This window comes from Eubalaena glacialis, chromosome X (assembly GCF_028564815.1).
Source record: "Eubalaena glacialis isolate mEubGla1 chromosome X, mEubGla1.1.hap2.+ XY, whole genome shotgun sequence".
Taxonomy (NCBI): Eukaryota; Metazoa; Chordata; class Mammalia; order Artiodactyla; family Balaenidae; genus Eubalaena; species Eubalaena glacialis.
Window position 1 is genome coordinate 48911486 of NC_083736.1, and position 144179 is coordinate 49055664.

Sequence of the window (144179 nt, forward strand, 5' to 3'; positions counted from 1 at the left end):
GTTCTCTATTATGTTCCATTGATCTATGTGTCTGTTTTGGTGCCAGTACCATACTGTTTTGATTACTGTAGCTTTGTAGTATAGTTTGAAATCAGGGAGCATGATACCTCCAGGTTTGTTCTTCTTTCTCAAGATTGTTTGGTATATTCTGGGTATTTTGTGTTTCCATACACATTTTAGAATTATTTGTTCTAGTTCTGTGAAAAATGCCTTTGGTATTTTGATAGACAATGCATTAAATTTTTAGATTGTCTTGGGTAGTACAGTGATTATAACAATATTAATTATTCCAACCCATGAACATGGTATAGCTTTCCATCTGTTTGTGCCATTTTCAATTTCTTTCATCAGTGTCTTATGGTTTTCCAAGTACAGGTCTTTCACTGCCTTACTTTTTTATTTCTAGGCATTTTATTATTTTTCATGTGATTGTAACAGAACTGTTTTCTTAATTCTTCTTTCTGATACTTTCCTGTTAGTGTATAAAAACTAAATAGATTTCTGTATTAATTTTGTATCCAGCAACTTTACTGAATTCACTGATGAATTCTAATATTTTTTTTGGAGGCATCTTTAGGCTTTTCTACGTATATCATGTCACTTGTAAACAATGACAGTTTTAATTCTTTTCCAATTTAGATGCCTTTTGTTTATTAATTTTTGTCTGATTCTGGACTTTTGTTTGTTGGGAGTTATTTTATTAATGATTCAATATCATTACTAGTAATTGGTCTGTTCATATTTTCCATTCTTCCTGGTTTAGTCTTGCAAGCTTGTACATTTTTAGGAATTTCTTCATTTTTTCTACATTGTCCATTTTAGTTTTATGTAATTTATCATAGTAATCTCTTATGATTCTTTGTATTTATGTGAGGTCAGTTTTATCTTCTCCATTTTTATTTCTGATTTTATTAATTTTGTCCCTCTTTTTTTCTTGATGAGTCTGTGTAGAGGTTTATCAATTTTGTTTATCATTTCAGAGTGTCAGCTCTTAGTTGCCTTGATCTTTTCTATTTTTATTCTCTCTTTCGATAGTTTCTGCTCTAATTTTTATGATTTTGTTCCTTCTACTAATTTGACTTTTATTTGTTCTTCATTCTCTAGTTAATTTAGGTTTAAAATTAGGTTGTTTATTTGAGATTTTTCTTATTTTTTTTAACATCTTTATTGGCGTATAATTGCTTTAAAATGGTGTGTTAGTTTCTGCTGTATAAGAAAGTGAAGCAGCTATACGTATACATATATCCCCATATCCCCTCCCCTTGCGTCTCCCTCCCAACATCCCTATCCCACCCCTCTAGGTGGACACAAAGCACTGAGCTGATCTCCCTGTGCTATGTGGCTGCTCCCCACTAGCTACCTATTTTACATTTGGTAGTGTATATGTGTCAAAGCTACTCTCTCACTTCATCCCAGCTTACTCTTCCCCCTCCCTGTGTCCACAAGTCCATTCTCTACATCTGTGTCTTTATTCCTGTCCTGCCCCTAGGTTCTTCAGAACCATTTTCTTTTTAGATTCCATATATATATATGTGTGTGTTAGCATACAGTATTTGTTTTTCTCTTTCTGACTTACTTCACTCTGTATGACAGACTCTAGGTCCATCCACCTCACTACAAATAACTCAATTTTGTTTCTTTTTATGGCTGAGTAATATTCCATTGTATATATGTGCCACATCTTCCCTAGCCATTCATCAGTTGATGGACACTTAGGTTGCTTCCATGTCCTGGATATTGTAAATAGTGCTGCAATGAACATTTTGGTACATGACTCTTTTTGAATTATGGTTTTCTCAGGGCATATGCCCAGTAGTGGGATTGCTGGGTCGAATGGTAGTTTTATCTTTAGTTTTTTAAGGAACCTCCATACTATTCTCCGTAGTGGCTGTATCAATTTACATTCCCACCAACAGTGCAAGAGGGTTCCATTTTCTCCACACCCTCTCCAGCATTTATTGTTTGTAGACTTTTTGATGATGGCCATTCTGACCAGGGTGAGGTGATACCTCACTGTAGTCTTGATTTACATTTCTCTAATGATTAGTGATGTTGAGCATCCTTTCATGTGTTTGATGGCAATCTGTATATCTTCTTTGGAGAAATGTCTATTTAGGTCTTCTGCCTATTTTTGGATTGGGTTGTTTGTGCTTTTGATATTGAGCTGCATGAGCTGCTTGTATATTTTGCAGATTAATCATTTGTCAGTTGCTTCATTTGCAAATATTTTCTCCCAATCTGAGGGTTGTCTTTTGGTCTTGTTTATGGTTTTCTTTGCTGTGCAAAAGCTTTTAAGTTTCATTAGATCCCATTTGTCTATTTTTGTTTTTATTTCCATTCCTCTAGGAGGTGGGTCAAAAAGGATCTTGCTGTGATTTATGTCATAGAGTGTTCTGCCTATGTTTTCCTGTATGAGTTTGATAGTGTCTTGCCTTACATTTAGGTGTTTAATCCATTTTGAGATTATTTTTCTATATGGCATTAGGGAATGTTCTAATTTCATTCTTTTACATGCAGCTGTCCAGTTTTCCCAGCACCACTTATGGAAGAGGCTGAATTTTCACCATTGTATATTCTTGCCTCCTTTATCAAACATAAGGTGACCATATATGCATGGGTTTATCTGTGGGCTTTCTATCCTGTTCCATTGGTCTATGTTTCTGTTTATGTGCCAGTACCATACTGTCTTGATTACTGTAACTTTGTAGTGTAGTCTGAAGTCAGGGAGCCTGTTTCCTCCAGCTTCGTTTTTCTTTCTCAAGTTTGCTTTGGCTATTCGGGGTTTTTTGTGTTTCCATGGAAAATGTGAGATATTTTGTTCTAGTTCTCTGAAAAATGCCATTGGTAGTTTGATAGGGATTGCATTGAATCTGTAGATTGCTTTGGGTAGTATAGTCATTTTCACAATGATGATTCTTCCAATCCAAGAACATGATATATCTCTATATCTGTTTGTATCATCTTTAATTTCTTACATCAGTGTCTTATAGTTTTCTGCATACAGGTCTTTTGTCTCCTTAGGTAGGTTTATTCCTAGGTATTTTATTCTTTTTGTTGCAATGGTAAATGGGAGTGTGTGCTTAATTTATCTTTCAGATTTTTCATCATTGCATTATAGGAATGCAAGAGATTTGTGTGCATTAATTTTGTATCCTGTTACTTTACCAAATATATTGATGAGCTCTAGTAGTCTTCTGGTAGCACCTTTAGGATTATCTGTGTATTGTATCATGTCATCTGCAAACACTGACAGTTTTACTTCTTCTTTTCTGATTTGTATTCTTTTATTTCTTTTATTTCTCTGATTACTGTGGCTAAAACTTCCAAAACTATGTTGAATAATATTGGTGAGACTGGGCAACCATGTCTTGTCCCTGATCTTAGTGGAAATGGTTTCAGTTTTTCACAATTGGGAACGATGTTGGCTGTGGGTTTGTCATATAAGGCCTTTATTATGTTGAGGTAAGTTCCCTCTATGCTTACTTTCTGGAGGGTTTTTATCATAAATCAATGTTGAAATTTGTCAAAAGGTTTTTCTGCATATATTGAAATGGTCATATGGTTTTTCTCCTTCAATTTGTTAATATGGTTTATCACATTGATTGATTTGCATATATTGAAGAATCCTTGCATTCCTGGAATAAACCCCACTTGATCATGGTGTATGATCCTTTTAATAGGTTTTTGAATTCTGTTTGCTAGTATTCTGTTGATGATTTTTGCATCTATGTTCCTCAGTGAGATTGGCCTGTAGTTTTCTTTTTTTGTGACACCTTTGTCTGGTTTTGGTATCAGGGTAATGGTGACCTCGTAGAATGAGTTTGGGAGCATTCTTCCCTCTGCTATATTTTAGAAGCATTTGAGACGGATAGGTGTTAGCTCTTCTCTAACTGTTTGACAGAATTCTCCTGTGAAGCCATGTGGTCCTGGGATTTTTTTTGTTGGAAGATTTTTAATTACAGTTTCAATTTCAATGCTTGTGATTCGTCTGTTTATATTTTCTATTTCTTCCTGGTTCAGGCTCGGAAGGTTGTGCTTTTCTAAGAATTTGTCCATTTCTTACAGGTTTTCCATTTTATTGGCATATAGTTGCTTGTAGTAATCTCTCATGATCCTTTGTATTTCTGCAGTGTCAGTTGTTACTTCTCCTTTTTCATTTCTAATTGTACTGATTTGAGTTTTTTCCCTTTTTTTCTTGATGAGTCTGGCTAATGGTTTATCAATTTTGTTTTTCTCAGAGGACCAGCTTTTAGTTTTATTGATCTTTGCTATCCTTTCCATCATTTTTTTTCATTTATTTCTGATCTGATCTTTATGATTTCTTTCCTTCTGCTAACTCTGAGGGTTTTTTGTTCATTTTCTCTAATTGCTTTAGGTGTAAGGTTAGCTTGTTTATTTGAGATGTTTCTTGTTTCTTGAGGTAGGATTGTATTGCTGTAAACTTTCCTCTTAGAACTGCTTTTGTTGCATCCCATAGGTTTTGGGTCGTTGTGTTTTTATTGTCATTTGTTTCTAGGTATGTTTTGATTTCCTCAGTGATCTCTTGGTTACTTAGTAGTGTATTGTTTAGCCTCCATGTGTTTGCAGTTTTTATAGTTTTTTTTCCCTGTAATTGATATCTAGTCTTATAGCATTATTGTCAGAAAAGATACTTGATACGATTTCAATTTTCTTAAATTTACCAAGGCTTGATTTGTGATCCAAGTTATGATCTATCCTGGAGAATGTTCCATGAGTACTTGAGAAGAAAGTATATTCTGTTGTTGTTGGATGGAATGTCCTATAATATCAATTAAGTCCATCTTTTCAATGTGTCATGTAAAGCTTGTGTTTCCTTATTTATTTTCATTTTGGATGATCTGTCCATTGGTGAAAGTGGGGTGTTAAAGTCCCCTACTATGATTGTGTTACTGTTGATTTCCCTTTATATGGCTGTTAACATTTGCCTCATGTATTGACGCACTCCTATGTTGGGTGCATAAATATTTACAATTTTATATCTTCTTCTTGAATTGATCCCTTGATCATTATGTAGTGTCCTTCTTTGTCTCTTGTAACATTCTTTATTTTAAAGTCTATTTTATCTGATATGAGTATAGCTACTCCAGCTTTCTTTTGATTTCCATTTGCATGGAATATGTTTTTCCATCCCCTCACTTTCAGTCTTTATGTGTAGGTCTGTAGTGGGTCTCTTGTAGCCAGCATCTATGTGGGTCTTGTTTTTGTATCCATTCAGCCAGTCTATGTCTTTTGGTTGGAGCATTTAATCCATTTACATTTAAGGTAATTATCGATATGTATGTTCCTATTACCATTTTCTTAATTGTTTTGGGTTTGTTATTGAAGGTCTTTTCCTTCTCCTGTGTTTCCTGCCTAGAGAAGTTCATTTAGCCTTTGTTTTAAATCTGGTTTGGTGGTGCTGAATTCTCTTAGGTTTTGCTTGTCTGTAAAGATTTTAATTTCTCCATCAAATCTGAATGAGATCTTTGCTGGGTAGAGTAATCTTGGTTGTAGTTTTTTCCCTTTCATCACTTTAAATATGTCCTGCCACTCCCTTCTGGCTTGCAGAGTTTTTGGTGAAAGATCAGCTGTTAACCTTATGGAGATTCCCTTGTATGTTATTTGTTGCTTTTCCCTTGCTGCTTTTAATATTTTTTCCTTTGTGTTTAATTTTTGATAGTTTGATTAATATGTGTCTTGACATATTTCTCCTAGGATTTATCCTGTGTGGGACTCTCTTCCCTTCCTGTACTTGATTGACTATTTCCTTTCCCACATTAGGGAAGTTTTCAACTATAATCGCTTCAAATATTTTCTCAGTCCCCTTATCTTTCTCTTCTTTTTCTGGGCCCCTATAATTCGAATGTTGGTGTGTTTAATGTTCTCCCAGAAGTCTCTGAAACTGTTCTCAATTCTTTTCATTCTTTTTTCTTTATTCTGCTCTGTGGTAGTTATTTCCACTATTTTATCTTCCAGGTCCTTTATCCGTTCTTCTGCCTCCGTTATCCTGCTATTGATTCCTTCTAGAGAATTTTTAATTTCATTTATTGTGTTGTTCATCATTGTTTGTTTGCTCTTTAGTTCTTCTTGGTCCTTGTTAAACATTTCTTTTATTTTCTCCATTCTATTTGCACGATTTTGGATCATCTCTAGTATCATTACTCTGAATTCTTTTTCATGTAGACTGCCTATTTCCTCTTCATTTGTTTGGTCTGGTGGGTTTTTACCTTGTTCCTTCATCTGCTGTGTATTTCTCTGTCTTCCCATTTTGCTTAACTTACTGTGTTTGGGGTCTCCTTTTCACAGGGTATAGGTTCGTAGTTCCCTTTGTTTTTGGTGTCTGCCCCCAGTGGGTAAGTTTGGTTCAGTGCCTTGTGTAGGCTTCCTGGTGGAGGGGACTGGTGCCTGTATTCTGGTGGATAAGGCTGGATATTGTCTTTCTGGTGGGCAGGACCACGTCCAGTTGTGTGTTTTGGGGAGTCTGTGAACTTAGTATGATTTTAGACAGCCTCTCTGCTGATGTGTGTGGTTTTGTTCCTGTCTTGCTAGTTGTTTGGCATGGTGTGTCCAGCACTGGAGCTTGCTGGTTGTTGAGTGGATCTGGGTCTTAGTGTTGAGATGGAGGTCTCTGGGAGACCTCTCACCAATTGATATTGCAAGGGATCAGGAGGTTTCTTGTGGACCAATGTCTTGATCTTGGCTCTCCCACCTCAGAGGCTCAGCCCTGACCCCCGGCCGGAGCACCATGACCCTGTCAGCCACACGCCTATCTTGTCATCACATTGTGGCCTAACACATAGGCAACCTGTGACTCTGCTTCATTTTTTGATCCCCACCCCCACCCTACAAATTCCAAGAGCAGGGCGAGACTATCGCAGGCCACTGGCAAGTCTCCAGCCCCAACAGAGATGAGAGGTTTTGGGATTTTTCTTGTTTCCTGAGGTAGGATTGTATCGCTATAAACTTCCCTTTTAGAACTGCTTTTGCTGCATCCCATAGATTTTGGATCATTGTGTTTTCATTTTCTTTTGTCTCCAGATATTTAAAAAATTCCTCTTAATTTCTTCAGTGATCTATTTGTTGCTTAGTAGCATGTTGCTTAGTCTCCATTCGTCTGTTTTTTGTAGTTTTTTTCTTGTAGTTGATTGCTAGTCTCATACCAGAGTGGTTGGAAAAGATGCTTGATATGATATGAATTTTCTTAAATTTACTGACACTTGTTTCATGACCTAGCATGTGATCTACCCTGTAGAATGTCCCATGTGCACTTGAAAAGAAAGTGTATTCTGCTGTTTTTGGATACAGTGTCCTATATATACCTACTAAGTTCGTTTGGTTTAATGTGTCTTTTAAGGCCAGTGTTTCTTTGTTGATTTCCTGTCTGGTTGATCTGTCCATTGAGGTAATTTTGGTGCTATATTATCCTACTATTACTGTCAGTTCCTCCCCTTTATGTCTGTTAATATGTGCCTTATCTATTTAGGTGCACCTATTTTGGGTGCATTATATTTATAATTGTTATATCTTCTTGGATTTATCCTTTGATCATTATATAATATCTTTCTTTGTCTCTTGTTAAAGTCTTTGTTTTAAAGTCTATTTTGTCTGATATGAATATTGCTACACCTGCTTTCTTTTCATTTCCTTTTACAATGGATTATTTTTTCCATTAACCTTTAAAGTAATTATTTATAGGTATGTACTTATTGCAGTTTTTTAAGCTGTTTTTTGTTTGTTTGTTTGTTTTGGTAGTCCTTTTTTGTTTCTTTCATCTTCTTTTGTCTGCTCCCTTGTGATTTGGTGACTATCATTAGTGTTATGTTTGGATTCCTTTCTCTTTTTGGTGTGTATCTACTATAGATTTATAATGTGTACACATAGTTATATGATGTTTATATAGCCATATAAACATCATTTTAAATTATGATTATTTTAAATTGATACCTTATTTTAAATTGATTATTTTAAATTGATATCCTAAGTTCAAATATATTTTGAAAACCTTGTAGTTTTACCCCTTCCCCCCATTTACTGTTTTCACATCTTATTTTACATCTTTTTGTTCTGTGTATCCCTTAACTACTTACTGTGGATGTAGATGATTTTAATCCTTTTTTCTTTTAACCATCCCACTCGCTTAATACTTGGTTGATTTATTACCTTTACTGTATATTTGCCTTTACCAATGAGCTTTTTCTTTTCATGTTTCCAATTGTGGCCTTCTTTTTCACTTAGAAAAGTCCCTCTAACATTTCTTGTAAGATTGGTTTAGTGGTGGTGAACTCTCTTAATTATTACTTGTCCGTAAAACTTTTGATCTCTCTATCAAATCTGAATGAAAGTTTTGCTGGGTAGAGCATTTTTGGTTATAGGTTTTTTCCCATTATTGTGTCACTCCCTTGTGGTCTGCAGAGTTTCTGCTGAAAAGTCACCTGATAGCCTTATGGGAGTGTCCTTTGTATGTAACTTGTTGTTTTTCCCTTGCTCCTTTTAATATCCTCTCTTTATCTTTACTATTTTGTCATTTTAATTACAAAGTGTCTTGACATGATCCTCTTAGGGTTGATCCTGTTTGGAGCTTTCTGTGCTTCCTGGACCTGGATATCTGTTTCCTGTCCCAGGTTTAGGGAAGTTTTCAGCTATTATGTCTTTAAATATGTTCTCTGACATTTTCTCTTTCCTTTCTCCGTCTGGGACCCCTGCAATGTGAATATTCATATGCTTGATATAGTTCCAGAGGTCTCTTAAACTGTCCTCATTTCTTTTTATTTTTTTTTCTGTTCATCATCAGTGGTTTCCACTACTCTGTCTTCCAGCTTGCTGGTCTGTTCATCTCTATCATCTAATCTATTGTTGATTCCTTCTAGTGTATTTTTTAAATTTTGTTACTGTATTCTTCATTACAGTTTGGCTCTTCTTTATGTTTTCTCTTTGTTAAAATCTTCTGACTTCTTACTCTGTTCATCTAATCTCCCCAGTTGTTTGAACTTCTTCACAATCATTACCTTGAACTTTTTATTGAGTAGATTGCTGATCTCCACTTCACTTAGGTCTTTTTCTGGGGTTTTATCTTGTTCCTTCATGGGGAACATATTCCTCTGTTGCCTAATTTTGCCTAATTTGTTCTTTTTATTTTTATCTATATGGTAGGTTAGCTTACAATTCCTGATCTCGGAGAAGTCGTCTTTTGTAGGAGACATCCTATGCATTCCAACAGTGCATTCTCCTCTGGTCAGCAGAGCTCTATGCTCTAGGGGTGCCCTCAATGTGGGCTGCATGGGTCCTTCTCTTGTGGCAGGCTGACTACTGTTAGTGGTCTGGTAGGAGTGGCTGGACCCCAGTCTGGTTGGTTGCCAGGACCTGCCTTGTGTGGAGGCTGCCGTCCTCTGGTGGGTGGGGCCAGATTTTGAGCTGGCTGGCTGTGGGGTCCCAGGGTGTCCCACTGCTAATGTTGGCCTACTGGAGAGTGAAACCATGTCCTGGGATTTCTGGCTGCAGGGCCCTGGTATTCCCAGAGCTGCTGTTTTCCAACAGGTGGGTGTGGTTCATTCCTGACACAACAGGCTGCAGGACCAAGAGTGTCCCAAAGCTGGTTTTGTCCTGCTGGTGGGTGGGGCCAGTTTCTGTGGTGGCTGGCTGAAGAACGATGGTGTCCTGGAGCTGGCACTGGCCTGCTTGTAGGTGGGCTGGGTCATGAAAAAACAGCCTGTGGGATTTGGTGGTCCTAGGACTAGTGTCTGTCCACTGGTGAATGGAGCCAGTTCTTGGCATATCTGGCTGCAGGGCCTGGGGATCCTAGAGCTGGTGTCAGCCTGCTGGTGGATGGTCTGAGGCCTAGGGTGTCCCAGAGCTAGTGCTAGCTCACTGGTGGGCCCAGCCTGGGACTAGTGTGTCTACTTGCAGTGCCCTTGGAGTCTCAGAGTTGGTGTGCCAGCCTGTTGATAGGCGGGGCTGGGGTCCAGTGGGTCCTGGAACTGGTGCCTGCTCACTGGTGGGATGAGGCTGGTCCTGGGGCTAATGCTGTCCCATTGGTTGGTAGAGCTGTGTCATAAGGTCTCTGGCTACAGGGTCCTTGGTGTCGCATGGCTAGTGCCAGAAATGTGGTTTGTGGTGTTGGGTCCTGGTCCCTCTGGTGGACAGGGCTATGTCTCAGGGTTCCTGTGGGTTCAGGCGGTCTTAAGGCAGCTGGCTTGATGGTGGGTAGGGCTGGGTCTCTGCTTGGCTAGTTCCTTGGCCTGAGGTATCCCTGCTCTGGTAAAAACAGGCTGGTGGGCAGGGCCAGACCCTTCACTACTAAGTGAGAAGGAGGGTTCCAAAATGGCAATTGCCCATGCCTGTGTTCTTGTGGTAGCATGAGCTCCCCAAAATGGCTGCTGCCAACATCTGTGTACCCAGGGTGAGCTCCACTTTTCTCCTGCCTCTCTGGGAGGATCTCCAAGATCAGCAAGTGGGTCTGATCCAGCTTCTCTTCAAATTACTGCTTCTGACCCGGGTCCTGGAGCATGTGAGACTTTGTGTGCACCCTTTAATAGTAGAATCCATTTCCCACAGCTCTTTGGCTCTCCTGAAAGTAAGCCCCACTGGCCTTCAAAGCCAAACATTCTGGGGGCTTGTCTTCCTAATGGAAGACTCCCAGGCTGGGGAGCCCAGTGGGCTCTGTAATTGTAATTATCTTCCCATTTGTGAGTCACCCACACCAGGGTATAGGTCTTGACAATACCATTTCTCCTCCCCTCCTACTGTCTCATTGTGGTTCTTTCTTTTTATCTTTAGTTGTAGAAAACCTTTTCTGCTAGTCTTCCAGTTTTTCTCATCAATAGTTGCTCTGTAAATTGTTGTAATTTTGGTGTGACCTTGGGAGGAGGTGAGCTCAGGGTCTTCCTAGTCTTCCATCTTAGCCACACCTCTCCATATAATCTTTAGAATTAATTGGTCAACATCCACAAAATAACTTGCTGGGATTTTGATTGGGATTGCATTGATTCTATAGATTAAGTTTGGAAGAAAATATTTAGTTTTTCTATCCATAATGGATATTTTCCCAATTATTTAGTTCTTCTTTGTTTTCTTTCATCAGCATTTTATAGTTGCTAGATTGTTATGCCCAATTATTTCATTCTTTGGGTGTTAATATAAATGGTATTGCATTTCTAATTTCAAATTCTGATATATTTCAAATTGCTGATATATAGGAAAGCAATTGACTTTTGTATATTAATCTCATACTATGGATGGAATTGTGCCCCCACCCCAAATTCATATGTTGAAATCCTAAAACCCCATGCAACTATATTGGAGATAGGGCCTTTAAAGAGGTGATTAAGGTTAAATGAGATCTTAAGGGTGCAACCCTGATCTGATAGAATTGGTGCCCATATAGAAGAGGAAGAGACACAAGAGCTCTCTCTCTCCACCATATGAACAAACAGCTGAAAGGTAGAGTTCTGCAAGCCAGGAAAAAAGACTTCATTAGAACCTGACTATGCTGGTACCCTGATCTTGGACTTCCAGACTTCCAAACTGTGACAAAATAAATTTTTGTTGCTTAAGCCACCCAGTCTATGGTATTTTGTTATGGCAGCCCCAGCTGATTAATACACTTTGTGTCCTGCAACCTTGCTTTAGTCACTTATTAGTTCTAGGAATTTATTTTGTAGATTCTTTTGGATTTTCTACATAGACAATGATATTATATGTAAACAAAGACAGTTTTATTTCTTTCTTCCCAGTCTGTATACCTTTCATTTCTTTTTCTTGTCTTATTGCATTATCTAGGACTTCCAATACAATGTTGAAAAGGAGTGATGAACTTGCCTTGTTCCTGATCTTAGCAGGAAAGCTTCTAGTTTCTCACCAGTAAGTATGATGTTAGCTATAGGTTTGCCCCCTTTCTAGAGACTATTTTTTACCATAAATAGATGTTGAATTTTGTCAAAATCTTTTCCTGCATCTATTGAGATGATCCAACTGGTTTCTATTTTTCAATTTTTTAATGTAGTATATCACATTGATTGATTTATGGATATTAAGATTCCTTGCATCCCTGGAATAAACCCCACTTGATCATGGTATATGATCATTTTAATGTATTGTTGGATTCAGTTTACTAATATGTTGTTGAGAATTTTTGCATCCTATGTTCATCAGTGATATTTGCTTGTAATTTTCTTTTTTTGTGTGATAGCTTTGTCTGGTTTTGGTATCAGGATGCTGCTGCTCTCTTAGAATGAGTTTGGTGGTGTTCCTGCTCACATTTTTTTGGAATAGTTGGAGAAAGATAGGTGTTAACTTGCCCATTTATTCTTTCATGCTGTCTGCTTTATCCACTAGAACTCTTATCATATTAATCTTAGTTGTTTTAAATTCCTCATCTGATAATTCCAACATCTTTGCCACGTCTGAGTCTGGTTCTGATGCTTGCTCTATCTCTTTAAACTGGTTTCTTTTTGTTTTTCTTTCTTTCTTTTTTTTGCCTTTTAGTATGCCTTATAATCTTTTTCTTGATAGCCAGATGTGATGTACTGGTTAAAAGGAACTGCTGTAAATAGGCTTTTAGTAATGTGGTGGTAAGGTGTTGGGGGGAGTGGAAGCATCCTACAACTGTATGATTAGTCTTGCTGTGACCTTGAATCTCTGGACTGTGAACTTCACAGTCTTTCTCAGTTTTTTTTCTCTCCCCTTAGGTGTGACAGGATAGCTAGAATTTGATGCAATTTGGTATTTACCTTCCTCCACATGGAAGGCGAGGGGAGCTGGATTTGGATATTTCCCTTCCCTTAAGTTGATTGGGCTCTGATAAAACCTGGTTTAGGCTTTGCTAAAAGAGTTTCTCTTGAGGGCAGGCCTTATTAAGAAGAACAAAATGCTGTGGCATATTTCAACATGGTTCCTTTCCCCTCTCCTTGCTGGAAGCATGAGAGGAATTTTCTCTAATGTTCACTGTAAGAACCAGGTTGAGATATTGAAAATAAAACTCACAAAAGTGTGGCATCCTTTATGATTGGAACCTCCTGGAGTTTTATTCTCTCAGACTTGTCCACACTGAGCCTCCAGCAATTTGTCAAATATAGTTCAGGTTTTCCTACCCTGGTACTGGTTCCTGGTGAGTTTCCTGCTCATGGGTATCTGCTTCAGTAAGTTCTGATTTTCTGTATTTGCCTATTTCTCTAAATTTGGAGCCAGTAGTTTACACTGTTATCTGACTTCTCTGATGGATCTAAGAAGAGATACTGCTTTTTCAGTTTTTTTCTTGTTTTTAAGGTAAAGTGATGACTTCTAAGCTCTTTCCATGCTGGACTGCCCCCCCCCCTTTTTTTCCTGCATCAATTCTGCATTTCCAAACATCTTATTGTTTTGATACATGTTCTTATTGACCAAATTATATTCATCTAATATTCCTGATTAAATATATTTTGCTTCTACCAGCTAAATCTAATGTGCAAAATATTCTCAGAATGCGTGACTGCATAGAATCTCTTACAAGTGCTCATCCCATACATATTTCTTTTTTTTCATCTTTATTGGAATATAATTGCTTTACAATGTTGTTAGTTTCTCATGTACAACAAAGTGAATCAGCTATATGTATACATATATCCCTTATCCCCTCCCTCCCACCCTCCCTATCCCAACCCTCTAGGTCGTCACAAAGCATCGAGCTGATCACCCTGTGCTATGCAGCAGCTTCCCACTAGCCATCCATTTTACATTTGGTAGTGTATATATGTCAGTGCTACTCTCTCACTTCACCCCAGCTTCCCCTTCCCCCCGTGTCCTCAAGTCCGTTTTCTATGTCTGTGTCTTTATTCATGCCCTACCACTATGTCCATCAGTACCGTCTTTTAGGTTCCATATATATGCGTTAGCATACAGTAATTGTTTTTCTCTTTCTAACTTACTTCACTCTGACTTAACTTCACTCTGTATGACAAACAGGTCCATCCACCTCAGTAGACATAACTCAATTTCATTCCTTTTTATGGCTGAGTAATATTCCATTGTATATATGTGTCCCATCTTCTTTATCCATTCATCTGTTGATGGACATTTAGGTTGCTTCCATGTCCTGGCTATTGTAAATAGTGCTGCAATGAACATTGTGGTCCATAGCTCTTTTTGAATTATGGTTTTCTCAGGGTATATGCCCAGTAGTGGGATTGCTGGGTCATATGGTAGTTCTATTCTTAGTTTTTTAAGCAACCTCTATACTGTTCTCCACAGTGGCTGTATCAATTTAATTCCCACCAATAGTGCAAGAGGTTTCTCTTTTCTCCACACCCTCTCCAGCATTTATTGCTTCTAGATTTGTTGATGATGGCCATTCTGACCAGTGTGAGGTGATACCTCATTGTGGTTTTGATTTGAATTTATCTAATGATTACTGATGTTGAGCATCTTTTTATGGATTTGTTGGCATTCTGTATGTCTTCTTTGGAGAAATGTTTATTTAGGTCTTGGGCCCATGTTTGGATTGGGATGTTTGTTTTTTGATATGGACCTGAATGAGCTGCTTGTATATATATATATATTTTTTTTTGATTGCAACAATAAATTTATTTTTATTATTTTTTAACATCTTTATTGGAGTATAATTGCTTTACAATGGTGTGTTAGTTTCTGCTGTATAACAGAGTGAATCAGCTATATGTATACATATATCCCCATATCCCCTCCCTCTTGCGTCTCCCTCCTACGTTCCCTATTCCACCCCTCTAGGTGGTCACAAATCACCAAGCTGATCTCCCTGTGCTATGCAGCTGATTCCCACTAGCTATCTATTTTATATTTGGTAGTGTATATATGTCCATGCCACTCTCTCACTTCGTCCCAGCTTACCCTTCCCCCTCTCCTTGTCCTCAAGTCCATTCTCTATGTCTTTATTCCTGTCCTGCCCCTAGGTTCTTCAGAACCATTTTCTTTTTAGATTCCATATATATGTGTTAGCATACGGTATTTGTTTTTCTCTCTCTGTCTTACTTCACTCTGTATGACAGAACCTAAGTCCATCCACCTCACTACAAATAACTCAGTTTCATTTCTTTTTATGGCTGAGTAATATACCATTGTATATGTGTGCCACATCTTCTTTATCCATTCATCTGTCGATGGACACTTAGGTTGCTTCCATGTCCTGGCTATTGTAAATAGTGCTGCAATGAACATTTTGGTACATGACTCTTTCTGAATTACAGTTTTCTCAGGGTATATGCCCAGTAGTGGTATTGCTGGGTCATATAGTAGTTCTATTTTTAGTTTTTTAAGGAACCTCCATACCGTTTTCCATAGTGGCTCTATCAATTTACATTCCCACCAACACTGCAAGAGGGTTCCCTTTTCTCCACACCCTCTCTGTGAACTTTGGGATTTTTTGTTCTTCTTTCTCTAATTGCTTTAGGTGTAAGGTTAGGTTGTTTACTTGAGATTTTTCTTGTTTCTTTTTTTTTAACATCTTTATTGGAGTATAATTGCTTCACAATGGTGTGTTAGTTTCTGCTGTATAACAAAGTGAATCAGCTATACATATACATATATCCCCATATCTCCTCCCTCTTGCATCTCCTTCCCACCCTCCTTATCCCACCCCTCTAGGTGGTCACAAAGCATGAAGCTGATCTCCCTGTGCTATGTGCCTGCTTCCCATTAGCTATCTATTTTACACTTGGTAGTATATATAAGTCCAAGCCACTCTCTCACTTCGTCCCAGCTTACCCTTTCCCCTCCCCGTGTCCTCAAGTCCATTCTCTATGTCTGCGTCTTTATTCCTGTCCTGCCCCTAGATTCTTCAGAACATTTTTTTTTAAGATTCTATATATATGTGTTAGCATATGGTATTTGTTTTTCTCTTTCTGATTTACTTCCCTCTGTATGACAGACTCTAGGTCTATCCACCTCACTACAAATAACTCAATTTCATTTCTTTTTATGGCTGAGCAATAGTCCATTGTATATTTGTGCCACATCTTCTTTATCCATTCATCTGTTGATGGACACTTAGGTCACTTAACTGTTTTTCTGCCTCAGTTATTCTGTTATTGATTCCTTCTAGAGAACTTTTAATTTTATTTATTGTGTTGTTCATCATTGTTTGTTTTCTCTTTAGTTCTTCTAGGTCCTTGTTAAACGTTTCTTGTATTTTCTCCATTCTATTTCCAGAATTTTGGATCATCTTTACTATCATTACTCTGAATTCTTTTTCAGGTAGACTGCCTATTTCCCCTTCATTTGTTTAGTCTGGTGGGTTTTTATCTTGCTCCTTCATCTGTTGCCTATTTCTCTGTCTTCTCATTTTGTTTAACTTACAGTGTTTGTGGTCTCCTTTTTGCAGCCTGCAGGTTTGTAGTTCCCATTGTTTTTGGTGTCTGCCCCCAGTGGGTGAGGTTGGTTCAGTGCCTTGTGTAGGCTTCCTGGTGGAGGGGTCTGGTCCCTGTGTTCTGGTGGGTGGGGCTTGTTCGTGTCTTTCTGGTGGGCAAAGCTGTGTCCGGTGGTGTGCTTTGGGGTGTCTGTGAACTTAGTTTGATTTTAGGCAGCCTCTCTGCTAATGGGTGGGTTTGTGTTCCTGTCTTGCTGGTTGTTTGGCATGCAGCATCCAGCCCTGGAGTTGCTGGCCGTTCGGTGGAGCTGGGTCTTAGTATTGAGATGGAGATCTCTGGGAGAGCTCTCACTGATTGATATTATGTGGTGCTGGGAGGTCTCTGGTGATACAATGTCCTGATCTCGGCTCGCCCACCTCAGTGTCTCAGTCCTGACATCTGGCCAGAGCACCAAGTCCCTGTCAGTCACACAGCTCAGAAGAAAAGGGAGAAAAAAAGAAAGAAAAAAAAAGAAAAATTATTTAAAAAATAATAATAATAAAAAAAGAAGAGAGCAACCAAACCAATAAACAAATCCACCAATGATAACAAGCACTAAAAACTAAACTAAGATAAACATAAAAATCAGAAACAAATCAGTTGCAGACAGCAAACCCCAAGTCTGCAGTTGCTCCCAAAGTCCACTGTCACAATTTTGGGATGATTCATTTTATATTCAGGTATTCCACAGATGCAGGGTACATCAAGTTGTTTGTGGGGATTTAATCCACTGCTCTTGAGGCTGCATGGAGAAATTTCCCTTTCTCTTCTTTGTTCGCACAGTTCCTGGGGTTCAGCTTTGGTTTTGACCCCGCCTCTGCATGTAGGTCACCCTCAGTCATCTGTTCTCTATCCAGACGGGGGTCGGGGTTAAAGCAACGGCTGATTAAGGGGCTCTTGCTCATGCAGGCCGGGGGGAGGGAGGGGTATCATAGGTATAATGTGCAGTGAGCCTATGGTGGCAGAGGCCAGTGTGACATTGCAACAGCCTGGGGCACACTGTGTGTTCTCCCGGGGAAGTTGTCCCTGGATCACAGGACCCTGGCAGTGGCGGGCTGCACAGGCTCCTGGGGTGGGGGTGGGGTTGTCGATAGTGACCTGTGCTTGCACACAGGATTCTTGGTGGCTGCAGCAGCAGCCTTAGCATTTCATGACCATCTCTGGGGTCTGAGCTGATAGCCATGGCTCGCGCCTGTCTATGAAGCTCGTTTAGGCAGTGCTCTGAATCCCCTTTCCTCCTGCACCCTGAAATAATGGTCTCTTGCCTCTTAGACAGGTCCAGACTTTTTCCTGTACTCCCTCCTGGCTAGCTGTGGTGCACTAGCTCTCTTCAGGCTGTGTTCATGCAGCCAACCCCAGTCCTCTCCCTGGGATCTGACCTCCGAAGCCGGAGCCTCAGCTCCCAGCCCCCACCTGCCCCAGTGTGTGAGCAGACAAGCCTCTCAAGGTGGTGAGTGCTGGTCGACACTGATCATCCATGTGGGAATCTCTCCGCTTTGCCCTCTGCACCCCTGTTGCTGTGCTGTCCTCCATGTTTCTGAAGCTTCCCCCCTGCACACGCTTGGTCTCCACCAGTGAAGGGGCTTCCTAGTGTGTGGAAACGTTTCCTCCTTCACAGCTCCCTCCCAGAGGTGCAGGTCCCATCCCTATTCTTTTGTCTCTGTTTTTTTCTTTTTTCTTTTGCCCCAACCAGGTATGTTGGGATTTTCTTGCCTTTTGGGAAGTCTGAGGTCTTCTGCCAGCGTTCAATAGGTGTTCTGTAGGAGTTGTTCCACATGTAGATGTAGTTTTGATATATTTGTGGTGAGGACGGTGATTTTCACGTCTTACTCCTCTGCCATCTTGAAGGTCCCCCTCTTTATCCTATAATATTTTCTCCATAATGTCTATTACTCTCTGAAATTAATTATTTTTTTCTTAGGTTTATTGTCTGTTCTCCTCCCCTAATAGCTCCATGAGAGCAAGAACTTCTTTCTGTCTAGTTCACTGTCCTATCTCCAGAGGCTAACACAGTGTCCAGAACATAATAGGAGCCTCCAGGCTTGTCTCCTCCAATCTGTCTTCTACAGCAGCCCCCAGAGAGCATTTCCTAATGTGCAAATTGTGAACATATCAATCTTTTTTTTCTACTTTTAAAATTAAAGTATAGTTGATTTACAAACTTGTGCTAATCTCTGCTGTACAGCAAAGTGACTCACTCTTACACTCTTTTTAAAATATTCTTTTCCATTATGGTTTATCCCAAGAGATTGAATGCAGTTCCCTGTGCTATACAGTAGGACCTTGTTGTTTATCCATTCTAAATGTAATGGTTCGTATCTATCATCCCCAAATTCCCAGTCCATCCCTCTCCCTACCCTCCTCCCCCTTGGCAACCACAAGTCTGATCTCTATGTCTGTGAGTCTGTTTCTGTTTTGTAGATTTGTTCATTTGTGCCATGTTTTAGATGCCACATATAAGTTATATCATATGGTATTTGGCTTTCTCTTTCTGACTTACTTCACTTAGTATGAAAATCTCCAGTTGCATCCATGTTACTGCAAATGCCATTATATTGTTATTATTTTATGGCTGAGTAGTATTCCATTGTATATATGTACTACTACATCTTCTTTATCCATTCAACTGTCGATGGACATTTAGGTTGTTTCCATGTTTTGGCTATTGTGAATAGTGCTGCTATGAACATAGGGGTGCATGTATCTTTTTGAATTATAGTTTTGTCCAGGTATATGCCCAAGAGTGGGATTGCTGGATCATATGGTAATACTTTTTTTAGTTTTCTGAGGAATCTCCATACTGTTTTCCATAGTGGCTGCACCAACTTACATTCCCACCAACAGTGTAGGAGGTTTCCCTTTTCTCCACACCTTCTCCAGCATTTATTGTTTGTAGACTTTTTGTTTTGTTTTGTTTTGTTTTTTGTATTTTTTGCAGACAGGGAGTTTTATTTTTTCCATTCAAGCTTTATCAAATGGACTGTTCAAAAAGCATATACAAGAGCAAAAAATATCATGCAAAAATCAAACGTGTTTTGTCTTACAGTCACTGGTTTTCTTTTGGAAAATAATCCACATTTGAGTAACTAGCCTAATTCAAACATTTCCCAATTGTTTCCATTTCATTTCCTTCTTTAAAGTGAGCAACAGTAGATACATTTTAAGTAGCTGATCGTCATCTTTCTCATCTTTATTCTACTGAAATAATATAAAGCTTACAAAATGAAACCATATACTGTCCAGAAATCTGAAAAGATTCATTTACATAATAAATTCCAAAACATAAGAAATCATATACAACTGATATTTTGCAAAATGGATAAAAATTAGAATAAGCTATCTGAAAGCAAACATAAACAGTAATAATTTCTTATCTAAATAATTTTAATCAAATGAATAATATATTCATCTGGTAATAGCCTCTATCTTTCAGAATATAAAGAAAGTGCTCAGATTACATTTAAAAAAATAAGATAACAAAAATCTCACAGAACTGAAATAATTTAAATAAAGATGACAGCATGGGGAATCCCTATTACATTTTTGCTCCCAAGACAGGGAGGCAGGTATAAATTTATCTGAAATCAGAAAGGGACTACAGCACTAAGATTGTAAATGCAAAGCCTCCAGCCTTGAAAAGATATAAACTATCTTTGAAAGGTTCTCATGCATCCTTCTTTAGATGAAAGCCATTAATGTAAAATCAGATTTCTCAGCTAGACTGCTTGTCACCTGACTGAGCCAAGTCACTTTCCTTGATTGTCCTTTTCTAGCCCACTATCAACATTCACTCAGCAGGGCTCAAAAGAACAAATAATTGTCTTTTGAAGACACTTTGTTCATTAGGATCAATACACTGTCTACTCTCAGAAAAACAACACACGAAAATAGCAACTGAGTAGAAGAATCTTCGTGCCCACCTCTCTCTGGAGCTTCAATGGAGCCAACCTAGAATGCCACGCACAGGGACAGCACCACGGTTCCTGATAGGGGTCTGAATCTTTTTCCTCTGAAGGAACCCTAAACTGAATTCTGCAGGAAAAAACCAGAGTTGTGGTAAGAAGTAAGATTCAAGCTTTCTCTTCATCTGATACTTGAGTTGTGATCTTAATGAATTCCATTCTACACACTAATCACTAAGACGAAAGTTGGTGTAACGCACGTGATGACATCAACCTGGACATTCCAATGCCAAGGGTACCAGGTTTGGACCTACCCTACTTATTTTAATAATACTGAGATTACTCACAACGCTTCTGAAGTCCTATTTTGAAATTTCTTTCAACTCAATAGGATTTCAGGTCATTCTTACTTTCTTATTTATGCTTTTCTTAATGTTTACTTGCTTAAAGTATCATTTTCATAAATCATTAAAAAATTAAGCTATCTTCACTTTAGAGGGAAATATTTTTTTATATGTTCTACAGATTCTGAAGGCAGTTCTAAATAGGAGTCTATCAAATGCTCTTGGGAGACTATTTTGAAGGACAAAATTCCAGAGAATGCAAAATCCATGTCATCACTACTCTATCCCCAGTTAGCTAAGTACCTGCTCATGGTAGGTGTTACACACATACACACACTCTCTCTCTGTGGGAAGCATGCAGTCTTAGCTGGAGGTAACTCCTGGAGGAGACAGTATGTTTCTCACAGAAAGCAAAGCCCTTATCCTTGACTTGGAATGCACTCTTTTTCCCAGGCCTGAGGAATGTAAAAGAGATTAGCAATGCTATCTCAAGCCAGGAGACCTCAGGGAGCTGAGAGTCCTGGTTGTTCCTTATGGCTGGGGGCTGTGTGTGTGCCTGGTTAGGGGAAGATAATATTCAAGGATAGTTGTTATAAACTTGTTGACGTCCATGGTGGTGACTGACCTGAGACGATAAGCAATTCTATGAGTTCATTGTCTAATAATGAGTTCCTCTTCTGTCTATATTAGATTCAGTAAATTCTAAATAAAGTGCCTTGCAACCATCAGTTGTCTTGGTCCTTCTGACCCCATACTCGCGGTGCTATTCAGTCCTTTGCCCCTCTCCGTCGGGACCTGGAAGACCCCCTGTGGTGGCTGGACCGTTGCATCTCTCTCTGAATGAATAAATACAATTTATTTGGATGTTGAACTTCTAGACATCTGATTTTTAAAACCATTGTTTTATGATCCTTCCTTTCATTCTAGCTAGCTGAAATTATTTTCTAATGTTTTATACCTAAACTCAGTGAATTTAAGAGAAAAGTTTAAAAATCGGTAGTGGGATTCAAGCCACTAAGTTTTATAACACGGTTTTTTAAAAGATCAATCAACAGAAAATGAAAAAATGGGCAAAATTAGAAATGAAAAGGACTCAGTGGCCAAGCAGGTGGCAGCAGGTGGTGGTCAGCTGAGAAAGAGCACAGGAAAGTAAGCCTCCTCTGTCCCTCACCACCTCCAGCACAGCTCGACTCGACATAACCATGAGCTGACTTGCCTGCCCCCCTCCAACCTCCTGGCACAGTGCCTGCCACCTTGAAGGTGGGGGACAAGGGACATCTGCTGAATGAGTGAAGGACCAACTAAGAGAAGGGAGAGGGAAAGAAGGACCCGCCTCTGCTGCAGACTAGTAAGTGTGGTGTCTCCTCTCTGGCTCCCAAATCAAAGGGCAAGAACCGGGTGGTTTCACCTCCTGCCCTGGAACAGAGGTCAAGATGATTCCTACTTCACTTAAATGCAATGCGTAGCACAGCTATAAAAGTAGTCAGATAGAAACTAATTTTTAATCAATAACCAAAAACAAGTGTCCTGAGTTCTAAGGAAATAAAAATTAGTCTATATTTACCTTTGATGGGGCTTAGGTCAAGGCAGGAGCCAACAACTTTCTAAAAAAAACTGCACTTCTTAGATTTTGAGAAATAATTCAAAGTATCCCAGTTTTGACAATATAATATATAGCTAAGGTAATCACATAGTTTATTGTCCAAACTGGGATATTTTGGAGAGTAAAAGGGAGCACGAGTAATAATTACTCTAGGAAAAATAACTGTGCCAAGACAGCAGACACGAATAGGACTGTCCTGGGTAAAGAGACATCTAATGTTAACACAACATCCTTTTTTGGAAGTTTGTACTATTTCCTTTTTTTCAAGTTTTCTATTAAACTACATAATATAACATTTGGCAGTAATGTAATATTGAACAATGAGTAACAGCTCAGTTTTGTTCCCTTGAGAAGACATTTTCTAAGTGATGAAACAGTATTCCCACCTTCTTCCCCACACCTAAGGTCTTTCAGCATAAACTAATGTTTTAAATGACTCTAAGGAAACAGTTTGTCTTAATATTAACAAGAGAAGTTTACCGTCTCTTGTTCATAAAACAGACTTCCTAAATGATAAACCCCAATTATGAGTCTCGGTCATAATATATTTTAAAAACCTTTATATTAACCATGAAATTCTCACAAATACATCGCCACAAAATATTTTAGAAAAGCTATATAGCCATCAAAATTAAAAAGTCTAATCTGCAGATGGTTACAGAGTTTCCCCTGGGTAATGAACTTGCACTGCGGCACACATCAGCAGCACAACGCTGGCAGGAGTGCCCAGGCAGAGAGGCAAATGAGCTGATTCAGTTTCTGAAGAGCAGCATCCGCTCGGAGCACGTCTGCCCCACCAGGCTTGCGTACTGCAGCACGGCGGCCGCCTCGCTCGGGTCTCTCTGTTGCTTCTTATACACACCGTAAGGCATTATGGCCTTCTTGTAAAACACCTGCAGGCGGTCAGGTTCCTTACTGCGACCTTCATCCACTGCTTCTGGGTCCTGGTGGAAACGGCAGTACTTGGAGTTCTCAAGTGAAGGCAGGCACTGCTCAATGGGTACCCAAACGTATGTCTCAGGACACAGCAAATCAGACGGTGTATACTGACCCTGCTAGTGTTGAAGGGTCTCCTGCAGAGGCAAGGGGTGACTGTGGCTCACCGTGAGGACAAGGACACTGGCAGCAGAAGTTCTGGGAAGTACTCCTTGGCGTGAGCCCTCCCAGAGTTCGCCATTAGCCCCACCAAAGACCGGGTAGGCTCCAGTGCTCTGTAGACGATTTAAAGATGGCCATTCTGACTGGTGTGAGGTGATACCTCACTGTAGTTTTGATTTGTCTATTTAGGTCTTCTGCCCATTTTTGGATTGGGTTGTTTGATTTTTGCTATTGAGCTGCATGACCTGCTTGTATATTTTGGAGATTAATCCTTTGCTAGTTGCTTCATTTGCCAATATTTTCTCCCATTCTGAGGGTTGTTTTTTCATCTTGTTTAAGGTTTCCTTTGCTGTGCAAAAGCTTTTAAGTTTCATTAGGTCCCATTTGTTTATTTTTGTTTCTATTTCCATTTCTCTAGGAGGTGGGTCAAAAAGGATCTTGTTGTGATTTATGTCATAGAGTGTTCTGCCTATGTTTTCCTCAAGAGTTTGATAGTGTCTGGCCTTACATTTAGGTCTTTAATACATTTTGAGTTTCCTTTTGTGTATGGTGTTAGGGAGTGTTCTAATTTCATTCTTTTACATGTAGCTGTCCAGTTTTCCCAGCACCACTTATTGAAGAGGCTGTCTTTTCTCCAGTGTATATTCTTGCCTCCTTTATCAAAGATAAGGTGACCATATGTGTGTGGGTTTACCTCTGGGCTTTCTATCCTGTTCCATTAGTCTATATTTCTGTTTTTGTGCCAGTACCATACTGTCTTGATTACTGTAGCTTTGTGGTATAGTCTGAAGTCTGGGAGCCTGCTTCCTCCAGCTCCGTTTTTCTTTCTCAAGATTGCTTTGGTTATTCGGGGTCTTTTCTGTTTCCACACAAATTGTGAATTTTTTTGTTCTAGTTCTGTGGAAAATGCCATTGGTAGTTTGATAGGGATTGCATTGAATCTGTAGATTGCTTTGGGTAGTATAGTCATTTTCACAATGTTGATTCTTCCAATCCAAGAACATGGTATATCTTTCCATCTGTTTGTGTCATCTTTGGTTTCTTTCATCAGCGTCATATAGTTTCCAGAGTACAGTTCTTTTGCCTCCTTAGGTAGGTTTATTCATTGGTATTTTATTTTTTTTGTTGCAATGGTAAATAGGATTGTTTCCTTAATTTCTCTTTCTGATCTTTCATTGTTAGTGTATAGGGACGCAAGAGATTTCTGTGTATCAATTTTGTATCCTGCAACTTTACCAAAGTCATTGATGAACTCTAGTAGCTTTCTGCTAGCATCTTTAGGATTTGGTTTTTTAAAATTTTTTTAATAGCAGCCATCCTTGTTGGTGTGAAATAGTATCTCATTGTGGTTTGGATTTGTATTTCCTTAATTATTAGTGATGTTGAGCATATTTTCATGTGATTATTTTTTTTTAATGTTTATTTATTTACTTATTTGGCTACTCCACGTCTTAGTTGCAGCACTCGGGATCTTTAGTTGTGGCATGTATGCAGGATCTAGTTCCCTGAACGGGGATCCAACCTGTGCCCCCTGCATTGGGAATGTAGAGTCTTTTTTTTTTTAATCAGTCATCAATTTTATACACATCACTTTATACATGTCAATCCCAATCGCCCAATTCAGCACACCACCATCCCCACCCCACCGCAGTTTTCTCCCCTTGGTGTCCATACGTTTGTTCTCTACATCTGTGTCTCAACTTCTGCCCTTCAACCCGGTTCATCTGTACCATTTTTCTAGGTTCCACATACATGCATTAATATATGATATTTGTTTTTCTCTTTCTGACTTACTTCACTCTGTATGACAGTCTCTAAATCCATCCACGTCGCAACAAATGACTCAATTTTGTTCCTTTTTATGGCTAAATAATATTCCATTGTATATATGTACCACAACTTCTTTATCCATTCGTCTGTTGATGGGCATTTAGGTTGCTTCCATGACCTGGCTATTGTAAATAGTGCTGCAATGAACATTCGGGTGCATGTGTCTTTTTGAATTACGGTTTTCTCTGGGTATATGCCCAGTAGTGGGATTGCTGGGTCATATGGTAATTCTATTTTTAGTTTTTTAAGGAACGTCCATATTGTTCTCCATAGTGGCTGTATCAATTTACATTCCCACCAACAGTGCAAGAGGGTTCCCTTTTCTCCACACCCTCTCCAGCATTTGTTGTTTGTAGATTTTCTGATGATGCCCATTCTAACTGGTGTGAGGTGATACCTCATTGTAGTTTTGATTTGCATTTCTCTAATAATTAGTGATGTTGAGCATCTTTTCATGTGCTTCGTGGCCGTCTGTATGTCTTCTTTGGAGAAATGTCTATTTAGGTCTTCTGCCCATTTTTGGATTGGGGTGTTTGTTTCTTTAATATTGAGCTGAATGAGCTGTTTATATATTTTGGAGATTAATCATTTGTCCGTTGATTCATTTGCAAATATTTTCTCCCATTCTGAGGGTTGTCTTTTCGTCTTGTTTCTGGTTTCCTTTGCTGTGCAAAAGCTTTGAAGTTTCATTAGGTCCCATTTGTTTATTTTTGTTTTTATTTCCATTACTCTAGGAGGTGGATCAAAAAAGATCTTGCTGTGATTTATGTCAAAGAGTGTTCTTCCTATGTTTTCCTCTAAGAGTTTTATAGTGTCCAGTCTTATATTTAGGTCTCTAATCCATTTTGAGTTTATTTTTGTGTATGGTGTTAGGGAGTATTCTAATTTCTTTCTTTTACAAGTAGCTGTCCAGTTTTCCCAGCACCACTTATTGAAGAGACTGTCTTTCCTCCATTGTATATCGTTGCCTCCTTTGTCATAGATTAGTTGACCATAGGTGCATGGGTTTATCTCTGGGGTTTCTATCTTGTTCCATTGATCTATGTTTCTGTTTTTGTGCCAGTACCATATTGTCTTGATTACTGTAGCTTTGTAGTATAGTCTGAAGTCAGGGAGTCTGATTCCTCCAGCTCCGTTTTTTTCCCTCAAGACTGCTTTGGCTATTCGGGGTCTTTTGTGTCTCCATACAAATTTTAAGATGATTTGTTCTAGTTCCGTAAAATATGCCATTGGTAATTTGATAGGGATTACATTGAATCTGTAGATTGCTTTGGGTAGTAGAGTCATTTTCACAATGTTGATTCTTCCAATCCAAGCACATGGTATATCTCTCCATCTGTTGGTATCATCTTTAATTTCTTTCATCAGTGTCTTATAGTTTTATGCATACAGGTCTTTTGTCTCCCTAGGTAGGTTTATTCCTAGGTATTTTATTCTTTTTGTTGCAATGGTAAATGGGAGTGTTTCCTTAATTTCTCTTTCAGATTTTTCATCATTAGTGTATAGGAATGCAAGAGATTTCTGTGCATTAATTTTGTATGCTGCAACTTTACCAAATTCATTATTTAGCTCTAGCAGTTTTCTGATGGCAGTTTTAGGATTCTCTATGTATAGTATCATGTCATCTGCAAACAGTGACAGTTTTACTTCTTCTTTTCCAATTTGTATTCCTTTTATTTCTTTTTCTTCTCTGATTGCCGTGGCTAGGACTTCCAGAACTATGTTGAATAATAGTGGTGAGAGTGGACATCCTTGTCTCGTTCCTGATCTTAGAGGAAATGCTTTCAGTTTTTCACCATTGAGAATGATGTTTGCTGTGGGTTTGTCGTATATTGCTTTTATTATGTTGAGGTAGGTTCCCTCTATGCCCACTTTCTGGAGAGTTTTTATCATAAATGGGTGTTGAATTTTGTCAAAAGCTTTTTCTGCATCTATTGAGATGATCATATGGTTTTTATTCTTCAATTTGTTAATATGGTGTATCACATTGATTGATTTACGTATATTGAAGAATCCTTCCATCCTTGGGATAAATCCCACTTGATCATGGTGTATGATCCTTTTAATGTGTTGTTGGATTCTGTTTGCTAGTATTTTGTTGAAGATTTTTGCATCTATATTCATCAGTGATATTGGTCTGTAATTTTCTTTTTTTGTAAAGATGATGATGATGGTGGTGGCCTCATAGAATGAGTTTGGGAGTGTTCCTTCCTCTGCAATTTTTTGGAAGAGTTTGAGAAGGATAGGTGTTAGCTCTTCTCTAAATGTTTGATAGAATTCACCTGTGAATCCATCTGGTCCTGGACTTTTGTTTGTTGGAAGATTTTTAATCACAGTTTCAATTTCATTACTTGTGATTGGTCTGTTCATATTTTCTGTTTCTTCCTGGCTCGTCTTGGAAGGTTATACCTTTCTAAGAATTTGTCCATTTCTTCCAGGTTGTCCATTTTATTGGCATAGAGTTGCTTGTAGTAGTCTCTTAGGATGCTTTGTATTTCTGCAGTGTCTGTTGTAACTTCTCCTCTTTCATTTCTGATTTTATTGATTTGAGTCCTCTCCCTCATTTTCTTGATGAGTCTGGCTAATGGCTTATCAATTTTGTTTATCTTCTCAAAGAACCAGCTTTTAGTTCTATTGATCTTTGCTATTGTTTTCTTTGTTTCTATTTCATTTATTTCCACTCTGATCTTTATGATTTCTTTCCTTTTGCTAACTTTAGGTTTTGTTTGTTCTTCTTTCTCTAGTTTCTTTAGGTGTAAGGTTAGATTGTTTACTTGAGATTTCTCTTGTTTCTTTAGGTAGGCTTGTATAGCTATAAACTTCCCTCTTAGAACTGCTTTTGCTGCATCCCATAGGTTTTGGGTTGTCGTGTTTTCGTTGTCATTTGTCTCTAGGTATTTTTTGATTTCCTCTTTGATTTCTTCAGTGATCTCTTGGTTATTTAGTAACGTATTGTTTAGCCTCCATGTGTTTGTGTTTTTTACGTTTTTTTCCCTGTAATTCATTTCTAATCTCATAACGTTGTGGTCAGAAAAGATGCTTGATATGATTTCAATTTTCTTAAATTTACTGTGGCTTGATCTGTGACCCAAGATGTGATCTATCCTGGAGAATGTTCCGTGCACACTTGAGAAGAACGTGTAATCTGCTGTTTTTGGATGGAATGTCCTATAAATATCAATTAAGTCTATCTGGTCTATTGTGTCATTTAAAGCTTCTGTTTCCTTATTTATTTTCATTTTGGATGATCTGTCCATTGGTGAGGTTTTAATCACCTCACCAAGTGAGGTGTTAAAGTCCCCCACTATTATTGTGTTACTGTCAATTTCCTCTTTTATAGCTGTTAGCAGTTGTCTTATGTATTGAGGTGCTCCTATGTTGGGTGCATATATATTTATAATTGTTATATCTTCTTCTTGGATTGATCCCTTGATCATTATGTAGTGTCCTTCCTGATCTCTTGTAACATTCTTTATTTTAAAGTCTATTTTATCTGATATGAGTATAGCTACTCCAGCTTTCTTTTGATTTCCATTTGCATGGAATATCTTTTTCCATCCCCTCACTTTCAGTCTGTATGTGTCCCTAGGTCTAAAGTGGATCTCTTGTAGACAGCATATATAAGGGTCTTGTTTTTGTATCCATTCAGCAAGCCTGTGTCTTTTGGTTGGAGCATTTAATCCATTCACGTTTAAGGTAATTATCGATATGTATGTTCCTATGACCATTTTCTTAATTGTTTTGGGTTTGTTTTTGTAGGTCCTTTTCTTCTCTTGTGTTTCCCACTTAGAGAAGTTCCTTTAGCATTTGTTGTAGAGCTGGTTTGGTGGTGCTGAATTCTCTTAGCTTTTGCTTGTCTGTAAAGCTTTTGATTTCTCCATCAAATCTAAATGAGATCCTTGCCAGGTAGAGTAATCTTGGTTGTAGGTTCTTCCCTTTCATCACTTTAAGTATATCATGCCACTCCCTTCTGGCTTGTAGAGTTTCTGCTGAGAAATCAGCTGTTAACCTTATGGGAGTTCCCTTGTATGTTATTTGTCATTTTTCCCTTGCTGCTTTCAATAATTTTTCTTTGTCTTTAATTTTTGCCACTTTGATTACTATCTGTATTGGTGTGTTTCTCCTTGGGTTTATCCTGTATGGGACTCTCTGCGCTTCCTGGACTTGGGTGACTCTTTCCTTTCCCATGTTAGGGAAGTTTTCGACTATAATCTCTTCAAATATTTTCTCTGGTCCTTTCTCTCTCTCTTCTCCTTCTGGGACCCCTATAATGCGAATGTTGTTGCGTTTAATGTTGTCCCACAGGTCTCTTAGGCTGTCTTCATTTCTTTTCATTCTTTTTTCTTTAGTCTGTTCCGCAGCAGTGAATTCCACCATTCTGTCTTCCAGGTCACTTATCCGTTTTTCTGCCTCAGTTATTCTGCTATTGATTCCTTCTAGTGTAGTTTTCATTTCAGTTATTGTATTGATCATCTCTGTTTGTTTGTTCTTTAATTCTTCTAGGTCTTTGTTAATCATTTCTTGCATCTTCTCAATCTTTGCCTCCATTCTTATTCCGAGGTCCTGGATCATCTTCACTATCATTATTCTGAATTCTTTTTCTGGAAGGTTGCCTATCTCCACTTCATTTAGTTGTTTTTCTGGGGTTTTTTCTTGTTCCTTCATCTGGTATATAGCCCTCTGCCTTTTCATCTTGTCTATCTTTCTGTAAATGTGGTTTTTGTTCACAGGCTGCAGGATTGTAGTTTTTCTTGCTTCTGCTGTCTGCCCTCTGGTGGTTGAGGCTATCTAAGAGGCTTGATGGGAGGCTCTGGTGGTGGGTAGGGCTGACTGTTGCTGTGGCGGTCAGAGCTCCGTAAAACTTTAATCCACTTGACTGTTGATGGATGGGGCTGGGTTCCCTCCCTGTTGGTTGTTTTGCCTGAGGCAACCCAACACTGGAGCCTACCTGGGCTCTTTGGTGGGGCTAATGACAGACTCTGGGAGGGCTCACGCCAAGGAGTACTTCCCAGAACCTCCTCTGCCAGTGTCCTTGTCCCCACGGTAAATCAGAGCCAGCCCCTGCCTCTGCAGGAGACCCTCCAACACTAGCAGGTAAGTCTGGTTCAGTCTCCTCCAGGGTCACTGCTCATTCCCCTGGGTCCCGATGCGCACACTATTCCATGTGTGCCCTCCAAGAGTGGGGTCTCTGTTTCCCCCAGTCCTGTCGAAGTCCTGCAATCAATTCCCACTGGGCTTCAAAGTCTGATTCTCTATGAATTCCTCCTCTCGTTGCCGAACCCCCAGGTTGGGAAGCCTGACATGGGGCTCAGAACCTTCACTCCAGTGGGTGGACTTCTGTGGTATAAGTGTTCGCCAGTCTGTGAGTCACCCACCCAGCAGTTACGGGATTTGATTTTACTCTGATTGTGCCCCCCCTACCGTCTCACTGTGGCTTCTCCTCTGTCCTTGGACGTGGGGTATCCTCCTTGGTGAAGTCCAGTGTCTTCCTGTCGATGACTGTCCAGCAGCCAGTTCTGATTCTGGTGTTCTCGCAAGAGGGAGTGAGAGCATGTCCTTCTACTCCGTCATCTTGATTAATCTCTTCATGTGATTATTGGTTATTTGTATATCTATTCACGTCTTTTGCCCATTTTGAAATTGGCTGTTTTTTTCCTTTATTTTATTTTATAATGTTACCAGTCCAAGCTTGCTCTGCTTGATGTACAACAGGCCAATAATTTGGGAGATGAGGAGTTTAGGCAAAGAATACGACTTTATTTGGAAAGCTGGCAGACAAATGTTTCCAAAAAACCATCTAATCGGGGTTTGGATGCCAGTTTATTTTATAGAACAGAGGTGGGGGGAGGTGGGGAAGTCAAATAGAAAGGCCGTAAGTCTTGCAAATATTTCCTGGAATGGCCAGCCTTAGGGAGGGGATGTGTTAATTTCTTCTTGCTTGCAGCCATTCACAGGTGGACAGGGAAAATTGGGCTGTTTGCTTTGAAATGTGTGTGTTTTTTTTTAAACTTTTAAACTATTTTGGCAATTTCTCATATTTATTTCTATTACTTATTTCTAAGTTAATTTAGTTGTTGTCAGAGCACATTTCCTTTTAAATTTACCAAGACTTGTTTTATGGACTAGAATATGGTCTGTCTTGAAGAATGTTCCACATGTGCTTGAAAAGAATGTGCATTTTTGCAAATGTTTGGGATTGATGAATAGATAGATAGGTATGTAGATATCAATAGATATAGATAAGTAGATATATATCTAGACATCTATCTATTTATACCAAATACACACATGCATATGTATATATTCACTCTCCCTTCTCCTTTTTGCTATTTTTTCATATCTACTACATTTACATATGTTATAAACCCAATAATATAGTGTCACAGTTATTGCTTCAGTCAGTCTTAAAATTTTTAGAAGAAGTTAATAGAATAAATGAGCAAAAACAATATTATAGGGTTTTATATATTTACCTATGTATTTATCAATTCTTCTTGCAGTTTTTTCATCTGGTGTCATTCCTTTCAGCTTGAAGCACTTCTTTTAATATTTCTGGCATGGCTGGTTAGATATTCACAAATTTTCTCAGTATTTATCTGGGAGTGTCTTTATTTCGCCATCATTTTTAATAATTCTAGCTTTTATTCCACCACTTTTAGTTGTGTCATTCTACTACATTCTGCTCTCTATTATTTCTGATGAGAAGTCAATCATTAATATTGACTTACACCTGTACATGATCTTTCTTTCTTTCTTTCTTTCTTTCTTTCTTTCTTTCTTTCTTTCTTTCTTTCTTTCTTTCTTTCTTTCTTTCTTTCTTTCTTTCTTTCTTTCTTTCTTTCTTTCTTTCTTTTTCTTTCTCTCTCTCTCTCTTTCTTTCTTTCTTTTGTTGACCATGCCATGTGGCTTACAGGATCTCAGTACCCTGACCAGGGATTTAACCCAGGCCATGGCAGTGAAAGCCTGGAATCCTAACCACTAGGTCGCCAGGGAGCTCCCTACATGATGTTTCTTTCTTTTTTATTGCTGCTTTCTTGATTTTCTATCTTTGGCCTTCAGAAGTTTGACCAAGATGCATTTGTGGATCTCTTTGTTTTTACCTTACTTGGAGTTTGTTGAGCTTCTTAAATCTATAGATTAATGATGTTCATTGAATTTGTGAAATTTTCAGTATTTCTTCTTTTCTGCCACTGTCTCTCTCTTCTTCTTCTGGGGCTCCTATTATATATGTCTTAGAATGCTTGATGTTGGCTCACAGGTTTCTGAGGATCTGTTCATTATTCTTCAATATATTATTTTCTCTGTTCTTCAAATTGTATATCTATTGGTCTATCTTTAGATTCACTGATTCTTTCTTCCAGCTTGAATTTACTTTGAAATTCCTCTAGTGAATTCTTCATAACAGTTATTGTTCTCTTTAATGACAGTTTCCATATGATTCTTAAAAAATTTTTTGTAGCAGTTCTAGTTTATGATACTTTCTCCCTGAAAATTATTATTGTTGCAGCTTTTTAAAAATTTGTTTCTTTGTTTAGTAACTTTTCTCCCCTGTGGTATGCAGCCAGTGATATGTCTGTTTTCTTTTTAAAATATTCCTGTAAGTCTGGCTTCCTAGTGGTTGCTTCTGTTTCTGCATAGCTTATTGGCCAGTCAGTAATTGGACTCAGGTTGTGCTCAATTACCTTGAGCCAGTAAGGCTTCCATTCTTTACCAATGGATCTGTATGGGGGTAGGGGTGTGAATTCAAAGTTTGGGCTGTTTCCAAATCTGCTCCAAGTTTTACTTTCTTTTTTGAGTCACCTATGTGTATGTGCACAGCTTCAGAGTTGGCCAGGAGCCTTATGACTTATATAGCTCTCCCCAGGAATATGTTTGCCCCAAGCATGACTACAACTTCAAGAAAAAGCCTGAGCTTGTAGGTTCTCACCCACTTTCCCACTGTTAAGCAGTGACTTCCACTGACAGTGCTGCTGGCCAGTGGCGTCAATCACTGCCCCAAATAGAGTGAGTCCCCTTTACAGTGGTAGAGAAAGTTCTGGTGCTCATGGCCTGCACTACCCTGGCAGAACGTCCTCAATTCTCTAGCTGAGGGATGAGGATGGGAGCAGCTCCAGGCAAGAATGCTATAGATTTCTCCGTGTTCTTTATTTTTTTCATCTTTATTGGAGTATAATTGCTTTACAATGTTGTGTTAGTTTCTGCTGTATAACAAAGGGAATCAGCTATATGTATACATATATCCCCATATCCCCTCCTTCTTGCACCTCCTTCCCTGTTTTTATTTCAAGTTCAGCAGTTTTAAATTTTAAACACTTCTTAGATTGTTGTATGCCTTTGAGCTCTGATATAATTGTTTTTTTTTTAAATTAAATTTGTCTGCTTTAGGGTTACTTTTTGAGGGAATGATTTGTTGATCTCCTCACTCAGCCATAGCTGGAAGTCTCTCAAAATTATTTTCATCACACTTTACATAAGATTGAGAAACTGCAGTTATCCATATCAAAGAACACCATTGTCATTCGATTTATTTGGGGTGGATGTAGAGGGGTTAACGCAGTTTATAGGAGGAAAGGCTAATATCTCCCAAAGGCACCTATTAGTCCCTTGACTACCTGGCACAAACACAAATCTTTATGTTTTGTTTGCTTGTTTGCAATTGTCTTTGTTTATAACCACTTCTTTTCTGGTCTTGGAATATCTCAGGGGCAGGGACCAAGTCAGAGTGCTCTCTAGTTCTTAAGCTTGTCCAGCAATAACCTGGCATAGATAAGATTTCTATAAATCTTAGAAGAATGAATCCTCCAACTGGGGAAGAAAGGCCAACACCCACTGGAGGGGTGACCCATTGACTTTATCCCCACAATGGATTGTCACCAACATGACTCAGCTAGACAAGGTGAAAAACAGCCTTGGAGGAGTTGGGAAGAACAGATTCTAGTTTTTCTCTGCCAGTAACTTGCTGTGTGATCCCAGGCAAAGTTTTTTCCCTTTCCGCGAAACTACTCCAACTGAGAAATGAGTGCTGGAGTGGGTAATTTTGAAAGTTCCTTCTACCTTTGACTTTTTGTGAGGAACAATAATAATATCAAGTACCATTTATGTGTCAGGCCTTAGCTGGGCACTAAAAATGTGTGTATATGGGCATGTAAATACATACATACATACATACATACATGTGTATATTCTTTTATTTCAACCTAATAGCCCTGGAAAATAGGATTGATTCTCTCCATTTTACAGAGCAGAGACTGAGACTTAGAGGGAAGAACTGACCAACTTGAGGTCACATAGCAGCAGATAAGGAAATGGTGTGTGTGATTACCTATCTGAGTAAGTGACAGTGGAGGAGTCCATTGCTAGACCTCATTTGGTCTGCACCATCCAGTCATTTGTACCATGCATCTTTGCTGCTGGACCCAGAGTGGTCCTTGAGCTCTAGTCCTGGGACTTGAGAGGCACTGGTAATGGTCAACTATCCTCTAGGCATCCTAAGGGTTTTCTGGCTCCAATGTGAACAGGTATTCAGATGATAGCCACTGACCAGTAGGGACCAGATAAGGGGATTAAGGGAGGAGACTTGATACAATCCTCTCTTCCTCTTCTTTTTCTCTCTGAAGTCTACCCATCTTCGAAGGTCCAGATCACTTCTCACTTCCTCTGGAAGCCCTCCCAGTCTTAAATATTGTTTTAGAGTATTTGGTGTTAGTTGCCAAAGGGTTCCTATGTGGATGGAGCACTCCAACCAGCCTGGGAGGAGACAGGGAGGACAATCCTCTCCATAACTCTATATTTTCCTCCTAGTGTTGCTAGCTTAGGAAATGCTTATTGAGTAACTGGTTGCAGAATGAGTGGCTCCATTGTAGAAGCCCTGGGTAGGGTGCCATTAAGCCAGGTACAGCGGGTATTTACCACTATTTTCAGTTACCATTTCCTTTCCTGTGCTTGGTAATCCCCTGCCTGATGAGCCCACCTGCCACCACAGAAGCTGAAAAGGCCACCTACTCACTTGCTCAACCTCTTACAACTGATGGGCTTGGACACATCACTAGACTCCACCAATTAGATTAACTTATCCTAGACTTGTAATCAGAAGTTAATGCCTAAGATAGCAGGGACTTCATGGAATCCATTCTGATGCTTGGTGAATGCAGCTGAAGCAGCTACATCTTGTTCTTAGAGAAAGTGGAAGGTTTGTAGGGTAGGAACTGCAAATGGTGGCATCTAGTTTCCGGCAGTGTCATGAGCGGTGTCTCCTCTGGGAAAATTCTGAGGTGGTGGGATTCTGGGCATCGTTCCTGGCTATATTGTCTTTGTCTCTGGTTTTCCAGCTCTCCCAGACTCTGTGAGCTATCTAGTACTTGTTTAACAAATTCCTTTCTTCTTAAATCAGCCAGAGTTTCTCTCTATTGCTTACAGCTAAGACACAATGAGGGCTCTAGTCCTGGATCTGCCATCGACTTGCTTTGTCCTCCAAAGTAAGTCGTGCACACTCTCTTGGCCTCACTGTTATTTTCTGTTAATAGCAACATTGTCAACTTGCTGATTCTACCCAACTTATATAAAAGATAGAGGGGATTGTGACTGTTATGACAGCAGTCATTTGCTACTATGAAGAGACAGCTACATGAAGATCAGAGGTCATCACTGTCTTGTCATTTTGTGCCATGGCTTCTAAGAGGCTCAAGATTTTTGGTTGCATTGTAGTAGCTGTATCCTGCATGGGTCTTCTGATACAATTACTATTCCATCATTAGTAGGTACTTATTCATTTGACCTGGTTTACAGTGTTTATTATAGACAAACCATTTATTCTAATGTAGTGACATTCTTGGTGGTCTATCCAGCATCCACTTCACACCTCACCCAATATGTAGAAGCCATGTGGTTGGGTGGGGCCGACCCAATCTTTACATCCAAGAATGGACTCAGATTTGGCCTAAGCCAGTTAGCATAATATTATATCCCAGGACACAATGATTGGTTCTAAAGTAAACATGTACCCAAATTAGAGTGAAGCCTGGGACTTTTGTTCAGTGGTTGTTGCTGCTGGCAGTCACCCTGTGATTAGGTGATTCAAGCTTAGGATAGATTGACTCTGTGGAAGGCAGAGTGGAGAGATAGAAAGAAGCTGGATGGGGCTTCCCTGGTGGCACAGTGGTTAAGAATCTGCCTGCCAATGCAGGGGACACGGGTTCGAGCCCTGGTCCAGGAAGATCCCACATGCCACGGAGCAACTAAGCCCGTGTACCACAACTACTGAGCCTGCACTCTAGAGCCCACGAGCCACAACTACTGAGCCCAAGTGCTGCAACTACCGAAGCCCATGTGCCTAGAGCCCATGCTCCACAGCAAGAGAAGCCACTGCAATGAGAAGCCCACGCACCGCAATGAAGAATAACCCCTGCTCGCCGCAACTAGAGAAAGCCCATGCACAGCAACAAAGACCCAACGCAGCCAAAAATAAATAAATAAATTTATAAAAAAGAAAGAAAGAAAGAAGCTGGATGTCACCTTGGTGACATCATTGAGCAACTATACTGGTTCAGCATTCATCTGAAACCCATCCTACTTCTGAATTTTTTTCAGTTACTCGAGACAATAAATTTCCTTTATTAAAACAGTTTGAGTTGTATTTTCTCTTACTTTCAACCAAGATCACCCTAACAAAGAAATCTATTAAATCTCAAGATGTTTGGTGAAAGAGGTGAGATTAATTAATGAATAAATATTTTGGGAGGCCCACAGACACCTTAAACTAATGTGGCCCCCTACTCAGCCTACCTCTTCTCCTATGTTCCTCGGTCTTAGGAAATGTCTCCATCATTTACCCAGTTGCTCAAGCTAGAAATAAACATGGAAATCATGCTAGACTCCTTTCTCTTTCTCACCTTCAATCAACTCAGTCATCATAAAATTTCCCTTCTATCTCTTTATTATCTCTGCAATATACACTCATCTCTCCAACCCATAGCCACTGCCCTAGTCCCAATACCATGACCCACAAGAACCTTCATGATCTGGCTCCTGCCATTCTCTTACATCTCATCTGATGTTCCTCACCCCCACCCACCACCTTGATCTCTATACTGAACTGTTTCCTGCACAAATTTGGCAATTTCTTCCTTTCCCTTGTAGAAAGTAAGCTCCATGAGTACATAGACCATGTCCAGTTATTTACTTCTGAATTCTCAGCATAGTGCTTTGTATATACTAGGTGATCAATAATGTTAGTGGAATTAATGAATGAATTAAAAAAAAAGAATGACTCTTTCAGCCTTTGCTTAAGATAACCCCTATGTGTGAAGTGTTCTTCCCCAACACTGCCTCCTCTTTGACTAATTTTTTTCTTTGTACTTCTAGACGAGGTATGGGTATTGCCTCCTCTGGAAAGCCTGCCCTGATCCTCAGGCTAGATTCCCTAAGCTCCTTGGGCTCCCACACCACAGATACCTGTTCTTACCTCTGTCCTAGCACTGGTCATATTGTCATCATTGTCTGCTTCAACATCCGTATCCCCAGGCAGCCTCAGTATTCCTGAAAGGAAGGGCCTAGTTCATGTTATCTGTTTTATTCCTGGGGCCCAGCACAGGGTCTGGCACAGAGGAATTCTGTGATGAATATTTGTTGAATGAAGAGTGGGAATGGTATATCAATTTTGTTTATCTTTTCAAAAAGCTATCTCTTGGTTTCATTGATCTTTTCTATTTTTTGTGGGGTGTGTGTGTGTGTGTGTGTGTGTGTGTTTTGGTCTCTATTTTATTTATTACCTCTCTGATCTTTATTGTTTCCTTCCTTCTGCTGTCTTTTGGCTTTGTTCTTCTTTTTCTAATTCCTGTAGATTGTAGGTTATGTTGTTTATTTGAGATATTTCTTGTTTCTTGAGGAAGACCTATATCACTATAAACTTCCCTCTTATAACTGTTTTTGCTGCATTCTATAGATTTTGGAAAGTTGTGTTTCCATTTTCATTTGTCTTGAGGTATTTTCTTATTTCCTCTTTGACTTCTTTATTGACCCATTGGTTTTTTAGTAGCATGTGGTTTAGTCTCCATGTATTTATGCTTTTCTTTTTGTAATAGATTTCTAGTTTCATACCCTTTGTGGTCAGAAAAAAATGCTTGATATAACTTCTGTTCTCTTAAATTTCTTGAGGCTTGTTTTGTGGCTTAGCATGTTATTTATCCTGGAGAACATTCCATGTGCACTTGAAAAGAATGTGTATTCTGCTATTTTTGTATGTAGTGTACTGTAGATATCTATTAAGTTCTACTAGTCTACTGTGTCATTTAAGACTACTCATTTTTTTTAAATGGGGATGAAATAATGCTTACAAATTATTTGTATCCCATATATAAAGGTAGAACACAATATAGAACACAAAATCAAAATTTATATCATGTCAAACATAAAGATTCTAAAAGAATTTTGTTGAAGTATAGAAGTAATTCATTTGTTAACAGAAGTCATAATTATTTTTTTATTCAAACAGAGAGTCACAAAAATTATAATCATCCTCATCAGTTCACTCAGTCCCATGTAATTAATTTATTTTTCATCTTGATCTTCTGTTAGCACTTTTAAATTCATCAGTTTTCCATTAGAGTTCTGAAAATGCTTATTCATTCAGTTCAGCAGTATAGTCAGTTAGCAGAAACATGTGCTTGTCAGTCTTTTCCATGAATTCCTTGAAGATGAAACACTTTTACTGGAACATTTTTGCAAAAGCATCAGAGTACACCCAGAACTGTCTGTAAATGACAAAAGACTTAAAAATGACCATGCTTAAAGATTTGATGAAAGTTCATAACAATGTAATTGACAAGGAAATTTAGTTCTTTCTGAGATATACATTTTAAAATAATAACTAGAATTATGACATAACATTATACCAGAACATATAAGATTATTAGGAATTTCATGTAATGTCTGAAACATTTATATTAACATATTTTCGTAAAAATAACCCAAAGAAAGTTTAGTATTAGTTGTTTTTTTCTTTGTTTTTTAATTTTTTAATTTAATTTTATTTATTTTTTTATACAGCAGGTTCTTATTAGTCATCAATTTGATACACATCAGTGTATACATGTCAATCCCAATTGCCCAATTCATCACACCACTATCCCCATCCCCCTGTGGCTTTCCCCCCTTGGTGTCCATATGTTTGATCTCTACATATGTGTCTCAACTTCTGCCCTGCAAACTGGTTCATCTGTACCCTTTTTCTAGGCTCCACATACATGCGTTAATATATGATACTTGTTTTTCTCTTTCTGACTTACTTCACTCTGTATGACAGTCTCTAGATCCATCCACGTCTCAACAAAAGACCCAATTTCGTTCCTTTTTTATGGCTGAGTAATATTCTGTTGTATATATGTACCACAACTTCTTTATCCATTCGTCTGTCGATGGGCATTTAGGTCGCTTCCATGACATGGCTATTGTAAATAGTGCTGCAATGAACACTGGGGTGCATGCGTCTTTTTGAATTATGGTTTACTCTGGGTATATGCCCAGTAATGGGACTGCTGGATCATATGGTAATTCTATTTTTAGCTTTTTAAGGAACCTCCATACTGTTCTCCATAGGGGCTGTATCAATTTACATTCCCACCAACAGTGCAAGAGGGTTCCCTTTTCTCCACACCTTCTCCAGCATTTGTTGTTTGCAGATTTTCTGATGATGCCCATTCTAACTGGTGTGAGGTGATACCTCATTGTAGTTTTGATTTGCATTTCTCTAATAATTAGTGATGTTGAACAGCTTTTCACGTGCTTCTTGGCCATCTGTATGTCTTCTTTGGAGAAACGTCTATTTAGGTCTTCTGCCCATTTTTGGATTGGGGTGTTTGTTTCTTTAATATTGAGCTGTATGAGCTTTTTATATATTTTGGAGATTAATCATTAGTCCGTTGATTCGTTTGCACATATTTTCTCCCATTCTGAGGGTTGTCTTTTCGTCTTGTTTCTGGTTTCCTTTGCTGTGCAAAAGCTTTGAAGTTTCATTAGGTCCCATTTGTTTATTTTTGTTTTTATTTCCATTACTCTAGGAGGTGGATCAAAAAAGATCTTGCTGTGATTTATGTCAAAGAGTGTTCTTCCTATGTTTTCCTCTAAGAGTTTTATAGTGTCCGGTCTTACATTTAGGTCTCGAATCCATTTTGAGTTTATTTTTGTGTATGGTGTTAGGGAGTGTTCTAATTTCATTCTTTAACAAGTAGCTGTCCAGTTTTCCCAGGACCACTTACTGAAGAGACTGTCTTTTCTCCATTGTATATCCTTACCGCCTTGGTCATAGATTAGTTGACCATAGGTGCGTGGGTTTATCTCTGGGCTTTCTATCTTGTTCCATTGATCTATGTTTCTGTTTTTGTGCCAGTACCATATTGTCTTGATTACTGTAGCTTTGTAGTATAGTCTGAAGTCAGGGAGTCTGATTCCTCCAGCTCCGTTTTTTTCCCTCAAGACTGCTTTGGCTATTTGGGGTCTTTTTTGTCTCCATACAAATTTTAAGATTTTTTGTTCTGGTTCTGTAAAAAATGCCATTGGTAATTTGATAGGGATTGCATTGAATCTGTAGATTGCTTTGGGTAGTAGAGTCATTTTCACAATATTGATTCTTCCAATCCAAGAACATGGTATATCTCTCCATCTGTTGGTATTATCTTTAATTTCTTTCATCAGTGTCTTATAGTTTTCTGCATACAGGTCATTTGTCTCCCTAGGTAGGATTATTCCTAGGTATTTTATTGTTTTTGCTGCAAAGGTAAATAGGAGTGTTTCCTTAATTTCTTTTTCAGATTTTTCATCATTAGTGTATAGGAATACAAGAGATTTCTGTGCATTAATTTTGTATCCTGCAACTTTACCAAATTCATTGATTAGGTCTAGTAGTTTTCTGGTGGCATTTTTAGGATTCTCTATGTATAGTATTATGTCATCTGCAAACAGTGACAGTTTTACTTCTTCTTTTCCAATTTGCATTCCTTTTATTTCTTTTTCTTCTCTTGTTGCCATGGCTAGGACTTCCAAAACTAGGTTGAATCATAGTGGTGAGAGTGCACATCCTTGTCTTGTTCCTGATCTAGAGGAAATGCTTTCAGTTTTTCACCATTGAGAAAGATGTTTGCTGTGGGTTTGTTGTATATGGCCTTTATTATGTTCAGGTAGGTTCCCTCTATGCCAAATTTCTGGAGAGTCTTTATCATAAATGGGTGTTGAATTTTGTCAAAGCGTTTTCTGCATCTATTGAGATGATCATATGGTTTTTATTCTTCAATTTGTTAATATGGTGCCTCACATAGATTGATTTGCATATATTGAAGACTCCTTCATCCATGGGATAAATCTCACTTGATCATGGTGTATGATCCTTTTACTGTGTTTTTGGATTCTGTTTGCTAGTATTTTGTTGAGTATTTTTGCATCTATATTCATGAGTGATATTGGTCTGTAATTTTCTTTTTTTGTAGTATCTTTGTCTGGTTTTGGTATCAGGGTGATGGTGGCCTCATAGAATGAGATTGGGAGTTTTCCTTCCTCTGCAAGTTTTTGGAAGAGTTTGAGAAGGATAGGCGTTAGCTCTTCTCTAAATGTTTGATAGAATTCACCTGTGAAGCCATCTGGTCCTGGAGTTTTGTTTGTTGGAAGATTTTTAATCACAGTTTCAATTTCATTACTTGTGATTGGTCTGTTCATATTTTCTGTTTCTTCCTGGTTCAGTCTTGGAAGGTTATACCTTTCTAAGAATTTCTCCATTTCTTCCAGGTAGTCCATTTTATTGGCATACAGTTGCTTGTAGTAGTCTCTTAGGATGCTTTGTATTTCTGCGGTGTCTGTTGTAACTTCTCCTTTTTCATTTCTAATTTTATTGATTTGAGTCCTCTCCCTCTTTTTCTTGATGAGTGTGGCTAATGGTTTATCAATTTTGTTTATCTTCTCAAAGAACCAGCTTTTAGTTTTATTGATCTTTGTTACTGTTTTCTTTCTTTCTATTTCATTTATTTCTGCTCTGATCTTAATGATTTCTTTCCTTCTGCTAACTTTGGGTTTTGTTTGTTCTTCTTTCTCTAATTCCTTTAGGTGTAAGGTAGATTGTTTATTTGAGATTTTTCTTGTTTCTTGAGGCAGGCTTGTATAGCTATAAACTTCCCTCTTAGAACTGCTTTTGCTGCATCCCATAGGCTTTGGATCGTCATGTTTTCGTTGTCATTTGTCTCTAGGTATTTTTTGATTTCCTCTTTGATTTCTTCAGTGATCTCTTGGTTATTTAGTAACGTATTGTATAGCCTCTATGTGTCTGTGTTTTTTACATTTATTTCCCTGTAATTCATTTCTAATCTCATAGCATTGTGGTCAGAAAAGATGCTTGATATGATTTCAATTTTCTTAAATTTACTGAGGCTTGATTTGTGACCCAAGATGTGATCTATCCTGGAGAATGTTCCGTGCACACTTGAGAAGAAAGTGTAATCTGTTGTGTTTGGATGGAAAGTCCTATAAATATCAATTAAACCTACCTGGTCTATTGTGTCATTTAAAGCTTCTGTTTCCTTATTTATTTTCATTTTGGATGATCTGTCCATTGGTGTAAGTGAGGTGTTACAGTGTCCCATTATTATTGTGTTACTGTCGATTTCCTCTTTTATAGCTGTTAGCAGTTGCCTTATGTATTGAGGTGCTCCTATGTTGGGCGCATGTGTATTTATAATTGGTATATCTTCTTGGATTGATCCCTTTATCATTATGTAGTGTCCTTCCTTGTCTCTTGTAACATTCTTTATTTTAAAGTCTATTTTATCTGATATGAGTATTGTTACCCCAGCTTTCTTTTGATTTCCATTTGCATGGAATATCTTTTTCCATCCCCTCGCTTTCAGTCTGTGTGTGTCCCTAGGTCTGAAGTGGGTCTCTTGCAGACAGCATATATATGGGTCTTGTTTTTGTATCCATTCAGCAAGCCTGTGTCTTTTGGTTGGAGCATTTAATCCATTCAAGTTTAAGGTAATTATCAATATGTATGTTCTTATGACCATTTTCTTAATTGTTTTGTGTTTGTTTTTGTATGTTCTTTTCTTCTCTTGTGTTTCCCACTTAGAGAAGTTCCTTTAGCATTTGTTGTAGAGCTGGTTTGGTGGTGCTGAATTCTCTTAGCTTTTGCTTGTCTGTAAAGCTTTTGATTTCTCCTTTGAATCTGAATGAGATCCTTGCCAGGTAGAGTAATCTTGGTTGTAGGTTCTTCCCTTTCATCACTTTAAGTATATCATGCCACTCCCTTCTGGCTTGTAGAGTTTCTGCTGAGAAATCAGCTGTTAACCTATGGGAGTTCCCTTATATGTTATTTGTCATTTTTCCCTTGCTGCTTTCAATAATTTTTCTTTGTCTTTAATTTTTGCCAATTTGATTGCTATATGTCTCGGCATGTTTCTCCTTGGGTTTATTCTGTATGGGACTTGCTGTGCTGCCTGAACTTGGGTGGGTATTTCCTTTCCCATGTTAGGGAAGTTTTCGACTATAATCTCTTCAAATATTTTCTCTGGTCTTTTCTCTCTCTCTTCTCCTTCTGGGACCCCCTATAATGCAAATGTTGTTGCGTTTAATCTTGTCCCAGAGGTCTTAGGCTGTCTTCATTTCTCTTCATTCTTTTTTCCTTATTCTGTTCCGCAACAGTGAATTCCACTATTCTGTCTTCCAGGTCACTTATCCGTTCTTCTGCCTCAGTTATTCTGCTCTTGATTCCTTCTAGTGTAGTTTTCATTTCAGTTATTTTATTGTTCATCTCTGTTTGTTTGTTCTTTAATTCTTCTAGGTGTTTGTTAAACATTCCTTGCATCTTCTCGATCTTTGCCTGCATTCTTTTTCTGAGGTCCTGGATCATCTTCACTATCATTATTCTGTATTCTTTTCTGGAAGGTTGCCTATCTCCACTTCATTTAGTTGTTTTCTGGGGTTTTATCTTGTTCCTTCATCTGGTACATAGCCCTCTGCCTTTTCATGTTGTCTATCTTTCTGTGAATGAAGACTACTCTTGCCTTATTAATTTTCAGTCCAGATGATATGTTCACTGATGTAACTATGGTGTTAAAGTTGCCTACTATCATTGTATTATTGTCAATTTCTCCCTTTATGTCTGTTAGTGTTTGCTTTGTATATTTAGGTGCTCCTGTTTTCAGTATGTTTATGTTAATAAGTGCAATATCCTCTTCTTGTACTGATCCCTTTATCATTATATAATGCCTTCTTTTGTTTTTTGTTATAGACTTTGTTTTAAATTCTATTTTGTCTGATATGCGTATTGTTACCTTCTCTTTCTTGTCTTTTCTGTTTACATAAAATGTCTTTTTCTATCTGTTAACTTTCAGTCTGTGTGTCTTTAGCTCTGAAGTGAGTCTCTTGTAGGCAGCATACAGATAGGTCTTGTTTTTTTATTCAATCGACACCCTAGGTCTTTTGATTGAATCATTTATTCCACTGACATACAATGTGATTATTGAAAGATACATACTGCCATTTTATTACTTGTTTTTCAGTTGTTTTTTAGTTATTCTCTGTTCATTTCTTCCTTTTTGGTTTGATGATTTTCTTTAGCAGTATTTGCGTTCCTTTCTTTTTAGTGTCTGTGTATCTATTGTAGGTTTTTGACTTGTGGTTACCAGGGTGTTCACATATGTTAACCTGTAACTATTTGTACTTTTCTAAAACTGGCAGTCATTTAAGTTCAAACACATTCTAAAATATGTACATTTTTTATCCCCCACCCCCACATTTTTTGTTTCTGATGTCACATTTTACATCTTCATGTTTATCCCTTAACTGTTTATTGTAGTTAAAATTGCTTTTACAATTTTTTTAATCTTTTAATCTTCATAGTAGCTTATTTAAATGGTGAAACTCAGTCCCTACTATATACTTGCCTTTACTATTGGGATTTTTCCTTTCCTATAAATTCTTACTTCTTGTTATAGTCTTTTCTTTTCCACTTAGAGAAGACCCTTGAACATTTCTTTACGGTGGGTTTAATATTGATGAACTCTTTTAGGTTTTGCTTGTCTGAGAACTTCTTTATCTACTGTTCAATTCTAAATGGTAATATTCCTGGGTAGAGTATCCTAGGTTTCAGATTTTTCCTTTTCAACACTTTGAATATATTATGCCACTCCCTTCTGACCTACGAAATATCTGCCAAAAAATCAACTGATAGCCTTGTGGGGGTTCCCTTGTATATAACCCTTTGTTTTTCTCTTGCTGCCTTTATAATTCTCTCTTTATATTTAACTTTTACCATTTTAATTATGATATGTCTTGGTGTGGGTCTGAGTTCCTCTTGATTGAGACCCTCTGTGTTTCCTGTACATGGATATCTGTTTCCTTCTTCAGGTTGGGAAGTTTTCACCCATGATTTCATTAAATAAAATTTCAACTCCCTTCTCTCTCTTCTCCTTCTGGAACCCCTATAAGGTGAATATTGGTATGCTTGATGTTATCCCAAATATCCCTTAAATTGTTCTCATTAAAACTTTTTTTCTTTTTGCTGTTCTGATTGGTTGATTTCCAATATTCTATCTCTCAGATCACTTATGCATTTTGCTATATCACCTAGTCTGCTGTTTATTCCTTGTAGTGTGTTTTTTCCTTCAGTTATTGTATTCTTCAGTTCTGACTGCTTCTTTTCTATATTTTTGAGTTCCTTTTAAAAATTCTCACTGTGTTCATCTATTCTTTCCCCTAATTCAGTTAGCATTCTTATTATCTGGTAGATTAATTAACCAAGGAGGGAAAAGACCTATACTCTGAAAACTATAAAACATTGATAAAGGAAATTGAAGATGATACAAAGAAATGGAAAAATATCCCATCTTCTTGGATTGGAAGAATTAACATTGTTAAAATGGTCATCCTGCCCAAAGCAGTCTACAGATTTAATGCAATCCCTATCAAATTACCTATGACATTTTTCACAGAACTAGAGCAAATAATCCTAAAATTTATATGGAACCATGAAAGACCCAGAATTGCCAAAGCAATCATGAGGAAAAAGAACAAAGCTAGAGGTATCACACTCCCTGACTTCAAACTATACTACAAAGCTGCAGTAGTCAAAACAACATGGTATTGGCACAAAAACAGACACATAGGTCAGTGGAACAGAACAGAGAGCCCAGAAATAAATCCACACGCTTATGGCCCATTAATATACAACAAAGGAGGAGAAAAGATATATAATGGAGAAAAGACAGTCTCTTCAATAAGTAGTACTGGGAAAACTGGACAACTACATGAAAAAGAATGAAATTAGAATATTTTATCACACCATATACAAAAAATAAACTCAAAATGGATTAAATACCTAAACATAAGACCTGAAACCATAAAACTCTTAGAAGAAAATATAGGCAGAACACTCTTTGACATAAATTGTAACTATATTTTTTTGGATCTGTCTCCTACAGCAAATGAAATTTTAAAAAACTAAAGAAATAAGATCTAATTAAACTTAAAAGCTTTTGCACAACAAAGGAAACCATTGACAAAACGAGAAGACAACCTACTGAATGGGAGAAAATATTTGCAAATGATATGACCAATAAGGGGTTAATATCCAAAATATATAAACAGCTCATACAACTCAACATCAAAAAATCAAACAACCCAATTAAAAATTGGGCAGAAGACCTGAATAGACATTTTTCCAAAGAAGACATATGCATGGCCAATAGGCACATAAAAAGATGCTCGACATCACTAATTATTAGAGAAATGCAAATCAAAACAACAACAAGATATCACCTCACATCTGTCAGAATGACTATCTTCAAAAAGTCAACAAATAACAAATGTTGGCAAGGATGTAGAGAAAAGGGAACCCTTGTACACTGTTGGTGGGAATATAAATTGGTGCAGCCACTATGGAAGACAGTATGGAGGTTCCTCAAAAAACTAAAAATAAGACTACCATATGATCCAGCAATTCCACTCCTGGGTATATATCTAGAAAAAACAAAAATGTTAATTCAAAAGATACATGTACCCGATGTTCATAACAGCATATTTTATAATTGCCAAAATATGGAAGCAACCTAAGTGTCCATCAACAGATGAATGGATAAAGAAGATATATATATATATATATATATATATATATATATATATATATATGCATATATATATACATACACACACACGCATATACATAACTCAGCCATAAAAAAGAATGTAATTCTGTCATTTGCAACACTGTGGATGGATGGACCTAGAGAATATTAGGCTAGGTGAAATAACTCTGACAGAGAATGACAAATACTATATGATATCACTTATATGTGGAATGTAAAAAATAATACAAATGAATGTATATAGTGAAACAGAAACAGACTCATAGATACAGAAAACAAACTAGTGGTTACCAGTGCAAAGAGGGAAGTGGGGAGGGGCAAGTTAGGGGTATGGGATTAAGAGATACAAACTACCATGTATAAAATAGATAAGCAACAAGGTATATTGTACAGAACAAGGAATTATAGCCATTATTTTGTAATAACTTTTAATGGAGTATAATCTATAAAAATATTGAATCACTATGTTGTACATCTGAAACTAATACAATATTTTAAATGAAATATTAAAATATTCAATTAAGAAAAAGGAGTGTGAATGTGCACCAAGGATAGAGTTTTGTGTTTGTGCATTCCCACCCACTAACACCTCAGAAAGGCATTTTTCTCCCCTCTCCTCTCCTCTCATCCTATCAGACCAAGCTCCTCAAGTCTGGCTTCAAACACCATCCCTTGCCCCAAGCTGCACTGGTTCTACTGGCCCTGGAAGAAAACTCACATTTCTCATCCACACTCCCTCTTTCCACTTCACTCGTTTTACCCTGCCATCCACTCTCCTCACTAGAGCACTCTCATGCTTACCCCTGTCACAAGGCTCAGGATGAGACCGCTCCCTCTCCTAGTCTCTCCTTTTCTCCTCTTTGTCAATGGCAAAGCAATAGTAAAGGTCCTACAAGGCCTGGCATCAAGAACACCCTCAGATTCTTTGTGTCCCATTTCTACGTCTCCCACTGTTTGTGTATCCCAGTGTCTTTGTGTCTCAACCTTTGAGTGTCACAGTATTTGTGTATATCCCAGCGACATTGTGTCCAAGTGTCAATATGTTTTAGTTTCTGTGTGTCCTAATGTCTTTATGCCCTGGTGTCTCTGTGTTCCAGTGTTTGTATGTCCTAATGACTGTATGTCATAGCTTTTCTCTATGCCCAAGTGTCTATGTGTCTTGAGGTCAGTGTTTGAATATCCCAGCACCGTGTTTCCCGCTGTTGGTATTTACCCTTATGTGTAAATGCCAGTGTCTCTGTGCCCCAGTGTCTGTACATGTCCCAATGAGTATATTGAACAGTGATGTTATCTTAGCATCTGTGTATATCTCAGAGTCTTTGTTTTTCGAGATTCAATATGTCCCAGTGGCTGTACATCTCAATGTCTGTGTTTCCTAGGGTCTGTGAGTTGCAGGTTCCGGGTATGTTCCAATGACTGTTTGTCCTAGTCTCTGTGTCCCAGTGTGTGTGTCCCAGGGTCTCTGTGTTACAATGTCTCTGTGTGTCCCATTGACCAAGTGTGCCTGTGTTTGTGTGTCCCAGTCAGTGGTTCTTATTGTCAGTATGTACTAACTCCTGTTTTCCAGTGTCTATGCATCCTATTTACTGTATGTTCCAATGTTGTATATTTCCTGATGACAGTATATCCCAGTGTTTATGAGCCTTACTTTCTGTGTGTTCCCATATCTGTATGCCTCAGTGTTTGTGTATCCCAATGTTTGTGTTTCCTGGTGTCTGTGTTTCATAGAATCTGTGAATGTCCCAGTGTTGGTGTGTCCCAATGTCTGTGTACCTTGTGTGTGTGCACCAATATCTATGTGTTCCAGTGCCTGTATATCCCAGAGTCTGTGTATCCTAGTGACTATGCACCAGTATCTACATTCCCAGTGTCTGAGTGTCTCAATGAATATATATCCCCATGTCACTGTATATCAAAGTTTCTATGTGTCTCAAGTTCTATGTGTCTCAGTGTCTATGTACCACAGTGTCTATGTATACCAATTTCTCTATCTCTGTAAATAAGTGCATTAGTGTCCATGTGCCCCCAGTGTCTGTGTGTCACAGTGTCAGCATGTTGGTTGTATAGCTCAGTTTCAGTGTTTCTGTGTGCCTCAGCTTCTATCCCAGTCTGTGTGCCCTAGTGTTTTCGTACTAGTGTCTGTGTGTTTTAATATCTGTGAAAAGAGTGTCTGTACGTCCCAGTGTCAGTGTATCCCCATGTCTGTAAGTTCCAATGTCTATGTGTCTTAGTGTCTATGCAAGTCCCAATGGACTGTATGTTCTATTGTCTGTCAATGTCTGTATGTCCCAGTTTTTGTGTGTTCCAAAGTGACTGTGTGTTCCAGAGTAAGCATGTTGCAGTGTGTCTATGTATTTCAGTGTTTTGTGTGCCTTAGTGTCTGTACCCCAGTTTCTGTGTGTTTGAGTCTGCATATCCCAGTGTCTACATGTTTCAGTGACTGTGTCCCTATGTCAGCATGTTGTATTCTGTCTGAGTTTCAGTGTTTGTGTGCCTCAGGGACTATATCACACTGTCTGTATGTCCTAGTGTTTGCGCGTCCTTGAATCTGTAGGTTTAAGTGTTTGCTACTGTATATGCCAGTGTCTGTATGTTTTCTGGTGTCTGTATGTCCTAGTTTCTGAGGACCCCAATGTTTGTATGTTCCAGTGTGTACCACAACATCTCTATGTGTCAGTGTTTGTGTGTCTCAGGGTCTGTAAGTCCCAGTGGTTGTTTGTCTCAGTGTCTGTGTACCTTGTTTCCCAGTGCCTAGGTGCCCTAGTGACTGTATCCCCGTGTTTCTGTACATCCAAGTATCTATGTGTCTCAGGGGCTGTGTCCCAGTGTCTGTACACCCAAGTATCTGTGTGTCTCAATGTTTATGTATCCCAGTGTCTATGTACCTCAATGTCTATAAGTCCCTGTTTCTGTCTACTGACTGTGCAACAGTCTGTGTGTCAAAATGACTGTGTGTCACAGTGTATATATAATTCCCAGTATCTGTAGATCACAGCCTCTCTGTACTCTAATGCTTGGATGTCCCAATATCTGTTTATGTCCTAATGACTGTATGTTCTAGTGTCTGTGTGTCTTGATGTCTGTGAATGTTCCAGTATCTGTGTTCCTCAATTTTTATATGTCCCATGGTTTGTGTACCCCAGTGACTGTTTCCATGTTGCATATGTCTCTTAGTTTCAGTGTTTTTGTGTACTTCAGTACCTGTAGCCCAGTGTTTGTGTGTCACAACATCTGTTTGATCCAGTTCTGTGGTGGTTCTATGGTGGTTCTGTGTCTCTATGTGCCTCAATAACTGTATGTCCCAGGATGTGTCCCATTTTCTGTGTGTTCCAATGTCAGTGTGCCTCAGTGTATGTATATTCCAGTGTTTGTTTGTTCCACTGTCTGTGAGGTAAAGTGTCTGTGTGTCTCAGTGTTTTTATATGTCCTTATGTCTGTGTGCCTCAATATCTATATTCTATTGTCTGTGTGTCCCAGTCTCAGCATGCTCCTGTGTGTCTCTGAGTTTCAGTTTTTGTGTGCTTCAGTCTCTATACCCCAGTTTCCTTGTGTCCCAGTGTGTGTGTGTGTCCCAGGTTTCATGTGTCCCTGTTTGTGTATCCCAGTGTCTGTGTGTACCAGTATCTGTGTGGCAGTGTCTGGTCCCATTGTCTCTGTGTGCCAGTGTCCCTGTGTGTTCTGACATCAGTTCTAGTGTCTATGTGTGTTGTGTTTGTATATTCCAGTGTCTCTGTGCGTTTTAGTGGTTGCCTATATTTCCCAGTGGCTATGTGTATCTTAAAATCTGTATGAGCAAGTGTTTGGCTGTGTTCCAGTGGCTACATATTTTAGTTTCTCAAGGTTTCTGTGCCCCAATGTCTCTGTGTTCTGGTGTCTGTGGTTTCCATTGCATATCGTACGTAGTTCAGTATATGCATATCCTTGGCTCCCTGTAAGTCTGTGAGTTTCTGTGTCTCATTCTTTATGCACCTACCTTATACATCCTATTGGTCTCTTTGTTTCAGTGTCTGTATGTCCACATCTCTGGGTGTCCTGGAGTTTCTGTCTGTATTCCCTTGCTTCTATGTCCTTGTCTCTGTGTGTCCCTGATCTCTGTATGTCAGTGTCTGTGTATCCTTATCCTTGAATATACTTATTCAAGGATAAGGACATGCATATCCTGAGTCTTTGCATATCCTGAGCCTCTGTGTTCTAGTGTCTGTGTCTCCCTGTCTCTGTGTGCCCATGGATCTCCGCTTCTCAGTGTCTGGGCATCCAATGAGCCTTTCTGTTTGAGTGTTTGTGCATCCCTTTTTCTGTACATTGTTGAGTTTTTGTGTTCCTGAGTCTTTACATGTTCCTGAATCTTTGCACTTTCCTGAGTATTGTGTCCTCGAGTCATTGTTCATCCTTGAGTCTGCATGTTCCTGGGTCTTTGCATGTGATCTAGGATCTAGTGTCTGTGCATCTCCGTGTCAGGGCACCCATGAGCCTCTGTGTTCCAGTATCTGTGTGTTCCTATCTTTGTGCATCCCCAAGTTTTGCATATCCCTGAACTTTTGTGATCCAGTGTAAGTGTGTCCTGGAGTCTGTATATTCCTGTCTGGGTGTCTCTCTCTGAGCCTCTGTGTTCTAGTGTCTATATTAATGAATCTGCACATGCCTCCTTCCATGTGTCCTTGATTGGTGAGTCTCTGAGTCTATGCATCTCTGGGGCTTGGCTCTCCATGTCTGTGATTTGATATTTATCCTACTTCTACATTTATTTTCTCCAGCTTTTGCCAATGTTTCTGTATTATTTTCTTGATGTTGCTGTGTCTTAAGTTGCTCTGTACTTCAGTGCCTCTCTTTCTTAGTCCATTGATCTTTTTCTCTAGATTCCCATGACTGTGTTCTTGTTTCTATGGGTCTGTTTGTCAGGGTGTCTCTCTGTATCTGTTCCTCTTTTCGTCTTGCTCTGTCCCCGGTATGGTTTTGATCTGACTCACCACGTCTGTGTCCCTGTCTCTGTTTGTGTCTGGTGTCTGGATCCATGTCTTTTTATTTTTGACCCACTATCTATGTGTCCCTGGGTCTGATTCACTGTCCCCATCCTTTCATCTGTGGCCTTGGTTGTCTTTTTGTGTGTCTCTATTTCTGGGTAACCCAGGTGTATCTTGATTCTGTGTCTTTGCCCATTTGCTTATGTTCTGTGTGTCTGTTTCTCTGTGTCTAGGTTTCTTTATTCCTATCTTGATCCTTCCAGAAGTGTGCCTGTGTTTTTGTCCCTATGTCTAGCCTGTATCCATATGATTGTGTTTGTGAGTTCACATCCCCATGTCTACTTGTTCTACGATTTCTGTCTCTGAATTCCTGTGTCCCTGTCATTGTGTCACAATGTCCCCATCATTGTGTCACAATGTTCCCATTATTCCTGGGCCTCTATTTTGTCTGTCCTTATGTCTCTGTTACCTGGTCTGAAACTTATCTCTTTGGTGGTGTTTGTCACTGTTGAGGTGTCTGCATTCCCATGTCTTTGTCGCTGGATCTCTAAATATATAAGTCTATGCTCCGGTCTCACTCTTAGTGTGTTTCTCTGCATGTGCGTGTGTCCTTGGGTCTTTGTCACCAAGTCTGGATCTGTGTAACATCTCTGTTTCTATGTCCTTATAGGTTTCTGGTCTTGTATCTCTGTGTTCTCTTCTCATCCCGCACCCCATGTCTGCATGTCATCATGTCTATGTGTTTCTACCTCTCTGTCCTTGGTGTCTTGGACTGTGGTTTTGACGAATGTCCCCCTGGTTACTTCTGTGTCCCTGTGTGTCTTGACTCCTCTGCTCCTGTGTCTGGATCTCTGTGAATCTCTATCTTTTCATTTGTATGCTGTTATGTCTCATTGTCTTCACATTAGTCATTGTGTGCCTGTCACTGGGTGACCTCATTTTTGTCTCCCTGCCTCTTTGTTTGTGACAGGGACAGCACCTCAAAATGGGGATACAGAAGCCCAGCAAGTGGGCATCTGTTTCTCTGGGTTTATGTCCCTGATACTGTCACTCTGGCTTCCTACCCCCCTCTTTGTATGTCTACATGCCCTTATGTCTATTCTCTTTATTTTGAGATCCTTGTGTTTCCATATGTCTCTATCTCTATTTACACATCCATGTCTGTGTCCTCATTGCTGTCTTTCTGTGTGTGATTCCGTGCCTTTGGTTGTGAGTAGTATATGTGTGTGTCTACTGCTGTGTCATGGGATCCTTTTTGGTTCATTCATTCAGCAAATATTTACTAAGCACCTACTATGTGCTAGGCCCTGGGGATACATAGATGATTCAGAAAAGGTCCTTGCCCTCAAAGAGCTCACAGTCTAAGTAAGGGATCCAGACAAGTAAATAGATGATTACTACACAGTATGATAGGTGAGCTTGAATGGAATGTGGGGGTGGGCTATGGTAACAGGAGGGGACCAAACTCAATCTATGGGAGGGGTCAGGGAAGGCCTCCTAGAGGAAGTGACAACTAAGACTTGAAGAATATGTAAAATTTACCTGCATGAAGCCAAGGAAGGGAGTCCCACATAGAAGGAAAAGCACATGCAAAGGCCCATTGGTGGGAGAGAGCATGGTTTGTTAGAGGAACTGTAAGAGCTTTAAATATGTCATGGGAGCCAGAGAAGGTCGTGAGCAGGACTGGTGCCTCAGCTTTTTGTTTTAAAGAAGTCACTTCTAAGGCTGCTGTGGAGTATGGATTGAAAAGACTAGCGACTGGAGACTGTAAGGACTGTGAGGAGGCAGAAGTCCCTAAGCCTCTAGGTCCATAGATCTGCATGTCTTTGTGTGTGTGTTCTGGTATATGTGTCACTTAGTGCATGTGTTAGTGTGCATGTCCCTGTGTGTTTCCACGTCCTCGGGGCTTTGTTCCTGGCTCACCCTATGCCCTGGCCTCTGGGTCTCCAAAACTCAGGTCTCCTGCTCTGGGGTTCAGGGGCCATCACAGGACATAGGCAATGTAGGGGTGGCCCAGCAGCCGCTGTACATGAGAGTGCTTCACCAGCCAGCAGGCAGCCCAGTGGGGTGGCAGCCTTGGTGAGTCCTTCAGCAGCCTCTTGCCTAGGATCACAGGCACATCTGGGCCCTGGTGCCTCCTCAAGCTTGGCCCCATAGGCCCTGCCACCAGCTGGATGTCTGCATGCTGGAACTGTCCTGAGGGAGAGAGATGCAACACCAGTTAAGGCAGTGGCCTGAGTCCTACTGACAGCTCTGAGAGGATCCTAAAGCAGGAAACCTAGAAGGAAAAGTGGGAGGGAGGAGGGGCAGCAAAGGCCTGGAGGAGGGAAGAGGCTGAGCATTGTGTGAAACGTGGAGGAGCCAGATGGAACAGTAGTATGAAAGTAGAGAGCCAAGGTGGATGAGATGGCAGCAGAAGGGGTTCAGTCCGGCTTGAAGGAGATGACAAGGCAGATTGGAGAAGTGAGGAGGTTCAGAGGAAGTAAAAATATCTGTCCAACCCACCATCACTGCCCAAACTCTTTGGTGTATGCCTCTGCCTCAGGTTCTGCTAGTGTCTCCTGACCTACAATCTGGCTTCCTGCAATCCCCCTTTACAGCAGCCTCCAGAGGGATCTTCGTAATACTCAGACCTGACTGTATCTTTCACCTGCTTATGCCTTTTCATGACTCCCATTGCCTTCAGGAAAAAGTCAAATTCCTCATGCTGGCACTCTTGTGTGATCACTCCAGCTCCATCTCCTGCAATCTCCATTCCTTTCCTCTACACGTTTGCTCAGCTTTCCAGACTCGGTGTGGGTCTCTCTCCTACAGGAGATCTTTCTTGAACTCCAAAGCTGGGCAAGATGCCTCACCCTGGGTTCCTCCAGCTCCCTGGACTGCTTTCTGTCTAGCACTGATAACTCCCTGGGATCACTATCCATGCCTGGGTCTGTCTTTTATATATATATATTTATTTATTTATTTATTTATTTATTTATTTATTTATTGCTGCATAGGGTCTTCGTTGCTGTGTGTCGGCTTTCTCTAGTTGTGGCAAGCGGGGGCTACTCTTCGTTGTGGTGCATGGGCTTCTCATTGTGGTGGCTTCTCTTTGGTGTGGAGCATGGGCTCTAGGCACATGGGCTTCAGTAGTTGTGGCACATGGGCTCAGTAGTTGTGGCTCACAGGCTCTAGAGCAAAGGCTCCATAGTTGTGACACACGGGCTTAGTTGATCTGTGGCATGTGGGATCTTCCCAGACCAGGGCTCGAACCCATGTCCCCTGCATTGGCAGGTGGATTCTTAACCACTGCACCCCCAGGGAAGTCCTGGGTCTGTCTTCTTCCTAGACCAGGAGCTCTCCAAGGGCACAGCTTGGCTCTGATTCCTCTTTGTGGTTTGAAGGTCAAGGTGCTGGGGGCTCACTGGCCTTTCACCCTGGCAGAGTCTCTCTTGGGACTGGTGCTCTCTGATCACTATCAGCCTCAGTAACACTTTTCCAGCAGGCCATGGGCCAAGGGGCTGAGACCTGAGCCATTGATCACATAGAGCCCCAGGTGGGGTAGTTGCGGGGTGCTGGGGTTCTGGTAGCGGTGCTGGAGGACTAGGAACTCAAGGTGGGGCCCAAGGCAGAGGATAAGGTGGGCTGCAGCAGCCACATGGAGCTCCAACTGGGACCTCTTCAGTAGGGCTGACTGGTCCCAGGACAGAAGCAAGGTACCCTCACCTTGCATGGATATGGAACTGCGGGTGATGGTGATAGTGTAGGCCCGGGATTTGTCTTTAGTAACTGTGATGGTCTGGAAGTAGGTCCTTGTGCCCTGGCCTTGATGGTGCCCCAAGCAGCTGTCCATGTACATGCAGCCCTGGAGGGAGAAGAATGCTTGCTGGGAGCACAGGCTTTCACGTGGTCATTCACATAGTCACCCACAGCACAGGAGGGGTGAAGTCTCAGGGCCTGAAGTTCAGATGAAGTGGTGCAGATCTGTGGTTAGAGAGCTAGCTCCTGAGGAAAGTGCTTCTACCACAGCCCATCTAGCTGCTCCTTCCTGTGCACTGTATGAGCATGTATGTATATGTGTGCATGCTTACCCCCGTGGGGCTGTTTGCATGCATGTGCTTGCCTCTGAGTGTGTAAATGTGTGTGTTTAGTTCTGTTCATATGAGTATCTCTGGACATATCAGTGCATCTGCATATTTGGGGAAGGTGTTATGGTAGAGCGTGTATTTTTTTGGTTGTATGTGTATATGTTTCTCTGGATATGTTGGTGTTATAAGTCTTGGTGAATAGTTTATGTTGTGTGTGTCTGGTTGTGTGTTGGTACATATTGTATATCTGGGGGTGTCAGTGTGCATGCATCTGGCTGTGTGTCATGGTATTTGTGTGCTTTGGTGTGTTTTATATGTCTAGAGTAGCAGAGTATGTGTACCTATGTGTGTTGAATTCTTGTGTATTGGGATGAGTGTGGTTACCAGCGCATGTATGTGTGTCTGAGTGTGTTGATATATGTGTCATTATGTATATCTGGGCATGTGTTGTGCATCTCTGTGTATCTGGATGCCTATTTGTATGTTATTATGTGTAGGTGTGGAAAGTGTCAAAATACATGTGCCTGGATGTGTATTTTTGTGAGTTTACTGTATTCCCTAGTGTGTGTGTATGTGTATCTGTGAGTGTCTTGGTGTTAGAGTATATTTGTGTGTGTTTCCATGTGTCTGGGTGTGTACTTGTGTGTTAGTGCGGTGCCCTGCTATGTGTTTGTATTAGCCCACAAATGTCTGGGGGTGTTGACATGTGTATATCTGGCTGTAGAGTTATATGAGGTAGAGTCTTTGGGGCTCTCAACTGCCTTTGGGTCATCTATGAGCTGTAGTACGTCCCCTGGGCACCCATCTAGTGTGAAGCAGATCCTCTCTTTTGAGCATGGGATGTGGATCACAAAGTGGGTGTCCCCATCCACTGCAAGGCAGGAGGCACAACTCTGAAGTTATGGCCCTAGAAGTGAGGCAGGAGGTAGATGGGCACCCCAGGGTAAGCAATTGGAGATTCATTCCCTGTGGACAGAAACTCCAAGATGAGCATAGCAGGACAATTGAGAGAGGAGGCTGGGCCCTGCTCAGATAGAAGATAAGAGACCACATATTTCTCATTCTCAAAGTCAAGGAGACCTTCCCAACTAGAAAGGCTCCTTGGAGGTCAAAAAGGGAGGGGGCGCCACCCCATAGTAAGTGATGTCAACTACCCATAGGCCTCTTGGGTGGCATCCATCTTGGCGCACACATTGGGAGGATCCTGAGATATACCAAATACAGACTCTGAACCAGGTAAATCAAAATGATTGGCTAAAGGAAACCTGGAAGAAATGCCCCATATAAGTGATTTAAACTACCACGAGGGCGTGACTCTCTTTTTGAGTCAGTCCCTGTGTCTATACACGCGTACTGTACTCTTTTTCCTCCTAATAAATACTTTACTTGTTTCACTACTTTCCATCTTTGTGGGATTTCTTTTCTGCAAAGCTGAAGGACCAGAGCCTTGTCACTGACCACTGGTCTAGTGGCTAGGATTTGCTGGTCTTACCACCACGACCTGACCTCAATCTCTGGCCAGGAACAGAAACCCTGCTTCAAACCGCTGCAGGCTGAGGCACCCGAGATCATATTTGGTTCCGAAACCTGGGAATTCAGGCATTCAAGGTAAACAGTGGGTTTCACCCAGCTGCGGCTTGAGGCCCCTGACTTTTGCTCTTGTTTTCTTTCTCACTCTCCACTTCACTTTCTTTTCAAGACCTGCAGGGCATAACCTCTGTCTGCTCACAGCGTTGTGGCTACCCCCAACAGCACTGGGGGTGGCAGGCGGATTCCCCAGGCCGTGCAGATTCAAATAACACTCGGGTGACAGCTGATGCTATCCTTTGGGACATGGTGGAAACGTGATTTCCAACTGAGAAGGAACCCAAGGGGTCTCTTTTTCTCTCTCTCGCTCTCTCTCTCTCACTGTCCCATATGGAACCCTCCCCTATGCTTTTCTTTCCCAAATTACTTGCACAACAAGGTCTCTTTCTCACTTCGTATCTCCGCGCCCTTTTAGGGAAGGATTTCCTAGACATCATTCCTAAACTGCATCCCCGCCACTGACAAACCCAGTGCTGCCTGTGTGAGACAAAATTGTCAGACGCTTCCCAGTTCTATCTTAGCTGCCAGACAGGGCAAAGGATTTTGGGTTCTTTTGCTGTCTAGTCTCTCACCTCACTCAATGCCCAGAAATTTACTATGAGAATTTCTCCACCTCCCGGCCCTGGAACCTTGAACCCTGTGGCATCTTCCATAGCGCCCAACTCCAATTTCTCCAAGGGTTCCTCTTTGCATCTATGGGACCCCCTTCACTCCAGGTCTTGGCAGCCTACACACTGCTATCTATCTGGCTGGCCGCTACCCAGAAGCCTGAATTATAAACTTTGTAGATGCTCAGTCACGAGGAATACACCCCAGCATAGGAAGACTTATCACAGGACATAAGCTCTATAGACAAGGGATCTCTCCTAAGGAAAGTCCTGGCAACTGGTCTGCACTGGTTCGAAGGTCCTCCCCTGGCCATGTTGGGGGAGAAGACTTGCGCAAGTTACCACGGAAGACCAGAGACGTCTGGTCAGAAATCGATGGGAGAGTAGAGGACGCTTGAAACCTCATCAGGTTTGAAGGGAATTTGGGCAATGCCCTGAACCCCTTCGGGTTAAAGCCTCCTGATAAATGTTTCCAGAATGCCAGATTTCATTCTAGGAGCTCTCTCTTGTTCTCGCTTGCAAGTTACTCAACATAGGAGGATCCCCCTCCAAGCAAGAAGAGACACCTCTGGAGTGTATCATTAAGAATTGGAAATTTTTTAAAATAGAAGGGCTAAGAAAGGAAAAACTTAAGTTCTACTGTAACAGTGCCTGGCCTTTGTATAAGTTAGGGAATGGAGAAAAATGGCCTGAAAAATGGGTGTCTAAATTACAATACCATTCTGCAATTGGATCTCTATTGCTGCAGGATGGGAAAGTGGACTGAGGTTCCCTATATTCAGGCTTTCATGGTCCTTTACCAAAATCCCACCTTACATGGCTCTTATAATTCAAAACCTGGGGAACCAGAAAACTCTCCTGACATTTTAGATGACCCCCCTTCTAAGCTCTCCCATCTCTCAGGGGGAAACCTAGCTCCTCCTACTCCTGACAGTATCCCTACTTCTCCAGAGCCACCTACTTCTCTTGCTCCCTCTGACTGATCCCAAACTGCACCTCCTTATGTCCCACCAGACCCTCCATTACCCCAAGAGAGGCTAGTCCTTCTTGGGTAACTCGCAGTGGAGCTTCCTATCACCCAGGATCAGGGAAACTATGCCCTCTTAGGGAAGTGGCAAGTGGAGAAGGGACAATCAGAGTACATGTGCCCTTCTCTTTAACTGACTTAGCCCAATGCAAACAGAAACGGGGCCAATTTTCTGAAGACCCTAGTAAGTTTGTTGAAGGGTTTCATGACTTAACTTGGAAGGATGTCCAAGTAATTCTATCTATTTGTTGTACTCTGGAGGAAAAACAGAGAATTTGGACAGCAACCCAGGGACATGCCAACCAGCTTGCCAGACACCAACCCAAACATTATGCTATGGGTGCAGATGCAGTCCCAAATCAGGAACTCCCTTGCAATTTTAATTTGCAGGCAGGAACAGAAGCCAGGAAGCATATGCTCCAATGTGTATTAGAAGGGATGAGAAAGTGTATCAAAAAGTCAGTTAACTATAAAAAGGTTAAAGGAGTGACCCAAGAAGAAGAAGAAAATCCAGCCCTCTTTCATGGGCAGCTTGTGGAAACTTTTAGGAAGTATACCAACATAGATCCCTCCACTTCTGAAAGTCAGCCCCTGCTTGGACAACACAAAACTTTATTAGTCAGTCCACCCCTGATATTAAATGGAAACTCCAAAAATTACAATTAGCCCTACAAACACCCATGCCCCAACTCCTAGATGTGGCATTTGGGGTATTTAATAATCGAGATCAAGCTGAGAAGGAAGAGAGAACCCAACATGAGAAAAGACAGGCCAGGGCTCGTGCAAAACTGATAGCTGTTGCTGTCAGCCATGCCTTGCAACCTCAGGACCACCCAAGGGGGCCAAGAAAGTCCAACTCTCCATCTGGAGGTAAGACCAACAAGGGGGAATGCTACAAATGTAAGTCAACTGGCCACTGGGCCCAAGATTGCCAGAAAGAGCCCCCCAGACCATGCCCAACCTGCAAACAAATAGATCATTGGAAGAGGGACTGCCCTCAGTCCCAAAGGAGAAAGGGGGCTTCCGTTCCCAAGATGGCCATGCTCGACCACTGAGGTGGGCTGGGGATTCTGGTGGCTCCCCCCAATGAGATGTCTATCTCCATTGAGGAGCCCTGGGTAGTCCTTGATGTGGCAAGTAAGAAGATTGATTTTTAAATTGATATGGGAGCCACTCACTCTGTCTTAATTTCTCACTATAGACCTCTTTCCTCCAAAAGCTATACTGTGACTGGTGTTAATGAAAAGCTTAGCACCCATTACTTTACTGGGCCTCTCACTTGCCAATTTGAGCAGTGGTTGATTTCGCATGCCTTTTTAGTTGTACCTGAGTGTCCCACCCCACTACTGAGGAGAGACCTTCTGAGCTCCCTCAGGGCCATACTCCAGTTAGGAGGCCCCGAGCAGCCCCTTATCTTGACTCTGACTAAGACAGACCAACTGGAAGAACAAGGTCCTATTCCCAGACATATTCTACAGGCAGTGGACACTTCAGTATGGGACAAAGGAATCCCTGGAAGGGCCATAAATGCCCAACTGTAAGAATTAGCCATAGACCAGAAGCTGCCTACCCTAATAAGAGACAATACCCTATAAAGTTGGAAGTGAAGAAGAGTTTATAACCCCTTGTAGATAAATTCTTAACGCATGGCCTCTTGGTGCCCTGCCAGTCTCCATGCAATACTCCTATTAGGCTACTTGTTAAGCCAAATTGGAAATATAGGATGGTACAAGACCTTAGAGCAGTAAACGATGCAGTGGTCCCTATACATCCCCTCATGGCCAATCCTTATAACATATTAGCCCAAATCCCTGAGGACACTAAATGGTTTACTGTACTTGACCTCAAGGATGCCTTTTTTTTGCATCCCAGTTCATCCCTCATCACAATATCTATTTGCCTTCTAGTGGACTAACCCCGACTCAGGCCAAATGCAACAATATACCTAGACAGTATTGCCTCAGGGGTTTTGGGACAGTCCACACTTTTTCACCCAGGCCCTAGGAAAAGAACTAAGGGAAATACACCTGAAAGAAGGGACTATTATACAGTATGTAGATGATATATTAATATGTAGTCCCTCCATGGAGGCCTCAGATCAAAATACCATTGAAATCCTTAATATCCTTGGGGCATGGGGTTACAGAGTCTCTCAGATAATGGCACAAATCTCAAAGCAACAAGTTAAATATCTGGGATATATTATAAACCTGGAAGTAGACAGTTATCTCCAGATAGAAAACAAGCTATATTAGGCCTAAGCACACCAAAGACAAAGAAACATCTCCATACCTTTTTGGGCATGGCAGGATTTTGTAGAATTTGGATTCCAGGATTCAGGCTAATGGCTAAACCCCTATATGAAGACACTAAAGGCCCAGATACAGAACTATTACTTTGGAACAGGGAATAAGAAAAGGCTTTTAATGATATCAAGCAGGTCCTCACCAGAGCCCCTGCTTTGGGTCTCCCCAATTTGAAAAGCCATTCATCTTGTACGTGGCTGAAAAACAGGGGACAGCTTTTGGTGTCCTTATACAGAATCTAGGGGAAGTTCCTCAGCCTATAGGCTACTTTTCCAAGCAACTAGACTCCATGGCCTGAGGTTGGCCTGGTTGCCTCCGGGCAGTAGCTGCCACTGCTTTATTAGTGGAAGAAGCCAACAAGCTCACCTTTGGACAGCCACTGGAAGTCCAGACCCCTCATCAAGTGAAAGGGATTCTAGATATAAAAGGCCACAATTGGCTAACTGGAGGCCGTCTTATTAAGTACCAGGCTTTGCTCCTTGACTCCCCAGAGCTAACCCTCAAAACTTGCCGCACTTTTAACGCCACTACACTAATGTCCACCGAAAGCCCAGAGCTAACACATTCTTGCCTCAAAACCCTTGACCAGGTCTATGCCTATAGGTCTGACCTAACAGGCCAGGCCATAGAAAACCCTGAGGAAGAATGGTTTACTGATGGCAGTAGTTTCATTAAAGATGGAGTTAGGAGGGCAGGGTACACTGTTGTGAGCATGCATAGTGTCATAGAAGCAAAACCTTTGCCACCTAACACCTCAGCCCAAAAGGCTGAACTGATAGCTCTAACCCAAGCCTTAATCCTAGGGGAAGGAAAGATTGTAAATATATACACCGACTCAAAATATGCCTTCCTCGTTTTACATGCCCACACAGCTATCTGCAAAGAGAGAGGACTCCTAAATGCAAGAAATTTCCCTATAAAATATAGGGCTGAGATTTTACATCTCATAGAAGTGGTTCAAAAACCAAAACAGATAACAGTCATTCACTGCCACGGGCACCAAAAGGGAACTTCTCAAATTTCCCAAGGAAACAACAGGGCAGATCGGGAAACAAAGAAAGCAGTCTTGATGCCCATAACCGAAATGGCATTAATCCCATCTCTTACCCCTTCTAATGTTATACCCAGGTACTCAACTTCCAAAGAGAACTGGGCATGAGACAGAGGAGGAACTAAGGGAATGGATGGCTCGTGGCACATAGATCAGAAATTGCTCATACCTCTCTCTGACCAATGGAAAATTATTAAAGGGCTACATGATTCTCTCCATCTGGGGAGAGATGCAATGTCTATAATCGTTTTCCATCTTTTTATAGGGAAAAGGCTCCCGGAGACAATTAAAAGAGTTACTTGAGCCTGTGCCCTTTGTGCCACCCATAATCCAGGAGGCAACTTCAAGCCTCCCCCTCTTGTTAACCCAGTCCAGCGATGTAGGACTTACCCAGGAGAGGACTGGCAAATAGATTTCACTCAGATGCTCTCTTTCCAGGGTTTCAAATACTTACTAGTCTTTATAGATACTTTTACTGGATGGATAGAGGCCTTCCCTACTAGAACAGAGAAGGCAACTGAAGTGGCTAAGGCTCTCCTAAAGGAAAGTATTCCTAGATTCAGGTTGCCCCGTCACCTTCAGAGTGACAATGGACCTTCGTTTGTAGCAAAGATCACTCAACAGCTTTTGCAGGCTTTAGGAATTAAATACAACCTCCGTTCATCCTGGAGACCGCAGTCTTCAGGAAAAGTGGAACAGGCTAATCATACTCTAAAGAAAACCTTGGGCAAACTCCATCAGGAAAGGTCAGAGTCGTGGTATTGCCTGCTGCCAATAGCCCTCTTAAGGGTCAGAGCAGCCCCTAAAACAACCACTGAGTTAAGCCCTTTTAAAATGACATACAGAAGGACATTCCTTACTCTGGACATGCTAACTGACCCAGAAACCCAGGTTCATCTTAAATACGTTATAAACCTAGGCCAGGTGCAGAGGCTATACAAGAGCATGGCAACAGAGTACAGCCCTCTCCAGATGACAGTCCCAGTCACTCTGTTGTAAAACCTGGAGATTGGGAACTTTGAAAAACCTGGAAAAATGAGTCCCCTGGTCATCAGCTACTCCCAAAATGGAGGGGTCCTTACCAAGTCCTGCTGAGCACTCCTACAGCAGTTAAACTCCAGGGGGTCACCAGCTGGGTTCATCTGTCCAGGATTAAACCTGTTTCCACTGATACATTACAAGAACCTGAAGACCCACATTCCAGCCATTCCTGTGAATCCACCCCTTCCTCTGAGTCTCCACAGGATCCGGAGGACCCAGGAAAGCCTGAAAATTCCAGGTGGATGAATGAACCTCTCCAAGACCTGAAGCTTTTATTTGAAAAGGACAAAAAGACTTCTTAGACCCTAGGCTAAGTACCCATAGCCACTATCTTCCTTCTTGCCTTCCGGTACTCCAATCCACTTACAGAATAATTGATAGGCTCTGGTAGATTTAGATAATTATTGTCTTCTTTGCTCTCACCTTTGCTCTTGGAATTTACTAAGCTTCTCTGCCCATGCTAAGTGATTTAAATATGACTCTGACTGGTGCTACTATGAAGCCTTAGCTTTTCTATGCCTATTTCCCTTATCCACAGGATGGACAGCAACTCTGGTTTGCATTGCACAAACTCTTGCTTCCTCCACTCTATTGACAGAATGCTGGATTTGTTTACCCTGAGCTAAGTCCATTGTGGACCAGAGCAACCCTCTTGTCCATCCTGTAAGGAATTTTAGCCAAGTTCCTGATGGAAAATGGTCCAGAGACCCAAGGCTCAGAACGGTAATGTACGGAGTCAGACTTGTTCATTTTCCTACTGAAGAAAATTCTAATGTCTCTTGCCTAACCCTCCCCTTAGCAACAGAAGGAGAATATGAGGTCAAACTGGGAGGACGAAGAACTGGCATTAAAGCACCCCAGCATTTTATAATGCCCCCCAAGCCAGAATTCCAGTTACTTATTTGTGCTCAAACTCTAACTCACTACCCAAAGGAAGAACGATCCACACAGGAGAAGCAGATAGCAGGACAGATGTGGATGGAACGGGTTGGATTTGTAGCTGGAGAAATTTTCCATAACAATAGAATTGGATGGCTAGGTCTTTTTTTTTTAACATCTTTATTGGAGTATAATTGCTTTACAATTTTGTGTTAATTTCTGCTGTATAACAAAGTGAATCAGCTATATGTATACATATATCCCCATATCCCCTCCCTCTTGAGCCTCCCTCCCACCCTCCCTATCCCACCCCTCTAGGTGGTCACAAAGCACCTAGCTGATCTCCCTGTGCTATGCAGCTGCTTCCCACTAGCTATCTATTTTACATTTGGTAGTGTATATATGTCAATGCTATTCTCTCACTTCATCCCAGCTTACCCTTCCCCCTCCGGATGGCTAGGCTTTAAAACTTTGGGTGAGTTAGTCTACTGTGCCCTGCCAGGATACATTTTCATATGCCAGGTAGATAAAAAACCATGCACCACTAATTGCCTACAAAATAACTCCATGCCCACACAGTGTATGCTGGGAACCTTGATTACCCCTTTCTTAATCCACTCCTTAAACGAATCCAAGCACTGGGCCACTTCATTAAAACTGTTCACTCAATTAACTTGAGGTTTACCTGGTGGCATCCCAGATGGAGATGCCTATTTCTTTGGGTATACATTGTTACCATGGTGGGGAGTAGCCGCCCACCAACATGTCCTTTGGAACTTCTCTCATACTCTTACTGCCATAGGTAACAGTACTGCTAACTCTCTCACTAATTTACAGAAGTCTCTAGATTCGCTGGCCAAGGTGGTACTTGACAACCGACTGGCCCTGGATTATCTGTTGGCAGAACAAGGAGGGGTACATGCAGTTGCCAACACTTCTTGCTGCACATACATTAACACCTCTTCCCAGGTAGAGACCAACATTGAGAAAATTCGACAACAAGCCACCTGGCTTCAGCAGACGATTAACCACCAATCCTCGCTATTCATTATGGGCAGGAAAATTGAAAACTGGTTCTCCAGCTTGTTTTCCTGGATCCCACAAGATATTAAAGCCTTTCTAATGCACTGTGATAATCTAAGTGGGAGGGAAGTCCAAAAAGGGAGGGGATATCTGTATGTGTATGGCTGATTCATTTTGTTGTGCAGTGGAGGCTAAAACAACATTGTAAAGCAACCATACTCCAATAAAAATTAATAAAAAAAGAAAGGGATTTAAAAAATGTAACAGGAAGTGGCTTTAAAAGTAAAAGTATAGTAATATTCTTAAAAAGAAAAATAGAATTAATATTAGATTCTAATTAAGTTCACTCAAAAGATAAATTAAATTTAATTAATTAACTTTTTGGTATACAAAAAGTTTGGTATTCCGTTATTGGTTCTAGTAATTATAATTACATGTATTCATTAGAATTCTTTAATCTTAAAAACTTTAATTTCTAGTGATATCTAAGAATTAAACAATTGTGAACTGTCATTCCTTTCTATACCAGCATTCTTTTTTTTTAAATTAATTTTTATTGGAGTACGGTTGCTTTACAATGTTGTGTAAAAATAAAATCATGAACCAAAAAAAAAGAACCTCTCTGATGGGAGGTTTCCATTTTCTTATAACCTTCCTTGTTTCAGCCATACTGATTTATGTTATATTTTGCCTAGTGCTCTGTTGTCTTCCATACTGTTGTAAATCTGCAACCAAGACCTTTCAGTCCAAGAAGGAGACCTGGAACCAACAGGTTCAGAACTTTCATTTTAGAAATAGAGAAATATACTAAAATTTTAAGCCTGAGATTAACAAAGATATGCTGACCTTGTATAACCAGCTTCCTACCCTTGCTTGAGTCTCTGATTATAGTAGTCTTTTACTAGTCTTTAGCCCCTGCTTCTCTAATCTAATTATTTAGTTTGTTTTCTCTAGGGCATCACAGGACAATGGTGGTGCAGGGACTCCAACCACTCCCCATAGCCAATCCTGCCGAAATAACAACAGAAATCACCCTGGGGCCCCTTAATGAGACAGGGCAAGAGTTCTGTGACCCCAACTAGGTAGAGTCTACAAGCCCCTTGCCAGCCTGAAGAAGCTATGGAAGATAGACCTTTGTCCTTCATCTTCCCCATAAATATTTCTTGGGGGCTACGTCCCTCACGGGGTATTTGAGGCAAGAGGTAGATGCCCCCCCCCAGGGTAAGCAATTGGAGATTCAATACCTGTGGACCGATACTCCAAGATGAGAATAGCAGGACAATTGAGAGAGGAGGCTGGGCCCTGCCCAGATAGAAGATAAGAGACCACATAGTTCTCATTCTCAAAGTCAAGGAGATCTTCCCAACTAGAAAGGTCCTTGGAGGTCAAAAGGGGAGTGACGCCAAACTACCCATAGCCCTCTTGGGTGGAATCCATCTTGGCGCACACATTGGGAGGATCCTGAGGTATACCAAATACAGACTGTGAACCAGGCAAATCAAAATGATTGGCCAAAGGAAACCCAGAAGAAATGCCCCATATAAGTGATTTAAACTACCATGAGGGCGTTACTCTCTGAGTCCACCCCTGTGTCTATCCACATGTACTGTATTCATTTTCCTTCTAATAAATACTTTACTTGTTTCACTACTTTCCATCTTTGTGGGAATTCTTTTCTGCAAAGCCTAAAGGCCAGGGCCACTGGTCTAGTGGCTAGGCTTTTGTGCTCTCACTGCCACGACCTGACCTCAATCTCTGACTGGGAACCAAAACCCTGCTTCAAGTCACTGCATGCTGAGGTCACTTGAGATCAGAAGGAATGGGAGAGGAGGGGAGGGAAGGAGAGAGGAGAAGGTAGGAGGCCATGTTTATTTCCCCAGAGAGACAGCCCAGCCCCAATCCTAGTGCACAAGCTGTCCTGTACTCAAACAGGACAGCAAGGGTGGCTGGCTTACCCGAGGATGAGAAGGTGAAGATGCTTGGCAACGTGCCTACAAAAGAGAGGGGGACTGTGTTGGTAAGAGACTGATCTATTACGTTCCTAGGTACTCTGGGGCCCCCTGGCCTCTCAGTCACCTCCTCCAAAATAAACCCCAAAATCCTGAGCTCAGCATTTAAGTCTTTTCTGATATCTAGTCCCTGCCTAGCTCTCCAGGCTTCTCTGCATGCTCCAGCCCAACTGAACTGACTATTCTTATGAGTGCCCTGCCTTATCTTGCTAGTGACCCTTTGTTTCTGTTTTTTCCTGCCACCTGGAATGTTCTCCTTCTTTTAGCTACTAAGGATCAATTTCTAGTTATTCTTCCAGGCAAACTCAAATGTTATTTTCTCTTGCTTTCTGCCTGTGGTAGGTAGAATTCTAAGATGCCCCCCAAGATTCCCCAGTATACACACCCCGTAAAATCCTCAGGGTGTGATATGGTGAGTTATCACTCCCATAAATAGGTCATGTTATGTGGTGCAGTTGATGAAATAAGGAGATTATCCAAGTGGGCATGACCTAATCACATGAGCCCTTTAAATCTGGGTCTGGAGATCAGAGACAGAGATGTCAGAGGGATTTGAAGTATGAGAAGGATTTAACAGGAGGGAGATTCTCCATGGCTGTCTTTGGAAGATGGATGGGGTCACGTGGCAAGGAATGCAGGAAGCCTCTAGGACCTGAAAGTGGCCCCAGGGGCCTCTAGAAGCTGAGAGTGACTGCTAGCCAACAATCAGAAAAAAACAAAAAAAAAACAAAGAAAACAAAAAAAACCCCCCAAAATCCCACAGCGATCTCAGTCTTAATACAAAGTACTGAATTCTGCCAACAACCTGAACGAATGTGGAAGACGATGAGAACTCAGTCTGATAGACACCCTGATTTTAGTCTTATGAAATCCTGAGCAGAGAACCTAACTAACTCTTGCCTAGACTTCTGGCCCATAGAACTGTGAGATAATTAATGGGAGTGTTTTAAGCTACTAAGTTTGTGGCAATTTATTATGCAGCAATGGAAAATTAATACATTGTCCCTCCTCTGGGCTCACACAATGCCTGTGAAAATTCTAACTGAATGGAAATGAAAGCTCAGGGATCTTTGTCAGGGGAGCTCTTTGTTCACCTTTTGCTAGCCCTGCAGAACTTCCCTGAGATTCCATGCTGTCTCCAGCTCCTCCCAGGATCTCCTCAGAATTGCTGTCCCAATGTGGATTTTCTGCCAAGTGTAAAAGAAATAAGAGAAATCCTTCACACTCGGAGGGCAAAGATGTCCTCGGCCCACCAAAGGGGAGACTCTCCTTCTGACCAGGAGAGTCTTCATTGGCTTCCCAATCTGACCTGCACATTGCCAAGACTGAGACCTTATGTTCTCCATAGTACCTTAGTCTTTCAAGCTCAGTTATGTTCAAAATTCTTCCTTATAGCATTTATGCATGCATTCATGTGATCATTTATTTATTCATTCAGGCACCATTCAAGCATCAGGGATATGGTGGTGAAAAAGTCAGTCATGATTTCTGACCTGGTGAAGCTCATATTTTGGTTGGGAAGGCAGGCATGAATGAAATTATAATTACCAATGGTGACAAATGCTATAATAAAAAAGAACAGATTGATGGAGGGAGTTGCAGATCCTTGACGTAGTCTGGCGCAGTAGGAAGGGGTGAGAAGGACATTTGACCTGAGATTTAAGGCATGAGCTGGAGTTTGAGTGGCAATGTAAGAGATGAGGGTGGTAGGTAGGGAGCAGGGCAAGGCAGGTCAGAGCAATTTTCAAGCAGGGGGAACAGCTTGGAAGAGGTCCCTGAGTGGAGGCAGGGATGGGGGTAAGGCCCATTGGAGGAACAGGAGGCCATTGGGGCTTGAGTTCAGAGGGTGAGTGGGAGAAGGTGAGGTCAGAGAGGTATGGGATAGAGGGCAGATCATGCAGGGCCTTGAAGCTCATAAAGAGGACTTTGGACTTTATTCTAGGTATGATAGGAAACCTTTGAGAGGAGTTAAGTAGGGAAGGGACATGAAGTGATCTATGTTTTTAAACGATTGCTTTTGGCTTCCCTGGTGGCGCAGTGGTTAGGAATCTGCCTGCCAATGCAGGGGACACGGGTTTGAGCCCTGGTCTGGGAGGATCCCACATGCCACAGAGCAGCTAAACCCGTGTGCCACAACTACTGAGCCTGTGCTCTAGAGCCTGCGAGCCACAACTACTGAGCCTGCATGCCACAACTATTGAAGCCCATACACCTAGAACTCGTGCTCCACAACAAGAGAGGCCACCGCAATGAGAAGCCCATGCACCGCAATGAGGAGTGGCCCCCGCTCGCTGCAGCTAGAGGGAGCCCGCGTGCAGCAACGAAGACCCAACACAGCCAAAAATAAAAATAAAATAAAATAAATAAATTTATAAAAAAACAAAAAATGATCCCTTTGGCTGCTGGGGGAGAATGGCCAAGAGAATATCTCAAGAGAGGAAGCAAGAAAACCAGTGAGGAGGCTGGAACAGTTTGGTTGGTGAGGCACAATGGTAGTCTGCCCTAGGATAGTGACAGTTGGGGTAGTGAGAAGTGGGTGCATTTGACAAACATATTAAAGATAACAGTGTCAGGAATTGAAGATGGATGGGATATTGGGAGGGAGGGTGGTGAAGGAGAGGGGTATGTCAAGGATGTCATGCCCAAATTTCTATCTCTATGACTTATTGCCACCACCAACTGGTTCTAATCCTACCCTACAAGGTCACCCCAGGAAATGTCACTCCTCTCAGGAAGGCGAATTGTGAAGTGGTGAATCACATTCAGCATGGGACCAGATTATGTAGGTTCAAATCTCTTACTAGCTATGTGATGTGGAACAAGTTACTTCACTTCTCTGTGCTTCAGTTTCCCCATGAGTAAAATGCAGATATTAAGAGTTTTTTGGTGAGGATTAAATGAGGACTACAAGTACAATATGTAGAGCAGTACCTGCACATAGGAAGAGCTAAAAAATGTAAACTGTTATTACTTCACAGTCTTTGGGAAATTTAAAGACAACTGTCATCGTCTTCCCCAATTTTTATATCCCTTTCATTAAGCAGGGCTGTTCATAGAGCACAAAAGAACCAATCAGAGCTGACTTGCCCAGTGATGCTCCAATTTATAACCCCACATCCCTGCTCTGCTTGGGAAGCATGAGCAATTCTCTTGTCCAACAAAGCAAATGTCAAAGCCATAGCTTGGCCAGTTCATTTCTGTGCATTCCTCAGTCTTAACATCCCTTCTCTCCCAGGGCCTCTAATTCTGTGCCTATGTGCTGAGGCCCAGAGAAGTTAAGTAGCTGGTTCAAAGTCTCAAAGTAAGCAAGCAAGCAGCTTGAATCACAAGAATCTGCACAAGCTTTGTATACTTCTAGTTCCTGGTTCTCTCTATTCATACTGCCCCCCCTTGTGGTTTGACCTCTTGCCCATGGCACTCACCATCTTTGTCAGGAGTGAGGAAGGTATAGAAAGCCGGTGGGTTCAAGGACTCCACAAATTTGGACTCCTCCATTAACTCAGACAGCAGCTGTAGCTCCTCAGGGATAAGGAGCAGGCTGACCGCCTCAGGGAGGGTGCTAGAAGGCAGTAAGACTGGCAGGTTTGGGGGGTTGCCTTCTGGCATAGGCCTGGAGCTGTTGGGTAGGCCCATCATCGGGACTCCTGACACAGATGGTCCCAGAATTTTCCTGGTGCATTGGGGCTCCAGCAACAGGTCATGCTGATGCCAGAGCCTTCCAGGGGGCAGCAGAGAGGGCAGGGTGGGGTGAAAGAGAGTAGGGAGGGGTTCTCCAAGGACAGAAATTGTCATGGAACTGCTGGGACTTGTAGGACTTGAGACAGTGCTCGGAAGTATGCTAAGGCTCTGAGGAGGTGAGGACCTGAGTTTGTCAGGCTTGGGGGGTAATGAGATTTTGGGTTTATTGGGGATTATTGTTTTAAGTTTGGAAAGTGATAAGCTTAGGGGAGTTTGGTGAGGTGGGGCACTAGGTTTAAGAGGTGATGGGATTTTAGGGGTCTTGGATAAGAGGATCCCAGGTCTAGGGTACGGCAGGTTGTTTGGGGTCTTAGGAGCAGGAACCCTTATGGGTATTTGACAACCTGATGTGTGGAGACTCCAGCCCTGGGTTGTGACAGGCTTTTGGGTGACTGTGATGTAAGTACCCCAGGTTGGGGGTGTGATGGGGCATCTAGTTTAGGTTGTGATGGAGAACCAGGTTTGGAATGCAGCAGAGTAACATGTTTCATAGAGCCAGCTTTGGGCTGGGCTGGGGCGCTAGGGTTCAGAGGTGGGACTTGTGTCTTGGAATTCATGGGTAATAGGGTACCAGAATTCTGATGTAATGGCGTGCTGGGCTTCAGAAGCAATAGGCCACCAGAATTTGAGGGCACAATGGCAGCAGGTGGTATCCTAAATGTTGGCTGGGCCAAGATGCCAGAATCCTGTTGTGCTGGAATTTGGGGCTTTGGGTGTGCGAGGGTGGATGGGGTACTAGGGCTCTGACCCAGTGGCTCCAACTCCTTGGAACTGGGCAGGAGTAGTTGAGGATAAGTAGAACTTTGGTTTCACAAGCCTTGATTTGGGAGAAACCTTGGGAACCACGGCTGGCTGGGCTGTGCCTGTCCTTAGGCCATGACTGCTGGTGGATGAGGGCATGATGGTGCCTAGTCCATCTGCGGTGGAAGTCTGTTTCCTGACTTCTTCAGTGGCTTCTTTGGGCTGCACCATGACCAGTGAAGTCAGAGGTGTGACAAAATCTTATTCAAAGGACAGGTTGAGGACTTTGGCAGCCAGCAGGTGGTGAGTGCTGGCATCGTGAGCTTGGAAGTGTGCCTCCAGCAGTTCTCCAAAGGTGATGTCGGCCCAGAGGCAGCATATGAAGTGGGCTACGTTGGGGGCTGGCTCCCCTGGGCAACCAAAGACCTTCTGGCTGTTGTTGGTGGCCACCTCACTGTGGCGGACCACGAGAAGCTGACCCCTGGGGCCACGGGTTGCCAGGTAGATGTCCAGTTCCTGCTCGCCTGGTTGCACTTGGCCTGCCACCACCAGCTCTGAACCACCAAAGTAGTTGGGGAAAAAGGGCCAAGGGGAGGCACCAATCAAGCCACCCAGGTAGTCCAGATGCACATCTACCAGCAGAGGCATGGAGATCTCTTCATAGAGGCCCTCCAGCTGTAGGGCTGTGTTGGTGTCCTCATATATGCGCCAGGCTGCTCCTTGGTTCTCCAGGGACAAGCGACGCGGCAGTGGGAAGTCAGCATCATCCCCAAAGGCCAAGCTGACCTTGGGACACTCTGTTGTCCAGTGCCTGACGGATGTTGGAGAGGATCACACTGGGAGTCGTCACTCCAGCCGTGGGCTCCCCATCTGTCAGGAAGATAATGAGAGTGATCTTCCCCACACTGGGGCCCCTCCCAGGCTCCTGGTTGCTATGGTTCAGCACTGAAGCAGCTGCCAGCAGAGCTGCATTGATGTCAGTCCCTAATTGGAGAGCAGACTGTGAGACCATTTTTTCTAGTAACTTCTACCCCCATTGGACACACTGGGTACCTCACCAACCTCCCAGGCTCAGTCATATCTCCTTATCTTTGCTCACACTGTTTCCGCTGCTTATCCTTCCCAAATCCCCACCCCCACACAGGCTCCCTGAGATCTGACAGTGGGGCCCACATGTCCTTGGTTTTTATCACTCCCTGTCTCAGACTGCTCTGACTGTTTCCTGGGGGGATGTCTCATTCTCTAGTCAGATTGGCAGATCCCCAAGGATAGCATCTCCACCTCCATGCTACAGGGGAAAAAAGGGCTGAGTTGTCAGGAGGTGGTGGGTGGGGGAGACTTCAGTAATCGTCTGAGAGAGGATTGATCAGAAGCCAAAATCAGGGCAGCAGCTTGCTCAAATACTTAGAAATAAATATCTAGATTATTGATACAAAATAAAACAAAAGTTTCAGCAAATTCTTTTGAGTATGTGCTTTAAAGAGGAGGAAATTCAGCCCCAAAGAGGAATGTGTCCTAAAATACATGGATATTTAGCTGTGCTCTTTCCACTAGGCAAAGAAACACAGAAGGACAAAGGGACATATTTGTGTAAAATGTAACAGTGATATTTCAGACATTATGAGAGGTGAAGTGGATGGGTGCATGAAGGGAGGGTTTCAAGAATTTCCCATGTCACCACAGCCTGCCAATTTGGGTGGGTAGGTCTAACACAACCAGCAGCTTCCATGTGTCCCAGGTAGTCCTTGGCACTGTGGACATTCTGGATGGTGGCCTGGATGGAGCCTCTGGCTTTCCAGACACTAACTGTGTCAGAAAAGGAGATGATGTTGAAGTAGTCGCTGGCCGGCAGGTTACCAAGGATCACACTCATGGCCTTTTTAGTCTGTGGGATATAGATGATGTGAAGGAGATGGACCAAGACTTGAGGTCTTGTTCAAGACTGAAAGGCTCTTTCTATACAAGGTACTGAGGTCTAAGTGTTGTATGGTTTTAATGTTCTCTAACTCCAGCACTTTAAGTCTAGGATTCTTAGGTCAAAATGCTCTATAGGCTCTAATGGCTCAAAGCCTAGAACTGTACTGTCCAATGGTAACTGCTAGCCACATGTAGTTATTTAAATGTAAATGTAAGTTAGTTAAAATTAAAGAAAAAGTTAAAATTCTGTTTCTTCATTTGCAGTAGCCACATTTCAAGGGTTCAAGAACCTCATGTGGCCAGTAGCTACTGTACTGGACACTGTTTAGAACATTTCCATCATCAAAAAAGTTCTACTGGACAGTGGTGGTCTTGAAGGTTCAAGTTCTATGCCTTCAGAGAGCTAGGATTCATGTGTTCTATGGTTTCTGAACCCATGATCAAGGATTCAATGATTCGAGGGCCCTAAAGTTTAAGAGCTTTACGATTCCAGGTATTTATAGCTACCTTTCAATGACTTTGCATGCTTTGGTTCTCTGTTCTCTCTAATCTGTTCTTCTACCTCAATTTCTGTTTCTTCCAGGCTGGTCTTCTCACCAGCCTCCAGATAACCTAGATTCCATTTCGTCTCCACAACTTTGTCCTTTACTTATTCATATCTTCATAGTTCCTTCAGTTGCTCTTTCTCTGGGCAGCCCTTCCTTGATTGCCTAGTCTGATCCATGCCCTTCGCACCCAGATATTCCCTGTCCCACATTATTTGCTGACTATCTTACGTGGAATATTTTCATTCTCCATACAGATCTTGAGTCCTCTGAGAACAGGGCTTAGATTGCTACTTCCTCTTGGCTCCCTTCTCCATGACAATATTTAGCATAGGGCTACGCTCAGGGAATACAATATGTAGGCTCTAGTATTAGGGTACCATTTATAGGATACTTGCTATGCTCCTGGCACTGTACTTTAGATGCATCAGCTCATTTCATCTTCACAGCAACACAATGAATAAGGTACTAATATTATCCTCATTTTACAAGAGATGACATTAAGGCTCAGAGAGTGGAGTGGCTAGCTCAAGGTCACACACCTAGTCATTGATGGACCAGGGACTCAAATCTGTATTTTGGAGGTGGTAAATCCAGTGATTTTAAGCATAATATACACCTTCAACCTTTTATAGAGGTGTGGATTCTAGAAACCACAGGAAGGACATTTGTGGCTTGCCTTTCTCTACATCTTAAACTGATAGAAGATGCCTTGAATGCTTTTAAGTGGATCAGAAACTTTCCTGCCACAAGATGAACTCAGGGGATAGGTCACACATTCTGGGATCAGGAGCTGAGCACCAGGGACTTCCCTGGTGGTCCAGTGGCTAAGACTCCGCACTGCCAATGCAGGGGGCCCCGGTTCAATCCCTGGTCAGGGAACTAGATCCCACATGCCACAACTAAGAGTTCTCATGTGGCAATGAAGATCCTGCATGCTGCAACTTAAAAAAAAAAAGATCCCACATGCTGCAACTAAAAAGATCCCGCACGCCACAATGAAGATTACACATGCTGCAACTAAGACCCGGAGCAGACAAATAAATAAATAAATAAATAAATAAATATTAAAAAAAAAAAAAAGGAGCTGAGCACCATATTCCTGCTTCCATTGAGAGGGCTGACACATAAAGGATGGCCTTCCCTGAGAATCTCCTGTTATCCAGGAACAGATTACGTTTTTAAAAGTATGTTGTTTAATCTCCTATTACTTTGAGATTTTCCAGCTATCTTTCTGTTGCTGATTTCTAGTTTTATTCCATTTAGTCTGAGAGCATACTTTGTATGATTTATATTATTTTAAATTTGTTAAGGTGTGTTTTATGGCCCACAGTGTAGTCTATCTTGGCAAATATTCCACGTGAGCTTGGGGCAAATGTGCATTGTGCTGTTGTTGGATGAAATGTTGTGTAGGTGTCAGTTAGATTCAATTAAATGATGGTGCTGTTCAGTTCAACAATGTCCTTATGGATTTTCTGCCTGCTGGATATGTCCATTGCTGATATAGGGAAGTTGAAGTCTCCAACTATAATAGTGGATTTGTCCATTTATCCTTGCAGTTCTATCAATTTTTGCCTCATGTATTTTGGCACTCTAATGTGAGGTGCATACACATTAAGGATTATTATGTCTTCTTGGAGAATCGACCCTTTTACCATAATATAATGCACTTTTAATCCCTGAAAATTTACTTGCTCTGAAGTGTACTTGGTCTGAAATTAATATAGCTGTTCCAGCTTTCTTTTGATTAGTGTTAGCATGGTATATGTTCTTTGCATCCCATTACTTTTATCTATCTGTGTCTTTATATTTAAAATGGGCTTCTTGTAGAAAATACAGTTGGTTTTTGTTTTTGTTTTGTTTTAATTGACACTGACAGCTTCCGTCTTTTTTTTTTTAATTTTTAAAATTTTGTTATGGTAAGAACACTTAACATGAGATCTAGCCTTTTAAATTTTTTTTAATTTTTATTTATTTATTTATGACTGTGTTGGGTCTTCGTTTCTGTGCGAGGGCTTTCTCTAGTTGCGGCAAGTGGGGGCCACTCTTCCTCGCGGTGCGCGGGCCTCTCACCATCGCGGCCTCTCTTGTTGCGGAGCACAGGCTCCAGACGCGCAGGCTCAGTAATTGTGGCTCACGGGCCCAGTTGCTCCGCAGCATGTGGGATCTTCCCAGACCAGGGCTCGAACCCGTGTGCCCTGCACTGGCAGGCAGATTCTCAACCACTGCGCCACCAGGGAAGCCCCTAGCCTTTTAAATTTTGAAGCAATTTTTAAGTCGGCCGTACTGTTTTTTTTTTTTTTAACATCTTTATTGGAGTATAATTGCTTTAAAATGGTGTGTCAGTTTCTGCTCTATAACAAAGTGAATCAGCTATACATAAACATATTATATGGAAGCTTCTGCCTTTTAATTGGTGTATTTAGACAAGTCATCATTAAAGTGATTACTGATATAATTAGATTAACACTTGCTATATTTTAAACTGTTTTCTCTTTGTTTCCCTTTTTTTTCCTTTGTCTCCTACTCTTTTCCTGCCTTCTCTGGTTTCAGTCGAGTGTTTTATATGGTCCCATTGTCTCTTGTCTCTTAGCATATCCATTATGTTAAGAAAATTTCTTAGTGGTTGCCCTAGAGTTTGCAACATGCCTTTACAACTAATTCCAGTCCACATTCAAATAACACTATACAGCTTCATGAATAGTTCAAATACCTTGTGACAGAGTAGTCCAATTCCTCTATCTTGTCCTTTATAACATTGCTGTCATTAATTTCACTTATCAGTAAACTATATTCACTGAATACATTGTTGCTATTATTATTTTGAACAAATCATTATCTGTTAGATCAATTAGTTAAAAAATAAAATATATTATTTTACTTCTATTTATTCTTTCTCTAACAATCTTCATTTCTTTATGTAGATCCAAGTATCTGAGCTATCCCATTTTCATTCTCTATGGAGAACTTCTTTTAACATTTAGCTGTGCAAGACAGGTCTACAGGTGACAATTCTCTCAATATTTGTTTGGCTGATAAAGTCTTTATTTTTCACTTTGGAAGGACAGTTTTGCTGCATACAGAATTCAAAGTGAGTGGTTTTTTCCTTCAACACTTTGAATATTTCACTACACTCTCCTTTTCCTTGCATGGTTTCTCAAGAGAAATTCAATGTAATTCTTATTCTTGTTCCTCTATAAGTAAGATATTATTTTCTGTGGGCTTTTACAGGATTTTCTCTTTGTCTTTAATTTTCTGCAGGTCGAATAGGATATGCCTACATGCACATTTTTTGGTATTTATCCTGCTTAGTGTTCTCTGAGCTTTCTGGACCTGTGGTTTGATGGATGTAATTTGTTTTGGAAAATTTGTATCTGTTATTCCTCCAAATATTTATTCTGTTACTTTCTCTCTTTCTTTTCCTTATGGTATTCCCATTACACATGTTACACTTTTGCACATGTACACAGTTCTTGGATATTTTGTTTTTGTTTTTTTTTAACATCTTCATTGGAGTATAATTGCTTTACAATGATGTGTTAGTTTCTGCTCTACAACAAAGTGAATCAGCTATACGTATACATATATCCCCTCCCTCTTGCGTCTCCCTCCCACCCTCCCTATCCCACCCCTCTAGGTGGTCACAAAGCACTGAGCTGATCTCCCTGTGCTATGTGGCTGCTTCCCACTAGCTATCTATTTTACATTTGGTAGTATATATAAGTCCATGCCACTCTCTCACGTCGTCCCAGCCTACCCTTCCCCCTCCCTGTGTCCTCAAGTCCATTCTCTACATCTGAGTCTTTATTCCTGTCCTTCCCCTAGGTTCTTCAGAACTATTTTTTTTTTTTTTTTTAGATTCCATATATATTTTTTTTCATTCTTTTTTCTCTTTGCTTTTCAGTTTGGGAAGTTTCTATTGTCGTATCTTCAAGTTCATTGATTCTTTCCTTGGCCATGTTCAGTCTCCTAATGAGCCCACCAAAGGCATTTTTCACTTCTGTTACAGTGTTTTATAGTTCTAGTATTCTTTTTAATTTTCTTAGGATATCCATCTCTGCTTAAATTTGCCATCTGTTCTTGTATGTTGCCCACTTTTCCCATTAGAACCCTTAGCATATTAGTCATCCTTATTTTAAATTCCTGGCCTGATAATTTCCAAACTCTGCCATATCAGTTTGGTTCTGATGCTTGATTCATTTCTTCAGATTGTGTTTTTCCTTTTAGCACTCTTTGTATATTTTTGTTGAAAGCCAGACATGAGGTATGAGGTAAAAGGAACTGAGGTAAATAGACCTTTAGTGTGAGGTTTTATGTTTATCTTGTTAGGAGTTAGGTTGTGTTTGTTGGTTGCTGCATTTGCGGGTGTCAGAGGCTAAAATTGTTTCTAGAGTCCTTGTTTTTGTTTCCTATGTTGTCTTGGGTTTCCCTAGAGACTCTTTCATAAATAGAGTACAGGCTTCCAGTTCTTTCAACTGTAACCTCCTGCTTTTACACAGGAACCCAGCTGATATGGTGGTCATGCATGGGGGGAGGAGAAACATTCTATAGTTCTAGGATTAGGTCTCAGTCTTATAGGGCACCTAGCCCCTGGAATATGCTCATCATAACTTCTTTCAGCTTTTTTCCTGCCTTAGATGAAATGGAAAGACTAAAAAGGTTTGGAGTTGGGTATATCCCTTCCCATACATTAAAGGCTAGAGGAGACAGTTTTCAATACTTCCCTTCCCCCAGTTTGGTTATATTCTCATAAAACACAAGTCAGATAGCCTTAGGTCCCATGGACTCTGTGGTTCAAAATGTAAAGGTAAAAAGGTTACACTGTCCCAAGACACTAGAACTGTATATTTCTACAACCCTGGAGTACTATGGTTTGAAACGCTGCTTCCAGAACTTTATGGATTCAGGCTCTAAAGTCAAAATCTCTTTGGCCTATGGCTCCAGGATTCTGTTTCAAGGGTGCTCTTGTAGGTGGGGTACATCTAGACTGAAGCCTAGATGGACCCAGGACTCTATGGCTTCTAAGCACTATAAGGCCAGTGCACTGTATTCTTCTGACTATATAGTCAAACAAAACCAAACAAAACAAAGCTGTGGCCCCTTGACAGTTCTGAATCTAAAATGACTACAGTTTTAATGTTTTTGACTCAGGCTTTATGATGCCAGAGTACTCTAGCCCAAAGTCTCTATGACTCTGGGCCGTTATGAGACCTGGAGGTTTGTGGTTGAGGCTCTTGATGGGTTCAGGCCCCATAGTCCTATGTTTCAGTGTTCTTAGGATTCTGTGGCTCCATGTCTACGTGGCTCCTGATATGTAAGGTACCAAGACTCTAAGGTAGGCCTAGGCCTATAAGGTCCAAAGGTGATGGGATGGCAGGGTGTCTTGTCTCAGGGAACCACTGTACCAGCACTCTCTGCTTTCTGAGCTTTCTAAATCAAGAGCTATGAACGATCCCCAGGGTCCTTGTTACCTGCTTCATTTTGGTACCAAACATGGAGCCGCTCGCGTCAATAACAAGCACCACGTTTTTCTCAACAGGTGGAAGGCTTCCGGATGCAAAGTAATGAACAAAATAGCCATCGCAAATCTGGAAAAAAAGAAGCAGAATCAACAAAAACTGTGAAAGCCAGTCTAAATCAAGTCCCCTCTTATTTTGCTGCATAAAACCCTGCTCTTTTCCTTCCTAGGCCTTATCACTGTTGCTATTAAATAGGCATTTGTGGGATTGTTTGCTCAATGTCCATCTCCTCCACCAGAAGTGTATCTCTGCTGGTCAGGCTGCCAGCCCAGGGCCTGCCCCTGAGCTGTGGAGAAAATGAGACTGGCTTGTGGCCCAAGGCTCCAGGGATCAGGATCTCTGTAATATGTGAGTTCCTGTCTGTGAGAGCTGGGCTTGCATAGTCTTGAGGGCCCCTAGGGACGTTTTGCCTGGGCTCCAGGAACTGAGAGTGTTGTTTTAACCTCCCTCTATAGAGTGAGCCTGAGGCCCGGCTCCATTGCTGCCAGGGGCTGGGAGTTTGCAGGGCCTCCCTCTCCTCCTTAAACCTCCTTTCTGCTGTTGCTGGGCAGAGCAGGGAGGGGAGGAGGGAGCAGAGGCTGAGTGAGCTATTTGTTCAGAGGGGATTGGTTAGACCAGGTGCAGATGCCTTGGGCTATCGGGGATATGATTGGCTGCTGACCCCCTTCCCCCACTCCATCTCTCCTTCTGCGGAGCCTGGGGCCTGGGACAGTTGAGGGAAGGGGAGGGGGAAGCTGGGAGGGCCCCCAGGACCAGTGGCAGCTCAGCCTAAGGAAGTATAGGCTTGCTGAGGGTCTGTGCTGCCCAGGAGCCTGAAGCAAGTTCTGTCCTGGGATAACCAGCTTATTCTCCTCTCAGCCCTTCAGGCATTCTCTGGTCACAAAGCTGGACACACTATCTCCTCCCGTCTTGGAGGGCGTGAGGGGGGTGGTGGAGAGCAGGAAGGAGATGGGAGGACATCTTGCTCTTCCCCTCCACCCCAGCCTTTGAATTAATTCACAAGCACAAGCGTAGGCTTTGTCTGCACTTTTTCCTGGCACTCTACAGCAGTTCCCCAAGCCCTGGGTCAACCATCCTGCAACTGCCCAAGCTACAGGCAGAGTCCAGCTGTCCTTCTGTGTTCTTCCCATACCTGGGTAGGTGAGAGCTTCTGGGAAAATCACATTCTTACCTCTCCATGGTCCCAGGCTCACCAGTGGCCCCACACCTCACATCCTATTATATAAACCAGAGGCATGACCCAGGTCACCAACCTCTCACACTCCCTTCAGCTGTCATGCCACCCCATTCTCAGGAAATGCCTCCCCTCCCTCCTCATGAAAAAATTAAGGGCACCAGGCCATGTCCCTTGGACTGCCCACCCCACCCTTGCACAGGGTCCACACACCTATATGCCTCCTCCCTCTACTGAAAGACAAAACAATCCTTCCCTGACCCCATGCATGCCCAGCCTCCAGTACCTCCTCCACCAGCCAGACTCCTACTCTCCAACCCAGCCCATGCACCCGACTGGGTCTTCTTTAGAGTTTAAAAATGTTAGGGCTTCCCTGGTGGCGCAGTGGTTGAGAGTCTGACTGACAATGCAGGGGACATGGGTTCGGGCCCTGGTCTGGGAGGATCCCACATGCCGCGGAGCAACTGGGCCCGTGTGCCACAACTACTGAGCCTGCGCGTCTGGAGCCTGTGCTCCGCAATAAGAGAGGCCACGATAGTGAGAGGCCCGCGCACCGCGATGAAGAGTGTCCCCTGCTCGCCACAACTGGAGAGGGCCCTGGCACAGAGGCGAGGACCCAGCACAGCCAGAAATAAATAAATTAATTAATTAATTTAAAAAAAATGTTGGTGTCTTTTCCATCCACTAAGACAACCTCCATTCATCCCGATCCCACCCAAACTTCAAATCAGCTCCTTTCTTCCCGGTAGCATGCCAAGGTAATGAACTCGACAGCTGTAATGCTCTTCTCACCTCCGGTTTACTCCTCTGCCCACTGCAGACTGGCTCCCAGCCCCACCGCTGATCCATCTCTCACCAAAGGTAGCAACGACCAGTTGGTTGGAAAACTCAGTGGGTGTGTTTCAGTTCTCATCAGACTGCACCTCCCTGATATATTTCACAATTGACAATCACTTCTGGTCCTCAGGAGAATCTTTTCCTCTGGGATTCAGAGATGATGAACGCTCCTTATTCTCCTACCAGCTCTCAGGCCCATCGGATTCAGTCTCTTTCTTCAGCTGCATTTCCCCCCCTGTCCCTTAAACAGTGTTGCCTAATATTTGTCTGTCATGGCATGCAAAGAAAATGACTACGTTTGTGTAGCACAATGGAGGGAAGTGGTGGGGATTTAGAGCCCTGAATAGGCTGATGGCAGCTCGTGGGGCCAGATACCCCAAGGGCTGTGGAGATCAATAGCTCCTAGACTGGGAAGCTCTACCTTAGCAACTGCCGTCCTGGATCTGCTCTTCCGGCTCTATACATTTGGCCTGGGTCACCTCCCTAGCTCTCTTGGATTCAACCCCTGAATCTCCACTGCTGACCCCACAACTCTTTCCCCAGTCCAATGCTCTTCACTCTTCCCCCTCCACAACTTAATACCCACTCACCATTGGACCTGTTCCCTTGGATGGCTGAAGCCTCCAATGTATGCTGCTCAAACAACAAATTCATTACCTTCCTCCCGTCTCACCCTTGCGTGTCTTTGTCATTTAGAGGCACCATCATGCACATGGTCACTCCAGATACAAACCTGAGTGTCACCCCTGAATCCTCCTGTGTCCCTCACTCCTCACACCCAACCAGCCACAAATTCATGCTGGTTTGATCTGCTGGATATGTCTCAGGTCCACCCCTCCTTGCCATCCCAAACTAACGAAGCCCAAATTTAGGGCTCCTTTCCCTCGGGTTTCCCTGCTTCTCCTGGGGCCCCTCCCATCCATGCATCGTTGCAGCAGCTGCACGGTCCGGTCTTTCAAAACACAAACCTCATAGCGTCATTCCCTCTCAGGGCTCCCTGGGCATGTTCAACATAAATTTTATGTTCCTTATCAAGCCCCTGCAGCACTCATGGCCTTCAATCTCACCTCTTAGCATTTCTTGGGCCTCAAATCAACACTCCAGGAACTCCAATCTACTTGTAGTTCCCTACACACCCCTGGATATTTCCAGCCTCCATTCTCTGTATCATGCAGCCCTCAGTTTACTAGACTGCCTTTGCCTTCTGAGAGCCCCCTTCCCAACTTGGTACACTTCTTTGAATTCTTTAAGACCCAGGTCAGGCTCCCTGACCTCCTCACCCCTCATGATGGCTTCCATCATATTTATGTTGTCATTGACAAAGCACTTCTCATCTTGCGTCATTCTCGTGTCTCTCTGTTTCACCTGGAGACAGTGAATAAGATCTGTGTGTGATTCACTTCAGGGTTCCTGACATCAGCCAGCAGTGGGCATACCGGATTAGGTGCCCATGGAGTGAATGTGTTGGGCTTTGAAAGGCAGGCATACTCATGTAAAATGGGAGGTGAATTGAGGGGTTCTTGGTTGGGGGATGCAGGAATCATAGCACACAGTGGATGGGAGTATCAGTCGTACTATTTAATGCCTAGTTCCATCTGTTCTATCTGTATCTTTACTCCAGGCAATGGTGGGAGAGGTAAAGAATGAACAAGCAGACAAATGCCTCAGTTCACACGTGCGTGCGTGCGCACACACACACACACACACACACACCCCAGAACACCAGGTTAAGGCCCTGCTGCCACCTACTGGCATGATACCCTCAGCTCCTATTCTGAGAGGGTGAATTCCTTCTATTCCCCTTACACATCAGGCCTCTGTTATACCTCTGTGCCTCTGCATATGCTACTCCCCTCTCTCTGCATGCCCTCCCCTTCATCCTATCGGTCCAGGTGGAGGTAAAGTCTATTCAGTTTTCCTATGCTAACTTAAAGGCCAACTCGTTCAGGAAGGCTCTCGTGAAGCCCTCCTCAGTGGTATCCATACGTAACCCATTACAGATTTATACACAGCCCTTAGAACCTTTTATGACTGCTCTGGCTCTATGTATTGGGTTACCTCAGGATGGGACATTTCCAAAGGGAGATTACGGCTGTGTCCAACTCATTCCTGACTTCCCAGAGTCACTGAGGGCAGGACTGGGCTAGAGCAGTTTCCTGCTTGATGGAGATGCGTCCACATATGAATGAATGAGGAGAGGTGTAACCAAAGCACTATACTAGCCCAGAGCAGAGAGAGGAATTGTACGTGGGGTGGGGTCATCATGGAGGTGGCACTGAAGCAAGGTTTTCAGGGATGAGGAGGACACTCACCAGTGGAGAAAGGAGGGAGAAGACATTCCCAGGGCGGCAGATAGTATGAGCACATAATCAGGCACAGATGACTGGCAGGTTCAGGTGATTTGGGACATTGGTGTGTGGTGTGGCATGGTGTGGGGCAGCTGGAGGATGGTTTGTGTGCTGGAGGCAGTGAGAGGTGTGGTGGGAGAAGCAGGCTGGGACCAGACATCTCAGGCTGCCATGCAATTGTTGTTGTCAAGCCAAGGGTCCCGGATCAGCCTCTAACCCTCTGGTAGAGCGTGGGACCTCTGCACGTTCTTCGTGAGTGTGTGAGCTCAGAATTTAAGGGCTCCCTGTTTAGGCAAATGGCTCAAGTGAGGCAAAAAGAATTTTTAAAACTTAGAGACATCCAGAAAGCCCAAGAGAACATGAGAGTATCAGAGCTGCAGAAAGTGGGAGAGACTAATCACTGGCCAATGGTTGCCTTTCCAAAAGGTCTGGTTAAGAGTGGGCTATGACTTGCTTCAGTTAGGAATGTATTCACCTGGATCTTGATTCAGTTTATACAGTTCCGGGTCTCCAACTCTTTGGGGGACATATGTGCTTCACCAGGTGTGAAGTCATGTGTCGCTACACACCGTCCTGTCCGGGTTCACTAGTCCTCACTGATCCCTAGGGAGAAACAAACGCGCACCTTGTGGAGGCCAGCGCCTTGTTTCCCAGGCCTGTCTGACTCCAGAGCCCACGCTCTTTCCATTCTCCTGGCCCTCTCACCTGCACGTCTCCAACGATGTCCTCCATGACTACATCATACTGGACCACGAAGTCGGCCCTGATGCCTGAACTGGAGAAGGCAGACTGGTCTTGCAGTGTCGCGCAGAAGGTAATTCGGACACTGGTCTCTCCCCTCTCAATCCTGGTGGATGGGGGCGAGTCAGCCTCACCTGCATGGGTGGGGAGGGGGTAGGTGGGATGGAGAGCTCGCCAGGCAGAAAGTCAGGTAAAGGGACATCAAAAGAGGCAATATCTGGGGAGGGTGAGAAGTAAGCCCTGCACCACCTGCTGCTCCTTTTGCCTGCAATGCCCCTCCACCTGCCCAAATGCTACATTCCTCTCCCAATCCTACAACCAGCTCCCCCTACTCTGCCTCTTCCACGAGCCCAGCCTGACAGACCCAGCCCCCACTCAGCTCCCAGGCTCTGGCAGCCTGGCCCTCACTCACAACTTCATCCTGGCTCATTTGCCATCCATCCCGGGAGCCCAGTCTCTGGAGGAGTGTCACGTCCCCAGGAGCCTGGATCTCCTCCCGGAGAGACCGTGTCGTGTGTGTTGTGGAGAGAGACAGATACACAGTCAGGGCCTCGGTCTCCTCCCATGTCCCTTACTGCTGTGGGAAACTGCAGCCCAGCAACATTCTCTTCTAGATAGAATTTCATGTGTTTTCTTCCCCCTCTGGCTTCTTGACTCTCAGAATCACGTGTGTGAATAAGACTTTTAGCGCCTCATGAAATCACAGATGAACTTCTGGTCCCGGATGTTTGCTGAGCTGGCCACAAGATCAACTCCTCTGGAATTTCAGCCCAAGACAAATGTCCATTTAGACATGCCTCTGTGCCTCCTTTTTTCCAGAAAATGGAAACTAGGGAATTCTGCTCCCCGCCCCCCTTTCCTGCTACAGCTGTCAGGAAGCTTAGGGGCAAACTGAGCCCCCATACTCTCTGAGGCGCCTGCTTACATACATTCCCTTGGCTTCCTTCCTTTCAGAGGTCTTTGTTCTGTTTTATCCCCACAGGATTGGCTCTCCCCTCCGTTTAACCTTTAAGGAGAAGCGGGGGAGGGAGCTGCCATTTATAGCTTAGGGTTTAAGCGTGCAGGCTCCAAGGACTCAGATGCTGCCTGTGGGCCCCTGGACAAGTTATTCACACTCTCTAAGCCTCAGGCTCCTCATCTGTAGCACGGGAAGGATAATAGCTCCTCTTTCATAGAGAGTGTTTTTGCAAATACAATGAGATCATTTATATAAAGCATTTGGAACCATACTTGGATCTTAGTAAGTGCTCGATAATGCTAATGATTACAATTATCATCAGGTCTTCATTACTCTGTACCAGTGATTTGCAGAGAGGAATTTTCTCAAATTCTCACAGTGGTCCCGGGCCATCGATTGCATGTTGCCATCGTACAGACGGGAAAAGTGAAGCAGAGCCAGTGAGTGATTTGCCTGCTGCCCCACCTTTGGAGAAGGTCAAAGCTGGGATTTGAACTCAGGTCTGTGTCTGTCTCTCTCCTGTCTGTATTCCATACTGTCTCTCTGGGTCAGCAAGGTCCAAGTAGGTAGGACATCCGAAGCTAAACAGTTTAGTGAGAGTGGCCACATGACATGGGTGATTTCTCTGTGCCTGTCCACTTGTCCCTCAGTGGAGGCGTCTAGGCCGGATCAGTGGTTCTCCAATCTGATTGGACATCAAGTTCACTTGCAAATGGGTCAAAAAAATAGGTTCCTGGGCCCCTCCCCAACCTACTGAAGCAGACTCCAGGAGGGTGGGGTCCAGGAATCTGTATTCTGACAGCTCACATAGCGATTCTGCTGTAGCCATTGTGGCCTTCAAACACCTTGTGATGAAAACAAACAAACAAACAAACAAACAAACAAACACCTTGAGATGAAGTTTGAAGTAAGCCTGGCAGCCAGGATGTCTCTCTGGCATACAGGGCCTGAGATGATGTCTTCTGGGGCAGCCTGCACTTCACACTGTCCTCCCATTGCCCTTCCATTCTCAGTGGTGATTCCAGAGGAAAGCAAGTGTGGGCTCTGAATCCCTTAGCATTGTCAACATATGATTTCATGGAGCTGACCTAGCAACCCCTTCTCCACTTTTTACAATTTCAGGAGGGAAATCACCACTGCGGGAAATGTGGGACTTGCTGGTTTCCCACAGCTTGCAAGGATGAGACCAAGTTTGTAACCGAAATATTTTCAACTCCAAACATGCCCTCTTCTCCTTGTTTGAATGGGAAAGGAACCTAGGGCAGAAGTGGTATTAGAAGGAAGCAGAGGGAAAGGGGGCAGCTTCCCATTTAGGGAAGGCCAGTCTTATGGTTGACCTGTAGTGCTTCTCACATACTTGAGTGGGTGTTGGTGGGCAGGTGGCTGGTCCTCAGAGGTGGTACGTGAAGATAGCCAATGCCTGTCTTTTCTGGCACTGTGACCTCTACACTCAGCCTTGTCACCAATTGTCGGGGTCTCAGGCTCACCACCAGCTGGTACTGGCCCTGGTGCCGCTGCAGCAGCTCCTCGTAGGCGAGAAAAAAAGTCACCTTTGTGGCTGTTGCCAGGTTGGTGAAGTTGCGAAACTTCTCTGATTCTCAGTTCCTGGTCTTGAAAGGGAGGAGGATGAAAGAGATGGGATCTCATGAGGAGGAGGGGAGCTGTCAGATGACCTAGTTCTGGCTACCCCCTCTCTGGCCCCAGCAGACCTGGCCAGGCTTCTGTTTCAACTAAGTCCCTCGACCACAGTTAGTTATTCACTCACCCACTTGTTAAACTGTCTCTCTCCCTCATTCATCCTCTTAAATATTCTGCCTAAGAAATTCTATCACAGGCAGGTTACCCATAAGGAAACTATGTTAATGAAAATCTGAATCTACAATAAAACAATAAGGGACTAATGATTTGTTTTATAAAAAGAGGTTTCAATTTACACACAATGCCTCTTTCCCTTCAAATAACCCCTCACACCCACCCCTCCCCCATGCTTTAGACTAAGCTTGTTTATATGGCATTAATTCCTCAGTATGCAGTAGCCAAACCTAAAGTTTCCGTGCTTGATGAAACTCTTTTGGAGGCTGGGAGGAAACACTGAAGGAAGACAATACACTTCTGCCAGCAGAATGGAACTCAGTTAGGAAACAGGATTTGATTTAGAGAAATCTCACTTGAACATAACCTTACCGGAAGATGCCAGTTCTTAAATAAGCCACATCCTGCTGGCAGGAGGAAAGTGGAAGTAGTGAAGTAAACTCCCATTTATTGAACACCTACTCTCTTATAGGTTTTGCTAGTCATTAACTCACCTCATCTCCATGTAATCCTATGAAGTAGAGACCATTATCCCCACTTTACAGAGGTAGAGATTGAGGTCAAGTGAGAACATGTGTAAGCCCCTGATCACACATCTAAGATGAACTTGTCATGTTTCAAACTGGTTGGAGCCTTACCTGATGCCTACATGAGCAGCTATTTTTTCCTTGCTGATGCGCTTCCTCATAGATTTTCTTTGCCTGGTGCTTCTCTTTGACTTCTGCAGTGTAGACTTTATTGTTGATGGTCCTGATGGAGCAGGAAAGAGGAAGGACAGACAGAAACAGAGAAAGGAAAAAAGAGATGGTCAGTGACATAGACAGAAAGAGACATACAAAGAAGATGGAGGAGGAGGATGAGGGATGGGGAGAGAAAAAGAGCAAAATATAACTGTGAAGCCAGAGTGAGAGAAGGAAGAAGAGAAGAGAGGAGAGTCCAGGGTGATAAGACCAGGTGAAGCAGTTATCATTATCTCCATTTGTCAGGTGGGGAAATAGAGACCACACAGTTGGTATATGGTTGACTTGGTGTTAGGACTTTATGTTTTCCAAAGTGTTGAATGAATTCCATGTTTTGGCACATAAAATAATTTTAGGTGGGACACAACTGAACATTTTTATTACAATTGTTATATATTTACTGTAATATGTATTAAAAATATAACTAGCACGTTGAACACACGAGCTCATAGATATTGTTACTTAGGATAAGCCTAACTTAGGTAATCTTAAGTGTATCTATTTACAGAAACTATATTAAGTAAATAATATGGTGAGTGGCACAAGCAGTAAAAATTGTGAAAGCAGAATGCAAATTGCTGCAAAGGCATCTGAGATTGACTAGGGAAGGGGCCTTGACCTTAGCGGGCTCAGAGACCAATGAGATACTAATTCAAACTTGTTTTACCCCAGTTTTTCCTATTGCTCTAAGGAAGGTAATAAAGTATAAAGGAGTTCAAAGAAGGGAAGAAGCATTTTTGCCCAAGTCTTCCAGAAAAGGTCCTAGAGGAGGTGGCCTTGGTGGTGGGGGAGTTCAAATTAGGGAAGATTTGGACAGATGATCATCACTGGCCATGCCTCCTCAGTCTCCTTTGTTGGCTCCTTCTCTTCTTGATTCTAAATCTTTGGGACACTCCTAGGCTCTGTTCTAGACCTCCCCTTCCTCTCTGTTCTTTCTACAGTCACTCTCTAGGTGAGGTCGTCTAGTCCCATGGGTTTAAATATCATTTGCACACAGATGACTCCCAAATCTGTATCTCTAGTGTGGACCTGTCTCCTGAACTCCAGACCTGTATATTGCTTACTTGACATTTCACTAGCATTTCCAATAGGCACCTAAAGCTTAACATATCCCAAACTGAGTTCCTTGTATCTCCCCCACCTCCCAAATCTGCTCCTCCCTTGGTTTTCCTTATCTCAGGAAATAGTTGTTCGGCTGGAAATCTTAGAGTCATGCTTGACTCCCTTCTTCCTCTCATACACCACTTCTAATCCATCAGGGAATTTTGACCCTATTTTTAGATACGTCCACAATCTGACTATTTCTCCCCACACCCACAATTACTACCTTAATCCAAACTACCAACATTTCTTGCTTGGATAAATGCAACAACCTACTAACTGGCCTCCCTCTTTAAAGCCTTGCCTCCTTATTATCTGTTCTCTTCACAGCAGTCAGACAGATCCTGTTAAATCCTAAGTCAGACCATGTCCCTTCTTTCCTCAAAACTCTCTGTGGCTCTTGTCTCAAATCAGAGTAAAGGCCAAAGTCCTCACCAGGGCCTCCATGGTCCTATACTATCTGGTCCCCTGTCACCTCTTTAACCCCATCTCCTCCTTCTCTTCACCTTATTCATTATTCTCCAGCCACCAAGGCCTCCTTGCTGTTTCTTGAGTTTTTTCAGCACACTCCTGTTTAAGAGCCTTTACAATTGCTGTTCCCTTTGTTTGGAACACTCTTCCTCCAGATATTGGCAAATCTTATACTCTCTCTTCTTTCAGGTCTTTGTTCAAATGTCATTTCCTCAGAGAGACATCCTTGATCACTCCTAAACAGCGCCTTCCCACTCACTCTTTATCTTCCTTGCTCTACTTTCTATTTCTTTGTAGCACTTATCCATAAACTGACATATACTTCCTTGTTTATTTTTCCCTTATCTGCCTTCTCCACTGGACTGTAAGCTCCTTGAGGGCAGGGATTTTGTCTGTATTAATTGCTGCTGTATCCCCAGTACCTGTAATGCTGCCTGGCACATAGTAGGCACTCAACAATTATTTGTGGAATGGGCATTCCATACAGACAGCAGGAAAACACAGGGACCATGTTTCAGAGAACAGCAAGTAGTTAGATTTGGCTGGAACAGAGAGGTAGGGAAAGGAGTTATGGAGAGAAGTTTGGAGTGGTTGTGTAGGCCTAGAGAATAAAGAGCTTTGAACAGTAGACTCAATTGAGTTCATATGACAGTGAAGACTAGATATGGAGAATGGGAGTCCAAGATAAATCTTGAAGGGGGGGATGGGTCAGAGCTGGTCTTTGAGGAGTGATAGATAGTTCCATGTCCTAGAGAATATTACTGCAACTCTGTAAGCGGCAGGAACAACAGTCTCTATTTTACAAATGGAAGGCACAGGTACTGGGGGTGGTTGGGGTAGAATGAAGTTATTTGACCAAAGCAGCAGTTTCTAGGAACACTTGAGGAGGATATGCAACCTGCAGAAAAGACCACTCAGGTGGGAAGTGTTTCTAGGCAGCTGAAACAGACTATTGCTGTGGCTGGGCTCATGTGGGGGTGGGCTGAGCTGGCATTGCCTCAAGGTCTCCTGGGGGTTGTGGGGGTGTAGGGTGGGGCTGGTCTGGCAGCAGCACACTGGGGCTTCTGTGTGTGTGCTGCCTCCAGCAAGCATACTTTCCATGGAGTCTGCCCAAAACATTTCCTCCAGCATGCTTTGCTTAATTAAAAAAATTATTTTGGAGTTTTTGCTATTAGAGCAAAAATCCACATTCTGTCTGGCTGCTTAGCTCTTGTATCATTTGACCAGCAACCTCTCTGGTGAGCCCCCATACTCCAAACCCATGCTGCCTTTTTTGCCTTTGATCTTCCTGGGTCACCCACACACAGTGATCCTGGTCCCTTCCAGTCTTACCCATATGGAAATCCTGTTTCCCGGAAGCTTTCTTTGACTACCTCACCACCTCTCCCATGAACTCCCTTGCCAGGGGCACACTGCCTACCTCCTCCAACCTTTCCTCTCTTCGGGGAAGTGCCATCTGTCCATCAAGGCCAGCAGGTTCCTGATGACAAAGTTCAGGCTCTAGGGCTACTGTTAATAGAGGCTTACAGATTGTTTATAGCACAAAGCCCACCTCTGGTGAGGGGGTCTGAGCAAAGGCCGAAACTCTGCACATGCTGGCCTCATTCATCTGCTAAATCTGAGTCACTCTTCCCGAAGCTCAAGGCCATTTTCTAATTCACACTAAGGTATTATATGAGCCAATGAGGCTCCACCAAGCTTCTCCTTATCTGCTCCTCCTCTCACGTTTACCATCTCAAAGAAGGCACTGTCATCTACCAGGTCAGACAAGCTGAAATCAGGTGGGCACCTTCTATCTTTACTTACTCCCCACATGTATGCACCAGGTTGTTTCTCCCTCCTTATGGTCTCTCAAATCCCACCCCGACTGCACTGTTCCAGCCCTCAGCAGCCCTTATGCGGATATTGCCCCAGGCTCCTTACTGAGCTCCCTGCTTCCCAGCTGGCCCCTCCAGCCCACCCCACCTCACTATTGTCACTCCTTGCTTAAAACCTTGCCATGTCTCCTCATTATGGGCCACAGTTATTTCTAAAGTGGGGTGCACACACTCCAGGGGTGCTAGAGTGTGTACACTCCAACACACACTGAGGGAGTGGGAAAACAATGTTAACACTCTACTTATAGGGTTTTCTCCTACATTGTCTATGTATATTTTTGCATATGTTTCATAATGTACCTAATATATTTGCTCAGTAGTATATTTATAGACTTTATAAATTAATAAATAATATATATTTGGGAAGTACGTGATCAATTTTTTCCCGATGGGCGTGCAAACACATAAGATGGTTTGGAGACCATCAAGTAAGGGCCAGGTGTTTGGTCTGGCATTGGCAGCCCTCTACCACCTAGTCTTTCCTTACCTCTCCAGTCTCAATTTTGACCACTCTCTACCTCTGCTTGTGCCCTACACTCTGGTGACACTGAAGTCCTTCCAGTTCCCCTAATGAGGAAACATTTATTCCTGTGCTCCTTTTGCCTGGATTCTCCAGCCCTGCCCTCAGCCTGCTTGCCCGATGAACAGCTCATATTCTGAACCTCAGTTTAGGTGTCATCTTTGAGAGGCTTTCTCTGCGTGGGGCTGGGGAACTGACCACTGTCTCCTGGTAGGCCTCGCCATTCCCACCATCCTGCATTCACGCTTCTCTTTCTTCCCAGCATACTTTATTAAAATTATCTGCTTTCATTTTTTTAAAAAATTTTTTTAATTTCAGATAACGAATACTTTTTAATTTGTTTTATTTTTGGCTGTGTTGGGTCTTCGTTTCTGTGTGAGGGCTTTCTCTAGTTGCGGCAAGTGGGGGCCACTCTTCATCACGGTGCGCGGGCCTCTCACTGTCGGGCCTCTCTTGTTGCGGAGCACAGGCTTCAGACGTGCAGGCTCAGTAGTTGTGGCTCACGGGCCTAGTTGCTCCGCGGCATGTGGGATCTTCCCAGACTAGGGCTCGAACCTGCGTCCCCTGCATTAGCAGGCAGATTCTCAACCACTGCACCACCAGGGAAGCCCTCTGCTTTCATTTTTATTTCCCCCATTAGACTGTGAACTCTTTGGGAGCAGGACCATGTGCAATTCATCTTCCTCTTTCCGTAATACCCAGCCCAGTGTAAGTCACACAGTCAGCATCAGGAAATGCTTGTTAAAAAAATAATCAAGCAAATATTATCAAGGAAATATTATCTGCCCGCCACTAATTTTAGCATATATTTTCACATATATTAGCTCATTTAATCCTCTCAGGTGGGTTCTAATTTTTTTTTAATTTATTTATTTTTGGCTGCGTTGGGTCTTCATTGCTGGGTGCGGGCTTTCTCTAGTTGCGGCGAGCGGGGCTACTCTTCGTTGCAGTGTGTGGGCTCCTCATTGCGGTGGTCTCCCTTGTTGCGGAGCACGGGCTCCAGGTGCACGGGCTTCAGTAGTTGTGGCATGCGGGCTTCAGCAGTTGTGGCTCGCGGGCTCCAGAGCACAGGCTCAGCAGTTGTGGCGCACGGACTTAGCTGCTCCATCGTATGTGGGATCTTCCTGGACCAGGGCTCGAACCCATGTCACCTGAATTGGCAGGCGGATTCTTAACCACTACACCACCAGGGAAGCCTGGTGGGTTCTAATTTTATCCCCATTTTACAGATGTGTAAAATGAGACTCTGATAAGTGCCATGATTTGTCCTGAGTCCCATAGTTGGCAGAACCAGGATTCAAACTCAAGAGTGCATGCTCTTTATCACTATGCTCTGCTGAAAGAATGAACAAAAGAATGAATAAAACAGTGAGTTTGGAAGCAGACTTACATGGTGAAATTGGAGATAAAGGTGAGGCGAGGTAGATCCAGGTCAAAGATGACTTCATGAGCCTTGGCATGCGGACTGAACAGGACAGAGGTGACCAAGGTGTGGGCATAGCGGGAAATCACAGTAGAATGCATGGAATAGCTTTTCATCAACAGCTGAGGGAAGACAGGGATGTGGGTTAGGTAGACTCTATCCTTGGCCTCCATGCACTAGTACCCAGGACTCCTGGACAGGCCTCAAGGTACAAGTGGAGAAACTGAGGCCCAGAGAGGGAAAACAGCCTCTGTCATTCATTTTGTGGATCTGCCTAATATTTCAGTGAGCTTTACCAAGTCTCAGACCCAAAGGCTCACAGAGGATCACAAATCAAGGGACCTCTGGACAAGTGCTTCTCCAACTTTAATGTGCACATGAATTTCCTGGACATCTTGTTAAAATGCAGATTCTGATTTAGCAAGTCTGGGGTGGGGACTGAGATTCTGACTTTGTAACAAACTCCCAGGTTATGTTGATGCTGCTGGTCTATGAATTTTACTTTGAGTAGCAAGGCTTTAGAATATAACAGAGTGGCTGTCATTCATTGAGCTCTACTCTGTGCAAGACACTGTGATATATGTGTCTATAACTATATCTATATCTATTCCCTTTTTAGGAACTCAAGTGTAAAGGATTGCACCTGGGTACTTCCCTGGAGGTCCAGTGGTTAAGACTCTGCACTTCCACTGCAGGGGGCACAGGTTTGATCTGGTTGGGGAACTAAGATCCCGCATGTCGCACGGCAGGGCCAAAAGAGGAAAAAAAAAAAAAAAAGAATTGCACCTGATAAGTACAATCAGACACTGAAAGCATGATAAGCATTTGGCATCCATGATCTTATTTAATCCTCACATCGGCTCTATGGGCTACATAATATTATTGTTCATATTTTACGGATGTGTTAACTGGGCCCAGAGCCTGAGGCCGCACAGCAAGTAACATATCGATCTTCTTCCTGACCTTTCCTGAAGCCATGATCCCTTCATCTACCCACACGTCTAGTTCATTCTCAGTGTGGGGCAGTGGGAAATGAAGGCATTTGGGGTCAGATGGACCTAGAATCAAATTCCAGTTCTGCCACCTCTTAACTGTGTCAATCTCTGAGCCTCAGTTTCCTCTTCTATAATAGTAGATAGCTTAGCTATCTACTTAGCTATAATAGTAGAGCTTAGCTTACAGGGATGCTGTAAGGACTAAATGAAATAATAACTCTAAAATACCTGGTGGAGCACCTGACATATGCTCAGAAAATAGTAACTCTTTCCTCTGGCCCTAGTTTCCTAGGACTGAGAAAGCAGACCAAATAACCTTCCGCTGTTGCCCCCAAGGAGCTAATTTCCTTGCAAATCCTGGAGCTCTGTTCCCTCATCCCAGATCTAACCTTTGTGCTTGATGAGGAGGGCCCAGAAGGTCCCTGGTATGTCAGTTCCAGGAGAATGGTCAGCAAAAAGGTGATACGGATGAGGCATCTCCACTTAGACATGATGCCACCTCTGGCCTGGGGCTGTTGTTCACATCCAGAAGGTCTGGGCCCTATCTCCAAACTCGTGCTCTTTTAAGCCTTCAGGTATCCCTTCTCTTGAGAGGGAGGGACTATCCTGAAGGGTGGGGAAGACTCTGAATGTGGCATTGAATCAACACAAGCCAGGATTGTCCAAGAGCTGGGGTTGGCATCTTGCCTGGAGAGGGGCCAGTTCCATGCCTCCCTTTTTCCCATCATCCAGCTGTAAGATGAATGGAAACTAAACATACTAGAGTTCTGGGTCTGTCTGTTTGCTGTGTTGGCCCAGGGTGGGGTTTTTCTTTCCTATAAACATCCACAGGAGCCCAGTAACTGAGGCCAGAGAAAGGTCACTTAGCACTGATCATCTTAAAAAGGTAGCTGATATGAGAGAGGGGTTGGTGGAGCAAGGCCCCAATCCTGGTCCTTTCTGGCATGGATTTTAGCCTTGAGACAGGAAGGATTTACTTAGGGTCCCATAAAAATTGACTCCTACAGATATGAGCCTTACTATCTCCAGAATATTCAGAGGCCAAGACAGGCTAGGGTAGGACTGAGAAAATAAGATAGTGGTTCAAAATAGAACTACTGGACTCAGACCATCTGGGTTTGTCTCAGTTCTGCCACTTACTGACAGTGTAATATTGTGAAATTTAATTAATTGCTCTGCAGCCTCAGTTTCCTTACCTATAAAAAGAGAATAATAATAGCACCTATTTCATAAAGTTGTTATGAAGATTAAAAAAGGTTGTACTTTCACAGTACTTGGCACATGGTAAGCGTTCAGTAAACATTAGCTGCTAGGACTAGAGCTGGATGAGGCCTGATTGATCTCGAAAGTATGGGAAGCTCCCTGTCCCTCCGGAGACCTAGGTGGGGGAGGGGTGGGGAGATGCTCAGTTGATGGGCGTCAGTCTGTCTGTGGGAACCCAGAGATGTTCTGGACTGTGTCTACAGGAACTGTGGAGGGCAAGAGTGAGAACTGGAGCTGAGAAAGAAAATTACTTGAAGGTGTGCACACGGGACATCAGCATCAGTCAGAACCCCTATCCCTCTGCCCTTTCCACCCACATAGAGCACATGCAGCCCCAGCACTTACCTTCAGGCAAAATCTCTAAAGACATTTTACAAACTGCGTAGGGAACATTCAGACTTGTCCTATGGCATTTGGTACCGCATAACAAAGCCTCCTCATTCTTGTATTTGGTGACCCATGGCCTGTCAGTTGCCACCTCCCCCAAGTCCACATGAGGTTTCCTGTCAGAATTTCCTCATGGGAGAGAGCCCTAGCTAGAAAAACAGCTCTGCTTATACAACAACAGAGAAACTCACATCAGCTACCAGTCCTTTTCCCTTACTTGGGATGGATAACCAAGGGTCTTCAGGCAAATTAAGGGAAACTGCAGCATGAAAGCAAAAGACTAAAATAAGAAAATAGAACAACTGACCCCAGAGAAATTTGGGAATTTTGGAAAGGAAAGAGAATTTCAGAAAAGAAATGATAATATCCTCAGCAAATTTCAAGAAGGTAAAACCTGAATAAAACAAGAAGTAAATGCCACAGAACAGGAACAATCAGAGAAAAGAAAGACTCCTTAGGGATGGAAAGTAAGTTGCTGAACTTAAAAGAAAATCAACAGAAGGACTGGGAAATAAAATTGAGGAAATTTCCCAGGATGCAGGGCCAAAAAACAAAGAAACACAAAGTAGGAGAGAAAATTTAAGAGATGAAGATTAATCCAGCAGGTTCAACATCTGAATAACAGGAGTCCTAGCCAGAGAGAACAGAAAAAATAAAGGACAATTTGTCAAAAACTTATTAGAAGTTAATTTTCCAAAGCTGAAGAAGGATTTCCAGAACAGGTGCCCAGAACAGTGAACCCAGGTAACAGTGGATCCAACCCAAGCAATTACTACAACAGCCTCCTCACTGGTCTTCAGCTTCCTACTTTGTCATCCCCGCTCCCCCTTCACCAGTATATTTTCACAACAGCCAGAGGGATCCTTTTAAAACCCAAGTCAGATACTCTCCCACCTCTGCTCAAAACCCTCCTGTGGATCCCACTGTGGCTTGGCTTACAGGGCCCTATAAGATCAGGCCCTCATTACCTATCTGACCTCATTTTCTATTACTTCCCTCCTTGCCTTCCTCCACTAGTCTAGCAACACTGACTTTTATGTTCTTCAAAAATGGCAGGCACGAGACAAACAATGCCAGGCACAGTCCTGCTCTAGGGCCTTTGCACTGACTGTTCTTTCTATTTGGAATGTTCTTTCCCCAGGTATCCACTTGGCTAGCTCTCTCACTTCATGCAAGTCTTTCTTCACATGCTACCTTTTCAGTGAGTCTTTCTCTGACCAACCTATTTAAAACTTCAGTAACCTCCCACTCTCACTGGCATTCCCTATCCTTTTTACCCTGATTTATTTTTCTCTATAGCACTGATAACACTTAAACTTGTTATATATTTTACTTATTTATCTGATCATTTTCTCTTTCTTCCTCACTAGAATATCACCTCCATGGGGACAAGGATCTGTTTCACTGCTGTATCCTCAGCTTCTAGAACAGTGCCTGGCACATTGTAGATACTGAATAAATGTTTGTTGAAAGAATGAATACAATAAAGGCAAATAATTCGAGGAATAAAGAAAGGCTATTAGAGAATCCGTGTGTGTGTGTGTGTGTGTGTGTGTGTGTACCTGTTCAAGAAAATCATGGTCTAACTACAAAGCAAAATAAAACATAACATGATTATAAGCAGCTGATGGAATATAAGAGGGACTCCCTTTGACCTTGATAGTAGAAACATTCTCTTTGAAGAGGCCGAAAGATTGTGACATAGGACTTGTAGAGAAGGAGCTGTATTCCTGGCTCACTACTTGGCTGGGTTTTGAAAAATATTTACATAGTCATGATAATGTAAATCATGACTGGTTTTCCGGTTTTACAGTCAACATGAAGACAAAGCAGGGAAGAGCTGGTTCTGGCTGCAGAACAGAATGTAAATGTTAATAACCTAGACAATGTGAAGGAAAGATCAAACTGACAATGTGGGTCATTGAATGGGCAGAGGGAGGGTGGTGGCTCTAACATCCTTGTCCTAAAAAGTGGGTAGTCAAAATTATCTGTCAAAAATGGATGGAATAAGGAATAAAGGTTTGAGTATACATATTTTTTCAAGTTACAAAGTTAACTAGGAACAAAAAAGGAATATCAGCGTTAAACATTGCAGGGGAGTGGAGGGAAAAGTGAGGCAGTGTACAGAAACAAAGCCCTCATTGTCATACTTGGGAGTCAACAAGATATTGTCTAAATTTTATAAACCAAGAGACAAAGTATATACATGTTATCTAGAGTTGTAAAGGGAGCCACCAGCAGAACTAAGTGCAAGAACTGTTCTTTTTTTGTTTGTTTGTTTGTTTTTTATAAATTTATTTATTTTATTTTATTATTTATTTTTGGCTGCGTTGGGTCTTCGATGCTGTGCACGGGCCTTCTCCAGTTGCGGAGAGCAGGGGCTACTCTTCTTTGCAGTGTGCGGGCTTCTCATTGAGGTGGCTTCTCTCATAGTGGAGCACAGGCTCTAGGCGCACGGGCTTCAGTAGTTGCGGCACGCGGGCTCAGTAGTTGTGGTGCACGGGCCTAGCCACTCCGCGGCATGTGGGATCCTCCCGGACCAGGGCTCGAACCCGCGTCCCCTGCACTGGCAGGTGGATTCCCAGCCACTGCGCCACCAGGGAAGCCCAAGAACTGTTAAAAGGTTGCTTTGAGGGGGGTGGGATGGAGATGGGGAGAGTCAAGGCAGGGGACCATTGGTTTTTATCATGTGCTCCTTCTGTACTGTTTGATTTGTTGCCATGTATGTGCATTACTTTAATAAAAATAAGATCCTAAAAACTTCATGTTGATCTTACAACAAAATAGTTATATATCCTATGACACTTTATGACAATATCAGAATGGATATGTAGATATCCAATTAGACTTGCCTCCACGGAGGAAAATCACACTGTAATGTGCCTTGCATATGTTTATGAAGAGGGTTGGAAAGGATATTATGGGACTTAAAACATTGGCAGTACTTGAGCATAGTAGTGGAGGCTCTGGTATTTGGCATCGTACTGGCCTGGGTTCAAGTCCTCTCTCTGCCATTCATTAGTTGCTCTGTCATGGGCAAGTTACCTCCCTCACCCCCAATTTGTCCGCCACAAAATGAGGCTAATGCTCATACAGTAGAAATGTAAGCCCCTCAAGAGAAAGAGCCACCTCTGTAGAGGTGCATAATATATAGTTGATGCTCAACGTCTGCATGTGAGGCCCGAACCTGCCTCAGAGGTATGTGCTGATGAAGGACTCAATGTGCAAAGAGCAGGGGAGAAGGAGTGTTAGTTCAAAAGTGGGTAGCCGGTTTCCTCGTCTATGGGAAATTTGCCTTTGGTTTAATAAAATGTAGTCATTTTGGCTGTGGAAAGAATAGCTCTCAGGGCTTAGAGTGATACAAAATGAATTAAATTGCCCTGTACATAAAAGGAAGAAAACAATGAGAATTCACCAGCAGCTCAAGGGAGAGGGCACATGAGCCTGGAAATGGAAAGGAGGGGAGCTGCTTTCTCTGTGTATTGGGAACAGAAAGAGCCCAACAGCGATAGGGAGTGGGGTCCAGGAGAAGGGTTGGTTAGGAAGCTTTTCCCAGTGATGGGAAAGGCTTAGGAAATGTGAAGAACAGGAAAGTCTGATGTCCAATATTAAGTTGGTTGCTAGGCTGTGCTGTACAACTTAGATGACTAAAGAAGTGATAGGTAGCCTTGGAAGGAAAACTTTGCCACTTACTCCCAGCCTTCAGAATTTTCCAACATTCAGAGGTACTGATTTTTATATAGTTTGAGGGAAGGGAAATGTGTTAGGAGAGGACTGGTGGTGAGGCTATTCTGGGCTTCTCATGTAAGCTTTAGGTGTCTGAAATCTTGGATGCCCCGGTACTAGGCAGTTTCATCCCCTGACATTCTGCAGTAAGCAGTCTTTAGCCTGCCTTTCCTTATCTCCTGAACAGAGCTGCTTGGTGATAACTCAGCTTTTCATCTTTGTTCCCAGTTAATATGTAGGATCTATATGATTTCAGGTATTTGCCTGCTGATTTATGAATGCTGGAAACCGGTCTGGGACCCAGCGACCTAGGTTCGTCAGAGTTTATGGGCAGATGCTGAAGTTCAAAAGATTCCAAGAGTTTACAAAGAGAGAAGGTGGGAGGAAATCTCTCTAGTCAAATGATGAAGATTGTAAGTTAATTTATTTTTTTCTCTCCTGTTAAGGTTTCATCCTGTCCTCTGATCCCCAGATCATAAGATGAGTGGTTATGGTATTATGCTACGAAGGTGTTTGGCATTGAGAGGGGACTGGGGAAGTTTGGCTTTGAAAGTCTCTGGGAATGCCTCTCTGATGGACATGGACTGAGATTTTGCCTGAGTCCCTTGAGTCCAATATCTCCTAAGGATCTGACTCTATATTCTTTTAAAGTTACCCCAGGATCCCAAAGGCCACAACCAGGGCTTAAAATGTTGTGGAATTTAAAATGATGGAGGTTGTAACAAAGGGTAGATATAACAGAGGGCGTTCCATAGGGAAGAAATCGTATGAGCAACGGCTCCTAAGTAAGAGAAGGCAGGGCACATCTGGTAATAGTGAAGTGTTTGTTTGGAATATACGCAGTACTCAGAAAAATAGCAAGAAAAAGCCTGGAAAACTAGTCAGGGCTAGATTTTGGGAGAGTCTCAAAATCAGAGTCAGACATTTCTTGAAAGAGTAGTTTATGCTCATTGTCAGGAATACCTCACCTGCAATTCACATCTCAACTCACTGCAGTCATAAAACTGCTGCATGGCATAGACTCCCAAACAGTGGCTTCAATAAGACATACATGTATTTATCTCACCTAAAAGAAATCCAGAGTTAGGCAGTCCAAAGTTTGTATGGTAGCCCTATGAAATTGTTAGAGATCCCGATTCTTCTCAGTTTACTCCTCCACTATCCTTAGGGTGTGACCCTTATCCTCATGGCCTTTATTCCAGGAGGTTATGTGTCCAGGTAAAAATCAGATTTTCTATTTATAGGGAAGGAGAGGAGAATGTATACTGGAGTAAACAGTTATCAACCTATGCCACAAGTGTGAAACTATCCCCTCCGAGGTCACCAGAGACCAGACCACTACCTGACTGCTACAATCCCTAGACATTTTTCAGGACTTTTCTTGACCTCTGGGTAGTATTCAACACTATTGACCCCTCCCACCTTTTGAAATATTCTCTTCCCTTGGTTTTGTGGCATTACTTTCTCCTGCTTTTCTCTCTGTTTCCTTGGTCATTACTTATCTGTCTCTCTCCTGGGCTCCTTTTCCTTCACCTATGCTGAGGTTGCTGTTGACCTCCAGGCCTCTTCCCTGGGCCCCGTCTCTTCTAAGGTTTTTATTCTTCCCAGGCCCAGGGAAGAGCCGTTAGTATTCCATATCTTAGTGAAAGGGGTTACCATCTACACATTTGATCTCTCAAATTAGATTCCCAAGAGTTGCCTTTGACACTTCCCTCCTCCTCACCCCTTTCCCTACATCCAATTATTCATAAAGCCTTGCTTTTTATTTCTTTAATATCTTCTGAATTCAATCACTTCTCATGACCTCCACTGCTACCACTCTAGGCCTAACCACAATCATTGCTTACCTGGATGACTACTCTCCCTTTTTCCAGGAAGACATCTAATTCATACTCCTAATGGGTTAGGCAGCTAGAGTGGTGTTCTTTCTAGAACACAAATCTATGTTGCATCCAAGCCTAGAACCCTTCAATAACCTCTCAGTGTTCTCAGGATCAAGACCAAAGTCTTTATCTTGGCATTCAAGGCTTGCCATGATTTGAAAGGGATGGGAATTTGGGGTACTAGAACTGGAAGAAAGGAAGGGCTGTGTCTAGTGTGAAATAAAGCCCTGTAGATGGGGGGAGAGAACCTAGGAGGCAAGAAAGTGGTGAGCTGATGTCACAAACTTGGAGGGAGCAACAATTTAGAGAAAAAGTCAGGAGAACAGAAGGCCACTATGAATATCTGTGAAGTATGTGTGTATGTGTGCATGTGTATGTTGAATTGTCCATAGAACATAGGGATTCATATTTTATTTGCTTAATAGAGGAAAAGGTGACTTCATAAAGCAGAAGACATAACCATTTGAATTACTTTTCATATAGGAAACATATTGAATATTAATTCTATAACTGACCACTGTGTTGAATTTTATTATGGTTTCTAACAACATTAATTGATGCTCTCAGGTTGTCCAGGTCTGCATTCATATACTCTGTAATTAATGATAATGTTGTCTACTTTCAATTTTTTATACATCTTATTTTGTTCTCTTGAATAGACCCAATTATTGATACTTATGTGAATTTATTACGTGGTAAAGGTGCCATTTCAAATCAGTGGGGGAAAAGATGGATTAATTTGCACATGGTGTAGGGATGAGGCTATATTTTTGGAAAATGATTAATCCTTATACAAAATAAATGTTGAAGTGATCAAACATTTAAATGTAAATAATTAAGCCATAAAACTGCTTGGAATAAAAGCAGTGATTATTATAACATAGGAGTGTGGAAAGCATCTCTAAGCATGAAGCAGAATCTAGTCATGGTAAAGGAAAACCTGATACATTTCACTACATAATAATTAAACCTTTTTGTATAGCAAATATTATCCTAAATAACATGAAAAATATTTGTAGTATATGCAACACATAAACGTGCAAGAGACATTGCTGGTGGAAATGTTAATCTGTGTATCTTTTTAAAGTTGACAAGTTTTGTATCAAAATGGAGTCAGCACTGCTTGTAATAGTAAATAAAAAATGGAAACAATCTAAATGTCTATGTATCTTGGACTGGTTAAATACATTATGGGACATTTACAGAGAAAAGATTATGGAGCAGTTAAGAAAAATGTGCACTATGGAAAGCTGTTTAGAATATATAACTTGGAAAAAAAAACACCAAACCCTGGTCACAGAACAGTAGGTATAGTGTACCATTTGTGGGGAGAAAACCCAAATAATTAGTATATAAATAGAAACAAATCTGGAAGAATGTATATCAAAACGTTAATAGTGGTTGTTTCTGGGGCATGAGATAAGTGTGGCCTTTCATTGGTATGTTACATATTTCTGCATAATTTGAAATTTCACAACTACAACACGTTACTTTTGCAATAAGCAAAAAAATACATATATATAAAAATAAATATATTCAATGAATGAATCGCTTTGAGGCGGTGGTTTTGGTTTGGAATGGCTTCAGACCGAGCCTGGTACAGTGGCATAAACACGGGCTTCGGCGTCAGACAGCCCCGAGCGGGGCCCCATTGCCCCACCCCCGAGGAAGGAGAAGGGGGGTGGCAGGGGGCTGCGGAAAGGGGCTGGGCTGGGCTGGGCTGGGCTGGCTGCAGCTCTAGTCCAGGAGGCTGAGACTTCGAGAGGGACTGAGAGAGGGCAGACGAATTCCGGACTCGCTAGAGGACAAGGTGAGGGACGTTGAGATCGGGGTTTCCAGACAGTGGTTCCAGTCCCCTCGAACCTAGAGCCAGGCAGGTGGGCAATTTTTACTGCACCACTGAAGCTAGGGGAGAGGCTACTCGGAGTGGGATGTAGGCAACGAAGACGACCGAGAGAGTAGGAGGCTGTATGGACTGGAGAGCAGAGGCTAGTTGAGGAAGAGGGGGAGAAAAACTGGGAACCGGGCGTGTTGAGTGGTGGATGGAGAGTATGAGGGGGAAGGGGAATACTGAGGGGAAGTGGAAATTCAGAGAAGAAAACAGGGGATGTAGAGAAGGGTTAAGGAATACTGGGGGAAGGGGTGCAATGGTAGCATGAAGGAGGATGTAAGGAATGGGAATAAGGAATTCTGTGGGGTAAATAGGAACAGCGATGGAGAAACAGGGAGCAGGGAGCAAGGCAGAGGGAATACGGAGTGGTACGGCGTGGGGGATAAGGAATGAGGAGCGGGCGGGGGGAAGGGCAGACTGGCTGGGACGGAGGCCCCCTAGGGAGGCGGAAAGGGGCGGGACCACTTCCGGCCTGGAGGGGGGAGGGCAGTCTCTGAGTTTATGAGGGGCTCAGAGGGAGTGGACGCACTCAGGAGTAGTAGAAGGACGAGGTGAGCAGCGAGGCCCAGCTCTGGATCCGAGCCCGGGAGGGGTCGGCCCCACCCTCTGGGATCTGGAGAAATCCTGCTCTAAGGACCGGATCGTACCGGATCCATCCGGCCGGGAAGGGAGGGGACAGGACCCTGTTTGGCTGGGCCCAAGATGGAATCACTAGCTCAATACTGATTTGAGGAGGGGGGTGTATAAGGGAAGGGGCGGAACCAAGATGCGCTTGGCCCCTGTTTGGAGGGGGGCGTATAATGAAAAAGGGCGGGACCGGACGGTGCTGTGGACTTGGGCTGGATGTCAGTAGGGGAGGGGCCTGGACCACCAGACGCTGCGACAATTTGAGAGGGAGGCTTGTTGGGGAGGGGGCGGGACCGAATGGTACTGCGAACTTGGAGAGGGGCGTGTTGGAAAAAGGTACTGGACTGAGTCTCTATTACGCATGCGCACTATGGATCTCTGGAAAGGGGCGTGTAGTGAAGGGCCAGCTTGGAGACGAGCCAGCTGCCGAATGCGCATGTGCATGGTGGACATCAAAGAAAGCTTCTGCTGGGAAAGCGGGCGGGGCTGAGATGGGCCCTGCAACGGATGCGCATGCGCACTGTCGACTTGTGGCTGGGGGGGTGTGCACTGGGAAAAGGGGCGGGGTCCTCAGAGCTGCCGCGCTGGCACATCTTCCTGGAGTAGGGGAGGGTACGGCTGCAGAGAATTGAGATCTAGGCGCTCTGGATTACTGAATTTGAGAACGGAGTCCTTGGGGGGTGGGGGGAGGGTTTGGGATTGGGACCCTAGGGAAGGTGGGTATCAGCCTCCAGGCAGAGCGGGAGAGAGGACGTTAAGTGAGCTCGCCTCTTGACCCAGGCCTTCTCTTCTTCAGGCTCAGCTCTTGCCAGGCCAACTTGAGACATGTCTGACACAAGCGACAGTGGTACGGGTCCAACCCACTTCCAGGTAAGCCCTCCTTCTGCCCTCTCCCTAGCTGCTTTTGCTCTCCAGCCCCTGTTGCTGCCCCAAATCTCTTGGCACCTCCCCTCCCCAGCCTTTCTCCATCTACCTCCCTGCTTTGTTGCCGCCTCCCTCCCCCAAGTAGAGGGAGGGAGGAGGAAGGAAGGCGGGAGGGAGGGTAGGCCCGCCCCTCTGCTGCTCAGAGGAAAGGGAGGCCTTGTTGGGCTGAGGTGGTCAGAGCACACTGCAAGTAGGAGTTAGTATAGGTCAGAGAAGTGAGGCCCTGGAATTTTGGGGCCATTTGCCTAGTTGGGGGTGGGGAGAAGGTCTGTGAGCTTCCCTGTTTCCTCTTGCAGGCTGAAGCTTCAGAAGAGGACCGTGACTTGAAGATGCAGACCCTATTGACAGTGACCCAGAACTTGGAGGTCTCAGAGACACCGAAGGCCTCAAAGGCACCAGAGGTCTCAAAGGCCATGAAGGTCTCAAATGCTGCAGGAGTTTCAAAGACCACAGAGGTCTCAAAGGCCACAGAGGCTCAGGAGGTATCTGCCACTCAGGCCTCAGCTACCACTAAGCTGACTGATACCCAGGTTCTGGCAGCTGAAACGAAGAATCCGGCAGCTGAAACCAAGATGCAGAATACTGACCCTCAGGCTGTGACAATGCCTGCTACTGAGACCAAAAAGGTCAGCTGTGGGGCTGATACGAAGGTCAATACAAAGACCCTGGAGACTGAGGCTGCTGCCTCTCAGGCTCTGGCAGATGAACCTGAGCCTGAGGGTGCAGCTGCACAGGCTCAGGAGAATCAGGATACTCGGCCCAAGGTCAAGGCCAAGAAAGCCCGAAAGGTAAGACCCTTGTCTTTCTATTTCTCTCAGTTGGTTCATGGTTCTGTAAACCTTTAGAAAGTTCCCTCTGCTCATCAAGGCTGTGGCGGGACACTAAGAGAAATGTGATATAATTCCTGTTTTCAGAAAGCTCACAGACTGGTGGGCACGTGAGACAGGAATACGAACAGCTGCAATCTGAACGAAATGCAGTTTATATTTACATATTAGCTACCATATGTCAGGCCTTAAGCTAGGCACATTCACACAGGTTATCTCATTAAATCCTGAAAGTAATCTAGTTTTGTAGAGAAGGAAGCTGAGTCCCAGAGAGGTGGAGTGACGTGTCCAGGGTGGTATAAGCAGAGCCAGTGGTGCACACAGGAGGAGGAGAAGCCTCAGGCCCCACCCTTGGGTTGCTCCTGGCCTGGTGGGAAGGTGAAACTCCTGCTTGGAAAACAGTGAAAGACAAATCCAAGACTCAGGCTGTTACTACAAGGGTGGGATTAGAGGGGACTTCAGGAAGAGAGAAGATGAGGAAAAAGGACCATCTGCATCATCTGGCAATGTTGTGCTTGCTCTCCATTGATGCAGGTGAAGCATCTGAATGGGGAAGAGGATGGCAGCAGTGATCAGAGTCAGGCTTCTGGAACCACGGGCGGCCGAAGGATCTCAAAGGCCCTAATGGCCTCAATGGCTCGCAGGGCTTCAAGGGGCCCCATAGCCTTTTGGGCCCGCAGGGCATCAAGGACTCGGTTGGCTGCTTGGGCCCGGAGAGCTTTGCTTTCTCTGAGGTCACCTAAGGCCCGTAGGGGCAAGGCCCGCCGCAGAGCCGCCAAGCTCCAGTCATCCCAAGAGCCTGAAACACCACCACCTCGGGATGTAGCCCTTTTGCAAGGGAGGGTAAGAAACCTGTCCTCTCCACTCAGCGTTATTCACTGCTTTGCCTGCCCTCTTCTCTGCCATCCTCTCAAGTCTTCTGCAAGCATGTTTTGATCGTTCCATCTTTTCCTCCTCTCCCAGGCCAATGATTTGGTGAAGTACCTGTTGGTTAAAGACCAGACGAAGATTCCCATCAAACGCTCAGGTAGAGTTCTACTAACCCTCCTTTCCCCCAGCTCTGTTCTCCATTGCCCTCTCCCCCATGTGCTGAGGGCATTTCTTGCTCTCCTGCTCCCACTTATGTCCTCCTAAAGTTCTAATTTGGCAGTAGTAGTATCTCTGTTCATTAGCTCAGAACCTGTTTGTGCCACCCACAGCAGGGTTGGTAAAGGGTCTTTAGTTTGGGTATGGGGGCCACCCGGCTTCACTTCTGCCCAGGTGCTCGCAACACTCTCCCCTTGCAGACATGCTGAAGGACATCATCAAAGAATACACTGATGTGTACCCTGAAATCATTGAACGAGCAGGCTATTCCTTGGAGAAGGTGAAGGGGCAGACCTGGGGGATGGGTGCAATGGGGTAGCCTTGAATCAAACAAAGGTGTACATGTCTCTTCTGGGGGGTACCTCAGAGACTAATCCAGCCCCATCACTGTGAGGATGGGCAGACAGTGGCCTAGCAAGGGGCATAGACTAGCTTGAGGTCACACAGCAAGTCAGTGGTAAAATCACAGCTAGGACCCAAGCCACCCAGCTTAGTCCTGACTTCTGTCCACTGCTGGACATGTCCTATAATGTACTTCAGATGCTCATCTCTCCCTTTCATTCCCCACTCTCTGGCTGCCTAGATTCCCACTAATCACAAAGATGATGTTGATTAAAAGTAATGCATTTGTTGCCTGTTTGCCGTGTGCTGGCCACTCAGCTAAGTGCTTTAAGTGCATTATCTCACTGATGTTTCTCTCTCTCTCTCTCTCTCTCTCACACACACACACACACGCACACACACACACACACACACACACACCCCTAGGCACAGGGGGAGCTGTGGGATGCCCAGGAAGCTGAATTCTGTGATCTCACAAGCTGTTTTCCCCATCCACAGGTATTTGGGATCCAGTTAAAGGAAATTGATAAGAATGATCACTTGTACATTCTTCTCAGCACCTTAGAGCCCACTGATGCAGGCATACTAGGAACGTAAGCTGGGAAAGGGCTGGGGTGGGAGGGAGGCTTCTGCTTTTGCCCATGGTACTACTCCATCCCTGTCCTCTCCCCACATCCCCTTAGGAAGTCAGGAAAGACAGAGCCTAAAAACCCCTATTCCAGCTCCTGCACGTAATTGGAGCCCTGCACACAATAGTGATACCTGATTATGATTGACTGGAGGGTGTAGAAGCCTGGGGCAGGGCACTCCTACTGTCAGGTTTTCTGTTTCTCCGGAAGCTTCCCAGGAAAGCAGACCTGTCATTGCTTATCTCTTCCTGTTGGCCTTGGTAGAATGGTTCTCACAGGAGGGCTTTTTGGTGTGAGTGGCTCATGATGCTTGTAGGGCAGGAGCATCAGTGGGGCTGTGCGTAGAATTCTCTTGGAGCTGAAGGGTCTGGGAGAGCAAGAAGGGACTCACATTGGCCTGGTGTCCGGGTTGTACTGGGTTGACAAGTACAAGTACAATTCTATCCTCTCAGCAACCTGGGGAGAGGAGAATGTGATTTTCCCATTTTATGAATAGGAGAGTCTAAGTGCCTTGCCCAGGGTCACATAGAGCTTGAAGCACAGACTGGGCAGAATTCTCTCATATCTGAAGAATCTGGGAGAAGCTAGCCTAGTGAGCTGGCTGGTGTGTTTTTTTTGCAGATGGCTGCTGGATGTAAACCTTCTCTCTGTCCCATTATTCTCCTAGGACCAAGGACTCACCAAAGCTGGGTCTCCTCATGGTGCTTCTTAGCATCATCTTCATGAACGGAAATAGGTCCAGTGAGGGTGAGTGGCTGGGCTGGCAGCTGAATGGGGGGTCATGGTCGGAATTCCACATGTTCATTTTCTATCCCTGTTTCCTTTTGCCTCCCCTTGCAGCTGTCATCTGGGAGGTGCTGCGCAAGTTGGGGCTGCGCCCTGGGTATGATTGGGCTCTGTCAGTGCTTGCTGTCTGTGTTGTCCTTTGGCAAGAGAAGATGGTCCCAGGATTGCATCAGCCTGGTGGTCTGGTGGAGTGGGCGGGGTTGCTGGACTGGGTAGAGGGTCCAGGGTTCTGACCTGGGTGGATGGGGAAATGGTCCTGAACTCTGCTGTCTGCCTCACTGACTCTTGGGCTTCTGTGGAGCTTCCATCTTATGTTGGAAGCCTCTTTTCCATGTTGGAAATGTCTCTGCCCACATCTGGGAAGTGCAACAGCCCCGATTATATTTATCTATGTATGCAATTATGTATGTATGTATGTATTTTATCATTTTCTGCTGTCAGGATACATCATTCGCTTTTTGGGGATGTGAAGAAGCTCATTACTGATGAGTTTGTGAAGCAGAAGTAAGTGTCTGTCTAGTGTTCCTGTGTTCCATGCATTTTGCCTGTCTTAGAACTGAGTAATAAAGCTGTGGTGCACGTGCGTGTGCGTATGCAGGTGGTAGTTTATTCCTGAGGTAGTGGCAGAGAACAGAAGCACACATTTCCTGACCTACTTGTACTCTCACATATGCCTTTGGAACAATTCTTCAAGGGAGGGATTGTCATCACCAGTATTGTACGCGTGAGGAAACTGAAGCTCAGAGAGGTGAAGTAATTTGCTCAGGGTTATTATACAGGTAGCAAACGGAAGAGTTGTATTTAGATCCTGGCCCCAATACCTTGGTTCTTTTTTACTATGCTAGCTAGGGCTTCATAGAAATTAATCTCCATAAAGAAATGCCATAGAATGGTAGCTTTAAGCAGCCAGGTACTGTGCTGGGGTCTTGACTAGTACATCTCATTTCATTTTCATAACTACCCTGCAGAATAGCTGCTGTCACCTCATCCCCTGTATCAGTTGAGGAGCCTAGGGCTCGGAGAGTGGAAGTCTGAGCATGGCCCCGGCTGGTAAAGGATCCATTTGGACCTGAAGCCCAGACCTCCTGACTTTTCTGGCCAGGGCCCACCCTGTTCTTGGTCCTTGGAGAACATGTGTGCACTCATACAGGTGTACCAGCACACACCTGTGGGCTCACACACAAATGGTCGAGAGTATGCATGGAGTCCACTGCTCTTGGTTGACTGTTTCTTCCCGTACAGTCATTTTCTAGGGTGGAATGTCCCAGGGTTCAGCCAGGCCATGGACGAGCCCCATGGAGGGTGTGCTCAGAGCAGGGGGCCTGAAGAAATGGCTCCTCTGTTTACAACACACCCAACAGGAACCTGGGTTATTGTGACAAGGGGCACAAAACTCGTGGCCTTCCTATGAACAAATACCCTACACGTGCCCCCTGCACCTCCACATGGCTGCTGGGCAGGACCAGTGAGATAGGGCTGAATATTGGAAGAAAAGCTGCAGTATTTAGTGGGGGAGTTTGCCACCTAAATGCATGAGTGGGCCATGAGTGGTCTTACAGACATAAAGGCTTTGAACCTCTCTTTTCAAGGTACCTGGACTATGCCAGAGTCCCTAATAGTAATCCACCTGAGTATGAGTTCTTCTGGGGCCTGCGCTCTTACTATGAGACCAGCAAGATGAAAGTCCTCAAGTTTGCCTGTAAGGTAATTGGAGAGCTGTCCAAGCTTGGCATACCAAGAGCATGGGGTGCCACTGTTTGGGGTAGGCTGTGTGCAGAGCAGCCTGCAGCTCATGCATGAACATTCTGAAGCTTGTATTAATGTGCAAACACTTTATCTGAATAGTTTAATCCTTACAACTGACATGTCATTGCCTTACTGCAGATGAGAAAACTCAGGCTCAGAGAGGTTGTCAGGTGTTATGTCCAAGGTCGCAGAGATAGTAAGTGTCAGAGCAGGGATGGAATATTAGGTGTATAATTACTAGTAGTATTTATTGTATTACTATAATTTGCATCCTGTAGGCGCTCAATGCTCAGATTCTGATCCTTCAGATGGTTGTTATTTCTGTTTCAGGTACAAAAGAAGGATCCCAAGGAATGGGCAGCTCAGTACCGAGAGGCAATGGAAGCAGATATGAAGGCTGCGGCTGAGGCTGCAGCTGAAGCCAAGGCAAGGGCTGAGATTAGAGCTCGGATGGGCATTGGGCTCGGCTCTGAGAATGCTGCTGGGCCCTGCAACTGGGACGAAGCTGATATTGGACCCTGGGCCAAAGCCCGGATCCAGACGGGAGCTGGAGCTGAAGCTAAAGCCAAAGCCCAGGAGAGTGGTGGTGCCAGCGCTGGTGCCAGTGCCAGTGGCAGCTTTGGTGCTAGCACCAGCCTGACAGCCACTCTCACGTTTGGGCTGTTCGCGGGCCTTGGTGGAGCTGGTGCCAGCACCAGTGGCAGCTCTGGTGCCTGTGGTTTCTCCTACAAGTGAGATTTCAGGTATCTATTTAGACTTGGGGGCAGCCGGGCCTCATGGGAATGGGATGAGGAGCTGGGTGGTTATAGGAAGGCCAAGGTTGGAGGACCACATGGAGAGTGTGAGAAAACACTACTTTTGGCATTTTATTCCTTCTTTTTTGGTGGATATCAATTGACTTTTTGATTTTCTTTTACTTGTGTTTTCAGATATTCCTAATCCCAGCAGTCTTTCTCTTCGAGCCAGGGTGCATCCTCAGAAACCTACTCAACACAGCACTCTAGGCAGCCACTATCAATCAATCGAAATTGACACTCTACATTAAATCTATTTGCCATTTCTGAGTTTATTGCTTTTTTTGGTGGGCTGTCACATTTTGGTATCACATTTTAAAATGAATTGGGAAAGTTTCCACCTCAATCTGTGCTTAGCTTTAGGTGACATTGTCAAATTCAGTAGAGCAAAATTAGCATGTTTCTCTGGGATAGGTTGGGCCCCATCTCTAGCCTATAGAGAAGGCAGGATTGCAGTGGTGTGAGGAGTCATGGGGATTGTAGGCATAGAGGACACACTTTGAAGAAGAGCCCTGAGGTGGGCAAGTCTGGAGCAGAAAAATAGAGGAGATTGAACATCAAGTATAGACTCTCCTTTTGAGAAATTTGGGTGGGACAAGAAGGAGGGAGAGGGAGGTAGCTAAAGGGAGATACAGGAACAAGTAGGCATTTTCTTGGGAAAAGAGAGAGACTTGGGCAGGCAGGAGCCAAAAGACAGGGAGATGTTGAAGGCTGACTCGTGCAGCCCAGTCCCTGAGGAGGTGGGTGGGGAGGACCTGTGGGAAGGGACTGTACAGAAAGGACTTGGAGAGGGGACTGTGGAACGATGTTAGGCAGTGGGGAGGCCCCAGTAGAGCATGGAGCCCATGGTTTTTGGTAGACCCCTTCCCCGTGGCAAGGTGCTCAGTAATCTTGTAGGAATCAAGATGAGTGTTAGTTTATTCCAAGGTTTTCGTTCTGTTGTTTGGTTGTGGAATAAGAACAAGACCAAGGGCAGTGAGTGTGTGAGTCTGAATCTTCGTTACTGTATCCACAGTGTCTGACATATAGTAGGTTCACAGAATGGTGGAAGAGATGGACCATGGGACCCAGGCAGGCTTGGTGAGGAAGATGAGGATATTGTGTGACAGACTGGGAGACAGTGCAGGGGTTTGTGGACAGGAGTCTCTGAAGTCTATGAACAAGGCAGAACATTAAGTGAATATACTAAGTGCCTGCTACGTGCCATGTTCTAGGTGTCTGGGAAGGAATGTTGAGAGAACTGGAAGGATAAACTGGGGCACTAGTCAGATGGTCAGACAATGGGATGATTATATTTAAGAAGACAGCAGAGAGAACTCTGGGTGATGGGAAGGTCCAAGGAGTAGGTGGTTAATTGGGAGAGAAGGTGATGGTTCCTAGACATGAGGGGTCAATGGCCTGGGAAGATGGGGTATTGGTTGGGTTATCCATTTGGACAGTGAAATCACCCAGGATGGAGGCAGGAGTTGGGGTAGGGAAGAGCACTGTGAGGCAAGTGCCAAAGTCCCCTCGTGTAGTTGAAGATGTCCTCCCAGCTCCAGTGCCCACTAAGGCATGCGGCCCGCAGGCAATCAGAGATCCACCTTTGCCCTGTTTTGGGGAGTATTTCCCTGGACCTTTCTTTCCAGGAAGCTCTCATCATCTAATTGCCACATTACCAGACTCCTTATCTGGGACAGAGTCTTGCAGACAATGAGGCTCTAGTAACAGCTGCCTTTCCCCTCCTGTAGACTCTGTAAGCAGTAAAGGAACAAGGTTTGCTGCTTAGGGAACAGGATCTAAAAAAGAAAAAGCTGCACCTGGAGCAAGGTAGTTCCTTGCCTGTGGTCATGAATTGAGACCTGCTTTTGCTGCCGAGGTGTTCTTCACTGGAAGCAAAGGTTCTTCGATTAATTCCATAGGCCATGGTCCCCTCGGGGTGGATAGTACCTGGGAGAGGTAGACAAGGCCAGAGGCAGCTTAGACCTAGGAAGGACTCTCTAGTGGGTGGGTACCACGTCCAGGGCCCTCTCAGACTTCCAGGTGATGTCCATCTGAAAATGGAATGGGCTGGGGGGGAGCGGTGATGGTGAGGGGTGGCAAGGAACTTGGGGACTATGGTTCTAATAAAAATTTAGTTCAAAGTGCTTGATAGAGATAAGGGTGAATCATAGTCATGAAGAACTCTGACCTTCCCACTTACCTTCCCTCTGCAGACCACTAGGTTTGCAGGGCTCCCTACCTCTTCTCCTTTCCTACAAGGCTTAGACCTTGACAGGACAAGTGATGGACTTCTTCTCACTACCCAAGTGTAAGGACTGAAGGCATGTGAGGCAGGGAGGAAGAAATCAAATCCAGTTCCAGGCAAGTGGGGAGTGGCCAGAACTAGGAAGAGGGAGTGCCAGGGGAAATGGGGATAGACCCTGGTTCATGTTTTTTGTCACCTTTATCAGCTTGGAGGCCACTACTACAATGAAAGAACTCCCACAGTATATCATTAATTCCAAATAATTCTAGAATGTATCATATATCCTCCATTTGGCTAGGAGTGGGAAAAGCCCCTAGAGCAGTTTATCTATTTTTTATTATCACCCCCCAAGAAGCCTATTTAGACATTTTTGTCCTAATTGCTACCCCCCATGAAATTTGAATACCACAGATAAACTGTATATCTATTTAATAACTATGTACATTTGTACTTTATACATAAGATATTTTATTCAATACAGGGTTTATAATGACTAAATAAAATGTTTAAAAGTTTAACAATTTGTAAAAGCTATGAACATTTAACTTTATTTGCTGAGCAACTTTAAATGTAACCTATTTACACTGTAAGGTATCAGAGTACATATGTAAATTAGCAATTTATATAACTGATGATATTAGCAGTGTAATCAAAATTTTAAAATACTATTCAAAACTTATTTTTTCAGCAGAAGTAAAACAAATGAAGTTTTAAATTAATTTCTTAAAAATTATTTTTAGTGTAATTATTAACTTTTAAGTGTTGCTGGATATGAGAAAACTTAACTAGCTGCTGGATATTCATTCAGGTATCATCAACATTTTTCTTTTCAGTACTTGACATAATTAGTGATAGATTGAATAACTTTTGTAGAATTAAATAAAAGCCATTTTTCTTTAATTCTCAAAGCCCAAACAACACACAGAGCCACTGAGGATCAAACATAAAGGCAGTCAATGGCAGCCAACGGGCACAAGCAGGTCACTTCTGCAAGAATGAGCAATAGATTGAAAGTCTTCCAATCATAGCCATCTATTTGCCATGGTTTTGTAGTGTTGATCTTGCATACATTTTGTGTATTTTCCTCATTGTTTCTCATGTGAGACCCAAGAAAATCCAGTAACAGAAATTAAATATTAAAGAGTAAGATTCCTCAGGTAGGGCTGAGATTTAGAGGGCCACAAACTATTGTAATTTTTGTGAAAGTTTTTTGTGATTTTTGTCCCCCACAAAGACCAATTTTCACTCCCTTGGGGGGTGATTACCCACCATCCTATCTGCCCTTTACCCCTGCATTGAGAATAGAAACCCTACAGCAACATTTCACCTGGACTGAATAAAACAAGGTAGAATGAATGCTGAGTGGGGTGTGGGGAAGAAGAGAGAGAGAGAGGGAGGGGGAATGAGAGCAAGAAAAGAAAGGAAGGGAGGGAGGGAGGAAAAGAAAACAAATATCTACTAGAGACCAACCATTTGTGAAAACAAAATGGATAATATTTTTCTCCAAACTTACACTTTCAAAAATGCTTTGGTCCAACATAATACTATTAATCCATGTACAATTGCCATTCATCCCTTCAAAAGGAGATCACCCCAAATCTTATTACCTACTATCTCCAGCCTCCAGTCTAGGAATTTTGGGGTGATGTCCTTTCCTTTTCTACCTACCTTGCAACCCATTCTAGATATGCTACAAGCTATGAACTAGATTGTACATTGAACCACCATGTCCTGTGAGTGTATGGGTATTGTATCATTTGGATAATCTTTGGATCATCACTGTGTATGATGTGGATGAAGGTACTAGGGGATTTCCTGGGACTCATATACTCATATATAGAAGGTAGATTAAGCCCTGCTCCAGTGGGTCCAGCAATCCTGAACTGCGAGTTGTGTGTTATGCTCCTGAGACCCTAGAGGTTGCCTCCACAATGACTGTGTGGAATCTGAGCTCTTGGGGGTCCTACCTGTATTGGCTGGCTGTAATATGCATTGACCTTTTGCCACTGAACATGGCAGTGCTAGGGTCATGCAATGAATCTCCTGAATTCCAGACATGCTCTTCCCTATCCCATTGTGTAGCAGAGAGATTCCCTATTTCCCCTTGATAGTTGGGACCACTCATCCCAGCCACATAGTAAACACCCTTTTCTTTGCCTATTGGTTCAATGTCATGAGGAACTCCAAATGGCCAGGTGGAAGTCTCAACTTCCTGTGAATCAAATTTTTGCAATTGTTTCACTAAGTGAAGTGATGCGAGGTACCATTCCCATTTCCACCCTTTGATTTCTACACCTATGTATTCTGTTTATGGGAGAAAGAGCATCATATATTGGTTGTTGATTCACAGAATACACTGAATTCTGCAGGATAGCCCCCAGACCTCACAAAGTGTTGTTTCCTAACTGTCACCAGAACTAAATCTTCCATAGGCCATCCCACCCTTCTGCAAAGGCGGTTGCTTATGGGTGATCACCCATCGTCGTTAGACCATTTGTTTTACCTCTTTCACTGTGAAATGTGTTCCTTGACCAGAAAAAAAAATATTGTATGGGATATCTCAATGATGTACAAAGTGTATAAAGTAATTAGAAAATCCAAGGATGGTGGTGCTGGTAAAAGCACCAGGGAAGGCAAATCCATTCCAGAATATGTGATTATTTCCATAAGGATAAATTGATGCCCACTCCCTGATGGAAGAGGTCCAATGTAATCCCTCCATCATCCAAGGACTTGTTGGTCTCCCCAGGAAATGGTGACATATTGGGGTTTCTGCTGTTGAGAAATTGGGCACTCAACAGTGTTGGTAGCCAAGTCAACCCATGTGATGGTAAATCCATGTCAAATCCCTGCATAACATCCATCCCTTCTACAATGGCAGTTTTGTTCACTGGCTCATCTAACAAGCACTGGAATGTCTAGAGAAAGCGGTTGACAGATTTCCACAGGCTGGGTCATCATGCTCCCTTTTGTAAGCATTCACATGAGACACAAATATTCTCACACTCAGCCTATTCCGAGAGATCCGTTCACTTACTCCTCATATATACGTATGCAAAGCAATTAGACTGTGCCTTACACGTAATAAGTGCTCTCTAAGTATTTTGCTGCCTTGTTGTTATTGCTCAGTTCTCCAATCTTGCTCCTTCCCAGTGTCTGACCATCTGACCATCTGACAAGACTGTTAATTGGCATTGATCTGTGCCCCGGCCAGGTCACTTTCTGAATTAAGAGATCAACCAGATGCACAGCTCCGAGTTTTGCCTCCTATGAGAATTTCCCTTCCTTACTTCCCATCAGGGTCACATCTAAGTGGGGCTGTTAACTTCCAGTTAGTTCCTACTTATCATACAGCATCATCTGCAAACCATGCTCCTGGGTTTTTTCTTCTTCAGTAAGCTGGTTATTGGGAACTCACCACAAGGGCCTAGAAGTGAGCTGAGGGAGAGCAAGCAGTGTGGCACGAGTAGGGACTATGGGAGTTTGCACCTCCTATAACTCGCTTTTGCTTTCAGGACCTGCTCCAGACTGACTTTATTTATACCGCTACTCTTTGGTGATGGAGTGCTGTTATTTATTTATTTATTTATTTAGAATTTTGGTAGGAACTTTATAAATTTATTTATTTATTTATTTTTGCTGTGTTGGGTCTTCGTTTCTGTGCAAGGGCTTTCTCTAGTTGCGGCGAGCGGGGGCCACTCTTCATCGCGGTGCGTGGGCCTCTCACTATCACGGCCTCTGTTGTTGCGGAGAACAGGCTCCAGACGCGCAGGCTCAGTAGTTGTGGCACACGGGCTTAGTTGCTCCGTGGCATGTGGGATCTTCCCAGACCAGGGCTCGAACCCGTGTCCCCTGCATTGGCAGGCAGACTCTCAACCACTGCGCCACCAGGGAAGCCCTGGAGTGTTGTTATTGCCTGTCCAAATTTATGGCTTGGCGGATCAGATGGCACCAAGCTTAGGATGGGCAGCTCAGTTTGCGTGGTCACTTGGGGTCCCATGGTTAGGTGTTCAAACTCTACCAGGGCCAGTGATTTAACTTTGTTAACTCAATCATCAGGTGCCAGGAGCTGTTTCTCAAAAGGAGAGTAATTATTTGACAAAGAGCATGGCTTATGCTCCAAAACTCTAGAAACTTGTGCTTTGATTCTCTGCTTGGGGCTTGTCACAGGCCCCATGCAGCATCCCAATCTGTCACAGACGCTCACTCAACTCACTCAGACATTTACTTGTTCATTCCACAAACCTCTGCTAGTGACTACAGTGTTCATGGCCCGTGCTGGGTACTGGGGTGGCCTGTTCTCAAGAACAGTGAGGGGAAACAGTGACAGCACCAAAAGGAACCACTTGGGTTTGTGGGAGCCCAGATGAGCAAGTGATTCACCCTTCTTCTGCATATAGGCGTGTTATTAATCACAGATGTTGTGTGAGGAACATCTGCACAAATGTACAGTTACAGGCACACATTTTTATGTACAAATATAGGCATTGTGTACACGCATGCTAATTATGGAATACGAGTCAGCAGTCAGTGTGCTCTGGTGGAAGGAGTCCTGACTGGGAGACAGGCGACAAGGGTTAAACTACCCCGGCTCCCTCACAGGGTCCCCGTGTAGCCTGGGGCATGTCCCTGGCCCTCTCTGGCTTCATGCCTGCTGCCTGTAACATGCGAAGAACATTAGCTCACCCAACCTGGTCTTCGTGAGCGTCACCTTAGATAGTAGACAGGTAGCACCCAGAGTACTTTGTGCCCCAGGAGACTTATGTCTTCGCTAATTTAACTTCAGTTTACTGATTGAGTGAGCCATCTGCTTTTTGATGGCATTCTGACTGACAGAGTAAATGGGAAAGAAAAGGGGAATGAGTGAATGTGTGAGTAAAGGAAAGAGTGGGTGAATGTAATGTGAGCAAATGCATGAATGAATCAGTAAATGTGAATGAGTGAATGACTGAATGAGTTGATCAGTAACCTTTTCCTATTTATTCTACTAAGGGATTCAGAGCCCACACTTGCTTTCCTCTGGAATCACCACTGAGAATGGAAGGGCAATGGGAGGACAGTGTGAAGTGCAGGCTGCCCCAGAGGACATCATCTCAGGCCCTGTATGCCAGAGACACATCCTGGCTGCCAGGCTTGCTTCAAACTTCATCTCAAGGTGTTTGTTTGTTTGTTTGTTTGTTTGTTTTCATCACAAGGTGTTTGAAGGCCACAATGGCTACAGCAGAATCGCTATGTGAGCTGTCAGAATACAGATTCCTGGACCCCACCCTCCTGGAGTCTGCTTCAGTAGGTTGGGGAGGGGCCCAGGAACCTATTTTTTTGACCCATTTGCAAGTGAACTTGATGTCCAATCAGATTGGAGAACCACTGATCTGGCCTAGACGCCTCCACTGAGGGACAAGTGGACAGGCACAGAGAAATCACCCATGTCATGTGGCCACTCTCACTAAACTGTTTAGCTTCGGATGTCCTACCTACTTGGACCTTGCTGACCCAGAGAGACAGTATGGAATACAGACAGGAGAGAGACAGACACAGACCTGAGTTCAAATCCCAGCTTTGACCTTCTCCAAAGGTGGGGCAGCAGGCAAATCACTCACTGGCTCTGCTTCACTTTTCCCGTCTGTACGATGGCAACATGCAATCGATGGCCCGGGACCACTGTGAGAATTTGAGAAAATTCCTCTCTGCAAATCACTGGTACAGAGTAATGAAGACCTGATGATAATTGTAATCATTAGCATTATCGAGCACTTACTAAGATCCAAGTATGGTTCCAAATGCTTTATATAAATGATCTCATTGTATTTGCAAAAACACTCTCTATGAAAGAGGAGCTATTATCCTTCCCGTGCTACAGATGAGGAGCCTGAGGCTTAGAGAGTGTGAATAACTTGTCCAGGGGCCCACAGGCAGCATCTGAGTCCTTGGAGCCTGCACGCTTAAACCCTAAGCTATAAATGGCAGCTCCCTCCCCCGCTTCTCCTTAAAGGTTAAACGGAGGGGAGAGCCAATCCTGTGGGGATAAAACAGAACAAAGACCTCTGAAAGGAAGGAAGCCAAGGGAATGTATGTAAGCAGGCGCCTCAGAGAGTATGGGGGCTCAGTTTGCCCCTAAGCTTCCTGACAGCTGTAGCAGGAAAGGGGGGCGGGGAGCAGAATTCCCTAGTTTCCATTTTCTGGAAAAAAGGAGGCACAGAGGCATGTCTAAATGGACATTTGTCTTGGGCTGAAATTCCAGAGGAGTTGATCTTGTGGCCAGCTCAGCAAACATCCGGGACCAGAAGTTCATCTGTGATTTCATGAGGCGCTAAAAGTCTTATTCACACACGTGATTCTGAGAGTCAAGAAGCCAGAGGGGGAAGAAAACACATGAAATTCTATCTAGAAGAGAATGTTGCTGGGCTGCAGTTTCCCACAGCAGTAAGGGACATGGGAGGAGACCGAGGCCCTGACTGTGTATCTGTCTCTCTCCACAACACACACGACACGGTCTCTCCGGGAGGAGATCCAGGCTCCTGGGGACGTGACACTCCTCCAGAGACTGGGCTCCCGGGATGGATGGCAAATGAGCCAGGATGAAGTTGTGAGTGAGGGCCAGGCTGCCAGAGCCTGGGAGCTGAGTGGGGGCTGGGTCTGTCAGGCTGGGCTCGTGGAAGAGGCAGAGTAGGGGGAGCTGGTTGTAGGATTGGGAGAGGAATGTAGCATTTGGGCAGGTGGAGGGGCATTGCAGGCAAAAGGAGCAGCAGGTGGTGCAGGGCTTACTTCTCACCCTCCCCAGATATTGCCTCTTTTGATGTCCCTTTACCTGACTTTCTGCCTGGCGAGCTCTCCATCCCACCTACCCCCTCCCCACCCATGCAGGTGAGGCTGACTCGCCCCCATCCACCAGGATTGAGAGGGGAGAGACCAGTGTCCGAATTACCTTCTGCGCGACACTGCAAGACCAGTCTGCCTTCTCCAGTTCAGGCATCAGGGCCGACTTCGTGGTCCAGTATGATGTAGTCATGGAGGACATCGTTGGAGACGTGCAGGTGAGAGGGCCAGGAGAATGGAAAGAGCGTGGGCTCTGGAGTCAGACAGGCCTGGGAAACAAGGCGCTGGCCTCCACAAGGTGCGCGTTTGTTTCTCCCTAGGGATCAGTGAGGACTAGTGAACCCGGACAGGACGGTGTGTAGCGACACATGACTTCACACCTGGTGAAGCACATATGTCCCCCAAAGAGTTGGAGACCCGGAACTGTATAAACTGAATCAAGATCCAGGTGAATACATTCCTAACTGAAGCAAGTCATAGCCCACTCTTAACCAGACCTTTTGGAAAGGCAACCATTGGCCAGTGATTAGTCTCTCCCACTTTCTGCAGCTCTGATACTCTCATGTTCTCTTGGGCTTTCTGGATGTCTCTAAGTTTTAAAAATTCTTTTTGCCTCACTTGAGCCATTTGCCTAAACAGGGAGCCCTTAAATTCTGAGCTCACACACTCACGAAGAACGTGCAGAGGTCCCACGCTCTACCAGAGGGTTAGAGGCTGATCCGGGACCCTTGGCTTGACAACAACAATTGCATGGCAGCCTGAGATGTCTGGTCCCAGCCTGCTTCTCCCACCACACCTCTCACTGCCTCCAGCACACAAACCATCCTCCAGCTGCCCCACACCATGCCACACCACACACCAATGTCCCAAATCACCTGAACCTGCCAGTCATCTGTGCCTGATTATGTGCTCATACTATCTGCCGCCCTGGGAATGTCTTCTCCCTCCTTTCTCCACTGGTGAGTGTCCTCCTCATCCCTGAAAACCTTGCTTCAGTGCCACCTCCATGATGACCCCACCCCACGTACAATTCCTCTCTCTGCTCTGGGCTAGTATAGTGCTTTGGTTACACCTCTCCTCATTCATTCATATGTGGACGCATCTCCATCAAGCAGGAAACTGCTCTAGCCCAGTCCTGCCCTCAGTGACTCTGGGAAGTCAGGAATGAGTTGGACACAGCCGTAATCTCCCTTTGGAAATGTCCCATCCTGAGGTAACCCAATACATAGAGCCAGAGCAGTCATAAAAGGTTCTAAGGGCTGTGTATAAATCTGTAATGGGTTACGTATGGATACCACTGAGGAGGGCTTCACGAGAGCCTTCCTGAACGAGTTGGCCTTTAAGTTAGCATAGGAAAACTGAATAGACTTTACCTCCACCTGGACCGATAGGATGAAGGGGAGGGCATGCAGAGAGAGGGGAGTAGCATATGCAGAGGCACAGAGGTATAACAGAGGCCTGATGTGTAAGGGGAATAGAAGGAATTCACCCTCTCAGAATAGGAGCTGAGGGTATCATGCCAGTAGGTGGCAGCAGGGCCTTAACCTGGTGTTCTGGGGTGTGTGTGTGTGTGTGTGTGTGTGCGCACGCACGCACGTGTGAACTGAGGCATTTGTCTGCTTGTTCATTCTTTACCTCTCCCACCATTGCCTGGAGTAAAGATACAGATAGAACAGATGGAACTAGGCATTAAATAGTACGACTGATACTCCCATCCACTGTGTGCTATGATTCCTGCATCCCCCAACCAAGAACCCCTCAATTCACCTCCCATTTTACATGAGTATGCCTGCCTTTCAAAGCCCAACACATTCACTCCATGGGCACCTAATCCGGTATGCCCACTGCTGGCTGATGTCAGGAACCCTGAAGTGAATCACACACAGATCTTATTCACTGTCTCCAGGTGAAACAGAGAGACACGAGAATGACGCAAGATGAGAAGTGCTTTGTCAATGACAACATAAATATGATGGAAGCCATCATGAGGGGTGAGGAGGTCAGGGAGCCTGACCTGGGTCTTAAAGAATTCAAAGAAGTGTACCAAGTTGGGAAGGGGGCTCTCAGAAGGCAAAGGCAGTCTAGTAAACTGAGGGCTGCATGATACAGAGAATGGAGGCTGGAAATATCCAGGGGTGTGTAGGGAACTACAAGTAGATTGGAGTTCCTGGAGTGTTGATTTGAGGCCCAAGAAATGCTAAGAGGTGAGATTGAAGGCCATGAGTGCTGCAGGGGCTTGATAAGGAACATAAAATTTATGTTGAACATGCCCAGGGAGCCCTGAGAGGGAATGACGCTATGAGGTTTGTGTTTTGAAAGACCGGACCGTGCAGCTGCTGCAACGATGCATGGATGGGAGGGGCCCCAGGAGAAGCAGGGAAACCCGAGGGAAAGGAGCCCTAAATTTGGGCTTCGTTAGTTTGGGATGGCAAGGAGGGGTGGACCTGAGACATATCCAGCAGATCAAACCAGCATGAATTTGTGGCTGGTTGGGTGTGAGGAGTGAGGGACACAGGAGGATTCAGGGGTGACACTCAGGTTTGTATCTGGAGTGACCATGTGCATGATGGTGCCTCTAAATGACAAAGACACGCAAGGGTGAGACGGGAGGAAGGTAATGAATTTGTTGTTTGAGCAGCATACATTGGAGGCTTCAGCCATCCAAGGGAACAGGTCCAATGGTGAGTGGGTATTAAGTTGTGGAGGGGGAAGAGTGAAGAGCATTGGACTGGGGAAAGAGTTGTGGGGTCAGCAGTGGAGATTCAGGGGTTGAATCCAAGAGAGCTAGGGAGGTGACCCAGGCCAAATGTATAGAGCCGGAAGAGCAGATCCAGGACGGCAGTTGCTAAGGTAGAGCTTCCCAGTCTAGGAGCTATTGATCTCCACAGCCCTTGGGGTATCTGGCCCCACGAGCTGCCATCAGCCTATTCAGGGCTCTAAATCCCCACCACTTCCCTCCATTGTGCTACACAAACGTAGTCATTTTCTTTGCATGCCATGACAGACAAATATTAGGCAACACTGTTTAAGGGACAGGGGGGGAAATGCAGCTGAAGAAAGAGACTGAATCCGATGGGCCTGAGAGCTGGTAGGAGAATAAGGAGCGTTCATCATCTCTGAATCCCAGAGGAAAAGATTCTCCTGAGGACCAGAAGTGATTGTCAATTGTGAAATATATCAGGGAGGTGCAGTCTGATGAGAACTGAAACACACCCACTGAGTTTTCCAACCAACTGGTCGTTGCTACCTTTGGTGAGAGATGGATCAGCGGTGGGGCTGGGAGCCAGTCTGCAGTGGGCAGAGGAGTAAACCGGAGGTGAGAAGAGCATTACAGCTGTCGAGTTCATTACCTTGGCATGCTACCGGGAAGAAAGGAGCTGATTTGAAGTTTGGGTGGGATCGGGATGAATGGAGGTTGTCTTAGTGGATGGAAAAGACACCAACATTTTTTTTAAATTAATTAATTAATTTATTTATTTCTGGCTGTGCTGGGTCCTCGCCTCTGTGCCAGGGCCCTCTCCAGTTGTGGCGAGCAGGGGACACTCTTCATCGCGGTGCGCGGGCCTCTCACTATCGTGGCCTCTCTTATTGCGGAGCACAGGCTCCAGACGCGCAGGCTCAGTAGTTGTGGCACACGGGCCCAGTTGCTCCGCGGCATGTGGGATCCTCCCAGACCAGGGCCCGAACCCATGTCCCCTGCATTGTCAGTCAGACTCTCAACCACTGCGCCACCAGGGAAGCCCTAACATTTTTAAACTCTAAAGAAGACCCAGTCGGGTGCATGGGCTGGGTTGGAGAGTAGGAGTCTGGCTGGTGGAGGAGGTACTGGAGGCTGGGCATGCATGGGGTCAGGGAAGGATTGTTTTGTCTTTCAGTAGAGGGAGGAGGCATATAGGTGTGTGGACCCTGTGCAAGGGTGGGGTGGGCAGTCCAAGGGACATGGCCTGGTGCCCTTAATTTTTTCATGAGGAGGGAGGGGAGGCATTTCCTGAGAATGGGGTGGCATGACAGCTGAAGGGAGTGTGAGAGGTTGGTGACCTGGGTCATGCCTCTGGTTTATATAATAGGATGTGAGGTGTGGGGCCACTGGTGAGCCTGGGACCATGGAGAGGTAAGAATGTGATTTTCCCAGAAGCTCTCACCTACCCAGGTATGGGAAGAACACAGAAGGACAGCTGGACTCTGCCTGTAGCTTGGGCAGTTGCAGGATGGTTGACCCAGGGCTTGGGGAACTGCTGTAGAGTGCCAGGAAAAAGTGCAGACAAAGCCTACGCTTGTGCTCGTGAATTAATTCAAAGGCTGGGGTGGAGGGGAAGAGCAAGATGTCCTCCCATCTCCTTCCTGCTCTCCACCACCCCCCTCACGCCCTCCAAGACGGGAGGAGATAGTGTGTCCAGCTTTGTGACCAGAGAATGCCTGAAGGGCTGAGAGGAGAATAAGCTGGTTATCCCAGGACAGAACTTGCTTCAGGCTCCTGGGCAGCACAGACCCTCAGCAAGCCTATACTTCCTTAGGCTGAGCTGCCACTGGTCCTGGGGGCCCTCCCAGCTTCCCCCTCCCCTTCCCTCAACTGTCCCAGGCCCCAGGCTCCGCAGAAGGAGAGATGGAGTGGGGGAAGGGGGTCAGCAGCCAATCATATCCCCGATAGCCCAAGGCATCTGCACCTGGTCTAACCAATCCCCTCTGAACAAATAGCTCACTCAGCCTCTGCTCCCTCCTCCCCTCCCTGCTCTGCCCAGCAACAGCAGAAAGGAGGTTTAAGGAGGAGAGGGAGGCCCTGCAAACTCCCAGCCCCTGGCAGCAATGGAGCCGGGCCTCAGGCTCACTCTATAGAGGGAGGTTAAAACAACACTCTCAGTTCCTGGAGCCCAGGCAAAACGTCCCTAGGGGCCCTCAAGACTATGCAAGCCCAGCTCTCACAGACAGGAACTCACATATTACAGAGATCCTGATCCCTGGAGCCTTGGGCCACAAGCCAGTCTCATTTTCTCCACAGCTCAGGGGCAGGCCCTGGGCTGGCAGCCTGACCAGCAGAGATACACTTCTGGTGGAGGAGATGGACATTGAGCAAACAATCCCACAAATGCCTATTTAATAGCAACAGTGATAAGGCCTAGGAAGGAAAAGAGCAGGGTTTTATGCAGCAAAATAAGAGGGGACTTGATTTAGACTGGCTTTCACAGTTTTTGTTGATTCTGCTTCTTTTTTTCCAGATTTGCGATGGCTATTTTGTTCATTACTTTGCACCCGGAAGCCTTCCACCTGTTGAGAAAAACGTGGTGCTTGTTATTGACGCGAGCGGCTCCATGTTTGGTACCAAAATGAAGCAGGTAACAAGGACCCTGGGGATCGTTCATAGCTCTTGATTTAGAAAGCTCAGAAAGCAGAGAGTGCTGGTACAGTGGTTCCCTGAGACAAGACACCCTGCCATCCCATCACCTTTGGACCTTATAGGCCTAGGCCTACCTTAGAGTCTTGGTACCTTACATATCAGGAGCCACGTAGACATGGAGCCACAGAATCCTAAGAACACTGAAACATAGGACTATGGGGCCTGAACCCATCAAGAGCCTCAACCACAAACCTCCAGGTCTCATAACGGCCCAGAGTCATAGAGACTTTGGGCTAGAGTACTCTGGCATCATAAAGCCTGAGTCAAAAACATTAAAACTGTAGTCATTTTAGATTCAGAACTGTCAAGGGGCCACAGCTTTGTTTTGTTTGGTTTTGTTTGACTATATAGTCAGAAGAATACAGTGCACTGGCCTTATAGTGCTTAGAAGCCATAGAGTCCTGGGTCCATCTAGGCTTCAGTCTTGTACCCCACCTACAAGAGCACCCTTGAAACAGAGTCCTGGAGCCATAGGCCAAAGAGATTTTGACTTTAGAGCCTGAATCCATAAAGTTCTGGAAGCAGCGTTTCAAACCATAGTACTCTGTGGTTCTAGAATTATAAAATTCTGATATCCTTTGGCATTATAGCCTTTGTTACTGAAAGAACCACATAATTCTTTGGAGCAAAGCTATGGGATGCAATATCCCCTGAATTTTAGCATCTTGGGTACCTGGGTACTTAAGATCTCATGAAGTTATTGGACATTAAACTGTGGAAGGTGAGGATTTTTTTTTTTCACATCATAAGCTCCAAATCTCTAAGCCTAGATATCCTAGGCCAGAGTGATTTTTCAGCCACTGAACCATAGTATCTTTTGACTAACCCTGTCTTCATATCCAGTCTACTGTTAAATATATTTACAGATTACCTAATTTTGGGTATGTTATTTTTTTAGTTTTAGAAATCAGCATTAGTGAGTTCAAGAGATCACTAGAAAGTATCTTAATTGAGGCAAAGACACCCAAGATAATGAAAATAATATAGTAAAGAGTTATAAACATGTGTCAGAAAGCCAAATGATGAAATAAATTTTATTTTTATTTCTTAAAATTTATTTATTATTTATTGGAGTATAGTTGATTTACAGTGTTGTGCCAATGTCTGCTGTACAGCAAAGTGACTCAGTTATGCACATATATACATTCTTTTTTAAAATATTCTTTTCCATTATGGTTTATCACAGGATATTAAATATAGTTCCCTGTGCTATACAGTAGGACCTTGCTGTTTATCCATCCTATAAATAATAGTTTACATTTGCTAATACTACACTCCCAGTCATTCCCACCCTCATCCCCCTTCCCCTTTGCACCAAGTCTATCCTCTATGTCTCTTAGTCTGTTTCTCTTTTGTAGATATGTTCATTTGTGCCAGATTTTAGATTCCACATAAAAGTGATAATGATTAAATAAATTAATATATAGATTCTAATAGCTTAGAGAATACCAGTTAGGGAAAACAGAAAGAAAACTAGACCTAGGTACACCATGAGCAAGCTGTTTAAAACCAATGGAAGTGAAAAAATGTCAAGAGCATCGAGAAAGAATTATTATCTTTAGGAAATAGCAATACATCTTAGAAATGAACTTTGAAAAGAAACTATGGAAGTCATAGGCAATGCAATGACTTTTTAAAAGGAATTATATATAAAAAAAAATCCCAAGCTATGTTCTGTACCCAGCCAAAATGTTCTTCAAAAATTAAGGTAAAATTATGACATTTTTGGACAAGTACTGATAGAATTTATTGCCAGCAAACTCAAGCTACAATAAGTAGTAGAGGATGTTCTTTAAGTTAAAGTAAAATGAACCTAGATGGACAAACAGAATTGTAGAACGGGTTGAAGTTCCCTTGGAAAAGATACACATATGAGTAAATGTAAAAGAATACTGACTGTTTTTTGCAACAATGTTAATTACTTGCTATAGGATTTATAGTAGGTAGAACTAAAAATATTTTTAAAGTAAAGTGCATAAAGGAAATAAATGGAGTTAAATGGTTTTATGGTTCTTTCATTCTTTGAGTAGTGGTTAAACTACTAAGTTAAGGTAGACTATAATAAGGCAAGAATGCATAGTGTAGTATTTAGGGTAAACATGACAACAATACAACATTATATAACTAAAAATCTAATAAATGAGATAAAATGGAACAATACGTACTAATTAATCCAAAAGAAGTCAGGGGAGGAGAATTAAAGATACAAAGAACAGATGGGACAAATAGAAAAGTAGTATTAAGATATTAGGTTTATGGGAGGAGACAAGATGGTGGAGTAGAAGGACCTTGAGCTTACCTCCTCTTACAAGAACACCAAAATTACAGCTAATTGCTGAACAACCAATAAGAAAAAGACTGGAACCTACCAAGAAAGATATTCTACATCCAAAGACATAAAGAAGAAACCCAACATGATGGTAGGAGGGACACACTCGTGATATAATCAAATCCCATACTCCCTGGGTGGTCCACCCACAAACTGGAGAATAATTATATTGCAGAAGTTTTCCCACAAGAGTGAGAATTCTGAGACCCAAGTCAGGCTCCCCAGCCTGGGTGCCTGGCATCAGGAGGAGGAGCTCCCAGAGCATTTGGCTGTGAAGGCCAGTGGGGCTTGATTGCAGGACCACCACAGGACTGTGGGAGACAGACACTCCACTCTTGCAGGGCACACACAAGGTCTCATGTGCACAGGGACCCAGGGCAAAAGCAGTGACTTCATAGGAACCTGGGCCAGACCTACCTGCTGCTCTTAGAGATTCTCCTGGGGAATTGGGGGTGGCTGTGGCCCTCTCTGGGGTCATAAAAGCTAGTGGCAGAAATATAAGGGAGTGTTCATCTACTTGAACTCTTGCTGGAGACAGACATGTTGCTTGGGTAATTAACACCAAGACCTGGCTCCATTCAACAGCCTGTAGGCTCCAGTGCTGGTATGAGTCAGGTCAAACAACCAACAAGGCAGGAACACAACACCATCCATCAGCAGACAGGCTGCCTAAAGACTTTCTGAGCCCACAGCTGCCTCTAGACATGCCCCTTCAGATGGCTCTGCCCACCAGATGGCCAAGATCCAGCTCCACCCACCAGTGGGCAGGCACTGGCCCCTCCCACCAGGAAGCCTGTACAAGTCTCTAGACCAGCCTCACACACCAGGAGACAGACACCAGAAGCAAAACAAAACACCCCAAAAAACAAAAACCAAAAACCAAAAACAAAACCCTACAATTCCTCAGCCAGTGGAACTGAGTCCTCAAACAGGTCAGAACCTACCCTGGGACCAGCTGGTGCCTGGCACGTGGGTGAAGAGAGGGGAGTGTACTCCTGGGATGCGTAGGACATCCCCTACAGAGGGCCACTTCTCCAAGGTTGAGAAACATATCTAACTTTCCACATACATAAAAATATAAATACAATTTAGACAAAATGAGACAGCAGAGGAATATGTTCCAGACAAAGGAACAAGGTAAAATCCCTAAAGAACAACTAAGTGAAGTGGAGATAAGCAATCTACCCAAGAAAGAATTCAGGGTAATGATCATAAAGATGATCCAAGAACTCAGGAAAAGAATGGATGCACAGAGTGAGAAGGTACAAGAAGTTTTTAACAAAGAGGAAATATAGAGAAAACCAAAGTTGAAGAATACCATAACTGAAATAAAAATCACACTAGAAGTAATCAATAGCAGAATAAATGAGGCAGAAGAGTGGATAAGGGAGCTGGAAGACAGAGTGGTGGAAATTACTGCTGTGGAAGAGAATAAAGAAAAAAGAATGAAAAGAAGTGAGAACAGTTTAAAAGACCTCTGAGACAACATCAAATGCACCAACATTCGCATTATATGGGTCCCAGAAGGAGAAGAGAGACAGAAAGGGCCTGTGAAAATATTGGAAGAGATAATAGCTGAAAAATTCCCTAACATGGGAAATGAAACAGTCACACAAGTCCAGGAAGCACAGAGAGTCCCATACAGGATTAACCCAAGGAGGAACATGCTGAGACACATATTACTCAAATTGAAAAAAATTAAAGACAAGGAGAAAATATTAAAAGCAACAACGGAAAAGCAACAAATAACATACAAGGGAATCCCCATTAGGTTATCAGCTGATTTTTCAGCAGAAACTCTGTAGGCCAGAAGGGAATGGCATGATATATTTAAAGTGATGAAAGGGAAAAACCTACAACCAAGAATACTCTACCCAGCAAGACTCTTGTTCAGATTTGACAGAGAAATCAAAATCTTTACAGACAAGCAAAAGCTAAAAGAATTCAGCACCACCATACCACCTTTACAACAAATGCTAAAGGAACTTCTCTAGGCAGAAAAGAAAAGGCCACAACAGGAAAGAAGAAAATTACAAAATAGGAAAACTCACCAGTAAAGGCAAACATATAGTAAAGGTAGGAAATCATCCTCACACAAACATGATATCTAAACCAGTAATCATGAGAGGAGGTGAGTTCAAATGCAGGATATTTGAAATATTTTGTAATAACCTATAAGGGAAAATAATCTGGAAAATTATGTATATATATGACTACATATATAAAAGACTGTATATACATATATATATATACATACATATATATATAACTGAATCATTAATCATATATATATATATATATATATATATATAACTGAATCATTCGGCTGTACATCTGAAACTAACACAACATTGTAGATCAACTATACTTCAATACAAATTTTTTTAAAAAAGATATTAGGGTCAAACTGAACTGTGTCCTCATTACATTAAATATAAATACACCTCACACTTCAGTGAAAAGACTAAAAAAGATAGAATTCAATTATATGTTTTATTAAACAATAGGTAGACCTTAAATATAAGGACACAGGCTGGAACTAAAAGGATGGCTGGTGTCTTGTATTAATGCCAGACCAAACAGGCTTTGAATCAAGACAAAGATAAAGAGGAACATTTTGTAATGATAAAGGGATCTAATCAATTGTGAGATATAACATTTATAAATTTGTATGCACCAATTATCACAGGCTTGATATATATAAAAAATTAGAAAAAAATAAAAAGAGGAAAAAAATAAACTTTATCCTCAATAAATGTTAAACTCCCCCCACCAAAAAATTGATAGAAATAAAAGGAGGCATAAATTCACAATCATAAGTAGAGATTTTAGCATGCTTCTCTTAGTAACTGATGACAATTAGTTAACAAATATGTAAGGATATGGGTGATTTGAACAACAATATTAACCAGTTTTGACATAAATGACATCTATAAAGCACTACTCCAAATGATAGCAGAATACACATTCCTTTTAAGTGTGCATGAAACAATTTCCAAAAGAGACCACACTCTGGGGTATGTCATTTTTCAAAAAGTTTTAGAATACACATTAAAATCACAACGAGATACACTACACCTATTGGAATGTCTTAAAAAACAAAACCAAACTAAGGCAAACCAAAAACTCATAATACTAAGTGCTGGTGAGGATACAAAAAGAAACTCTCAAATATTTCTGGTGGGAATGCAAAATTGTACAGCCACTATGGAGAGTGGTTTGGGAATTTCACATAAATTTAGAAAAAAAAACTTACCATATAACCTAGAAATCCTATTCCTAGCCTATATTTTTTCCAATAGAAAACAAAACTTAAATTCACATAAACTTTGTAAAGAAATGTTTTAGTGGCTCTATTCATATTTACCAATTAAAAGGAAACAACTCAAATGTCCTTCAACTAGTGAATGGTTAAATAAACAGTGCTACACCCATACAATGGAATGCCAGGTATTTACCCTAGAGAAATGAAAACTCATGTTCACATGAAAATCCGTATACAAATATAGCAGATTTATTTATGATTGCCGAAACCTGGATACAACTCTAATGTTTTTCAATTGGTGAATTAAAAAAAAAAAGCTTTGATGCATTCATACAATAGAATACTACTCAGCAGCAAAATAAACAAACTACTTATACATGCAATGACATGGATGAATCTCCAATGTGTTGTGGTAAGAGAAAAAAGAAAAACTACAGATTCCAAAGGCTACATACTGTGTAATTCCATACATAAGACCTTCTGGAAAAGGCAGTGTTATTGAAAAGCAGATCTGTTGTTGTTAGGACCTAGGAGGGGTGGAGGAGTTGACTACAAAGGGACAATATGAGAGAGTTTTTTTGACGTGATGGAATTGTTCTGTATCTTTCTTTTGTTTTAGATTATGTGACTATATGTATTTACCAAAATCATAAAATTGCAGACCAAAAGTAGTAACTTCTACCCAATTCAAATAACAGAAGTAATAAGAAGTACTTATTATGAGAAACTTTATGCTTGTAAAGCTTATAACTTCAGTAAAAAGATAAAATTTCCTAAAAAAAAATACAACTTACCAAAATAGACACAAGATCAAATCAAAAGTGTGAATAACTCTCTATATGTTAAATAAATCGAATCTGTAATTGAATTCCTTTCTACCAAGAAAACTCAGATGTAGGTGGATGCACTGGCAAATTCTTGGAACATTTAAGAAAGAAATATTTACCAATGTTACATAAACTCTGTCAGGGAATATAATAAAGATAAAACATTTTGCAAATTGTGTTATGAGACCAGACTTACCCTGATACCAAAACCTGACAAAGAAACTATAAGAAAAATATGTCATTCACTTTCATGAACGTGTAAAAATTGCAAGCAAACTATTTGTAAATTGAACCCTACGACACATGAAAAGGCTAATACATCATGACCAAGAGAGATTTATTTCAGGAATGGAAGTTAATGAAACAGTCAACAGAGTGAAGAGGCAATCTACAGAATGGGAAACCTTATATCTAATAGGGGATTAATATCCAAAATATACAAGCTACTCCTACAACTCAACAGAAAACAAAACAAAACAAAATAAAAAGCAAACTAACAACCTGATTTAAAAGTGGGCTAAGGACTTAAATAGACATTTTTCCAAAGAAGACATCAAATGACCAACAGATTCATGAAAAAAATATGCTCAACATCAGTAATTGTCAGGGAAATGTAAATCAAACCCACAGTGAGATATCACCTCACACCTGTCAGGATGGCTAGTGTGTGTGTGTGTGTGTGTGTGTGTATGGAGGGAGGGAGAGAGAGAGAGAGAGCAAGTGTTGGTGAAGATGTGGAGAAACTGAAACCCTTGCACACTGTTGGGAATGCAAAATGGTGCAACCTTTATGGAAAAGAGTATGGAGATTCCTCAAAAGTTAAGAATTTCCACTGCTGGGTATATATCTGAAGGAAACAATATCACTATCTTTTTTTTTATGCTTTTTTTTAATACTTCCTATTTAGTGAGTGCCTACCATATGTCAAACATTTTATCTCTGGTCCTAATACAAACTTGGCCAAATATGTTTGGGTTTTTTTTTTTAAATAAATTTATTTATTTATTTATTTATTTATTTATTTATTTATTTATTTATTTATTTATTTATGGCTGTGTTGGGGCTGTGTTGGGTCTTCGTTTCTGTGTGAGGGCTTTCTCTAGTTGCGGCAAGCGGGGGCCACTCTTCATCGCGGTGCACAGGCCTTTCACTATCGCGGCCTCTTTTGTTGCGGGGCACAGGCTCTAGACGCGCAGGCTCAGTAGTTGTGGCTCACGGGACTAGTTGCTCCACGGCATGTGGGATCTTCCCAGACCAGGGCTCGAACCCGTGTCCCCTGCACTGGCAGGCAGATTCTCAACCACTGCGCCACCAGGGAAGCCCCAATATCACTATCTTGAAGAGATATCTTCACTCCCAAGTTCATTGCAACACTATTCAAAATAGCCAAGATGTGGAAACAACCTAAAGTGTTTATCAATGCAAAAAACAAAGCATGAATCATAAAGGGTAAACTTTATGAAATGGACTTTGTCAATATTACAAACTTCTGCCCTTTGAAAGACACTATCAATAAAATGAAAAGGCAAACCACAGACTGGGAGTATATATTTGCAATGTATGTTAGAAAGAAAAATCCAGAATAAATAAAGATCTCTTAAAAGTCAACAATAAGAACACACAAAACCAATTAAGAACTAGGATAAGCAATGCTAAGTGAAAGAAGCCAGGTTCCAAATCATACAATATGACATTTTGGGAAAGCAAAACTATAGGTTGGAGAACAGATTAGAGGTTGCTAGGAATTAAAGTTGTTTGGAGGGTTTGACTACAAAGGTTTAATATGGTGGAATTTTGGGGGGTGATGGAACTGTTTTGTTTCTTTTTATCATAAGGGTAATAATATGCATCTGTGCATTTGTTAAAATCCATAGAACGTACACCAAAATATAAAATTTACCACATGTAAATTAAAAACAAATTAAATATTGGGCTAAATATTTGAACAAATGCTTCACAAAAGAAGATGTACAAATATGCAACAAGCATGTGAAAGATGTTTAATATCACCACCTCTCAGGTAAATGAGAATTAAAACCACACTAACAGACCACTACACAACCACTGGATGAATAAAATTAAAAGACTGAAAATTCCAAGTGCTTATGAGGATGTAGAACAAGTGAAACTCTCATGCATTGCTGGTGGGAGTGCAAAATGTTGTGGCTACATTGGCAAACAATTTGGAAAAAATCATAAGTTTAAATATACACTTACCATATGACTCAACAATCTCATTCTTAAGTATTCACTCAAGAGAAATAAACTCATGTCCATAAATGACTTGCACAGAAATGTTCATAGAAGCTTTATTCATAAGAGCCTCCAATCTGGAAAAGAGCCTAACACTTTTTGATGGGCAAATGGATAAACATAATGGTATCTTTATATAATGTAAAACAACTCAGCAATAAACAGAATAAACTTATGTATGCAAAATCATGGAGAAATCTCAAATACACTATGATGAGTTAAAAAAGCCACTCTCAAAAGAGTATATAGTATATAATTCCATTTATATGATATCCTTTTATAAATTCCTTTTGTAAATTCTTTTATAAATTCTATTTATGTGACAAAATAATCTTTTTTTGACAGAAAGAAGATAAGTTGTTGCCTAGGCATTGGAGCATGAGGGAATCTTTTTTGGGTGATGGAAATATTCTATATCTTGATTGCAGAGGCTGTTTCATGGGTGTATACATTGTCGAACTCATTAAACTGTAAATGTAAAATGGCTGCATTATCCTGTATACAAATCATGCCTCAATAAATTTGATCTTAAAAACGAAATGATTGTTATTCTTTGCATTACCATAATAAAGCAAAAAATGGCCATCTCAGTAGATGTACCAAGAGAATTGATAAAGTCAATACCTGTTCAGGATTAAAACTCTTGGCAAGCTTGATTTCAATCTGATAAAGGGTATTCGCATCTTACTTAATTTGTATCTTACTTTGCATTTTAATCTTAATTTCTCACTATTATTTCTTTCATCAGAGTATTTTAGTTTTCCACATATAGATCTTGAACATATTTTGTTAGGCTTACACCTAAGTGTTTAATTCTTTTCGTGCTAATGTAAATGGCATTCTGCTCTAATTTCAAATTCCAGTTGTTCATTGCAGGTGCATAGGAAAGCAATTGAGTTTCGTATATTAACCTTGTCTACATTCTTGCTATAATCATTATTTCCAGGATGATTTTCTGCTGATTATTTGGATTTTTTTACATAGACAATTATGCTATCTACAAAAACAAAAACCAAACAAAACCAATTTTAGATCTTCCATCCAACTATGTATGCCTTTATTTACTTTTCTTGTCTTATTGTATTAGCTAGGACTTGCAGTATGATGTTGAATAGGAGTGGTGAGTGAGGATATCCTTTCCTTGTTCCTGATTGTGGGAAAGCATCTCTAGTTTCTTGCCATTAAGTATGACGTTAACTGTAGGTGTTTTTGTAGATGTTCTTTACCGAGTTGAGAAAATTTCTCTCTATTCCCAGTTTGCTTAGAGTTTTTATCACGAATAGGTGTTGAGTTTTGTCAAATGCATTTTTTGCATCTATTGATTGACTTTTCTTCTTTAGCCAGCTGATATGATGGATCACATCAATTGATTTCATTAGTTGAAGCAGCCTTGCATACCTAGAATAAATTCCACTTGGTGTGTAATTCTTTTTATACATTGTTGGATTCTATTTGCTAGTATTTTGTTGAGGATTTTTGAATCTATGTTCATGATATATATTGGTCTGTAGCTTTCTTTCTTATAATGTCTTTGACTTGTTTGGTATTAGGGTGATGCTGCCTTCACAGAATAAATTAGGAAGTATTTCCTATACTTCTATTTTCTGGAACAGATTTTAGAGAATTAATATACTTTCTTCTTAAATGTTTAGTAGAATACACCAGTGAACTCCTCTGGGTCTGGTGCTTTCTGATTTGGAAGGTTATTAGTTATTCATCCAATTTCCTTAATAGAGATAAGCCTGAGTGACATCAACAAAATGATGTATTGGGAAACTCCAGGCCCTGGTTCTCCATAGAAACATTAAAAAAAAACCTAGATAATGACAAAAAATGTCTTTATAGGAGTTCTGGAAAACAATAAAAGATCTACAATACCCAAGTGATTGCCCAATCAAGAAAATGCCACATTCAAAATGGTAGAAAATTCCATGATGTATTTGTTTGCTTTTATGCCACACCCTCCCAGGCCTGGCATGTCCTGGTCTGGAGGAAGCAGCAGCCCACTTCCCAATATCCTCTTTTAAATTAGAGGGAGCAGAGCAGACTTTATTTGCCACAATTTAACTAGTCTGAGAGCTGTCTAATGGACTGTTCTCTATTTTGCTCAACTTTGTTCTCAGGCAGGAGAAGCAGTGGGGACACCTTGGGAAGGCTGCAGGAACATTGACAAGTGAAACATACACCAGACCATCAAAGTCTTCAAGAAAAGACTCTTTCAGAAGTTATGATATTTAAAAGCAACCAAGTATGTGGAGAAATTTTAAAAAGCTACACAGAGGCTGAGTCAAGACACATGCTCAAAAAAGGCCCAAGGAGATATTAAGCTTTTTCCTCATGCTTATCAGAAGCCTCAGAACCAAGGCCCAGCTGATTAGTGAAAGACTTCCCCAGCACAGAGCCAGTCTGCAAAGATTGAGAGAGTTGGCAGTTTTTTTTCAAATACCCAATTTTCAACAACAACAACAACAATAACAACAAAATTAAAAGGCACACAAAGAAACAGGAAAACATGGCTCATTCTAAGGGAAGAAAGTAAAGATGGAACCAGAAACCATCCCTGAAGACATGCAGGCTTCAGACTTATTAGACAAAGACTTTAAAACAACTGAATTAAATATGCTCAAAAAGCTAAAACAACAACAACAACAAAGAGAAGAACTAAAGGAAATCAGGACAATGATATATGATCAAAATAAGAATATCAACAAAGAGAAATTATAAGAAGGAAAGAAAAATTCTGGAGTTGAAAACTATAACAACAGAATAGAAGCATTCACTAGGGAAGATCAACAGACTTGAGCAGGCAAAAGGAAAAATCAGTGAGCTTGAAGATAGGACATTTGAAATTAGTGAGTCTGAGGAGCAGAAATTAAAAATAGAATGAAAACAATGAAGAGAGCCTAAGGGACTTATGGGACACAATAAAGCAGGACAATATACGAATTATGGGAGTCCCAGAAAGAGACACGAGCAGGTGACAAAGAGATTTTTTTGAAGAAATAATGGCTAGAAATCTGCCAAATGAAAGGAAAGATATGACTCTACAAGTCCAAGAACTCAATAAATGTCAAGCAAGATAAACACAAAAAAATACATACCAAGAAATATAATTCAATTGTTGAAAGCTAAAGACAAAGAGAGAATTTTGAATGTAGCAAGTGAGAAGCAACACATAACTTATGAGTCCTCAATAAGATCATCAGCCAATTTATCAGTAGAAACCTCAGAGACTAGAAGACAGTGGAATAACATATTTAAGATGCTGAAAGAACTGTCAACTGAGAATCCTTTCTTTTTCGTGTTTAAGTGGACTTTATTCCCCCCACCACCACTTTATTGAGGTATAATTGACAAAGAAAATCATATATATGTAAAGTGCACAACTTGATGAGTTGATAAACATAAACATTGTGAAATGATTAACACAATCATTAATTAACACATCCATCACTTCACATATTTTTTTGTGTGTGTGGTGAGAATGTTTAAGATCTACTCTCTTAGCAAATTTCAAGTACACATTAAATGTTATTAACTATAGTCACCATGCTGTACATTAGACACCCAGAGTTTATTAATCTTATAACTGAAAACTTGTATCCATTGACCAGCATATCCCCATTTTACTAGCCTCCCAGCCCCCATTAATCACCATTTTACCCCCTGTTTCTATGAGTTTCACTTTATGGAGCCTAGGTCCACTGTAGGAGCCCCACCGTTAATGCGCCTGTGAAGTGTGGGGTGTGGCCCTGCCATAGCAGCCTTATTCTTAGCGTGTTCATAGGGGATACAGCAGAGCTCTGGGATTGTGCAAGCACCAGAGGGTTACCCACACGTGGAAGCAGGGCTGAAATCTAAGCGGATTCCTGGTGGGTGTGCAACTTCAGCAGATTCATGCTGGTGGCTTTGTGAGTGCAGCACCTGGGAAAATCTGAGCTGATTACTGTGCTCTCATGGCTGGGTTGTGTTGGGTGCTAGCAGCAGCAGGCTTTGCGGGCACACAGGCAGAAGCGAGGCTGAAATCTGAGCTGATTACCAGCATCCCCACAGTGTAGGAGGGGCTGAGGGCAGTGCCAACAACAGTGTACTTTGTGAGCAAACACACTGGGTGACAGGTGATGTCATAGAGTTTTATGTCCTGAGGGGCAGCTCCTGGGGAGGAAAACACAGCAGCTCCTTTTCCAGTGGGAGTGCTCCAGTCCCACTTATCTCACACCATAGTGTAGAGGTGGGACCTCTACTCCAACAACTGGGGAGCAAACCCTGCTCCTGACAGAGCAAAGAGGAGGTCCCACCCAACATCCACTGCAGGCTTTGGTCACCACAACGCCAATCACACCACTAGCAAGGGACTAATGAACAACACATTCTGAGAAAGGACATGGCAGGCATCCATACCAAATACAGCCCTTGCACCAAAATATTGAACTCACAGCCTACACAAGGATGTTCCTACATAAAAACAGTCCTTCAAGACCACAGTAGGTAAATGTATCTCCTAAATTCATAGAGTCAGAGGAATATAAGTAAAATGAAAAGGCAGAGGAACCACTCCCAATTAAAAGAACAAGAGAAAGCCCCTAAAAGAACAATGAAACAGACCTCTCCAGTCTACCAGACCCGAGTTCAAAAAGGCTGTAATAAAAATGCTGAAGGAATTAAGAAAGTCTATTGATAGAAATGCAGATCACTGTGACAAGGAACTAGAACTTATAAAGAGGAGCCAATCAAAATTAGACAACTCTATTGCCAAGATGAAAACTGAACAAAAGGCAACAAATGAAAAACTAAATAATACAGAAGAACAAATAAGTGGTCTGGAAGATAGAATAATGGAAATTAAGCAGAACAGGAGATAGAAGCATATATATATATATATACACACATGCACCCAATACAGGAGCACATAAATATATAAAACAAATGCTAACAGACATAAAGGGAGAAATTGACAGGAATTCAATAATTGTAGGAGACTTTGCACCCCACTGACATCAATAGGCAGGCCATTCAGACAGAAAAATCAATAAGGCAACAGAAGTCCTAAATAACACAATAGACCAGTTGGACTTAACTGATATCTACAGGACACTACATCAACAAAACAAAACAAAACAGAAAACAGTCTTTTCAAGTGTTGATAGAACATTCTCTAAGGTAAACCACATACTAGATCACAGAACAGCAATTTTAAATTTAAGAGGATTGTCATTATTTCAAGCATCTTTTCTGACCACAACAGTATGAAACTAGAAATCAACAACAGAAAGAAAAACAGGAAAAAGAACTAATGCAGGGAGACTAAACAACATGCTACTAAAAATGGGTCAATTATAAAATCAAAGAAGAAATCAGAAAATATCTTGAGACAAATGACAATGAAAACACAACCTTACAAAATTTATGGGGTAAAAGCTGTTCTAAGGGGAAAGTTCATAGTGATACAGGCCTTCCTCAAGAATAAAGAAAATTTTCAAATAAACAACCTAACCTACCACCTAAAAGACTTAGAAAAAACAACACACAAAATCCAAAGTCAGCAGGAGGAAGGAAATAATAAAGATCAGAGAGGAAATAAATAAAATAGAGATAAAAACAATAGAAAAGATCAATAAAACCAAGAGCTGTTCTTTTTTAAAGGATAAACAAAATTGACAAACCTCTAGCTAGGATCACCAAGAAGAAAAGAGGATCCAAATAAACAAAATAAGAAATGAAAAAGGAGAAATAACATCTGATACCACAGAAATACAAAGAAAAAAAAAAAGAAAGAAAGAATACTATGAACAGTTATATGCCAACAAACTGCACAACCTAGAAGAAATGGACAAGTTTCTAGAAACAGGCAGCCTCCCAAAACTGATTCAAGAAGAAATAGATAATTTGAACAGACTGATCACTCAAAGCAAAATAAAATCTCTAATAAAAATAACTCATTGCAAACAAAAATCCAGGACTGGATGGCTTCACTGGGGAATTCTACCAAACATACAAGGAAGAACTTATATCTATCCTTCTCAAACTATTCCAACGCATTGAAAGGAGGGAACACTCCCAAATTCTATGAAACCACCATCACCCTTATACCAAAGCCAGACAAAGAAACTACAAAAAAAAATTACATATACAATGGAATATTACTCAGCCATAAAAAAGAACAAAATAATGCCATTTGCAGCAATATGGATGGACCTAGAGATTGTCATAGTGCGTGAAGTAGGTCAGACAGAGAAAGACAAATATCAAATGATATCACTTATATGTGGAATCTAAAACAATGGGTACAAATGAACTTATGTACAAAACATAAGTAGAGTAACGGATGTAGAAAACAAACTTATGGTTACCAGGGGATGGGGAGGGGGAGGGATAAATTGGGAGATTGGGATTGACATATACACACTACTATATATAAAATAGATAACTAATAAAAACCTGCTGTATAGCACAGGGAACTCTACTTAATACTCTGTAATGGCCTATATAGGAAAAGAATCTAAAAAAAAAAAAGAGTGGATATAAGTATATGTATAACTGATTCACTTTGCTGTACACCTGAAACTAACACAACATAGTAAATCAATTATACTCTGATAAAAATTAAATAAAAAATTACAGGCCAATATCTTTGATGAATATAGATACAAAAATCCTCAACACAATATTAGGAAAATGAATCCAACAATACATAAAAAGGACCATACACCATGATCAAGTTGGGTTTATTCCAGGGTCACAAAGATGGTTCAACATATGCAAACCAATTAATGTGATACACCATATTAACAGAAGGAAAGACAAAAACCACATGATCATCTCAATAAATGCAAAAAAGCATTTGACAGAATTCAATATCCATTCATGATAAAAACTCTCACCAAAGTGGGTATAGAGGGAACATATCTCAACATAATAAAAGCCATTTATGACAAACCCACAGTCAACATAATCCTCAATGGTGAAAAGCTGAAAGCGTTCCCACTAAATTCAGGAACAAGTCAAGGATGTCCACTCTCACAACTTCTATTCAACATAGTATTTAAGTTCTAGCCCCAGCTGTCAGACCAGAAAAAGAAATAAGAATATCCAAATTGGAAGGGAAGATGTATAACTGTCACTATCTGCTGATCACATGATACTCTGTATAGAGAACCCTAATGTCTCCACACAAAAACTATTAGAACTAACAAATGAATTAAGCAAGGTAGCAGGATACAAGATTAATATACAGAGATCTGTTGGATTTCTTTATACTAACAATGAAATATCAGAAAGAGAAAGTTTAAAAACTCTTGTTTAAAGTCATGTCAAAAAATAAAATATCTGGCCATAAACTTAAGCATGAAGTGAAAGAACTATACTCTGAAAACTATAAAACATTGATAAACGAAATTGAATATAACTCAAAGAAATGGAATGATATCCCATGCTCTTGGATTGGAAGAATTAATAATGTTAAAATAGCCATACTACCCAAAGCAATCTACAGATCTAATGTAATCCTAATCAAAATACCCATGACATTTTCCACATACCTAGAAGAAATCATCCTAAAATTTATATGGAACCACAAAAGACCTAGAATTGCTAAAACAATCGTGAGAAAAAACAAACAAAGCTGGAGTCATAAGTCTTCCAGGCTTCAGACAATACTACAAAGGTACAGTAATCAAAACAGCATGGTATAGGCACAAAAACAGAAATATAGATCAATGCAACAGAATAGAGAGCTCAGAAATAACCCCACGTAACTATGGTCAATTAATCTACAACAAAGTAGGCAAGAATGCACAATGTAGAGAAGACCATCTCTTCAACAAGTGGTGTTGGGAAAGGTAGACATGTAAGTCATGTAAATTAATGAAATTAGAACACTCCCTCACATCATACAAAAATAAACTCAAAATGGTGTAAAGACCTAAATGTAAGTCATGACACCATAAAACTCTTGGAAGGGAACATAGATAAATCCTTCTCTAACATAAATCATAACAATATTCTCTTAGATCTGTCTCCCAAGGCAAAGAAATAAAAACAAAAGTAAACAAATGGGACCTAATTAAACTTAAAAACTTTTGCACAACAAAGGAAACCATCAACAAAATGAAAAGACAATGCATGGAATGGGAGAAAATATTTGGAAATGATATCACTGATATTGGGTTAATATCCAAAATATAAAAACAGCTCATATGATTCAATACCAAAAAAAAAAAAAAAACCCACAAAGAGCACAATAAAAAATGGGCAGAAGACCTACATAGACAGTTTTCCAAAGGAGACATACAGATGGCTAACAGGTAACTGAAAAGATGCTCAACATCGCTAATTATTAGAGAACTGCAAATCGAAACCACAATGAGGTATCACCTCACAACAGGCAGAATGGCCATCATTAAAACGTCTACAAATAGTAAATGCTGGAGAGCATATGGAGAAAAGGAAACCTCTCTAAACTCTTGGTGGTAATGTACATTGGTGCAGCTACTATGGAAAATTGTATGGAAGTTCCTTAAAAAAACTGAAAATAGAGCTACCATATGATCCAGCATTTCTACTCCTGTGTATATAACCAGAAATAACAAAAACTCTAATTTGAAAAGATACATGCATCCCAATGTTCATATGAGCACTACTTACAATAGCCAAGACATGCAAGCAACCCAGTGTCCACCCACAGATGATTGGCTTAAGAATATGTGGTATATATGTCAATGCTACTCTCTCACTTTGTCCCAGCTTACACTTCCCCCTCCCCGAGTCCTCAAGTCCATTCTCTACGCCTGCAACTTTAATCCTGTCCTGCCCCTAGGTTCATAAGAACCATTTTTTTTTTACATTCCATATACATGTGTTAGCATATGATATTTGTTTTTCTCCTTCTGACTTATTTCAC

The 144179-nt window shown here is 42.4% G+C and overlaps 2 protein-coding genes and 1 non-coding gene across 4 annotated transcripts; 2 read left to right on the forward strand and 1 right to left on the reverse strand.

The window, feature by feature from the left end:
• Window positions 1-54186: 54186 nt before the first annotated feature.
• Window positions 54187-95751, reverse strand: ITIH6 (inter-alpha-trypsin inhibitor heavy chain family member 6). The gene is given in 18 exon segments (XM_061179183.1): window positions 54187-54400; window positions 55685-55993; window positions 55995-56052; window positions 57033-57143; window positions 67750-67785; window positions 68898-68990; window positions 71226-71870; window positions 71873-72315; window positions 72317-73071; window positions 73073-73266; window positions 73996-74167; window positions 80216-80332; window positions 85328-85497; window positions 87679-87926; window positions 88772-88791; window positions 88793-88883; window positions 94233-94387; window positions 95650-95751. Coding segments are annotated over 18 exon segments (3933 nt in total).
• An 8481-nt stretch (window positions 95752-104232) lies between these two features.
• MAGED2 (MAGE family member D2) lies at window positions 104233-112441 on the forward strand. Of its 2 annotated transcripts, none has more exons than XM_061178050.1 (13): window positions 104233-104329; window positions 105834-105907; window positions 106258-106749; window positions 107323-107631; window positions 107752-107815; window positions 108075-108154; window positions 108715-108809; window positions 109513-109592; window positions 109686-109728; window positions 110073-110135; window positions 111221-111335; window positions 111708-112120; window positions 112307-112441. In XM_061178050.1, the coding sequence occupies exons 2-12, from the start codon at window positions 105863-105865 to the stop codon at window positions 112110-112112; spliced, it is 1791 nt and encodes a 596-aa protein (XP_061034033.1). In that variant the 5' UTR covers window positions 104233-104329; window positions 105834-105862; the 3' UTR covers window positions 112113-112120; window positions 112307-112441. The 2 variants fall into 2 exon arrangements, with proteins under 2 accessions (XP_061034033.1, XP_061034034.1); XM_061178051.1 differs by lacking the exon at window positions 104233-104329 and adding an exon at window positions 104884-104961.
• On the forward strand, window positions 110931-111059 carry LOC133082814 (small nucleolar RNA SNORA11). Its single transcript, XR_009699031.1, has one exon. It is a non-coding gene; the product is annotated as a small nucleolar RNA SNORA11 (small nucleolar RNA).
• Window positions 112442-144179: the final 31738 nt, after the last annotated feature.

What these genes read in the sequence shown, in the direction of transcription:
- MAGED2 (XM_061178050.1), top strand. Translation starts at nt 105,863, where the DNA reads ATGTCTGACACAAGCGACAGTGGTACGGGTCCAACCCACTTCCAG. An exon ending in AGGCCAAGAAAGCCCGAAAG is followed by an intron (nt 106,750 to 107,322) that starts GTAAGACCCTTG and finishes CCATTGATGCAG; the next exon opens with GTGAAGCATCTGAATGGGGA. An exon ending in CGGAAATAGGTCCAGTGAGG is followed by an intron (nt 109,593 to 109,685) that starts GTGAGTGGCTGG and finishes CTCCCCTTGCAG; the next exon opens with CTGTCATCTGGGAGGTGCTG.